The 142152-nt window shown below is 45.4% G+C and overlaps 10 protein-coding genes and 3 pseudogenes across 17 annotated transcripts; 7 read left to right on the top strand and 6 right to left on the bottom strand.

Annotated features, from left to right (window-relative positions):
* Nucleotides 1–7742: 7742 nt before the first annotated feature.
* Nucleotides 7743–8514, top strand: LOC147981750 (NAC domain-containing protein 48-like). The gene has a single exon (XM_087514078.1). The coding sequence runs from the start codon at nt 7809–7811 to the stop codon at nt 8379–8381; it is 573 nt and encodes a 190-aa protein (XP_087370204.1). The 5' UTR covers nt 7743–7808; the 3' UTR covers nt 8382–8514.
* A 2261-nt stretch (nt 8515–10775) lies between these two features.
* LOC125530077 (G-type lectin S-receptor-like serine/threonine-protein kinase At4g27290) lies at nt 10776–15107 on the bottom strand (annotated as a pseudogene). Its single transcript, XR_015599021.1, has 7 exons — nt 13740–15107; nt 12946–13050; nt 12679–12860; nt 12337–12551; nt 12019–12256; nt 11772–11922; nt 10776–11691 (listed from the first exon to the last, which is right to left on the bottom strand). The product of XR_015599021.1 is annotated as a G-type lectin S-receptor-like serine/threonine-protein kinase At4g27290 (transcript).
* Nucleotides 15108–16709: 1602 nt separating this feature from the next.
* LOC125530076 (uncharacterized) lies at nt 16710–32964 on the top strand. 4 transcript variants are annotated; one of them, XR_015599020.1, is made up of 9 exons: nt 16710–17194; nt 17556–17702; nt 19715–20137; nt 20391–21760; nt 21835–22046; nt 22137–23087; nt 23186–23511; nt 31814–31939; nt 32835–32964. XR_015599020.1 is itself a non-coding variant. In XM_087514073.1 (8 exons), exons 4-7 carry the CDS (start codon nt 20530–20532, stop codon nt 23501–23503), a joined length of 2712 nt encoding a protein of 903 aa, XP_087370199.1. In that variant the 5' UTR covers nt 16710–17194; nt 17556–17702; nt 19715–20137; nt 20391–20529; the 3' UTR covers nt 23504–23511; nt 31814–32182. The 4 variants fall into 4 exon arrangements, 3 of the variants coding, with proteins under 3 accessions (XP_087370199.1, XP_087370202.1, XP_087370201.1); XM_087514073.1 differs by lacking the exon at nt 32835–32964 and having other exon boundaries at nt 31814–32182; XM_087514076.1 differs by lacking the exons at nt 17556–17702; nt 32835–32964 and having other exon boundaries at nt 31814–32182.
* LOC125530079 (CST complex subunit STN1 pseudogene) lies at nt 32334–36097 on the bottom strand (annotated as a pseudogene). Its single transcript, XR_015599022.1, has 2 exons — nt 33864–36097; nt 32334–33069 (listed from the first exon to the last, which is right to left on the bottom strand). The product of XR_015599022.1 is annotated as a CST complex subunit STN1 pseudogene (transcript).
* A 14584-nt stretch (nt 36098–50681) lies between these two features.
* On the bottom strand, nt 50682–52065 carry LOC147981749 (glucan endo-1,3-beta-glucosidase GI). The gene has a single exon (XM_087514077.1). It carries the CDS (start codon nt 51891–51893, stop codon nt 50961–50963), a length of 933 nt encoding a protein of 310 aa, XP_087370203.1. The 5' UTR covers nt 51894–52065; the 3' UTR covers nt 50682–50960.
* A 30059-nt stretch (nt 52066–82124) lies between these two features.
* Nucleotides 82125–88371, top strand: LOC147981748 (uncharacterized). Its single transcript, XM_087516086.1, has 6 exons — nt 82125–82576; nt 85171–85418; nt 86925–86964; nt 87294–87410; nt 87622–87712; nt 87792–88371. The coding sequence occupies exons 1-6, from the start codon at nt 82125–82127 to the stop codon at nt 87912–87914; spliced, it is 1071 nt and encodes a 356-aa protein (XP_087372212.1). The 3' UTR covers nt 87915–88371.
* Nucleotides 88372–90894: 2523 nt separating this feature from the next.
* Nucleotides 90895–94891, top strand: LOC147981747 (uncharacterized). The gene is made up of 4 exons (XM_087516085.1): nt 90895–92563; nt 92681–93697; nt 93785–93868; nt 93950–94891. The coding sequence occupies exons 1-4, from the start codon at nt 91091–91093 to the stop codon at nt 94889–94891; spliced, it is 3516 nt and encodes a 1171-aa protein (XP_087372211.1). The 5' UTR covers nt 90895–91090.
* Nucleotides 94892–114952: 20061 nt separating this feature from the next.
* On the top strand, nt 114953–117456 carry LOC125546079 (CST complex subunit STN1). 3 transcript variants are annotated; one of them, XR_007300427.2, is made up of 4 exons: nt 114953–115241; nt 115972–116492; nt 116642–116866; nt 116946–117456. XR_007300427.2 is itself a non-coding variant. In XM_048710213.2 (3 exons), the coding sequence occupies exon 2, from the start codon at nt 115979–115981 to the stop codon at nt 116447–116449; it is 471 nt and encodes a 156-aa protein (XP_048566170.1). In that variant the 5' UTR covers nt 114953–115241; nt 115972–115978; the 3' UTR covers nt 116450–116492; nt 116946–117456. The 3 variants fall into 3 exon arrangements, 1 of the variants encoding a protein (XP_048566170.1); XR_007300426.2 differs by having other exon boundaries at nt 115972–116553; XM_048710213.2 differs by lacking the exon at nt 116642–116866.
* Nucleotides 117457–120030: 2574 nt separating this feature from the next.
* Nucleotides 120031–123822, bottom strand: LOC125546078 (F-box protein At5g49610-like). The gene has a single exon (XM_048710211.2). The coding sequence runs from the start codon at nt 123737–123739 to the stop codon at nt 122570–122572; it is 1170 nt and encodes a 389-aa protein (XP_048566168.1). The 5' UTR covers nt 123740–123822; the 3' UTR covers nt 120031–122569.
* Nucleotides 123823–125232: 1410 nt separating this feature from the next.
* Nucleotides 125233–125860, top strand: LOC125546080 (CST complex subunit STN1-like; annotated as a pseudogene).
* Nucleotides 125861–126112: 252 nt separating this feature from the next.
* Nucleotides 126113–131709, top strand: LOC125546077 (G-type lectin S-receptor-like serine/threonine-protein kinase SD1-13). The gene is given in 9 exon segments (XM_087514072.1): nt 126113–126419; nt 127313–128067; nt 128070–128966; nt 129415–129519; nt 129607–129788; nt 129918–130128; nt 130208–130445; nt 130542–130692; nt 130775–131709. Coding segments are annotated over 8 exon segments (2694 nt in total). The 5' UTR covers nt 126113–126419; nt 127313–127457; the 3' UTR covers nt 131075–131709.
* A 2278-nt stretch (nt 131710–133987) lies between these two features.
* On the bottom strand, nt 133988–135079 carry LOC125549311 (NAC domain-containing protein 48). Its single transcript, XM_048712752.2, has one exon. It carries the CDS (start codon nt 134829–134831, stop codon nt 134262–134264), a length of 570 nt encoding a protein of 189 aa, XP_048568709.2. The 5' UTR covers nt 134832–135079; the 3' UTR covers nt 133988–134261.
* A 2145-nt stretch (nt 135080–137224) lies between these two features.
* LOC125549312 (NAC domain-containing protein 45) lies at nt 137225–138166 on the bottom strand. The gene has a single exon (XM_048712754.2). It carries the CDS (start codon nt 138036–138038, stop codon nt 137463–137465), a length of 576 nt encoding a protein of 191 aa, XP_048568711.2. The 5' UTR covers nt 138039–138166; the 3' UTR covers nt 137225–137462.
* Between the last annotated feature and the right edge of the window lie 3986 nt (nt 138167–142152).

The raw sequence follows: 142152 nt of genomic DNA, 5'->3' as shown, positions 1-142152 counted from the left end.
CTAAAGGCCCTTACGAACCGGGACTATAGGCCCTTTTTCTACCAGTGATAGAGTACAAGTCTCTTTCAAGATCGGCGCCTATGAAGATACATTGGAATGTGATGTCCTTCCGATGACCGTTTGCCACCTCCTCCTTGGACGGCCATGGCAATTTGACCGAGGTGTCATTCACAATGGGCGTACAAATCACTATAGCTTCAAGATGAAAGGGAAAGAGTTCGTGCTACGTCCTATGTCTCCAAGCCAAGTGCTCGCCGACAAGCAAGCCACCCATCGTGGAGAAAATAGTGAGAGAGCGAACCACCAAAAAGAGAGTGAGCGCCACAAGCCCAAATTGAGTGCCTCCACGATGTGCGACAATAAAAACTTAGTTCTCTTTGCCACCAAATGTGAGATGAGAGAAGTGTGTGAGAACCCATCAAGTGTCCTACACTATGTCCTATTGTGCAAGGACGAGGTCACAAAAGCTAACAACTCTCACGATCTACCTTTGGTGTTATCTTCTCTATTGCAAGAATTCCAAGATGTTTTCCCCGATGAGCTACCTCCGGGTCTACCCCCACTACGAGGCATTGAGCACCGAATTGATCTCATCCCCGGAGCGCCGCTTCCCAACAAAGCACCATACCGCGTCAACCCCGAAGAGACCAAAGAAATACAAAGGAAAGTAAAGCATCTCATAGACCATGGACATGTGCGTGAAAGTTTGAGTCCTTGTGCCGTACCAGTCATTCTTGTACCAAAACGTGAAGGTAGCTTTCGCATGTGCTCCGATTGTAGACCTATCAATGCTATCACCGTTAGATATAGGTACCCCATTCCACGCCTTGATGATATGCTTGATGAGCTTAGCGGTGCCACTATCTTTTCCAAAATTGATCTTAAAAGTGGTTACTATCAAATCCGCATACAAGAGGGTGATGAATGGAAAACCGCTTTCAAAACAAAGTTTGGTCTATATGAGTGGTTGGTCATGCCTATGGGTTTATCGGAAGCACCCGGCACTTTCATGCGTCTTATGCATTATGTGTTTCGCCCATACATTGGTGAATTTGTTGTTGTCTACTTTGACGATATCCTTGTGTTTAGCAAATCTCTCAAAGAGCATGTCACCCACCTTCGCACCGTGCTACAAACTCTACGAAAAGAGCAACTTTATGATAATATGGAAAAATGCCTATTTGGTGTTGACAAACTTGTTTTCTTGGGTTTCGTAGTATCTTCTAAGGGTGTTCATGTTGATGAAACTAAGATCAATGCTATTAAAAATTGGCCCCAACCAACCAATTTGCAACAAGTGCGTAGTTTTCTTGGTTTAGCCGGTTTCTACCGTAGATTTGTGAAGGATTTTAGCACCATTGCTTCACCTTTGCTTGCTTTGAGTAAGAAAAATGCACCGTTTGTTTGGGGACCATCGCAAGATATTGCTTTCGATGAGCTTAAGAATTTGCTTACTCATGCTCCCGTGCTTGCATTACCCAACTTTGACAAACCTTTCGAAATTCATTGCGATGCTAGTGGTAATGGTATAGGAGGCGTGTTAACGCAAGAGAAGCGCCCCATTGCTTATTTTAGTGAGAAACTCTCCGGAGCGCAACTCAATTACCCCATCTATGACAAAGAGCTATATGCTTTAGTGAGAGTTTTGCATGAATGGGAACATTACCTTCGCCCACATGAGTTCATCATCCATACCGACCATGAAACACTTAAATACCTTAAGTGTCAAACTAAGTTGAACAAGCGTCATGCTAAATGGAGTGAATTTATTGAGTCATTTCCTTATGTCATCAAGTACATTAAGGGTAAAGAAAATGTTGTGGCGGATGCGCTTTCCCGTATATGCATTCTTGTCACTACACTTGAGTTGAATGTCCTTGGTTTCGAGCATATGAAAGAATTGTATGAACATGATCCTACATTTGCAATACCTTATGCCAAGTGTTTGATGCATACTTCTTGGGATCGATACTATATCAAATATGTATATCTTATGAGAGCTAACAAACTTTGCATCCCCGAGTCCTCTTTGCGTTTGTTGCTTTTGCAGGAATCTCATGGCGGTGGACTCATGGGACACTTCGGACGCGAAAAGACATTTGCTACACTCTCCAAGAACTACTTTTGGCCCAAGATGCATCGCGACGTCAATCGCTTCACCAACCGGTGTTCTACATGTCGCAAAGCTAAGTCCAAAGCTCAATCTCATGGCCTCTATATGCCACTTCCAATTCCATATCAACCATGGGAAGATATTAGCATGGACTTTGTGCTTGGTTTGCCTAGAACTCGAAACGGCAAGGATTCCGTTTTTGTTGTTGTGGACCGTTTCTCCAAAATGGCTCATTTCATTCCTTGCAACAAGATAGACGATGCTTCACATATTGCAAATTTGTTTTGTAGGGAAATCTTGCGCCTTCATGGAGTGCCAAAGACGATTGTCTCGGACCGCGACGTCAAGTTCTTGAGTTACTTTTGGAAGACCTTATGCGCCCTCGGAATCAAGCTCTTATTCTCTTCGGCATACCATCCACAAACCGACGGCCAAACGGAGGTGACCAACCGTACGCTCTCCACCCTACTACGCGTGTTGATAAAGAAGAACATCAAGGAGTGGGAAGAGTGCCTACCCATCGCCGAGTACGCCTACAACCGAGCAAGACATTTGACTACCGGCAAGTCCCCCTTCGAGGTCGTCTATGGTTTCAACCCATTGTCCCCATTGGACATTCTACCTCTACCGCTTCAAGAGCGCACAAACTTGGACGCGAGTGCCCGAGCCAACTTCCTCAAGAAGATGCATGAAGATACAAGGAACACCATCGAGCGCCAAGTACAACGACTCGCGACCAAGCTCAACGTCAACAAGCAACCCATGATGTTCCATGTTGGAGATCTTGTGTGGCTACACCTTCGCAAGGATCGCTTCCCCAATGAACGCAAGTCCAAGCTACTACCCCGAGCGGATGGACCCTTCAAGGTGCTCGCGCGCTACAACAACAATGCCTACAAGATCGACATCCCACGTGACAAGTACTCCGTGAGCGACATCTTCAACATCAAAGATCTCTCCCCGTACCATGGTGCTGAGGATTTCGATCCGAGGTCGGATCTTTCCCAAGGGAGGGGAGATGATGCGGAGCATCCCACGAACATCCCCATGGATCTACAACCGTCTCATCAAGAGTCAAGAGGACCCATGACACGAGCACGAGCTAGAGCTCTCGAGAATGAGGTGACTTCTTTCCTTAGTGATATCACATATGATCCACTCGAGACATGGCTACTACCTAAATCCGATATGCTATGCATGATCAGGTGTCAAGAGGAGCCCCACGAAGATGCACGTGAAGACGGACAAGCCGCCAAGTACACGGGTGAAGAGAGCCACCGGAAGGAGGCAAAGGAAGCCCCAGGGCCCGAACATCCGGCCCCAAGCCCCAGACATCCGGCTCCTCCGGAACCCCCGGACATCCGGCCCCCCCAGCCCGGATATCCGGCACCAACGACAGGAGACACCCGTAGGTTGGCCTCTTCAGCCCAGACATCCGGCCCGAGCCCCGGACATCCGGCCTCCCACCAAGCCCTGGACATCTGGGCCCCAGCCCGAAAATCCGGCCTCGTCTGTCCAGAGACCAAAGAAGCTTGCCTCGCCAGCCCGGACATCCGGCCCCCAGCCCGGACATCCGGCCTTACCTGAAGCCCCGGACATCCGGCCCGTCGCCCGGACATCCGGCCTCGCCTGCGTGCGAACAGTGAAGGGCCGAAGCCCATGTACCCTTTCGCCCCCGTAGACTATATATACTTCATCCCCTTCCTCTTTCTAGGGTTAGCGTTGGTTTAGCTCATATGTGAGATAGAGTTTCGCTCATCCATACCGATCTCCTCCTCGAGAGAGACTGCGACCCCTCTTCGGAGAAGATCCTTGGATTCAAGACCCCCTCTTGGGTGGCCCCATCAAGACCTCCTTCTAGGAGAAGAACCGGTTACTTTGTATCATCCTTTGTTGACCTTGGATCATCGTGTATCTCTTTGTGTTATTGGATCTAGCGCATGTGTGATCTATTTCTTGTTGGTTGAGTGTTTCTCTCGTGTTTTCTCTCCGTTCATCCCCGTGTTCGTCGTGTTCTTCGAGGGATCTCACTCCTTTCGTGAAAGATCGGCCATCTAGGGTTCCACCCCACATCAATTTGCCTCATCCATTGATTAAGCAGAAGAGAGTTGCCTAATTAATTCACGAAAAACCGGGCAAAAACCAACATAAACCGCTAAGGGACACTCACATGATACTCCACATGGGATCACTCTCTTAGGTTTATATATTAAGTGGGTTGTAATACTTACCTCCGGAAATGATGTTATCACAATGAAATTCCAAACCATTTTTTAAGAAGCCCCCACCCACCCACCAATCCACCCTTCGCTCTCACTGATAGAATCATACCTTATGAAACGTAACCACCTCACACATTAATCACCAAAATTTCTAGGACGAGAGCAGAGCAAAAGCTACAAGAGCATCTCTAGCGTGGATACGGATGCGGGAGCAAACCATCCAAATCCAACAGCATATGTCTAGTTACATTTCAAATTAAATTCAACGAAATTGAACAAATTTGATTCAAACTCAAATAAACCAGTCTTTTTTTACATAAAACCAGATGCTTTTCATCTAAACCGGAGCAAATTCATTACATTTTCACATTTTTCAACTAGACTGGACTCTAAACTTAGTCTAAAATGACCGTCGGCACCCGTTTCTCATCTCCTTCCAGCCATGAGCCCTAGAAAGTGAAGTCGCGCCCCTCTACTTCCCCTCCACTGACATGCCTTCCCCATGTCTGGCAGCCCGATATGCTTCAGCGAGAGGAGAAGAATAGCCTCCGTTTCCCCCGTGTCTTTCCTATGCCTGGCTATGTCGCTCATCGGAGTGCCCTCCACTTCCGTGAAGCACGTACCAGGGTTGGCTTTTGGGATGGGGGACAACGGTGGCCTGTGAAGAGGGAAAGACACCGGCTGTGCACGCCAGCCCCGTGCGGGCGGTGGCCTTCATGGGACCCAAGCGGCGGCGGCCTTCCCTGATTTACTTTTCCTCGTTGTCGGCGATGGACGCGGGCGTGCTAGCCGTCTCGTTGATCTCCATGACACCAACTTTTTTCTTCGTCGGCAGGGCATGATTACGCGCACATTGACAGCGGATGGCATGGGAGGAGCGGTACGGCACTGCCTCATCCACGACAGCAACTTGTCCCATGCCCACGTGCTCCTCCACAAGCTGGCTTGGAGTGGTGACTTATTGAACCACGCACCGGCTTGGAGCGGCCAGTTGCTCCTCCGCACGCCAGCCTGCAGCCTCGCCATGGTATTGACGACCTCGAGCGACGAGGGAGATCGAGTCGCAGCGAGTTGCCTAGCTCATATCCGGTGGGCTCGGCGGGCCACCAGCGGGTTTTTATGCCGAAGAACCCCTCTTCCTGCTCGTCGGATGTCATGGAAAGTATGGAGAATATGGTGCAACGAGGAGATGGGGAGCGGATGTGTGGTGCGGTTCTTGCCCGGCGTCTGGCCTTGTTTAAATAGTCACTGGATGCGAGGAGCCAACCGCCGTTGTGTTTAATGTTGTCCGGCTCACGAACGGGCGTGTGGATGGAGTAGGTTTCATTACTAGGAAAAGGGCTATAGATAATATGGACACTAATGCCGCACCACATACAGGTGCCATTAGTAATGTGCACCTGGTGTGTGGTGCGCCATTAGTAGTTTTGAAAAAAAAATAAAAAAAAATTTGTTACTAATGGCGCACCATGGGATAGTGCGCCATTACTAGTTGACATAGTAATGGCGCACCACACCCACCATGCGCCATTAGTAGTTTTGAAAAAAAAATAAAAGAAATTTGTTAGTAATAGCGCACTGTCCACTGGTGCGCCATTACTAAGTTTTTTTCAAAAAAAAAATTCATATATTTTTTATTTTTTTAAAACTAGTAATGACGCACCGTGGGTGTGATGCGCCATTACTAGTTTAACTAGTAATGGCGCACCACTCCCACGGTGCGCCATTACTAATTTGGCCCAAAAATTCCACCGAATACACCCCCTCCCCCCGTGGACCGCCTTTTCAGTTTAAAAAAAATAAAAGAAAATGATGGAAATGTCAAAAAAAATAAAAGAAAATAAGTTTCCCATGTGATATGTGGTCTACTTGTTGGGAAAATTTACAAATATGAATTTCGACTTTATTTGCAAAATCTCTCTGGAATTTGTAAAATGGGCATAACTTTTGCATACGAACTCGGATTAAAAAGTTTTATATATGAAAAATCATCTACTCGAAAAGTTACATCCGAATTTCTTTTAAGATCTAGAGGGAAAAAAATGGGAACCTTGTTAAACATTTTCAAAATCCCCAAAAACCTAACAGAAAAAAAGTTACGGGGCTTTTAAGATCTAGAGGGAAAAATGGAAAAAAATTCAAACTTACTAGTGGCGCACCGTTTGCTAGGTGCGCCACTAGTAACAGAAAAAAAATTGGTTTCGAAAAAAAATCGATTTTTTTTTCAAAATATGATATGTAATATGACCGAGAAGTTTGAAATATTTTTTCAAAATTTCATCATACTCATTAACATGAACAAAGTCCTAGACATCAACAAAGTTTAATAGGATTGATATGATAGATATATCAACAAGTGCCTGTGAAGTGAGCTGGTGCTGGGGTTGGATAGAACTGCGAAGTTAAGCATGCTCGGGCTGGAGTAGTGTGAGGATGGGTGACCTTCTGGGAAGTTTGACCACAGAGTGCGATTTGACTTGAGATTAAGCATATTGACCCGAGATTAAGCCATATTGACCCGGGAAGTTTAATAGGATTGATACTAATGACGCACCGTGGGCTATACTAATGACGCACCAGTGGTGCGCTACTGGTGCGCCATTAGTAAAAAATACTAATGGTGTGCTACTAGTGGCGCACCTGTAATGAGAGGTCGCATCCTTTCTGGCCGATGTCAATGCAGAGCGGCTGCTCACAGAGGCATGAATGCGGATAGCTGACGCCCGGCGGGAACGCACGCGGGCGAGGGAGAAGGGTTTTGGGTGGGCCAGAGTAGTGAGAAGCAAAGGTAGCAGCGGTTCGAATGCCCATAAAGCCTCCTAGTTTGTCTCCAGTTTACGTAAAAAAATGTGTCTGGATTGTCGAGCGGACTAATAAGTCCATGTCGAATAACAAAACATGTCTAGACCGTACAATCTAAACATATGCGAATGACTTAAGGGTCCATTGGACATGCCTTATAACCTGATCTGCGTTCTAGAAGAAGTTCACCGTGTCGGAAGGCCTTGACATTTCATTCCCCCAGTGTGCTGGATATACTAACGGACATGCGCCCAATATCGCACTACTTAATTAGTGATCGTGTTATCACAATTATAGAATCGATGCGTATCTCTCCATCCTTACTTACTAGTGATCTCCATTTACACGGCATAAATTGACCCCAGAAAAAAGAGGAGATTTGCGCCAAATTTAGAGCCATGCCATTTGTTTTTTGAGAAGAATTTAGAGCCTTGCCTGCTTTTTTCTTTCTTGATGTTTCTTTGTTGTTGAGCCTTTTGTGCCTTCACAGCTGCCCCGATCGGGCCCGATCGAGCAGGCCATCTCGGCGGGCTACGCGTGTTGGGCCGAGTAGGGAAATGCAACAAGTACGAGCGGTGCGGTGGTTGGAAAGAAACGCAGCCGCATCTTCTTGTCGGGTGGCTCAGCCTCCTTGACTTCATCGGAGGGAGGGGAGACCTCACCGGAAGGAAATGGAGGAGGAGACAAATCTGGGCGGCGCCGGCGGAGTGGAGGTGAAGGAGGAGGAGGGGGTCGAGTCGTTCGAGCCGACAGAGGACGAGCTGGTGCTGCACTTCCTGCGGCCGCAGCTGCGCGGGTTCGCGCCGCGCGTGGCGGGCGCGGTGGTGGAGGCGGACCCGTGCGCGGCGCCGCCGTGGGACCTTCTGGAGCGGCACGGGCTGCTGCGGCGCGGTCACGGCTACTTCTTCCATGCGCGGCGGCGCGGGAAGGGGGGCCCGGTGCAGGTGCGGCGCACCCCGTTGGGCGGCGGCGGCACGTGGATGCACAGCGGCAACAGGGAGGACCGGCGGTCCGTGACGGAGCTGGGCGTGGTGGCGCGGTGGTCCATGACGCGCTACTGCTTCTACGCCCGGGACAGTGCGCAGGGGCGGCGGAGCACCGGGTGGGTCATGTCCGAGTACGAGATCACGGACCCGCGGTGCTACCGCCGCGCCGACGACGGCGAGGAGGAGGAGTACTGGGTGCTCTGCCACGTCCGCCGCAGCACCAGGAAGAACGTCAAGCCGCGCTCGCGGAGGCGGTAGGCTGCCGCGCCTCGGCTCGGTCGCCGGCAGGCGCAAGGCGGAGACCGGAGAGGATCCCCGAAGAATCTCGTTGTGCGTTTCTTGTGTTCGTCGCCCGGGCTGTGTGATCTGTCGGTCGGTCGGTCCGCGCGCGTGCGCCACGTGCAGTGTGTAGAGAAGGAAATAAAATGTGCGCTGTTGCGATCTTGGGCCTCTCCCTTCCCTTGGTTTCTCCTGCTCCGCGCATGTGTTGCGCTGCGCGAGCTGATGTGCGTTTGTGCCCAAGTGTTTTTGGAAATAGTTCGAAACAGACCTTGAATTTATAGACGGAAAGCTAAATCAAATCATGAACTTGTAATATCGAAAATGGCGCACCAAACTTTTTGTTCCCGGTCTATTTTGAACCTTCAGGGCGTTTAGCTGGTATTCGCTGACGTGGCAAGTCAAATACTAGGATTATTTCTGCAAAAAAAATACTAGGATTATTGACCGGCTGCTCTGATTTTATTTTGTTTGTTTTCCTTTCCTTTTTTTGTTTCTTTGTTTTTCATTTTCATAATGATAATAAATAGTTCAATATTTTGTAATGACTTTTTTTGAACTACCAAAGCCACTTGTCTTCTATAAAGAGCGACGAAAATTTACCGAACGACAAAAAAAATACTCTAACTAGAGTGATTTACAGGAGTCAATCTCGGATCTTGCACTGAGAGCGCCCGCAACTAGCCACTCGGCTGCTCATGGCGATAGATAGTGCGTCCTCAATAAGAATAGACAGGAGTGTCCATATATGCAAGCACTTTTTTTAAATCTAAACATTTCTTGAAAAAAGTTGTGAACAATTTTGACATGCCAATTTTTCAATAAGGGTTAATTGGTTAAATGCCACTCCAATTCTGGCGATTCCAAGAAATGCCAGTGCAATTTTCCAAACTTTGAAAAATGCAACTCTAAATTTTGCAAATTATAAAAAATGCCACTTTTCAAAAGTTTAGAAATTGAAGTCACCCTTTTTTAAACACAAATAATTTACACAATTCCACAAATATGTTTTTTGGAAAATGTGACACAATTTTTGCAAAAAATCTAAAAAAATAGAAACATTTGAAACTTTTGGAAATCTGAACATCTTGTGACAAATGTGAACAATTTTTGAAATAACGATTTTTTAAAATGTAAACAGAGCTTGAATTTAATTTCAAACACGTCTTCGAAACACGAGACAATTTTCTATTTTGGACCAAAAATAGGAAACATTAACATTTCTTGAAATTTTGTACAAACTATGAAATGCACGAACATTTTTGAAAATTCCCAAACATTTTTTTAATTTATGAAAAGACAAAAAAAAGTTTGTGCAAAAAAAATTCAGGATTAAAAAGTGTCCCCCTTTTCATAAAAATGTTTATGTATCAAAAAGTGTTCGCTTTTAAAAACTGATTGTGTTTTAAAAAAATTGTCTGTTTTTCAAAAGTATTCGGAATTTCATAACATGTTCGCACTTTAGAAAATGTTTGGGGATTTCAATTTTTGTTTACATTTGTAAAGTTTGCTCTTAAAACACGTTTTCAAATCTCGACACTGCATTTTCTATAAACTACGGTCGGGCTTCTAATTATATCAGTGACAGATCATTAGCAGCTCCTAGTCGCAGTTACGATTCCCCTGGTTTGTCTCTTTTTGGGTATTTTTACGTTGCACTTTACGGAAAAGTAAAAAAAAAACTTCGCTTCACGCTTGATGGGCTGGCCCAATCGCGTCCGCAGCCAACAATCCCAGGACTTGGCTCTGCCAGGTCGACAATCCCTGTTTGGGAACGCCCTCAAGGTTCAAAATAAACCAAGATCACAGAGTTCGGCGTGCTGATAAAATGCTTTTCTTTATATTAAGATTGTCAAAGAGCTTGATGTTTTCTTAAAAACCACTTTTATGGGCGAGAAACGCATCTAACATTCATTTGCCTGACATTTTGTACTTGTCATATATAATGTCCAATGTATTTTATAGAGAGACTTGCATCTTTGACTGTAGTTGGTTTCTACAGATTTTGCCCTCACTTTTCGAGCCTGCTCAGTTTTGTCCTTAGATTTGCTCCTGAGGTTGCTCGAATGCCCTTCTGTCAAGATTTCGTCCGGTCAAAGGCGTTGGACCATTACTTTGATCAAAATACCCCTTAGAAGTGGCAGAGGGGTTATGTCCCCCTTCCACATGGAAAAAAATGAAAGAAATAAACAAATCATCCCTCTCACTCTTTTATAGAAGGAATCACAAATTGGTATGCTCCAGACTTCACAGAGTGGAACCCCAGAGGTATTGTAGCATGCCGCAAAACTGAAATCAATATTTGTAAGTGAGGACTCCAGTGTGTTTGATTCCAGTGGGAGCTCAATACTTTAGCAAGTTTTTTTAGGCAATGGGTGGCGCTTCATTGATTAAATGACAATAAGTTCATTACAAAGTACGGGTCCGATGAAATCCGGAGCTTCGACATACCAAGCACCTACGACAACATGCTCCGCAGATCGCGTGATAGCATGAGCCGCCCTATTACATGCTCAACTAACATGAATAAAGGAAACTGAAACAAACTTCAACAACGGTAATAACTTGATGTCATGGGCGACAGCACCAGTAGCCAATCGTTCAGCTTCAGAGGCATTCAGCTTGGACACCAGAGATGAACAATCACAAGCTAAGATATTCCTCTGAATACCATCAACAAGAGAACATGATAAAAGAACATCGAGTGGCCATTACTTCAGCGGGTTCAGGATCGCAAACCTTCTCATAGAAGTGATCACTGGACACAAAAGTACAACACCAGCACCAATATATTCAGATTGTAAGAAGATGGCAGTATCAAGGTTGACCATAACCTTGTCCTCCCACGGTAGATTCCATCTTTGAACTGAGGGGGTGAAATCACACCTTTTGGAAGCTTTGGCTTTGAAAGAGTGCTGCAAAATCATCTCAATGCAAGCGTGGGAGAACAGGAAACAGTGCACGGGTGGAACTTGAAAACTTCGAGACCCTATCGCCCCTCCAGTACTGTAAGGGCTTCCATATCCACAGAGTCCTGACCGTAGTCTGCTCTCTTTGCTACCTTATTCCTCCGAGAAATATACAGTGGCTTATCAGGCGTTGCAACTGGTGTGCTTCTACTCTCCAACGTTGATACAACAGTTGACTTGAGTGGTCTGACATCCGGATCATCCTGAACACACAAGAGCCCAACATGAATGCAACATAAAGCCTCTTCATTCGAGCAACTCTCTGAAACTGATGGATCCACCAAATCCATTGCTAGCCCTTCCCTCCATAGACTCCATGCCTGAATAAATCAAATGAAAAAAAATAAGTCATGTGGTCAAAGGAATTCCAGACATCGATAACGATAAATCATAATCTTACATATATTATAAGGTTGGGGAACTCATTGATGTTCTGGGTTGAGCTAATCCTTAGACCACTTACAGTTTCCAAGAGCAACACTCCAAAGCTATAAACATCAGACTTAACAGAAAAGAGGCCTTCCATTGCATATTCCGGAGACATATAACCGCTGGATAAATCACATCATCAGCACGACTTGTACGTTTCGAGTTGAGTTTAACTATGTATGACTTTAATGAACAACTACACGCAAGATAGTACTTACTATGTTCCGACAACTCGGTTAGTGTTCGCTTGTTGCTCATCTCCACCAAAGATTCTTGCCATGCCAAAATCAGATATCTAGGGATTCATATTCCCATCTAGCAAAATGTTGCTTGTTTTCAGATCCCTATGAATTATCATCAGTCTTGAGTCTTGATGTAGATAGAGTAGTCCTCTAGCTACTCCTTTGATTATATTGAATCGTGTTGGCCAGTGAAGCATTGGCTTCTTTTCAGAATCTGCAAGAGTAGTATCGGATTATGATTTAAGATGTGGTGTCAAATGATTGTTGACTGATTAATTTGTGATCAGAACATACTGAAAAGGAAGAGTGGTATCCAGGCTTCTGTTTGGCAGATACTCATAAATAAGTAGCTTTTCATCGCCCTGCACACAATAACAGACAAGCCTTACAAGGTTTTTGTGTTGCAGTTTAGCAATCACGACTACTTCATTCCTAAACTCTATTGCCCCCTGCCCAGAACCTCTACTGAGCCTTTTAACAGCAACTTCTTTGTTGCCATGGAAGAGCCCCTGCATTATAACAACGAGGAGAAAATTAAGGTTACAAAATAGTATGGTTTGGTTTTGAATCACAGCAAAAAGTGACAAATTTTTCATATTTCAGTGCAATTAGATACGTTGTTGTGTCTACGTTTACCTTGTAAACTTTACCAAAGCCGCCTTCTCCTAGCAAATTGGACATAGAGAAGTTGTTTGTTGCAGCAACTATTTCCTCAAAGCTAATAAATGGAAGTTCATGAGTTTCCTCTCCGAGTCCATCACTACTGCGCAAATCCCCCATTATCAGTCTCTTTGGTCTTCCTTTCTTGTCATGTTTTCCTAAGAGAAATATCATCTTTGTTGTCTTAAAAAGGCCAGAATATGTGTCTTCCAAACTGCTTAAAAATTTAAATCAATGGATTACCTTTAAACTTGCAGGACCATACAAGGCATGCCAATAGAAGTATCAGCAACACACTTGCTGAAATTCCTGGTATAACTTTTATTACGATGCTCTTTTGCCCTTTCCCTGAAAAAGAACAATGTTATGACGTTCAATTTATTGTAAATCTTTACTCCCTCCCGTTCTAGAATATAAGGTGTATCGATTTTCATGCAAGTCAAACTTGTATGTTTGACCAAGATTATAGAATAAAATATCAGCATCCATAATAGAAAATAAATAAAATATGAAAAATACTTTTCGTGATGGATCTAATGATACAAATTTGGTGTTGTAGAAATTTTTTTTTCTAAAAACTTGGTCAAACATGCACATGTTTGACTTCTGAAAAAACTAATACACCTTATATTTTAGAACGGAGGGAGTACTTTAACAGTGTTGTCTGAGTATCACGAGTAATCTACAGTTTAGTTAATTGCATAAGGAATATTTTAGATGTGCACTTGGGCTCAATACCTGTATCACCATTTTGACATGCTAAATGAATTGACATATATAGTACATAGTACAAACACCAAGCAAATGGCAACAACATGGGGATAGAACTAATACCATCTAGTGATTTTGCTGCGTGTAGTGGTGGAGCCAAAGTGTCAGCAACTCACAATTTATTATCAAGTTAAAACAGCAAGTTGTAATGCTCTGCTTCTTATGTTACACACAAATTCTTAAACTGAAACGTTGATGAACATAAACAAGAGCAATAGAAAGAGGAGTGTACTTGTGTTCAAGAAAAGAAAGAAGGAGGAACATACTTGACAAGGCAGCAAGCCGGAGATATAGGTTCTCATTGCCAATGGCACCCTTCCCCACGTCAATCAGCTCCCCGGTCCACATCAGGCACCTTGTTGCATCCCCATTAATGTAGGTGGTGCTTAGATTAGCATAAGCATATGCTACAGATGAGCAATTTCTGCTGCACTCCACTTTGCAGTCACCATAGCTTTTGTTCCACAGGCGTACAAACTTGTCTGGCACCTTCATTGCTGGCAAGGTCAGGAAATTGTCCTGTCCACCACACTGCAGTTCCTCCTTTCGCCGGCAACCATGAGAAAAAATGCCTCCAACCCACTCTGTTTTGTTACTAGGGTCAAATCCAGCAAGGCACTTGCATGTAGGAATTCCCTGTGTGTTGTCGTAGTAGCCATATGCACCACAGTATCCATAGAGATTGCACCGGTAAGCTGGCCACGATGTAATGAGGGTCCAATCTGTTAAGCTGGTATTCCATCTCCATATCGTGGTCTTTCCAGAGTAGTCAACCTTGTAAAATATCCTGGAGGAGCCATCTGATAGTCCAAATGTTGAATAGGTCTCGCCATTGGTGCCCATGTAAATCGTCAAATACATGAGTGGACTAACTGCCTGGAGGCCCACGTTGGAGGATACATAGCCGTTCCTCACAGCAGCACGGAAGTATGGCACTGACCCATTCCAGATGAAGGACTGTAGGGGAGTGTCAAGGTCATTCCCAACAGAGAACCTGCCTTTTGGCGGGTCTTCAGGGCCCTTCCAAGAGATGATCCGCCATGGTGGGTGTGTCTTGTGGGTCGCCCGCATAGGCATGCCAGCAAGGATGGTGTCGCTTGGATTCTCGAAACTCTGCCATAACATGTCACTGTCTGATGATAGGACTACAAGATTGCCATTGTTGAGATGTTTGGCCGAAGAGTTGCTGCCAGTGATTGTGTTTGCCATCCAAAGTATGTGGTGGCCATTGTTTTCAGACAACATAAGGCTAGAGTTGCCGGTCATAGTAAGCATCGCGGATGAAGCATCAGTGATCGGATTATCGCGGTTGGCAACCCAGACGATGGTGCGCAATGGGATATCGTTGAACCATATGCCAACATATGTATTTTCAGTTGAATTTGAGGGGGTAAAGAAGCCTAAGGCGAACGAACCTTGGTCCGAGGTGAGAGTTTTGCCAGGAGCGAGTCTCATGCCAGGGACAAGCACACTGACAGGTGCGCACAGAAGCACTGAACTGAAGGGCCAAGGAATCAGGAGCACGATGATGACCAAGTGGAGAAAAGGCAGATGCATGCTTACCCACTTCTTTGAGTTAACAAGTGATGAGGAATCAGGAGCAGAGAAGGGGATATGATTGGGTGGAGAAGACAGAGGAAAATTTAGAGTGAACTACGAAAACTAACCTTGCAGTTGAAATAGGTGAACTGCTGTTCCATTTCCTTCTTTGTCAATAGTTGATATAGACAGTGAAGTGTGAATGGAGGGCAGTATTTCAAATTTTCAATGCCATGTGGCTCGACTGGTGGAATGGATTCTAATACTTCCTCTGTTCATTTTTATAAGACTTTGAAGACATTTCAGACAATGTACAAAACAACACATTTTAAGTTGTCTGAAATGATTTACAAAAATGAACGGAGGGAGTACATCGCTATATCAGCCTATCAACTTGAGAGTGGTAAATGCAGGAAGGTGACTAGATGATGGTAAGACAAAGAAAGCAGAGACTACACCATACTTTCTCTGTCCCATTGATGTGATCTCCAGTCTCTCGCTCATGGAATTCTTCACTACACTGAGTGAGACATCAGAAGTCTAGCACACGGCAACTGAGCCTGACTTGGTAAACAAATTGCCTGGAGCCTCTGCTTCCTGTTACCCACAACGCATGGCATGGCAAGTAACTAAGTGAGCAGGACGTATGAGAGTATATGGCGTTGTACGCACGGCCTATGGATGAAGGGGACAAATGAAGATACCTGATCCGCTAGTCCAGTCTTCCCTTCTAGTTACGTAAAGTCTTTTTAGAGATTTCAATATGGACTACATACGGAGCCAAACGAATGAATTCCAATATGAACTACATATGAAGCTACACGAGTGAATCTACACTTTAAAATATGTCTATATACATCCATATGTAATTCATATTAAAATCTCCTAAAAGACTTATATTTAGGAACAGAAGAAGTACCATACATGCATGGCCTGTAGGTGTCAAGGATTGTTGATTTTTTTTTTTTGCAAGGACAGTACTTCAAAGTATATCCCATCCAGACAATTATTGTGGTACAGATAATTTGGAGAACTTTCAGTCCACCAACCGACTTGAATATAGTTTACTGGTTTGATTTGACTTTGCAAGATCACACAAGTTGGCATAGTCTCCGAAACTAGAATTGGTTTTTGCAAGTTTAAGGTCATTTGTTGTTATGCATCTTAGAAATTGGGGTTGGCTTTGCAGGCTTCTGAATAGGTGTTTACGGTTTATAAACTGTGTTTGGTTACAAAAATGATAACGTAAACGATGACGTAAGAGCAAGTACAATAGAATGATATAAGCAGGCTATAAGGACTAAAATGTTATATCTTTATTTAGTTGGAGGAGAGAGAAGACAAGCGGGTTATAGAATAAGAGCTGGCTATAGCACGAGACCAATGACATTTTATGAGATTGTAAGGTGGGACAACTATTAATAAAATAGTACATATTTAACACTTACTATTGTACAAGCCGACTATTAGGTTGACTCTAGATGACAGGGCAACTTCTTATAGCCGATTGTTGGTTGTATTATTAACCATGCTCTAATCAGATCCCGACATTTTAGGAGGTGTAACGAGTTACTCTCTTCGTCCGAAAAAGAATGTTGCGGTGGCATTTTTTGAAAAAAAACCCTCCACAAATTTTCGACACAACCCGCACTCCTTGCTTGTCTCCCTAGACCTCCCCTGCTCGGCTCCCCCGCGCGCAGAGCTCCCTTGCTCAGCTCCTCTCCTCTGCTCCCCCCATAGCTCTCCTACGCGTCGTTGGAGCTCCCTTGGTCAGCTCCCCCATGCCAGAGCTCCCCTCCTCTGCTCCCCCACATAGCTCTCCCGCGCGACGCTTGGAGCTCCCCCGCCCCACGCCACCGCCGCGTTGCTTCCCCCTCGTTCTCCATGGAGAACCATGGCAAGGAGAAGGCTTGATTTTTTTTTATATGCTCCCCGACGGGAGACGTCCTTCCCCGAGGGCGGCGAGCCGAAGCTAGCCCTACACGTCGTCGAACACCTCCTCACTGGCTGGATGCCGTCGGCCACGAAGTCGGTCCCGACTGCATCTGCTCAACTCCACAGTCCACACCAAGAATCGCTCTTGGCTAAAATTGGTCTTCTCCAAGCACGTGCCGCCTCTCTTCTCCCGCCACTTCGCCGACCACGTCTTCACCGTCGGCATCAGCGGTCCTGTTCGCACCGTGTACGTTCAGCTTTTTTCCTACAGTTGCATCTTGGTTATGAATCTTGTGATGGCTTTTTGTCCAGTGAGAATTTGCATCTGAATTTGATAAAGATAGAGGGGCACTGAATACTGAATCTGAATCTGAATACTAAATCTTGTGCGTGTAGATGTTGTTGATCTTTATCCGAAAATGTGTTAGGGATTGTTGATTAGTGCACACTGTCATCTTGATTGTTTGATCTTTTCTGTCTGAAATTGCCAATGGTTAAAGTAGTAGTTACAATAGTGATCATTAACTGGACATTTGTTACAAGGAGTATATGTTGCTAAATCATTATTTATGTGCATAGATCACCTACCATCAGATTAATTTTTGCAGATGGTGGTGGTGATAGCTGTTTAATCGATCTGGTACTCAGTGCTGGATATACTCCTTGTTGAGTCAAGTTGTGCTAGTACCCAAGCATCTATTCCAGGCCAAGTTTTCGCTCCAATATTGATACACTTGGATGAAAATGACCCCTAGGTAAAGTGGCACATGGCACGTGTTATTTTTTTGGTACATGGTGATGTACAAATGCGTTGTGTATCCAGGGTTTTGTTTCAAATTTTTTGAACGTGCGTAGCTACTCTGTTGGTGCAGCTAGCGATATTGGGTGCGCATGGGCCAGCCTGCTCCGTTGACTTGCTTTTCTAGGGTTTATACGGTGGTTGTATACGTGGGCGGGCCTCCTTCCTTCTCTGGGCTGCGCGTCGCCCTTCGTCGACGTGTGGTGGGCTGCGTCAGCGTACGCGGTACCGCTTTGCGCTGGGAAGGCGGTGCCGACTCGACCATCTGGCGTACGGGAGCTCCTAACGGGCGCCTTTAGCGCCAGTTGGCAGTTCGGGCGCCCACGCGGCTGTGAACTGGGCCGGCCCAGCAAAAAGTCAAGCGAGCAAAGAACAGCCAAAAATTGGTCGGGTAGCGAACGACACGGGCAAACCAACTACACTACACCGGACTACTGGCGAAATCAAGGAAGACTGTTTAAAGTACTCTGTCGCCGCACAATTTATTCATATACATGTAAACATACTGTAGCGCTTTGATTTTTAAATTATTTGAAAACATTTGGGAAAATTTTCATGAATTACAGAAAAGTTCATTGGTTTCGAACAAAAAGAGCGTATTTCAAAAAAAACATCGCTTTTGTAAAAAAAGTTCATCGACTTTGAAAAAAAGATCACGATTTTGAAAAAAAATTCACAATTTTGAAAAAAGTTCATAGGTTTCGAAAAGGGTTCGTCAATTTTGAAAAGAGTTCATTGATTTTGAAAAATAGTTCATCGGTTTTGAAAAAAAGTTCATCAATTTTGAAAATAGTTCATCGATCTTGAAAGAGTTCATCGACTTGCAAAAAGGTTCATTGATTTTGAAAAGTGTTCATTGACTTTGAAAAAAAATCGTCGAATTTGAAAAAAGAGTTCATCGATTTTGGTAAAAAGTTTGAGTTTGAAAAAGAGTTCATCCAAATTGAAAAAAGTTAATCGAATTTGGAAAAAAAATGTTCATCAAATTTGATAAAATTTATTTTATTTTGAAAATATGTTCATTGGTTTGCGAAAAAGTTCACGAAAAAATTGAAAAGTTCATTGAACCAGGATGAAGGGAAAAAAAGAAAAAAAGGAAAGTAGATGGATAAAAAGGATGTGAAAGATGTACGTATACACATTAGGTTGGTTGTCGGGGTGGTCATTGCCTTCAAGCACAAAGGAGGAGGTTGTAGGTTCGATTCACGCTCTTGCCGATTTACTTTTTCTCTTTTGAATGCAGAAAAAAACATAGACGGGCCGGCCCATCTGGATCGAGAGGAAAAGCTGTTTGCGAATAACACCTAAACGGGCGCTTAAGGCGCCGTTTAGAATTACGTTAGCGTGGCCCATGGTTTAGCCGGAGAGGTGCTGTGTTTTTTTATTGGCAAAGGGTGTTGGGAGCTGCGCGTGCGTGGTTGGTTGCATGGGCTCTGCATGTGCCTGCTCTTGCCGATTTACTTTTTCTCTTTTGAATGCAGAAGAAAACATAGACGGGCCGGCCCATCTGGATCGAGAGGAAAAGCTGTTTGCGAATAACACCTAAACGGGCGCTTAAGGCGCCGTTTAGAATTACGTTAGCGTGGCCCATGGTTTAGCCGGAGAGGTGCTGTGTTTTTTTATTGGCAAAGGGTGTTGGGAGCTGCGCGTGCGTGGTTGGTTGCATGGGCTCTGCATGTGCCTGCGTAATTGCTTGGTCTACTCCAGATTGTACGTGTGTGCTCGCCTGCATGGCCCATGCACGTGCATGCACGTGGTTGTGTAATTGTTAGGTGTATGACCGGATGGCGAGTGTTTGACAAAAAACTATCAGAATTGAGGCTTCCGTCCCACAGAACTATTACTTTTTAAAAAATGGCTGATAACTACCAAAATATTGGAAGCGCGTGACTAAAAACTACCAAGTTGACGAATTGACCGTTTTAGAGCGTTTAAACCCGTTTCTGACAGCAGTGGCCCACATGTCAGGTGGACGCCAGTGGTAACGGCTAACGGCGCTCCCTCGCAGCCGTTAGACCCGGCCGTCGCGGTCGCACCTGGTCGGAGCAGGACTAAGCTGGCCAACCGGGCCGCTCGTCCCCACACTCCCTCACTCTCCCCCGAGCTCTTCTCCTAACCCTAGCCGGCGGCGTTCATGGCGGCGGTGGATGCAAACTCCGGCGCCGAATCGCTTGGAGGCATCCCCCCCAACGTGGTGGGAGGCGATGTTGCCGGCTTCTCGGAGGTTGATAACTGGCTAGGCAGCACAAGCTTCGTGGTTCCATAGCCTTCCCAACCGCAATCTCAGCCGTCCCAGATGTCGGTGAGGCCGCTTCCGGTTGTAGTACCATCGACGAGAAGAAGCATAGGTCGAGGCCGGTGCAAGGTTCCTCGTCCTGCTGGCGGAGCGAGGTATGGCATCTGATTTCTCATAATGTTTATGTAATTTTAGGTTAATTTTAGAAGCATGATATATAGGCTAGTTGCACACTTAGATTCAGATTACAACCCTGTTTGTGCATAAATTGAAATCTGTTAGCAACCTTAACATTGTATTGTGTTTTCAGTGAATCCAAGCTATCAGAGAACTGAAAAACAGTTAACTGTGAGAAATCTTAATATTGTCCAGGCCGTTTAATTATAACTATCTTAATCTATGTTGCAGTATTGATGACCCAAAGTGGGAAATTTGGTTTCATTTTCTAGCCAGAGAATCTATGGTTAGAAGAATTTACTAGTCAGACATATCATATATTACTCTGGTTTCTCTTATTGTGTCTGAGGGCCGTGGAGCTGATGATTATATGTACTATGTTGTTGATGAGGAGAAAGGAATAGAAGGTCTAGAGCATGTTGGTTGTGAAGATGATGTGCAGCAGATGTTGATCCAATTAGATAAGGAAAAGATTGTGAACATACGAGTTGTCAGAGCAGATGAGCCTTCTAATGCAGATGAAAATAGAGATAGTTATTTTGCTGAACATTGTATTAACACACAACAAAGTTGCACGAAGCTGGTGGATGCAACCAAAGACAGAAAGGATGAGCTTAAGAACAACAATCTTCAGAGAGAAGCTGACCTTAACCATTTTGAAGGTGACACTGATGTGTCTGAATTTCTTTCTGATGAAGATGGCAACAATGTGGAATTACATACAGGCTCCTCCTCTGAAGAAGAAGCTGCAAAACAAAATAGATCAATGGTCCAGAAGCTGAAGGCAGTGAGAAATCCTGGTCCAACAAGTAGATCACACCATGAGGTTGAGAAGAAGGAAAAACCAGACTGGTTTCCTAAAGTAGATGAATTTTGTTTTCCTGGTGATCCTGGAATTAGTGATGAAGAAGATGAGATTGAAGGAGCTTTCAAACTACCAAGTGGTAGGAAGAGAAGGTCAAAGAAGATGAAGGAAAGGGTATGGTTCAATGAAAAGCTTCCAGATCCACAAGAACAGTTTTGTAAGGGGTTGTGCTTCACCAATGTTTATGTGTTCAGAGATGCACTTAGGGATTTCCAGTATCACAGAAATGCCCCTGATAGGATTATTGTTTGGTGCTCAGAGAGAGCACATGGATGTGATTTTTATATCTGTGCCTCTAAGATAGCTCATGAGCAAACTTTCTGCATCAAGAAGTGTGATATGCTGCACACTTGTGGAGCATGTGCAGAGAACACAAAGGTTACTACAAAGTGGTTGTCCAAATCAGTACAACCAGCATTGAGAGATGACATTAGAGCTCCTGTGGATGCATTAATAAAAAAGACTAAGACTAAGTTTTCAGTTGATGTTTCAAGAAGTGTGGCATATAGGGCAAGGAGGAAGGCTGTTGATGTGGTGCAAGGTGACCACAAGCAACAATACTTGAGACTGAGGGATTATCTTCAAGCTGTTCTTGACACAAACCCTGGGAGCAGATGTATTGTAACAGCATTTGTTGACCCAGAAAATCCTGCACCCACTCCTAGATTCAAGTACATGTTCTATTGTCTGGCAGCATCAAAGGAAGGGTTTCTGAATGGTTGCAGACCATTTATAGGTAATTGTTGTTGAATTTACTGTTCTGAATTTTGGGTCATATTTGGCCTGTAGCTAATGTTTTACTGCATCCAGGGCTTGATGGGTGTTTCATCAAGTTAACCACTGGACAACAAATTCTTGCTGCCACAAGAAGGGATGGCAACAACAACATCTACCCCATAGCTTTTGGTGTGGTTGACAAGGAAGATGGAGAAAGTTGGACTTGGTTTTTAACTCAGCTGAGATGCTGCATTGGTAGTGGTAACAAATTTGGAACATACACAATAATATCTGACAGGCAAAAGGTTAGCAAGTAAATCATTGATGCTATAGTATAGTACTTCATGGAATTATTTTAGTGTGTTCATGTGTGACCCTGTTTTCTGAATGTATAGGGGTTACTTAAGGCAATAAATGAGATGTTCCCTGATTCACCTCAAAGATTCTGTCTTAGGCACATATATGCAAACTTTCAAGCAGCTGGGTATAGAAGCAAAGAACTAAAGCAGTGTGTTGACCAGACTAGCTACTCTTACACTAGGAATGGGCATGAATTAGGGATGGCAGCTCTGAAAGCACAGTCTGAGGATGCTTGGAAATGGCTTAAAAATATAGAGGTCTCCCCTTGGGCTAGGTATGCTATGGATCATACTTGCAAAACAGATCTAGTTGTGAACAGCCTTAGTGAAGTCTTCAACAAGATGATACTTGATGTTAGAGCCAAACCAATAAGGACAATGTTTGAAGGGATTAGAACCAAGCAGATGATAAAGAGGCAGCAGACTAGGGAGAAGTTGCAGACATGCAGGTGGACAATCACACCAAATTACTCAGAGATTTTAGAAGAGAACAAAAAGTATGCCAAGCACTGCCAGGCTGACAGAGCTGGTGAGACAATTTGGCAAGTAACAAGCAAAGAAAACCAATATTGTGTGGACATGGAAACATGTACATGTGACTGCAAGAGATGGGACATGACAGGTTGTCCTTGCAGTCATGCCATATCTGCATTGACAAAGCAAAAGCTCCATCCTGAAGACTATGTTAATGAATTCTTCAAGAAGCCACTATACCTGGAGGCATACAAAGCAATAATTTTCCCTGTCCCTGGTCCAGACTGCTGGCCTGATACAAACACTCCAGATATCCAGCCTCCTGTGTTCAAAGAAAAGGCAGGGAAAAAGCAGACAACAAGGAGGAAGGGTGAGTTTGAGGTTCCAGCTCCTAGAGACACTAGTAGGATGGGTACTATCACCTATGGAAATTGTGGTTTGGAGGGACATAGGTATACAAATTGCAACAAGACTCTAAGGCCTAGGCTTCAGATGAGGAAGACAGGACATCAGGTAATTTTTCTGAACCTCTTATAAAAATTTCAGTTCCTCTAGACATACTTTTTCATCCAAAAATAATTTTTAAAAGAAATGTTATGTGTTACAAGCAGGAAAACAGGGCATTTTATGAAGACATAGCTGGTTCATCTAGAACAGTTCCTCTTGCAACTGCAAGAACCACAACAGTACCTGCTGCAACTCCATCTGCATCTGCACCAGCCCCTTCTGCATCTGGCCCAGGCCCTTCTGCATCTGCACCAGGCCCTGCACCAAGAGCTAAAAGAGGTAGGCCTACAGGTAGAGGGAGGACTCATGGATTCACTGTTCCAAGAGCTGCAACCACTTCAGATAATCAAGTTGGGACCAAGAGGAAGAGAATGACAAGCTCCAAATTAAAAGGTTATTTCTATTGCAGTGGTAACTACTGAAGTGACAGGTAAGCTGAGATGAAACCTGTTCTGTGGTCAAGTTGTCTGAACCTATTCTGTGGTCTGAAACCTGTTTGGTACTTTCTTTATTTGTTTGAACCTATTATGTGGTCTGAACCCTATTTGGCACTTTCTGAATTTGTCTGAACCTGTTATGTGCTCTGAAACATGTTTGGCTATTTCTGAATTTGTCTGAACCTGTTCTGTGCTCTGAAACATGTTTGGCTATTTCTGAATTTGTCTGAACTTGTTCTGTGCTCTGAAACATGTTTGGCTATTTCTGAATTTGTCCGAACCTGTTCTGTGCTCTGAAACATGTTTGGCTATTTCTAAATTTGTCTGAACATGTTCTGTGCTCTGAAACATGTTTGGCTATTTCTGAATTTGTCCGAGCCTGTGAAAATGGGCCTTTGATTGGGCTTTGTTATTGGATCAAACTCCCGAAGCCTTCTGTGTTGTCTATAAGAAGGCGAACCCTCTCTCCCCCTACCCAAAACCTAGCCGCCAGCACCACTACAACCCAGCCGCCAGTCAAAGAGATGGATCCCAGCCATGGAGACGTTGTTGATGACCAGGAGGAGTTGGGTAGGGCAGCAAGAAGGGTTGCAAGAGAAGAAAGGAGGGCCCATCGACATGAGCGACGGCGACGGTTGGCTTCTATAATCATGGCAGAACGCAACTCCAACGACGTGAGGCATTTCAACGAGGTGTTCCCAGCTGGAACCAACATCACTGATGAGCTGATCATTTGGTGGGCTAGAGAGAGGGCAAACTTCCATCGATATCAAGTCACCAGGGCGAGGTGGAGTAGAATTCTTGATTCGGCGTGGTGAATCTATTCTCACTAATGCTTGCTATGGATTTCTCTCTTGAATAAATGTCAGCTTGTATGAATTCTTATCAATTTCTCTGAATGTATGTGAAGTTAACTGAATTTTCTTATTTGTGCTCTGTAATTGTTTGTGCATGGTGGTTCATGGTAGTTAATGTAGGTCTAGAAGCATCCACACACAAGTAGTAGTGGCCAGCCATGTCTTTAAAGCCAACACCCAAAACGTGTAATCTCCACTTCTCCTCTCTTTCTTTCTACTCGACCATTAGCCTATCCAACTTCCCATCCAAAAAACCACCTTCACGCCGGCGATGGCATTTGGAGAGGGTTGGCATAGGGACCTACGGGAGCTATGTGCCGGCGATGCCAAGAAGCTGCAGTATGCGCGTGAGGTGAGTTCTTGGTTCAGCGGGCCTACCATGCTGCAGAACCAATCGTTCGCCGTCAGGGCAGCCGCCACAGAATACGAGAGGGAGTGCCTGCCTGACCTCCATCGCCCCTTGATTGAAAACCTCATCTGGGCAATGGGTGAAGCTAGGGATTCGCCGGACCCTTTTCAGCGAGCCCGTTGGTATATGTACCAAGACCGCCTGAATCTGCGTCCGGTGGATCACCTAGCTGAACGCATAGTGCCAGTGCTGCCCCTCATGAGGATGATGGAGATGCAGCCAGAGCAAGCGCTGCCGGAGCTGGAGCGGCTACCAGTGCAGGAGGAAGAAGCATGCTCATCTAGCAAGAAAAACAAGGCCAAAAAATAGAGCTTCCAAGGTCCTGTTCGTCGTTCAGAGCGTCTTCGTCTGCTGCGTTAGTACTTAGGATGCTGCAATGTAGATGATGCTGCTGCAGTGTATGATCTACGTGTTTTAAGTTTAGCAACTTAGATCAATTGTATGTGATCCTGCAAAGTACTATGTTTTAAGTTAGCATGGTTGATTTATGTGAATGAAACCTGCTCTGAACTACCTCTGAATCTGAATTATTGTGCACTGCCTCTAAATCTGCACAAGTTTCTGTCAACTTTAAACAGCACAAGTTTCATCACGCAATAACTACAGCACAACTACCACCAAGTCTCACTGAATTCAACTTCTTTACTGCATCACTCCACCTCTCTTTACTACATCTCCTCTTTCTTCAACTACTTAACATCAGCCTCACTGGATATCCACAACTTCACCTCACTCGCCACTTCTCTCACAACCACATCCTCTCTTCACCCATGGCTGGTTCCTCCTCCACACCAGACCCATGGCTCAACCCATTCCCCACTGGCAAGGGCTGGGTTGCCATGCTATTTGGTTCGGCGCGCGGTGACCAAGATCTATTCCTGGACTACATGAAGATAGCTACGAGATACAACAGCGCGGATGGACTAGTAGATGCTGCTGACCTAGTCCAGAAGAAGGCGACGCCTCAAGAGAAGAAGTGCATGCAGCAGAGCTATGGAACTAAAGGTAAGGGTATCCTGCCCATCGACACTCTACTATGGGCAATGAGAGAGGCAGAGTCCTCCGATGATGGCTAGCGTAAGCGATGGGAAGCCCACCGCTATGTTGCTCCGACACAAGCTGCAACTGATGTAGCAGTGCAGGAAGAGGATGACGACGACGACTTGCAGATAGTTGCGCCACCTGCAGAGCAGGCTCGCCGCCGTCCCCCTCCCATCATCGTCATCGACGAAGACGATGAAGAGGAGGAAGTGCAGAAGCAGACAGATCCAAGGCAGATCAAGCAAATCATGCGTCGCTCTGCACGCTTAGCAAATCCTAAAGATGAGCAGTAGATCCAATGTTATTCAAGTTGCCTAAGTGAACCTATCTCTGAAACAAGTGTTAGCTAATTCAGTTTCGTCAGTGTTCACAAGTTCAGTATCGTCAGTTATGTTTATCTGAAACTTGATTTGCATGTATGTGCTATCTATGTTAGAGAGACTATGTGTTATCTATGTTACAGAGAATATGTGCTATCTCTGGTGTATCCAAGATCAGATAATTCTATGTGCTATCTATGTGCTATATATAGGTCAGTACTGGATGCAACAGATTATGAAAACAAATATAGAAATTTAACATCATCATGGACTATAGTTCATAAGCTAACTTACTATCCATACTTGGCATTACAACTTGGAGTTCATAGGCAGTTAATATCTTAAAGCATTACAGATCACATGCAGTGCCATGGGCACCACAAAACAAATCCCCAAAATGATCTGAAACTAGGACAATTCATAGGCAGTTCATATATAGTATTATAGCTAGCTAAGATGCATATTTGCATCAGATAACATAGCAAGGCCAGTTATATATAGGCCTCATATATACTTACCATCCAGAGTTGCCACTTCACTCCTCCATCACAACTTCCTTGATCTTGTCCAGCTTTTCCTTGCACCCATGACCAACCTTCAGGAGCTCAGCAATGACATTCTCCAGCTTCTTCTTCTCTTCTTTAAGGTGGTCTCTGTCCACCTCTATCTCCTTCATGGCCTTCCTAGTGTTTTGGATTATATCAGCTTGACTCTGAAGGATGCACCTCTGTTCTTTTTTGAGCTTAAGCTTCTCCATTTGAAGCTCAATCTTTGCCTGCTCCTCAAGTCGCCTCTTCTTCTCCTTCAGTTCATTGATTGCCTGGCTTGTGCAATCCATGTCATGAGATTTGATTCCATCCTGATAATCAAACAACTTGGACACATCATCCACTAGCTGGCTATACTGATTGGCCAGAGAATCAAGCTCCTTATGCAGTTTTGCAACCTCTGTCCCATGAGCCTCATTATCCTGGGCTCTACCAAGATTCTGCTCATGATACATATCCTAGAGCTTGGTTAAGCACCTTTGCAGAATTACAGGCCAGGGGGCATCTACCCACTCCAGAACACCACAGTTCACACCATCCTGAAAATCAAATTATATTTGCAGTGAACACCACAGATAACAAGCAAATTCAGAATAACAAATCATAAACACATGTGCTATACATAGGTACACTAGCTAGCTCTATACTCAAAATACAACACATCAATATGTTTCTAGTGCTCTTTGCTACAAGTACAATATTCAGACATACATAAGTTTTCACACTTAAAGGAAAATTCAGAAAAACAACAACTAAACGCTACTCTGTTTCCACTACATAGCAGAAAAACAAGCTAATCAAATCCACACCAAGTTGGTCCATTACCTCAGTAGCACATCCGATGAATCTCCTGCCAGTGTCAGTGCCTTCAAATGCCACAAACTTGCCTGCCCTCTGCCTATGCAAGATGCACCTTCTGTCAGATTCAATCACAAGCCCACAGAAGCTTGGGTCTATCACAGTTTCAGGAGTTTGCTGCAGCAGCAAAAACATATATGTATCAACTACAGCTCACATATATGAACTTAAATGGAAGAAATCTCGATTATCTTCAAACCCTAACCCTAGAACACAGGAAGGAGAGGAGAGGATACAGTTAGCTGACTTACGAAATACTCCATCTGCATGCTGCTGAACTCGCTCATGAACTCGTCATCGTCGTCCGAGGTCTCGTTACTATTGGGCCAGGACGGCATGGTCGGTCGTGGCGTCGTCGGAGAGCGAGAAGAAGCAGAGCAGAGCAAAGTGGGGAGTGAGCTCGGGGGAGAGTGAGGGAGCAGGTGGGGACGAGCCTGGTCGGCCAGCTTATACCTGGTCCGATGCGGCCCGGTCCGACCAGGTGCGACCGCGACGGCCGGGTCTAACGGCTGCGAGGGAGCGCCGTTAGCCGTTACCGCTGGCGTCCACCTGACATGTGGGTCACTGCTGTCAGAAACGGGTTTAAACGCTCTAAAACGGTCAATTCGTCAACTTGGTAGTTTTTAGTCACGTGCTTTCAATTTTTTGGTAGTTATCAACCACTTTTAAAAAAGTGGTAGTTCTGTAGGACGGAAACTCCAATTCTGGTAGTTTTTTGTCAAATACTCCCGAATGGCGGGGGAGATTTGACGCCGCAGACCGGATGTGTCTCGGCGCGGCGTCGGCGGCACTAGCTATGCCGGCTCCCTGTTTTGACGCGGCAGCGGCAAACAAGCAGCTCAAAACTAGGGCGTTTACGGAGCTGAGGATGCTGTGGCGACGGCTGTCATGGCGCACGGCGCCTTGGCATTCGTGGAGGCCGTGGATGAGGAGAACAACTTGACGAAGTGGGGCATCTGCCTGTCGGAGTTCGAGAGAAGGAGGAGATCCGCTTTTTCTGTCACGAAAGGGTGCGGCCATGGATTCCACGTCGTGTGCCGGTGTGCGTCGACGCCTGACTCCTACGTACAGTTTATGTGTATCGACTGCTGCAATTCCTGTCGTCGGATATGGCTGATGCTTACCTTCGAGAAGTTTAATTCCCGCATGAAAGGTAGGGGGGACAACAGAGAGGCTATTTTATCTAATACTCTACAAAAGTGACATATTTCCAACTATGTTTAATGTTGTCAAGCCGCTGACAAATTTGGAGCACCTTGGCCGATAGAGAAAAATATGAGCTTAAATGTTGTTCTTCTGTTATCAAACTCATTCGATGCCAACCAGGGAGAATTGGAACCTAATGATGCTATAGCACCTGCAAAATGGTGGTGCAGGAGTTCGTAATGATGGGACTACATCCGGCGATAGAAGATTTTGCTTTGTTTATTATAGAATGGTCATGTCAACATTTCAAAAGATGATTCAAATCCTAAAACCAAAGCTACTTCTGATGTGTTTCTTGCTTACCGGTGCTGTGGTTTGCTTCTTTAGACTTGCTTACGCTCAGCAATATTTCTTTTCTATTCACTTGTCGGATCAGTTCAGTCAGTATTCTGGGAAGAATATTTCCAAGTAATTAGAAGTGCCATGCAAACCCTGGGCAGCACACCCTTTTGTCCATTGGATCTTAATCTGAGAGTGTAGGGAAAAAGTGACTGAAACTTAAACTAAATTAAAGCGAACAAGCAAAAACTGAATAATTAATTAAATAATCAACAGGTCAAATTTAATATCAGCATACAAAGAATTTCTCACATAACGTATCAATAGGCGTGGCGTGCCGCCGCGCGGGCATGGCTAGTTAGGTCTAAAACCATGACAAAATTGGGCCAGTTGTGCTGCTACCTGACTGAAAATTGGACCAAGAATTCTAAGGCACCTTCTACGGCATCATCCCCAGATCGTGCGATAGCACCAGCTGCCCTATTACAGATTCGACTAATAACACAAATAAAGGAAACTGAAACAAACTTGAGGTCATGGATAACAGCACCAGTAGCCGACCGATCAGCTTCGGAGGCACTCAGCCTGGCCACCAGAGAAGAACAGTCTGAAGCTGAGATAATCCTCTGAATACCATCAACAAGAGAATAGGATAAAGCATATCGAGTGGCCATTGCTTCAGCGGGTTCAGGATCGCAGACCTTCTCATAGAAGTGATGGTAAGCGTTCAGGAACATATATATCACGGTGATTACGGGCAACAGCACCAGCAACAATACATTCAGACTGTAATAACAAGATGGCAGCATCAAACTGTAATAACAAGATGGCAGCATCAAACTTTCTGTTAAGTCTGTACCACCATTTTGGCATATTAAATGCGTTGACATATATACATAGTACAAACATGAACAATATGACAACGCCGTGGGGATAGCACATATAGTTGAATAATTTGAATACTGAAAGCATAGGTTTTCGGTTTAGCATGTTAGGATTCAGAGAACTAATGCCCTCTAGTGATTTTGCTTTGTAGTGGTGGAGCCAAAAGTGTCAGCAACTCACAAGTTATTAGCAAGTTAAAGCAGCAAGTTGCCATGCTCTGCTTCTTATGTTACACACAAATTCTTAAACTGAAACATTCATGGACATAAACAAGAGCAACAGAAAGAGGAATGTACTTGACAAGATAGTAAGCCGGAGATACAGGTTCTCACTGCCGACGGCGCCACCCTTCTCCACGCCACAGCAGGCACCTTGTTGCATTCCCATCAATGTTGCTGGTGATTAGATTAGCATAAGCATACACTACACATGAGCAACTTTTACTGCACTCCACTGCACAGACATCATAGCTTTTATCCCACAGGCGTATGAATTTGTCTGGCGCCTTCATTGCTGGCAAGGTCAAGAAACTGTCCTCTCCACCACACTGCAGTTTCTCCTTTCGCCGGCAACCATGAAAAAAATTGCCTCTAACCCATTCTATTATGTTACTAGGGACAAACTCATCAAGGCACTTGCATGTGGGAATTGCCTCTGTGTTGTCGCAGTAGCCGTATGCACCACAATATCCATAGATATTGCACTGATAAGCTGGCGATAAGATTGGGTGGAGAAGATGGAGGAAAATTCAGTGAACTACAAAAACTAACATCGCAGTTGAAATAGGTGAACCGCTGTTCCATTTCCTTCTTTGTCAATAGTTAAGATAGACAGTGAAGCGTGAACGGAGGGCAGTATTTCAATACCATGTGGCTCGACTGGTGGAATGGATCCTGATGCATCACTATCTATCAGCCTATCAACTTGAGAGTGGTAAATGCCAGGAAGGTGACTAGGTGACAGTAAGACAAAGAATGCAGAGACTAGCAAAATGATACTTCTTCCGTTTCGATATAGAAGGCTCACACATGTTTTTAGATCATCAACTTGACCAACAAAAAATGAGTTGCATGCTGCAAAAAATGAATTCATTTGCATATTGTCAGAGGACATCATGACTAATGGTCAGACCTCACACAATGGAAATGAAAGAACACTACTAATTTGCACATTTACCACTACTAATTTATACATCTACTTCTGCAAATAGGTATATAAGTTTAATATGAAACATGTTTCAGTTAGTACACTGTCCAAGATCAGAGGTTATGGATGGCTGATTGCATGATGCCAAATACTACATGATTCCCCTACTACTGAAAACATCATCGGATAAAATCAAGAGAAAGTTTACTTAGAACCGTGAAAGAGAAAACTAATAGCTCTAATATTCAGGGGAGCAACAATGTACATATGATCCTAAGGAATATTGTGCAAACACACACATCATCATGTATAATCAACAGAATTTGATTTTAATATTAGTGCCTTTTCTAATTATCTGGCAGCTGGCCAGAATCAAGGCCTATGAATAGTATTCCGCTTTAATCATCTCCGCTACCTTTATCCACAGAATCACTATGGAAGCCAAGGTAGATTCAGATGTGCTGATTATGTTATGTATTTCTGGTGATTTTTTTCATTTTAGTTCCTTTTGTGTCGTAGCCTCCAATAAGATGAGGAACTATAACTTGAGCTGCTTTAGATGAATATTCAAGGCCAATCACTGATAATTCAGTGTTGAAGTCAAAACCTGGACATTTCCACCTATCACTTCATTAACAAACATCTAACCAGTGTTTTCTTACTGTTTACCTTCCTTCTTTCCCACTCATCTAGTTGTCTTATTTTGCATCCTGCTAAATCTTACTCTTTTGTCTTTTCACTATCAGAACTATGCTTATGGTAGAAAAATCACATTTGACTTCAGCTTGGGGTTTCAAGGTGTTGTACCTTCGATAGCCATGATGCCCGTTACATGTGGCCTCTCTCACACTTGAGTTTCGACTCCTGCACATGTAAGTCATAAGATACATCTTTATCTTGGCAAAGAAAACCCAGTAGAGAACAAGGCATTAAATGAGCTTTCTCTGCACTCAATAATATTTTCCGTATCTTTCTTCCTATTTCTGTCCATGGGCATTAATATTGCAATAAGAAGTTGCACCTATACATTGGCTTTGGCCCTGGTAAGCCCCTTGGCAGGGGATAATGTCACCGCTGATATTCTTTCATGTCAAGCTGGAAACTAACTGTTGTTGCCGGATATATTGACCTCTGAAACAAGAGCTTAAATTTATGAAATCAGGTATACCTGCAAGATGGACGACCCATATTTGTTAACCAAGCATTTACATCATCAAACAAAAACTAAAATGAGTGAGTAGCTGCAGTACCATTCAGAGTCAGGGATACACACATTACTTCATCCAAATGCAGTGCACTATCACTAGGAGCCTCAGCATTAGACCATATAAGGCAGTTGCAAACTGACCCTAATGCTTAAATGAAGTAAATCAAATGCAGTCGACCAAAAAAGGCATTTAGTTAACGATGTTTGCCGTACACACGCTGGATCGCGTTAGAAGAAGTTGGCTCAACAGTAACCACAGAAAGAAACACAGTACAGTTTGGGATCATTACAGAGAATGAGATCCTCCAAGGCACACCTCAAGCAGAAGGTAGTGGCAAATCATAACATTCCTTGGCCATGTGAACGCACTGTAACCAATGTAGAACCTCCACATTAGGGTCCTCCTCTAGAACCACGTCTCTAGCAGCAATCTGAATTGCACCACGGTACATGACAATCCTCCCACGAACCCTCAACAAAGTGCCCAAGCGTACCACCTCCGACATTTTCAATGCCATCTCTCCAGTTGGATCAGAATCTGATGAAGTGTTTGCATTCAGGTACTGGTGGTTCAGCCACAGGACACATGGTACACAGCCAGTGCCATCATCAACCAGGAAGCGCAGAAACTTCTCCCTGCGGTCACGTGAAACAACAATCCCGACAACCTCAGCACGGGCAACTGTACGGCCACAGCGAAGAAAGGAAGGCGGCGATGTATGTCGGGGAGTCAGAGAGAGAAGGTCGGCAGCCAGAAGTTTGACGTGCACAAGATGAAGGGAGTCCATGCTGAGTCTGCATACAAGTGATACAACCCATGAGGCAATGAAGTTCAGAGTGGAGATTTAACTAGAACTTCACAGTTTTATCATACATGACGAAAATTTAAGCAAAAAAGCTATATATATTATTGGCGGAGCCAGGAGTCAAGCAAGCCGGGCTAAAAGTTCATCGCTTATAAGTTATAACAAACCAGAAAAGTATCCCATGCCATGGCATAAACAACTATAGCTCAATTGCACAGCTAGGGTAGAATTAGAAATCGACATTTAACGATCCAACAAAGTAGATAAACATGAGCAAAATAGAAATAATACTACAAGATAATATTATCTGTACTGAGTTGAAAACAAGGCTTCAGATTCTGTAGTTAATTGGTTGGTTTCAGATTCTGCAGCAAACCCCGGCGGAGGCCCTGTCTCCAGTCCGCGGGCCGCCGCATCGTGAGAAGCAGATCAGCGCGGGGAGCAAAACACCAGGCATTTTTTTCCCAAGGAAACCACACACTGATAAAATCTAGCACACGGGATAAATGGTTGACTTGAATTCATCGAGGTTCAGAACAGGGATACATGTAGCTCTGCTTGCAGGCTTGTAGCAGTTACAGAACCAGACATGTACTGAATGTCTGAATCCTGTATCGTGGGCTAGCTACAGGATAAGAGTAAGTCACAAAATAACTGAAGGTGACAAGCTAATGTAACAACAGTACAACACTGAATCAATGTATATATATCCTTCAGTTTTTTCAGTGGGCACAACAAAATCAAAATGTTTGCAATACACGAATTCAAATGAATAAAATCCACCTTGCCCTTGCTCTGGAGCTCGACTGACGGAGCTCGTGGAAGTGGAGAGGCCTGGGCAGCCTGAGCCCTGAGGATTCACGGGCTCCGACGAGCGGTCTTGAGGTCGGGGCCCGGAGGAGTGAGCAACAGACGGTACGGAATTGCGGAAGACGGTGCCTGGCGGCGGCGCCGGAGAGCCGGGAAGGTTACGCTCCGGCCGGCCGCGCGCCGCACCATTGGCGGTAGGGTTCAGAGGTGCAGGCCGGCGCTGTGCTGGTAGCAGAAGCCAGGAGGGAGGAGGAGCACTGAGCGTCCTGGGCTGGCCTCGGCCGCATCAGTGGGCCAGTCTCTGGACCAGTCCAATGGCAAGGAGGAAGCCCAAATTCAGGTTTGGCCCAGGTGGGGAAAGGGAAGGCGGAGAGATAAGTCCACCCGGGGTCAGCAATTTGGAGCCCAAGCTGGCTGATTCTTTTTAAAAGCGAAGCTATTTAAAAAAAATTCAAACTCCCTCGATCCAAAATAAGCGTCGCAGTTTTGAACTAAGCTTAGTTTAACCTCTGTTCAAAATTGCGACACTTATTATACTAGGAATTAACTTTTTTCACAATAAACATGTGTGTATTCTAACTAAGTGCAAATTTGTATAGACAAATGACTTTTGTATTGCCCTGCGGAAAAAAAAGTGTTCTACAAAAGCTATTGTTGAAGCATGTTAGAGCATTGGTTTTGTTTTTCTCACACGTAACATTATGATTTTCGCTTGTTAACCAAATGTGCATGCGGTTAGACACATTTTACCTTAGAAAAAGGATTTCTTTTAAGTAAATATATTTTAGAACGCGAATTTTTTTGCAAAGTTGTTAATAAAAACTGAAACTTGGAATTTTTATAAAAAATAAGAATATTTCTCTTTTTAGTTTTTTTGAAACCTAAGTATTTTTTAAAACATAAACAATTTTTAAAAACTAGGAGGTACTGTTGTGATTTTTTTTGAATTTGCAAACATTTTGAGAACACAAATATGTTTTTAACTTTAAACTTGAAAAGGCAAACATTTTTCAAAACATGTTTAAAAAAATGGGAGGTACTATAGCTAAATTGATTTAATCTATATCTATTAATAAAACTTGGTGAATTTTTGAAATATGCCCACCTGATGCATTGTTTTAGTTCAATTTATTAAACTAGGGATATGAAATGAATCTTTTTCTTTGTCGCGTCTTCACATACGACCAGTCTCACTCGGCCCAATGACTCCCGTCAAAATGCATGAGGAGTCCAACTAAGATTTCATAGTCTATCTGACACAAACTACTCAATTTACATGATGACACATACATATATTATGTGAAGTGTTTTTTCCTATTATATTAGCCAGATGATTAAAAAAACTTTGTTCAACGTTCTTGATCTTCGTGGGACACGAAGGTGACTCAACAATCCAGCTATTGGACCTGGCCAACCTTGGTTAGTGACAACTGGTATCGCGACCACCGGCGACGAGGACGGCAAAGACGACAAGCGGAAACATGTGTTTGATGTTATATTGAAATGGAGGATGTGGACCCGCGGATGAGGTATTAGTCATGTTTATTATGTTATGGGCATTAGGTGATGTCTTTAGTGATACTGATGGGTAAAGGGCGTGCGAGGGTTGTTTTCTCCCGTTACAATGCACAGACATGTTTGCTAGTAGTACATATAGCATATTTCTACTATATATATTTGAGAAAAGTATACTTTCCGTCCCTTAACTTTTAGTAAACTTTAGATTTAGTCACTCAATTTCGAAACCAGACAATCTGCACCCTCAATTCTTAAAACCGGTCAGGTTTTGTCCTTCGCTCAGGTTTTATCTTTCCTTCCGTCTACTCTGGTATGGATATTTTGACAAACATTTGGCGTGCAATGTCTGGCGCTGCCAACGACCCGCCCCGCACGGCGTTCATCAGGTTGGTTGTAATGGGGAGTATCATATACTAGTACTACCTCTGTTTCAGTTTACAAGTCCTACGCGTATATCTAGGTTGTCAATTTTATCACCCTAATATAAACTATATAACACAAAAATTATACCTTTTGAAAGTAGAAACTCCGAAGTTTATGTTGGTATATTTTTTGTAATATATGACGTGTATTAGGTTGATCAAATTGACGACCTAGGGGTATGCGCACGCCCTGTAAACTGAGAGAGAGGTAGTATCATGCATATGATACTAGTGTATGATAATACCTCCCTAATGCATAATATCATATATTAGTATTATGTAGTACTCTATTTATTGCCATGCATGACACAAAGTAGTATAGCATTTATTATGATACGCTATCATGATATGATACTACACCCTCTCTTTCTTCATTTAATGCTATGACACCTCATCAAAATTGCCTAGTTGGCATACATAATACTAAATATAATACTACCATTACAACCAGCCTTACCACCAGTCTACCACTCGCAGAAACCCGCGCCGGATTCGCCGCCCTCGCTCGGCTCAGTGCACGACTTGGCCTTTGCGTTCAAGTCCTGCGAAGTGGACGGTTCACCGAGGGAGCAGCTAGCCGCAACTCGACGCGTCTCAGCTGCTGCCGTCCTCACTGACTGGCGATAGTGCAGTGTTTAGCCATGTCATCCCGCGGTGGCTCTGCGCGTCGGGGATGCCGAAACTTGCAGCGCTCGTGTCCGTCTTCAGATGTGCTTGCACTGGAAGTCTGGAAGACGCGGATGATATGCAGCAGGAGGAAGTGTGGGTGTCTTAGCTAGTTTAGCTGCATGTTTATTTTCCTTGTGCATGTGCATGCCGTGGGCATGGTACATAGCTGCATGCGTGTGTGTACACGTCCGGGTCATGCGCTAGGCCACCGGACCCACAGGTCACCACCACCTGGCTGTCGCCGCGCACCCTCCTGCGCGGCCTCCGAGCATAGGTCCTTCTCGCCGTACTCGTGCTCGCCGTTTGCTTCTGTCGCTGCCAACGACGGCACTGTTGATGCCCCTCCGTCGCCCTGAGTATACACCATTGAGGCCTTGTCCCCGCTCCATGAGCGTGCGTAGTGTAACACCCCGGATATGATTTTCCTAATATGTAATCCAACTCTTGCCGTTTCCAGCGTTAAGTTATTTTATTTTCTCGGGTTCGGGTTTTTGTCTCCGTGTGTTGTTGTTGTTGTCATGCATTTCATATCATGTCATCATGTGCATTGCATTTGCATACGTGTTCGTCTCATGCATTCGAGCATTTTCCCCGTTATCCGTTTTGCATTCCGGCGCTCCGTTCTCCTTCGGTGGTCATATCTACCTTTCTTTCGTGTGTGGGGATTAAACATTTCCGGATTGGACCGAGACTTGTCAAGCGGCCTTGGTTTACTACCGATAGACCGCCTGTCAAGTTTCGTACCATTTGGACTTCGTTCGATGCTCCAACGGTTAACCGTGTTGGGGAACGAAGCAGAAATTCAAAATTTTCCTACATGTCACCAAGATCTATCTATGGAGAAACCAGCAACGAGGGGAAGGAGAGTGCATCTACATACCCTTGTAGATCGCTAAGCGGAAGCGTTCAAGAAAATGGGGTTGAAGGAGTCGTACTCGTCGTGATCCAAATCACCGGAGATCCTAGTGCCGAACGGACGGCACCTCCGCGTTCAACACACGTACAGTCCGGTGACGTCTCCCATGCCTTGATCCAGCAAGGAGAGAGGGAGAGATTGAGGAAGACTCCAATCAGCAGCAGCACAACGGCGTGGTGGTGGTGGAGGAGCGTGGTAATCCAGCAGGGCTTCGCCAAGTACCGCGAGATATGAGGAGAAAGAGAGGTAGGGCTGCGCCAGGGAGAGGTCAGAAACTCATGTGTTGGCAGCCCCAAAGACCTCAACTATATATAGGGGAGAGGGAGGGGGCTGCGCCCCCACCTAGGGTTCCACCCTAGGGGCGGCGGCCAGCCCAGATCCCATCTGGTGGGGCGGCCAGGGGAGGGGGAGAGGGAGGCGCACCAGGCATGGGCCCTAAGGTCCATCTGCCCTTAGGGTTTGCCCCCCTCCTCCCCTTAGGCGCCTTGGGCCCTTGTGGGGGGGGGGGGGGGGCACCAGCCCACCTGGGGCTGGTCCCCTCCCACACTTGGTCCATGCAGCCCTCCGGGGCTTGTGGCCCCACTTGGTGGACCCCCGGACCCTCCCGGTGGTCCCGGTACGTTACCGATAAAACCCGAAACTTTTCCGGTGACCAAAACAAGACTTCCCATATATAAATCTTTACCTCCGGACCATTCCGGAACTCCTTGTGACATCCGGGATCTCATCCGGGACTCCGAACAACATTCGGTAACCACATACAAACTTTCTTTATAACCCTAGCGTCATCGAACCTTAAGTGTGTAGACCCTACGGGTTCGGGAACCATGCAGACATGACCGAGACGTTCTCCGATCAATAACCAACAGCGGGATCTGGATACCCATGTTGGTTCCCACATGTTCCACGATGATCTCATCGGATGAACCACGATGTCGAGGATTTGATCAATCCCGTATACAATTCCCTTTGTCTAGCGGTATTGTACTTGCCCGAGATTCGATCGTCGGTATCCCGATACCTTGTTCAATCTCGTTACCGGCAAGTCTCTTTTACTCGTTCCGTAACACATCATCCCGTGATCAACTCCTTGGTCACATTGTGCACATTATGATGATGTCCTACCGAGTGGGCCCAGAGATACCTCTCCGTTTACACGGAGTGACAAATCCCAGTCTCGATTCGTGCCAACCCAACAGACACTTTCGGAGATACCTGTAGTGTACCTTTATAGCCACCCAGTTAGGTTGTGACGTTTGGCACACCCAAAGCACTCCTACAGTATCCGGGAGTTGCACAATCTCATTGTCTATGGAAATGATACTTGACATTAGAAAAGCTTTAGCAAACGAACTACATGATCTTGTGCTAGGTTTAGGATTGGGTCTTGTCCATCACATCATTCTCCTAATGATGTGATCCCGTTATCAACGACATCCAATGTCCATGGTCAGGAAACCGTAACCATCTATTGATCAACGAGCTATTCAACTAGAGGCTTACTAGGGACATGGTGTTGTCTATGTATCCACACATGTATCTGAGTTTCCTATCAATACAATTCTAGCATGGATAATAAACGATTATCATGAACAAGGAAATATAATAATAACCAATTTATTATTGCCTCTAGGGCATATTTCCAACAGTCTCCCACTTGCACTGGAGTCAATAATCCAGTTCACATCGATATGTGATTAACACTCAAGGTCACATCCCCATGTGACTAACACCCAAAGAGTTTTGGGTTTGATCATGTTATGCTTGTGAGAGAGGTTTCAGTCAACGGGTCTGCAACATTCAGATCCATATGTACTTCGCAAATCTCTATGTCATCTTGTAGATGCAACTACTACGCTACATTTGGAGCCATTTCAAATAACTGTTCTACTTGGAGCTATTCTAAATGGTTGCTCTACTATACGTATCCGGTTTGCTACTCAGAATCATTCGGATAGGTGTTAAAGCTTGCATCGATGTAACCCTTTACGGCGAACTCGAGAAACATGTCCTTATTATTCCAAGGATAATTTTGACCGCTATCTAGTGATCCACTCCTGGATCACCTTTGTACCCTCTTGCCAGACATGTGGCAAGGCACACATCAGGTGCGGTACTCAGCATGGCATACTGTATAGAGCCTATGACAAAAGCATAGGGGACGACATTCGTCCTTTCTCTTTCTTCTGCCGTGGTCGAGCTTTAAGTCTTAACTTCATACCTTACAACTCAGGCAAGAACTCCTTCCTTGACTGATCCATCTTGAACACCTTCAAGATCATGTCAAGGTATGTGCTCATTTGAAAGTACCATTTAGCGTTTTTGATCTATCCTCATAGATCTTGATGCTCAATGTTCAAGTAGCCTAATCCAGGTTTTCTATTGAAAAACACTTTTCAAATAACCCTATATGCTTTCCAGAAATTCTACATCATTTCTGATCCACAATATGTCAACAACATATACTCATCAGAAATTCTATAGTGCTCCCACTCACTTCTTTGGAAATACAAGTTTCTCATAAACTTTGTATAAACCCAAAATCTTTGATCATCTCATCAAAGCGTACATTCCAACTCCGAGATGCTTACTCCAGTCCTTAGAAGGATCTCTGGAGTTAGCATACCTTTTAGCATCCTTAGGATCGACAAAACCTTTCTGATTGTATCGCATACAACCTTTCCTTACGAAAACTGGTAAGGAAACTCGTTTTGACATCCATCTGCCAGATTACATAAATGCAGCTAATGCTAACATGATTCCGACGGACTTAAGCATTGCTACGGATGAGAAGATCTCATCGTAGTCAACTCCTTGAACTTGTGAAAAACTCTTCGCCACAAGTCGAGCTTCATAGATGGTGACATTACCGTCTATGTCCGTCTTCTTCTTAAAGATCCATTTATCTCAATGGCTTGCCGATCATTGGGCAAGTCCACCAAAGTCCATGCTTTGTTCTGATACATGGATCCTATCTCGGATTTCATGGCTTCTAACCATTTGTCGGAATTCAGGCCCACCATCGCTTCTCCATAGCTCGTAGGTTCATTGTTGTCTAGCAACATGACTTCCAAGACAGGATTACGTACCACTCTAAAGTAGTACGCATCCTTGTCATCCCACGAGGTTTGGTAGTGACTTGATCTGAAGTTTCATGATCACTATCATAAGCTTCTACTTCAATTGGTGTAGGTGCCATAGGAATAACTCCCTGTGCCCTGCCACACACTAGTTGAAGAGACGGTTCAATAACCTCATCAAGTCTCCACCATCCTCCCACTCAATTCTTTCGAGAGAAACTTTTCCTCGAGAAAGGACCCGATTCTAGAAACAATCCCTTATTGCTTTTGGATCTGAGACAGGAGGTATGCCCAACTGTTTTTGGGTGTCCTATGAAGATGCATTTATCCGCTTTGGGTTCGAGCTTATCAGCTTGAAACCTTTTCACATAAGCGTTGCAGCCCCAAACTTTTAAGAAATGACAGCTTAGGTTTCTCTAAACCATAGTTCATACGGTGTCATCTCATCGAAATTACGTGATGCCCTATTTAAAGTGAATGTGGTTGTCTCTAATGCCTAACCCATAAACTATTGTGATAATTCGATAAGAGACATCATGGTATGCATCATATCCAATAGGGGGCAGTTATGATGTTCGGACACACCATCACACTATGGTGTTCCAGACTGTATTAGTTGTGAAACAATTTCCACAATGTCTTAATTCTGTGCCAAACTCGTAATTCAGATATTCATCTCTATGATCATATCATAGACATTTTATCCTCTTGTCACGACGATCTCTCACCTTCACCCTGAAATTACTTGAACCTTTCAATAATTCAGACTCGTGATTCATCAAGTAAATATACTCAACATCTACTCAAATCATCTGTGAAGTAAGAACATAATGATATCCACTACACGCCTTAGCACTCATTGGACTGCACACATCAAAATGTATTACTTCTAACAAGTTGCTTTCTAGTTCCATTTTACTGAAAACGAGGCTTTCAGTCATCTTGCCCATGTGGTATGATTTGCATGTCTCAAGTGATTCAAAATCAAGTGAGTCCAAACGGTCCATTTGCATGGAGTTTCTTCATGCATATACACCAATAGACATGGTTCGCATGTCTCAAACTTTTCAAAAATGAGTGAGCCCAAAGATCCATCAACATGGAGCTTCTTCATGCATTTTATACCGATATGACTTATGTGGCAGTGCCACAAGTAGGTGGTACTATCATTACTATCTTATATCTTTTGGCATGAACATGTGTATCACTACGATCGAGATTCAATAAACCATTCATTTTTGGGTGCAAGACCATTGAAGGTATTATTCAAATAAACAAAGTAACCATTATTCTCCTTAAATGAATAACCGTATTGCGATAGACATAATCCAATCATGTCTATGCTCAATGCAAACACCAATCTCGATGGTAGAGGGAGCGTGCGATGCTTGATCACATCAAGCTTGGGAAAAACTTCCAACACATATCGCCAGCTCACCTTTAGCTAGTCTCCGTTTACTCCGTAGCCTTTTATTTCGAGTTTACTAACACTTAGCAACCGAACCGGTATCTAATACCATGGTGCTACTAGGAGTACTAGTAAAGTACACATCAACACAATGTATATCCAATATACTTCTATCGACCTTGCCAGCCTTCTTATCTACCAAGTATCTAGGGTAATTCTGCTCCAGTGGATGTTCCCCTTATTACAGAAGCACTTAGTCTCGGGTTTGGGTTCAACCTTGGGTTTCTTCACTAGAGCAGCAGCTGATTTGCCGTTTCATGAAGTATCCCTTCTTGCCCTTGCCCTTCTTGAAACTAGTGGTTTCACCAACCATCAACAATTGATGCTCCTTCTTGATTTCTACTTTTGTGGTGTCAAACATCGTGAATATCTCAAGGATCATCATATATGTCCCCGATATATTATAGTTCATCACAAAGCTCTAGCAGCTTGGTGGTAATGACTTCGGAGAAACATCACTATCTCATCTGGAAGATCAACTCCCACTCGATTCAAATGATTGTTGTACTCAGACAATCTGAGCACAAGCTCAACAATTGAGCTTTTCTCCCTTAGTTTGCAGGCTAAGAAAATCATCGGAGGTCTTATACCTCTTGACGTGGGCACGAGCCTGAAATCCCAATTTCAGCCCTCGTAACATCTCATATGTTTCGCGACGTTTCAAAACGTCTTCGGTGCCTCAACTCTAAACCGTTTAACTGAACTATCATGTAGTTATCAAAATGTGTATGTCAGATGTTCGCAACATCCAAAGACGACGTTCGAGGTTCAGCACACTGAGTGGTGCATTAAGGACATAAGCCTTCTATGAAGCAATGAGGACAATCCTCAGTTTACGGACCTAGTCCGCATAATTGCTACTATCAACTTTCAACTAAATTTTCTCTAGGAACATATCTAAACAGTAGAACTAAACCGCGAGCCACGACATAATTTGCGAAGACCTTTTGACTATGTTCAGGATAATTAAGTTCATCTTATGAACTCCCACTCAGATAGACATCCCTCTAGTCATCTAAGTGATTACATGATCCGAGTCAACTAGGCCGTGCCCGATCATCACGTGAGACGGACTAGTCATCATCGGTGAACATCTTCATGTTGATCGTATCTACCATACGACTCATGCTCGACCTTTCGGTCTCTTGTGTTCCGAGGCCATGTCTGTACATGCTAGGCTCGTCAACTCAACCTAAGTGTTTCGCGTGTGTAAATCTGTCTTACACCCGTTGTATGTGAACGTTAGAATCTATCACACCCGATCATCATGTGGTGCTTCGAAACAACGAACTGTCGCAACGGTGCACAATTAGGGGAAACACTTTCTTGAGATTATTATGAGGGATCATCTTATTTACTACCGTCGTTCTAAGTAAATAAGATGCAAAAACATGATAAACATCACATGCAATCAAATAATAGTGACATGATATGGCCAATATCATATAGCTCCTTTGATCTCCATCTTGGGGCTCCATGATCATCTTGTCACCGGCATGACACCATGATCTCCATCATCGTGTCTCCATGAAGTTGTCTCGCCAACTTATTACTTCTACTACTATGGCTACCAGTTAGCAATAAAGTAAAGTAATTACATGGCGTTGTTCAATGACACGCAGGTCATACAATAAATAAAGACAACTCATATGGCTCCTGTCGGTTGTCATACTCATCGACATGCAAGTCGTGATTCCTATTACAAGAACATGATCAATCTCATACATCACATATCATTCATCACATTCTTCTTGGCCATATCACATCATATAGCATACCCTGCAAAAACAAGTTAGACGTCCTCTAATTGTTGTTTGCATGTTTTACGTGGCTGCTATGGGTTTCTAGCAAGAACGTTTCTTACCTACGCAAAACCACAACGTGATATGCCAATTGCTATTTACCCTTCATAAGGACCCTTTTCATCGAATCCGTTCCGACTAAAGTGGGAGAGACTGGCACCCGCTAGCCACCTTATGCAACTAATGCATGTCAGTCGGTGGAACCTGTCTCACGTAAGAGTACGTGTAAGGTCGGTCCGGGCCGCTTCATCCCACAATACCGTCGAAACAAGATTGGACTAGTAACGGTAAGCATATTGAACAAAATCAACGCCCACAACTACTTTGTGTTCTACTCGTGCATAGAATCTATGCAATAGACCTAGCTCATGATGCCACTGTTGGGGAACGTAGCAGAAATTCAAAATTTTCCTACGTGTCACCAAGATCTATCTATGGAGAAACCAGCAACGAGGGGAAGGAGAGTGCATCTACATACCCTTGTAGATCGCTAAGCGGAAGCGTTCAAGAGAACGGGGTTGAAGGAGTCGTACTCGTCGTGATCCAAATCACCGGAGATCCTAGTGCCGAACGGACGACACCTCCGCGTTCAACACACGTACAGCCCGGTGACGTCTCCCATGCCTTGATCCAGCAAGGAGAAAGGGAGAGGTTGAGGAAGACTCCATCCAGCAGCAGCACAACGATGTGGTGGTGGTGGAGGAGCGTGGTACTCCAGCAGGGCTTCGCCAAGCACCGCAAGAGACGAGGAGGGAGAGGGGTAGGGCTGCGCCAAGGAGAGGAACTCGTGTGTCTTGGGCAGCCCAAACCTCAAGTATATATAGGGGAAGGGGAGGGGCTGCGCCCCCACCTAGGGTTCCCTTCCTAGGGGTGGCGGCAGCCCCCAGATCCCATCTGGGTGGCGGCCAGGTGGAGGGGAGAGGGAGGCGCACTAGGCATGGGCCTTAAGGCCCATCTGCCCTTAGGGTTTGCCCCCCTCCTCCCCTTAGGCGCCTTGGGCCCTTGTGGGGGGGGGGGGGGCGCACCAGCCCACCTGGGGCTGGTCCCCTCCCACACTTGGTCCATGCAGCCCTCCGGGGCTTGTGGCCCCACTTGGTGGACCCCCGGGACCCTCCCGGTGGTCCCGGTACATTACCGATAAAACATGAAACTTTTCCGGTGACCAAAACAGGACTTCCCATATATAAATCTTTACCTCCGGACCATTCCGGAACTCCTCGTGACGTCCAGGATCTCATCCGGGACTCCGAACAACATTCGGTAACCACATACAAACTTCCTTTATAACCCTAGCGTCATCGAACCTTAAGTGTGTAGACCCTACGGGTTCGGGAACCATGCAGACATGACCGAGACGTTCTCCGGTCAATAACCAACAGCGGGATCTGGATACCCATGTTGGTTCCCACATGTTCCACGATGATCTCATCGGATGAACCACGATGTCGAGTATTTGATCAATCCCGTGTACAATTCCCTTTGTCTAGCGGTATTGTACTTGCCCGAGATTCGATCGTCGGTATCCCGATACCTTGTTCAATCTCGTTACCGGCAAGTCTCTTTTACTCGTTCCGTAACACATCATCCCGTGATCAACTCCTTGGTCACATTGTGCACATTATGATGATGTCCTACCGAGTGGGCCCAGAGATACCTCTCCGTTTACACGGAGTGACAAATCCCAGTCTCGATTCGTGCCAACCCAACAGACACTTTCGGAGATACCTGTAGTGTACCTTTATAGCCACCCAGTTATGTTGTGACGTTTGGCACACCCAAAGCACTCCTACAGTATCCGGGAGTTGCACAATCTCATGGTCTAAGGAAATGATACTTGACATTAGAAAAGCTTTAGCAAACGAACTACATGATCTTGTGCTAGGCTTAGGATTGGGTCTTGTCCATCACATCATTCTCCTAATGATGTGATCCCGTTATCAACGACATCCAATGTCCATGGTCAGGAAACCGTAACCATCTATTGATCAACGAGCTAGTCAACTAGAGGCTTACTAGGGACATGGTGTTGTCTATGTATCCACACATGTATCTGAGTTTCCTATCAATACAATTCTAGCATGGATAATAAACGATTATCATGACCAAGGAAATATAATAATAACCAATTTATTATTGCCTCTAGGGCATATTTCCAACAAACCGAGGGACCGAAAAGGCCTCGTGTGTGTTGCAGCCCAACACCCCTCCATTTTGGCCCAAAACCCTCTCCATCATCCAGAGCGTTCGATCATGATCGCGTGGCCGAAACCGCACCTCATTTGGACTCTCCTAGCTCCCTCTGTCTATAAATAGGTGTTCTCCCCCAAAATTTCCAGATCAAACCACCCCCCAAACCCTAGCTCCGCTCCATCCGCGCACCGGACACGTCCGGTCCGTGCCGGACAAATCCTGCCGCCGCGCCCGCGCCAATCGGCGCGCGACACATGGCACGCCCCCGCAGCCGCCGCTCTGGCCCGGGAGGCCCAAGTCGGGGCCCCGCGAGCCCGTCGCCCGCGCCGCCCGGTGGCTCCTCCGCCGCCGCCTTTGACTCAGGCGCCGGCCCGCGCCGGCCACCACCTCGCCGCGCTGCCGCGCCGGCCGGTGCGCCCTCGCCGGACCTCGCCTCCACGCCGCCCCATCGCCGGCGTCCCTCACCGCCGCCTCCACAGCGCCGCCCAAGTCCCACTCCGGCCGGCCCCCGCTTCCCCGTTGAGCTCCGGCGGTCAACCTCCTCCCCGGTGAACAGTTTCTGGCGAGCCTCGAAGTCCGCGCCCGGCTGGATCTAGATCTAGGAAAATATCTCGGTTGACTTTTGCCCGAAACCCTAATTATTTTGCCCATGTTCATCATGTCGTAACTTTGCATCCGTAGCTCCGTTTTGGACATTTAGCATATCAAAATGTTCGTCTCAGAGAGCACATCATTTCATCTCATTGCATCATTTTCATTTGAGTTCATCTTGATGCCCGAAATGCTGCTGGAAGAATGCTATTTGAGATAATTGTCAGATCTGCTGCTCCAATTAGATATTTGTCATTTTTGCCATGATTTTTGTGTGCATGATATGCCCCTGAGATCTACATGAGTTTTGTTATATGTTTTGCCATCTATCCAGAGGTGCAACCCATGTATTTTTATGATGTGTGTGGTGACTAGCACAAGCTTGCAAAGTGGTGCAATCGTTAATGCTGATTTCAGGGACTTAGCAATTCCACTAAGTCCTTGATCTGTTTATCTCAATATGCCATATGTTCATGTTGTTTCCTAGTGATCCGTGCCTCTTTTGAGGATGATCAGTAAGGGTGTTTTGTTAATCTTGTAGTGCTCTATCCATCCATGTCTTTGTTTGCAATTATGGAGCACTCTAGCTTGAGTCAATCAAGCTCTACTTTTGTCATTTCGTGAATCTGGGCAGATTGTCTACTTGTTAGCGATTTTGCGGAGGATGTTGTAGTTGATCAATGCATGCTATGTTATTGTTCTTGCCATGTCTGGCTTGTATAATATGTATTATTGGTGGGTGCATGCTTAGATTGTCATGAATTGCTCTATAGTGAGTGCATCGAGCTTGTAAACATGCCTACTTGATATCTGATTTGCATGCTCCAGTTTTTCACTAAGTCTGTGAACTGATTATGTTTTTTGCCATGTTCAGATGCTTGCAAATGTATTTTCTGATCCCTTTTGGCTCAAGGTCACTAAGGGACTTTTGTTAAGCTCTTTTAGTAGCTCCATTACATGCTTTACTTTGCCATGTTCAGGTCCTGTAGCATATAGTTTTCATGCTCCAAAGTGTGCTACCTGATCTGAAATTCCAGACAAGTGTTAATTTCACTAAGTCTGAAATTTGTTTACCAAATGCATTTTTGCCATGCTTGTTTGAACCTGTTAATGGATGAATTGGCCGTAGCTCAGTGTTCCTCTTTTGTTAAGAATCATGAATGGATCCCTGCCATGTATTTTGATGCCATGTTTGGGTGCTGTAGCATGTTCATCTTGTTGCATTTAGATGGCTACGTGCTGTATAACGCAGACCGGTGCCATATTTGAATTGCTTGCCATTTCCAAACCGTAACTCCGATTCCGGCGTTCTTTATACCGTTTTCAAGACATTTCATCTCACCTTTCCAGTGGCACACTTGGATTTCCATGTTGAGGCCAGGTTCATGCATTCCTTGTCAAATCTTGCATATGCATCACATGTTGCATCCCGCATAGCATACCATGTTTGCATCATATTGTTTGAGCTTTGCACGTGGTTGATTGTGTCCTTGTTGCTTGTTTGTCTTGTTTGGGTAGAGCCGGGAGACGAGTTCGCTAACGAGGAGCCCGTTGAGTTTGCTTTCGAGGATCCAGTCAACTCTAACAACCTTGCAGGCAAGATGATCATACCCTCGAAATCACTACTATCTTTGCTTTGCTAGATGCTCGCTCTTTTGCTATGCCTATGCTACGATGCCTACCACTTGCTTGTCATGCCTCCCAAATTGCCATGTCAAACCTCTAACCCACCATGTCCTAGCAAACCGTTGATTGGCTATGTTACCGCTTTGCTCAGCCCCTCTTATAGCGTTGCTAGTTGCAGGTGAAGATTGGAGACCGTTCCTTGTTGGAACATTATTTACTTGTTGGGATATCATTATATTATTTTGTTATCTTAATGCATCTATATACTTGGTAAAGGGTGGAAGGCTCGGCCTCTCGCCTAGTGTTTTGTTCCACTCTTGCCGCCCTAGTTTCCGTCATATCGGTGTTATGTTCCCAGATTTTGCGTTCCTTACGCGGTTGGGTGATAATGGGAACCCCTTGATAGTTCGCCTTGATTAAAGCTTTTCCAGCAATGCCCAACCTTGGTTTTACCATTTGCCACCTAGCCTCTTTTTCCCTTGGGTTTTCGGAGCCCGAGGGTCATCTTATTTAAACCCCCCGGGCCAGTGCTCCTCTGAGTGTTGATCCGAACCAGGCAGCCTGCGGGGCCACCTCGGGGAAACTCGAGGGCTGATTTTACTCGTAGCTTGACATATCTGAGTGTGCCCTGAGAACGAGATATGTGTAGCTCCTATCGGGATTTGTCGGCACATTCGGGCGGTGTTGCTGGATTTGTTTTAACTTGTCGAAGTGTCTTGTAGAACCGGGATACCGAGTCTAATCGGAATGTCTCGGGAGAAGGTCTATTTCTTCGTTGACCGTGAGAGCTTGTCACGGGCTAAGTTGGGACTCCCCTGCAGGGCTTTGAACTTTTGAAAGCCGTGCCCGCGGTTATGGGCAGATGGGAATTTGTTAATGTCCGGTTGTAGATAACTTGAACCTTAACTTAATTAAAATGAATCAACTGTGTGAGTTACCGTGATGGTCTCTTCTCGGCGGAGTCCGGGAAGTGAACACGGTGTTGGAGTAATGCTTGCCACAGGTTGTTCTCTAGTTATTCGTTCGCGCTTTGCCTTCTCTTCTCGCTCTCTTTTGCGAACAGGTTAGCCACCATATATGCTAGTCGCTTGCTGCAGCTCCACATTTTTACCTTGCCTTACCTATAAGCTTAAATAGTCTTGATCGCGAGGGTGCGAGATTGCTGAGTCCCTGTGGCTCACAGATTACTTCCAAACCAGATGCAGGGTCTGATGACTCCGTTCCAGATGACGCGCTTGAGCTCAAGTGGGAGTTCGATGAGGACTCACGCCGTTACTATGTGTCTTTCCCTGACGATCAGTAGTGGTGCCCAATTGGGGCGATCGGGTCCGTGTCGCATGTTGGGTTTATCTTTTATTTTAGCGCCGTAGTCGGGCCATGAGTGTTTGATTGATGTAATGCTATTTATATACTTTGATTGACGTGGCGAGTGTAAGCCAACTATGTTCCTCCCCTTTTATTATCTATATTACATGGGATGTTGTGAAGATTGCCTAACTTGCGACATTGCTTTCAATGCGGTTATGCCTCTAAGTCGTGCCTCGACACGTGGGAGATATAGCCGCATCGAGGGCGTTACACGTAGGCAGAGGAACTTGTTGACTGAGCACGCGCGATGTCAAGCTCAGCCTAGAGCCCTAGATGTGCACCATTTGCGGTGAGCATGGTGCGGGTTTCAACGCGCTTCGATGCCGACGACCTGCAACGCTGCGTCGCCTCGTCATCTGGCTCCAGTACGAGCGCCGCGAGGACGAGTTTGACCACCGCCGCTGCTCGATACCTGTAGCCGGACAACCTCGCTCCTCGAATGTGCCCGCTCCGTGGTCTTCCCCATAAAATCCTCCGGCGATGAATCGTACACCGGTGATGGCGTCACCAATGGCGGCTCCAGGAATTTGCAACCAGGTATTCATGTGTATTCATTTTGTCAAAATCATTGTTGTTTTTCGAAAGTTGTCACAGTTTTACCAAAATCAATACTATTTTGTAAAAATCATGGGTATTCACATGAAGACCCAAGAATACCCTTAGCGCCCCCCCTAGGCGTCACTGGTCAACATGGCCATGGACGGCAACATTCACTCGCTCGTGGTCATGTTCCTCCAAGAGGGCACCATCGCCAGCAGCTCCATATCTTGGACGCCAAGTGCTTGATAGAATGCCCACATTAGAGATAAATCAAAGGGGAGAAATAGATTGCCACATGGACTAGAACCAGTCAAAACCGTGCCGAGTCAGCACAAAACCAGCTTTGGTGTGATAGCGGTACGAAACTTGTCCGGTTTCAAGAGTTCAGGGTGTAAGTTGTCCGGTTTCGAAGTTGAGGGATCAAATCTAGACTTCGTCAAAAGTTGAGAGACGAAAAATATACTTTTCTCTATATGTTTTCAACCACATTTTCTTGGATCTATTCCATGCTTTTCAGTGATGTCCCTTCAGTGGCAGACGGCGTTTTCGTGGACTCGCGGAGTCGCTGCACATAAAGCATGCATGGATCACAAAAAGTTCATAACTGCCTCAATTTCCTCCTCTTTATTCATGACAGACGATATATAACACCACCTGGAATGGTTGCATTGCACTACTCTTGCATGAATCGATGTTATGACATGCATTCTCGTTACACTTCACTGCTGCAATATACGTGCAGCTTATTTAGGCTGACAATATGTCGACGTGTACGTATATTGTATCCACGTTACACTTCACTCCTGCACTATACGCAGCTTATTTAGGTTGACAGTGCACGTGTGTACGTACGGGCGCATGTATGGACGACGCAGCCAGACTAACGGAACTGGATGGGGTACGCCGGCGACTTGTCCGGGTTGAACAGCCCGAAGTGCTTCTCGGTGAGCTCCCCGGTCTTGAAGTTCTCGTTGAACATGGCGAAGATGTACGTCTCCAGCGCGCCGGGCCTCTTGGGCGTGCCCCCGCCGACGTGGTCGATCAGCCCCTGGTTGTACGCCCTCGCGTTGTCCGCCGTCGCCGCGAACCCGCTCGCCGACGGCCACCCGCTCTCCGAAACCACCACCCTCACCCCCGGCGCGCCGGCCCGCTCCAGCGCCGCCACCAGGGCGTCCACCATGGCGTCGAACAGGCACGTGTAGGTCAGCCCGTTGTTCTGGTCGCGCACCGTGGTGCCCGGCCGGAACGTCGCGTAGTTCAGCTGGATGTCTCGCGGGTTGTCCTTGTAGGCGAAGTAGGGGTACACGTTGGCCAGCAGCGGCGCGCCGGTGCTCGCCAGGAGCCGGGCCACGTCCGTCATGTAGGCCTGCGCGAACACGCCGTTGGAGGGCGGGAAGGTGTTGGTCACCGCGTCGAACCGGATCGAGGTGGACACCTTGATGGCGCCGAGGCCGGCGCCGGCGAGGGCCGCGTTGAGGTTCCGTATGGCCGGGACGATGTTCTGCGTGTCGCCGCCCAGGACCTCGTTGCCGGCGGCGATGTACTTGATGTTCACCGCCGGATAGTAGGGCCTGACGTTATCCCGGACCCAGTTCGCGGCGTTGGAGGCGTTGGCGGCGAGGCTGGCCAGCACGTCGGTGCCGCCGACGTCGAGGATGAGGCCGATGCCGGAGCCGCGGAGCGCGGAGAGGGCCTTGGCGTCGGCGAAGTAGATGCGCATGCCGGTGAGGCCCTTGGACCTGTAGAGCTGCACCACCTCGTTGGCCGGCGGGAGGTTGTTGGCGACCACGCCGTAGCAGACGCCGATCGTCATGGCTAGCTACGGGATCAAGGTTTCAGCTGGGTCTCTGCTGGCTAAAATTTCTGGTCGATGCTTTGCTCTCCCTGCTGCTGCGATAAGAAACGCCATTAGCTAGGATTACTTATAGTACATGGGAGAGATGAGAGATGCGTGCATGTGATATGCTTGCATCATTAGACGGTTCCTTATTCCACCATCTCATCTCATCTCATCTCATCGTCCATGATAGATTGATAGGGGCTCCCCATCTTCCTAGCTAATTAGGTGTCACCTCAGCCTGGTCATCCTAGCCTTAGTATTCCATGATCCGTAACGACAAGTCGATGACAGAGGCTGCTACCGTGCCGAATTTTCAATTATATAGTTTTATACAAAATTGGAAACTTGTTGGACTTTTCGTCGACAACTAGTTGGGTACGTACATACATCAATGTCCATTATTTAGTTTTTGAAAATCGTCGTGGGCTAAGTCTGGCCGCCTATGTGGGTATAATAAGCTCATGCTCATTCATGCACAATACTCCGTTGACAATGTTGCAATGGCGGATGAGATCGAATTTAAGTTGACAGTGATGAGCTAGCTGAATCTTACAAGACCCGATCGGCTGCTCACATGATTGGTCGTACGTGTCTTTTTCTTCTATACTACTATTAGAAAAGCAAACATTTTCTTTCTTAAAACCACCCGTCAAGTGTATCCAGCCTGATTACTACCGCCAGATTACCCCATTTAGTTAGCTCTAATGTCTCGGATTAATCTAACCGGATGCCACGCGTGTACGTAGCACTTACCTGCCGAGCAGACGAAATGCTCTGCCCCACGCACAATCAATCCATCCACCCACCCACCCACGAGGGAAAAGGAGAAAATAACTCCAGCCCTGCATCACCTTGATCCCCTCCGTAATTTTCTCTCATTTTGTTTTCTTCCTCTCTAATCGGCTCCCGTGATCGCACACTCAGCCTCGCCCGCCGCCTGCTGTCCTCGCCGCTCACAACGAGCACTTCTTACCAATGCAGCCGCCGCGGATGCCGATGAGCGCATGCCGCTGGCGCTGGGGACATCACAGTTCGGATGCCGCCGCCGATGATGAAGCTATGTACCTAGGGTAGGGGCATGGACCTGTCCTAAGAGCCCTACCCAAGGACATCCCTGAAAGAAGTCACCTTTCAATCGACTTGAAGGTATCCCACTCGACGGATTCAAGACACTCGACCAGGAAGCTACCACTCGACCAAGATCCAACCATTCGACTACCAGGAGATCTAAAATCACTCCGCAAGCAAACGGTCGGCCATTAAGTAGTCTTTATGCTCATCATAGCACTTTAATAGGGACGTTACCAGTAACGCCGAGTCTTAATGTATTTTAACCCTGCATTACTGAGGACCGGAGGGGTCTGGCGAACTCTATATAAGCCACCCCCCTCCTCAGTAGCAAGGGTTGGCACCCCTGTAATTCATACACATATAATCCAGTTGACCGCCTTCGGGCACCGAGACGTAGGGCTGTTACTTCCTCCGCGAAGGGCCTGAACTCGTACATCCTGGTGTATTTACAACTTCTCCATAGCTGAGATCTAGCCTCTCCATACATACCCCCTACCTCACTGTCAGAGTTAGAACCACGACAGTTGGCGCCCACCGTGGGGCCGGAGTCTTAGCGCCTAGTTGGAGAAGTTGCGATTGTTCCGATCCCTTTGATCATGTTTTCGTGCGGAGATTTGGTGGAGGGCCGCGAGATCCGTCTCGGCGCACTCACATTCATCGCCGGCAACTCCGCTTGGCTTCAGGAGGCTCTACTCGACATCGACGCCCTCCCCGTCCGCGGTGCGACGCACTTCCGCGCATGTGTTCGTGGCGTCCTCATGCGTCAGCCGTCGACCCAGTATCGGTCGGCTCCCGAGTCATCTTCCCGCCCTGACTCCCACCGGCGCAAGCGCTCCGGCCGGTCGAGACTTCAGAGGTGGGTGAGGCATGCCGTGGCCCGCCAGTCGGCAGCCCCACAAGTCGCGGCAATCGAGCCCGATGAATCCCTCTACGGCCTGTTCGACTGGCTCCGCGGAGACCGCATCCGAGTGCGGCAGCAGCGACCCGGCGGCAGAGGTCCTGGCGGTCGATGGAACACACAGTCCTCCCGGTTTCCCTCGCACTGATGGAGGCGCGGGTGGAGGCGACCCGTCGCATCCCCACGATGAGTATCTCCCCGAACCTCTCACGTCATTGCAGCGAGAGGAGCTTCGCCGCCGGAACATGGACGCACTCCACACTCCTATCGTCGGAGAAACCCCCGAGGCCCGGGCCTTGGAGGACGCGCGCTTGGCTAACTTGGCCGAGCGCACTCGACTGGAGAATCTCCAGCGAATACTCGACGAGCAAGCGCGTCAGCGAGCTCCCGAGTCCAGTCGACGTCAGCTCTTCCCGCCGACGCAGGTATATGGAACCCCAGTTAAGAATTTGGCAGCCGCGGCCCGTATAGCAGAATCGATTCAGCCCTCCCAGTCGGAGGCTGGCAGGGGCTTGTTGCAAATCAGAGCGTTGCTCCGGGCAACGGGAAACCAGAATTCCGCTGTTTCTCAGTCGCGGAATAGGATCCACAGTCGATCCGTTGCAACGGATACAGTCCAGTCGGCTCACAGCCCAAGATCTCCCCCGAGGCGTGAGGGGCGCGGAGACCGGCACGATCAATATAGAAGAAATGAGCAGTATGATCACCGGTTTGATCGACGTCGAGTGCCAACCCCTCCCCCGAGTTTGAGGTTCTCTTCTTTCTCTGTCTTGTGGCAGCTTTAGGTAGATTGCTAGGGGTGCTCCTGCTGCCATCATCTGAGGAACTTGAGGGACTAGTGCCCTCACTCATCTGCACTTGCTGCTCTGACAAGTTCTGGCTATCACTTTGGTCTGACATCATGCAAACTCTGACTGCTGACCCCGTGAATAGGTTATAGATGAGATAGAGTGGATAAGCATCACAAAATGCAGAGATTTTTGCAAAAGAATAATTCAAAAACTTAGTTTTAGTTTCCCACTGAAAGCATCTCGGATCTACCGATTTCTAAACTCGGTGATACCGAAGCAGTTTTGGCACCTAAACTAGTGAACTCGGTCAGACCGAGTCACAGTTCGGTGGCACCGAGACTGCTAGGGTTTCACAGAGTTCCAAAATTGGTCACACCGACAAGTAACTCTCGGTTAGACCGAGTCTCACTTGTGCAATGGCATAAGCCAAATTGGTGGGACCGAGTTTTTCAACTCGGTGGGTCCGAGATGGTTTCGGCGGAAACCTAAACCTAAAATTTTCGAATTAAACCTAATCTATGAGTTCATTGACTGGACAGAAGTTTAACAAACGTGGCAAGAATCATGATGATCACAATGTGCTAAGAATCGGATTGGGGAATAGCACAAAGATCGAGTCCATACCCTAGTTCGGCGGAGACTCGCTACGGCGGCAACGGCGGGATTGAATTTCCGTTGACGGCGACGGAGACCAGCGACTGGAGGCGGCTGGCGGCGAGGAGACGATCCGGAGACCAAGTTGGCAGAGCAGGCTATCGCGCGGGCGAAGGGGTTCGGAGAAATTTCCAAATTTTTGCCCGTGACTATATATAGCCCGACCCTGTCGGTGTGACCGAGTGGAACAACTCGGTGGCACCGAGATGCAAAACTGTATACAGTTGTTGCAACTCGGTGTGACCGAATGGTTCAAATCGGTTGCACCGAGATCGAAAACCTAGATCAACTCAATGATCTCGGTAGGACCGAAAGTAGGGTATCGGTCAGACCGAGAATCATAAAGAGGTTTTGGAAGTTTAAGTCTATGACGAATCGGGGACTCCGAGCGCTCCTCACACAGAGTGGTTCGAATCTGACTTGATCAAATTTTGTGATGTAGCATGAATAGAGTTTGAGACGAGAAAAGCATAGATAGCTAGAGGAGGTTCTTAGGCATTCTTGTCCATCCACTTGGCAAAAGGAAATAAAACCAAACAATCAAAACAACAAGTGGATGTCCTCGAATGAGTAAAATATGCAACCAGCATGCTCACACAATAAGATGGCAAATGAAATATGTGACAAGGCATGCATAACCAATTCTAGCATCTATCAAGCAATTTGCGATGACAAGGTCATCTATATATGAGTATATTGACTTAGGAGTCAAGTGAGAACACTTGATCATAGGTCATACTCATCGTTTAAGCTCAAGTGGGGTTACCACTTTTACATAAAGCATTGTTGTGTTCACATCTTTAGAGTTGCTTTAGCTCAAATCTTAGAGTAAAGCTTTCCCTAGATGTGATATCCCCCCTTAGAGGGATGAACTAACCTCGGGTTTTGTCGATGATGACTTCATGTAGATGTGGATGCTCAATGTTGATGTAGATCACTTGGAGCTATCCATTTGAGTGAATTGCACTTTCAATACCTACATGGGTTAGTCCCACAAGGAACAAACAAGGATATCCATAGACATAGAGTGATGCACACACAAGATGATGTCCATGAAAACTTTTAGGTTACCTTGTCCCTTGTCTTACCAACAAGAGGGTTTGTGACTCCTTGAACTAGTGCAAGATGTGGAAGTTGATTGCACTTGTTCTTGCCAAAATGATAAGAGTGAAGTATGTTGGCGGAGTCACCCTCAAGAACTCTCTAGTTCTTCTTCTTTTGGATCCACACCATCTTGATGGGAATCCTTGGAGTTGTAGTCGTACTTGATGAAGTGGAACTTGAAGTAGTCTTGGGAATCCACTTGACTAAGGTCTTAGGAGCTTCTTCAAATGCATCAATTTCCTCTTGAAGCTTGTCCTTGCCTTTTTGCTTGTAGTCTTGTGGTGGAAGATCATCTTGAGCTTGTGTCCCCTTGAAAGAAGTATCATAATTCTCTTGTTGAGGAACAAACTTTGTCTTGGGGTATTGATCTTCTTCCCACTCAACTCCATTGGCATTGAATTTTCGTTCAAAACCAACACCTTGATTCTTCCGGTGCATTCCTTGCTTGCGCACAATTTCCTCGAATTGCTTACTCCCGGCAAGGCTTTTGTACACTCCTTTCTCTGTAATTCCCTTCAATAAGCTATTTTCTTGCTCAAGTGTAACTTGGCTAAGAGAATCATTAGTGGAATCAGGAGAACTACCAGAAGCAACAATATTGGATTTAGCATGATCATTGTTACTGCTAGAGGAAGAATCTTTCTTGTTCTTGTTACTAGACTTGACTTGAGGCATGTAAGTGGATAAGAGTAAACGCTTGGCAATGTAAGAAGAACTTTTCTTGCGGAGATCATCATTGATTGCTTTTAAGAACTCATGCTCTTGCTCAAGATTGAGCTTTTCAAAGCGTAATTTCTCATGAGCTCTTAAAAGTTCTCGATGATCTTCGAAGATAGTTTCATGAGCTAACTTAAGAGTGTTTAGTTCTTTAGTTAGAGCCTCAATCTTATCCTTATCATTGTCATTCGTTTTATCTTGATTAGCATGATTAATTGACGTTCCATCATAGTATTCATCACTAGAGTTGTCAACAAGCAAATCATCACCTAACAAGTCATCTTCATCACTATTGAAATCAACATACTCGGGGTGTGTTACCTTAGGACCTTTGGCCATGAAGCATCTTCCAATTCCTTCATTTGGTGAGTCAAATATGTCGTAGGAGTTGGTTGACACAAGTGCTAGACCGGCAACACCTTCATCTTGAGTATCTTCGGAGTCGGAGTGATAACTTCTCTCGGAGTGGCTGTCGGAGTCGGAGCCGGATACCCATTCACCAACATGAGCTTGATGTCTTCGTTTTGTGTAGCTCCTTGATGATTTTTCCTTCCTTTCCGAATCCTTGCTTCTCCGTGAGTATCTTCGTTCATAACGATCATCTCTACTCCTTCTCTCTCTTGGTGGTGATTCTTTGCTTCTTCTTTTTGGAGAATCTTCTCTTCTCTTGTAGGGAGCCGTACACTCATTGGAATAGTGTCCGGGTCTTCCACAACTGTAGCCGTTTCGCTCTCGACTAGAAGATCTTTTGTCATTGTAGGACCTTGACTTGAAGCTTCTATCTTTGCTTCTACTCTTGTAGAACTTGTTGAAGTTCTTCACCATTAAGCTCAATTCTTCATTGAAGTTTTGTTTCTCACTTGATGATGCAGGGGCTTCACATGAGGCTTTGTAGGCACCACTTGATTTGTTGTGAAGTTCCTCTTTATCCTTAAGTGACATCTCATGAGCAAAAATTCTTCCAATCACCTCCGTTGGCTTGCGATCTTTGTAATTGGGCATCATTTGGATCAATGTGCACACGGTATCATATTTTCCATCCAAGGCTCTTAGAATCTTCTTAATGATGAATCTATCGGTCATCTCTTCACTTCCTAAGCCGGCAATCTCATTTGTGATGAGAGCAAGCCTAGAGTACATTTCAGCGGCACCTTCACCATCCTTCATTTTGAACTTGTCAAGTTGACTTTGAAGCACATCCAACTTGGATTCCTTGACGGAGTCGGTACCTTCGTGCATATCAATCAAAGTGTCCCAAATTTCCTTTGCATTCTCAAGACGGCTGATTTTGTTGAATTCTTCGGGGCACAATCCGTTGAAGAGAATATCACAAGCTTGAGCATTGTATTGCAACATATTCAAATCATCCGCGGTAGCTTCACGGTTTGGTTCTTTCCCATCAAAGAAGTCACCTTGCAAACCAACACACACAATAGCCCAAACAGCGGGGTTATGTCCAAGAATATGCATTTTCATTTTATGCTTCCAACTAGCAAAATTAGTACCATCAAAGTAAGGACCTCTACGGTGATAATTTCCCTCGCTAGACGCCACACTCTCCTAGGTTGTGAAACCAAGGCTATGACCACCAAAAGCTATGGAGATCAAAGCAAATGGAGACCAAAGCTCTGATACCACTTGAAGGATCGAAAGTATGTCTAGAGGGGGGGTGATTAGACTACTTGACCAAATAAAAACTTAACCTTTTCCCAATTTTAGTTCTTGGCAGATTTTAGCTATTGTAGGACAAGTCAAGCAATCATCACACAATTCAAGCAAGCATGCAAAGAGTATATTGGCAGCGGAAAGTAAAGCATGCAACTTGCAAGAATGTAAAGGGAAGGGTTTGGAGAATTCAAACGCAATTGGAGACACGGATGTTTTTCCCGTGGTTCGGATAGGTGGTGCTATCCTACATCCACGTTGATGGAGACTTCAACCCACGAAGGGTAACGGTCGCGCGAGTCCAGGGAGGGCTCCACCCACGAAGGGTAATGGTTGCGCGAGTCCACGGAGGGCTCCACCCACGAAGGGTCCACGAAGAAGCAACCTTGTCTATCCCACCATGGCCATCACCCACGAAGGACTTGCCTCACTAGCGGTAGATCTTCACGAAGTAGGCGATCTCCTTGCCCTTACAAACTCCTTGGTTCAACTCCACAATCTTGTCGGAGGCTCCCAAGTGACACCTAGCCAATCTAGGAGACACCACTCTCCAAGAAGTAACAAATGGTGTGTTGGTGATGAACTCCTTGCTCTTGTGCTTCAAATGACAGTCTCCCCAACACTCAACTCTCTCTCGTAGGATTTGGATCTGGTGGAAAGAAGGTTTGAGTGGAAAGCAACTTGGGGAAGGCTAGAGATCAAGATTCATATGGTAGGAATGGAATATCTTGGTCTCAACACATGAGTAGGTGGTTCTCTCTCAGAACATATGAGTTGGAATTGTGTATGTGTTCTGATGGCTCTCTCCACGAATGAAGAGGAGGTGGAGGGGTATATATAGCCTCCACACAAAATCCAACCGTTACACACAGTTTTCCAATCTCGGTGGGACCGAATCAACAAACTCGGTCGGACCGAAAAGGTAAACCTAGTGACCGTTAGAGATTTTCCGTGGGACTGACATGCAACTCGGTAGGACCGATATGGTTAGGGTTTGGGCATAACGTAATCTCGGTGAGACCGATTACACAAACTCGGTGAGACCGAGTTTGGTAATAAGCTAACCAGAGAGTTGGTCAGGTAAACTCTGTGGGACCGATTTGCTCTTTCGGTGAGACCGAAAAGTTACAAAAAGGAAATAGAGAGTTTACACTGCAATCTCGGTGGGACCGATTCGCTCTTTCGGTGAGACCGAAAAGTTACGAAAGGGAAACAGAGAGTTTGCAATCCCATCTCGGTGAGACCGAGATCCCTATCGGTAGAACCGAATTGCTAGGGTTTGGCAGTGGCTTATGACAAGTGAAACTCGGTGGCGCCGGATAGAAAGAATCGGTAGGACCGAGTTTGGCTTAGGGTTTAGGTCATATGTGGATATGGGAAAGTAGTTGAGGGTTTTGGAGCATATCACTAAGCACATGAAGCAAGAGGCTCATTAAGCAACACCTCATCCCTCCTTGATAGTATTGGCTTTTCCTAAAGACTCAATGTGATCTTGGATCACTAAAATATAAAATGAAGAGTCTTGAGCTTTTGAGCTTGAGCCAATCCTTTGTCCTTAGCATTTTGAGGGTTCCACTTTCACATCCATGCCATGCCAATCATTGAGCTTTCCTGAAATAGTCATCTTGGAATAGCATTAGCTCAATGAGCTATATGTTGTTATGAATTACCAAAACCACCTAGGGATAGTTGCACTTTCAATCTCCCCCTTTTTGGTAATTGTTGACAACATATAGATCAAAGCTTCGACAAATGATAATAAGCATGAAATATATCGTCGCTTTGAGAAGTATGTGACAAGTAAGAGCTCCCCCTAAATTTGTGCATATTTAAAATTTGCTTTGGACTGCAAATGCACAAAGAGTTAGAGTCATGGGTTACTCTTCCATGTCACATACATCTTGGTGGAGCGCTTAAAATGATAAGAAAGAAATACATGCACTCATCACCAAGAATAGTGAATGATCACATAAGATAGATAAGATGATAATATTAAGCAAACATTAAGTGTAGCTTATGATCAAACACATGATCATCAATGTCTCACGAGCAAAGACATAGTATCTCACACAAAAGCAAACAAAGTTCGAAAAACCACCAAATAAAACAAGAGAGAATAAAAGCAACACTCTCTCTCGAAGCCTATGATCTATACATTTTCTCCCCCTTTGGCAACAAGTTACCAAAAAGTTCCTAGAAAATGCATAGTGCTAAGTCGACACTCATGCTTGATCTTCAGGTGGTGGTGGAGTCCGGAGCACTCCAAGGACGAAGCCTTCTGTAGACGTGGTCAGAGTCGAGGCTGAAGTGGACGCTGGAGCTGGTGGAACTGAGGCTGTAGCTGGTGCAGACGTAGTGGCTCTGGGGTCAGCAACTGGCACTGCAGACGACCTCGGACCTCATGGCACTCTGGCAAAGGCATCAGTTGTAGTCTTGCCTCTCCTCTCCTGCATGTCATCCTGGAGCTGCTCCACTGCAGTCTGAATCTCTGTCACTTTGACATCCAAGTCATAGAACTTTTGTTCCATGATCCTCTCTAAGCTTGCCTGGTTCTAAGTTAGGGTGGCTAGTCCTTGCTCAATCCGCAGGGTGGATGCAATCAAGTAACCAAGCTGCTCTTGTTTGGTTTTCAGGAAATATTCAGATGCCTCCTCTTGAGTAGGCATCTTGGCAGCTTTCTCCTTCCTCGCCTTCTCCTTCTTGGCTTGTGCTTGGGCAGATGATGGCGCATTCTCAGTCATGACCACTTGATTATCTTCAAAGTCTGGACGGATGGGCAAGTGTTCCTTGTCCAATAAGTATATGCCCGTGTTGGCTCAACTCTCTTGGAAGTTGCTTCCTCTTCTGCCACATAATCCTCATCTTCTGAGTCTGAGATTCTCTTCTTTCTCTGTCTTGTGGCAGCTTTAGGTAGATTGCTAGGGGTGCTCCTGCTGCCATCATCTGAGGAACTTGAGGGGCTAGTGCCCTCACTCATCTGCACTTGCTGCTCTGACAAGTTCTGGCTATCACATTGGTCTGACATGATGCAAACTCTGACAGCTGACCCTGTGAATAGGTTATAGATGAGATAGAGTGAATAAGCATCACAAAATGCAGAGATTTTTGCAAAAGAATAATTCAAAAACTTAGTTTTAGTTTCCCACTGAAAGCATCTCGGATCTACCGATTTCTAAACTCGGTGATACCGAAGCAGTTTTGGCACCTAAACTAGTGAACTCGGTCAGACCGAGTCACAGTTCGATGGCACCGAGACTGCTAGGGTTTCACAGAGTTCCAAAATCAGTCACACCGAGAAGTAATTCTCGGCCAGACCGAGTCTCACTTGTGCAATGGCATAAGCCAAATTGGTGGGACCGAGTTTTTCAACTCGGTGGGTCCGAGATGGTTTCGGCGGAAACCTAACCCTAAAATTTTCAAATTAAACCCAATCTACGAGTTCATTGACTGGACAGAAGTTTAACAAACGTGGCAAGAATCATGATGATCACAATGTGCTAAGAATCGGATTGGGGAATAGCACAAAGATCGAGTCCATACCCTAGTTCGGCAGAGACTCGCTACGGCGGCAACGGCGGGGTTGAATTTCCGTTGACGGCGACGGAGACCAGCGACTGGAGGCGGCTGGCGGCGAGGAGACGATCCGGAGACCAAGTTGGCAGAGCAGGCTATCGCGCGGGCGAAGGGATTCGGAGAAATTTCCAAATTTTTGCCCGTGACTATATATAGCCCGACCCTGTCGGTGTGACCGAGTGGAACAACTCGGTGGCACCGAGATGCAAAACTGTATACAGTTGTTGCAACTCGGTGTGACCGAATGGTTCAAATCGGTTGCACCGAGATCGAAAACCTAGATCAACTCAATGATCTCGGTAGGACCGAAAGTAGGGTATCGGTCAGACCGAGAATCATAAAGAGGTTTTGGAAGTTTAAGTCTATGACGAATCGGGGACTCCGAGCGCTCCTCACACAGAGTGGTTCGAATCTGACTTGATCAAATTTTGTGATGTAGCATGAATAGAGTTTGAGACGAGAAAAGCATAGATAGCTAGAGGAGGTTCTTAGGCATTCTTGTCCATCCACTTGGCAAAAGGAAATAAAACCAAACAATCAAAACAACAAGTGGATGTCCTCGAATGAGTAAAATATGCAACCAGCATGCTCACACAATAAGATGGCAAATGAAATATGTGACAAGGCATGCACAACCAATTCTAGCATCTATCAAGCAATTTGCGATGACAAGGTCATCTATATATGAGTATATTGACTTAGGAGTCAAGTGAGAACACTTGATCATAGGTCATACTCATCATTTAAGCTCAAGTGGGGTTACCACTTTTACATAAAGCATTGTTGTGTTCACATCTTTAGAGTTGCTTTAGCTCAAATCTTAGAGTAAAGCTCCCCCTAGATGTGATATCCCCCCTTAGAGGGATGAACTAACCTCGGGTTTTGTCGATGATGACTTCATGTAGATGTGGATGCTCAATGTTGATGTAGATCACTTGGAGCTATCCATTTGAGTGAATTGCACTTTCAATACCTACATGGGTTAGTCCCACAAGGAACAAACAAGGATATCCATAGACATAGAGTGATGCACACACAAGATGATGTCCATGAAAACTTTTAGGTTACCTTGTCCCTTGTCTTACCAACAAGAGGGTTTGTGACTCCTTGAACTAGTGCAAGATGTGGAAGTTGATTGCACTTGTTCTTGCCAAAATGATAAGAGTGAAGTATGTTGGCGGAGTCACCCTCAAGAACTCTCTAGTTCTTCTTCTTTTGGATCCACACCATCTTGATGGGAATCCTTGGAGTTGTAGTCGTACTTGATGAAGTGGAACTTGAAGTAGTCTTGGGAATCCACTTGACTAAGGTCTTAGGAGCTTCTTCAAATGCATCAATTTCCTCTTGAAGCTTGTCCTTGCCTTTTTGCTTGTAGTCTTGTGGTGGAAGATCATCTTGAGCTTGTGTCCCCTTGAAAGAAGTATCATAATTCTCTTGTTGAGGAACAAACTTTGTCTTGGGGTATTGATCTTCTTCCCACTCAACTCCATTGGCATTGAATTTTCGTTCAAAACCAACACCTTGATTCTTCCGGTGCATTCCTTGCTTGCGCACAATTTCCTCGAATTGCTTACTCCCGGCAAGGCTTTTGTACACTCCTTTCTCTGTAATTCCCTTCAATAAGCTATTTTCTTGCTCAAGTGTAACTTGGCTAAGAGAATCATTAGTGGAATCAGGAGAACTACCAGAAGCAACAATATTGGATTTAGCATGATCATTGTTACTGCTAGAGGAAGAATCTTTCTTGTTCTTGTTACTAGACTTGACTTGAGGCATGTAAGTGGATAAGAGTAAACGCTTGGCAATGTAAGAAGAACTTTTCTTGCGGAGATCATCATTGATTGCTTTTAAGAACTCATGCTCTTGCTCAAGATTGAGCTTTTCAAAGCGTAATTTCTCATGAGCTCTTAAAAGTTCTCGATGATCTTCGAAGATAGTTTCATGAGCTAACTTAAGAGTGTTTAGTTCTTTAGTTAGAGCCTCAATCTTATCCTTATCATTGTCATTCGTTTTATCTTGATTAGCATGATTAATTGACGTTTCATCATAGTATTCATCACTAGAGTTGTCAACAAGCAAATCATCACCTAACAAGTCATCTTCATCACTATTGAAATCAACATACTCGGGGTGTGTTACCTTAGGACCTTTGGCCATGAAGCATCTTCCAATTCCTTCATTTGGTGAGTCAAATATGTCGTAGGAGTTGGTTGACACAAGTGCTAGACCGGCAACACCTTCATCTTGAGTATCTTCGGAGTCGGAGTGATAACTTCTCTCGGAGTGGCTGTCGGAGTCGGAGCCGGATACCCATTCACCAACATGAGCTTGATGTCTTCGTTTTGTGTAGCTCCTTGATGATTTTTCCTTCCTTTCCGAATCCTTGCTTCTCCGTGAGTATCTTCGTTCATAACGATCATCTCTACTCCTTCTCTCTCTTGGTGGTGATTCTTTGCTTCTTCTTTTTGGAGAATCTTCTCTTCTCTTGTAGGGAGCCGTACACTCATTGGAATAGTGTCCGGGTCTTCCACAACTGTAGCCGTTTCGCTCTCGACTAGAAGATCTTTTGTCATTGTAGGACCTTGACTTGAAGCTTCTATCTTTGCTTCTACTCTTGTAGAACTTGTTGAAGTTCTTCACCATTAAGCTCAATTCTTCATTGAAGTTTTGTTTCTCACTTGATGATGCAGGGGCTTCACATGAGGCTTTGTAGGCACCACTTGATTTGTTGTGAAGTTCCTCTTTATCCTTAAGTGACATCTCATGAGCAAAAATTCTTCCAATCACCTCCGTTGGCTTGCGATCTTTGTAATTGGGCATCATTTGGATCAATGTGCACACGGTATCATATTTTCCATCCAAGGCTCTTAGAATCTTCTTAATGATGAATCTATCGGTCATCTCTTCACTTCCTAAGCCGGCAATCTCATTTGTGATGAGAGCAAGCCTAGAGTACATTTCAGCGGCACCTTCACCATCCTTCATTTTGAACTTGTCAAGTTGACTTTGAAGCACATCCAACTTGGATTCCTTGACGGAGTCGGTACCTTCGTGCATATCAATCAAAGTGTCCCAAATTTCCTTTGCATTCTCAAGACGGCTGATTTTGTTGAATTCTTCGGGGCACAATCCGTTGAAGAGAATATCACAAGCTTGAGCATTGTATTGCAACATATTCAAATCATCCGCGGTAGCTTCACGGTTTGGTTCTTTCCCATCAAAGAAGTCACCTTGCAAACCAACACACACAATAGCCCAAACAGCGGGGTTATGTCCAAGAATATGCATTTTCATTTTATGCTTCCAACTAGCAAAATTAGTACCATCAAAGTAAGGACCTCTACGGTGATAATTTCCCTCGCTAGACGCCACACTCTCCTAGGTTGTGAAACCAAGGCTATGACCACCAAAAGCTATGGAGATCAAAGCAAATGGAGACCAAAGCTCTGATACCACTTGAAGGATCGAAAGTATGTCTAGAGGGGGGGTGATTAGACTACTTGACCAAATAAAAACTTAACCTTTTCCCAATTTTAGTTCTTGGCAGATTTTAGCTAGTGTAGGACAAGTCAAGCAATCATCACACAATTCAAGCAAGCATGCAAAGAGTATATTGGCAGCGGAAAGTAAAGCATGCAACTTGCAAGAATGTAAAGGGAAGGGTTTGGAGAATTCAAACGCAATTGGAGACACGGATGTTTTTCCCGTGGTTCGGATAGGTGGTGCTATCCTACATCCACGTTGATGGAGACTTCAACCCACGAAGGGTAACGGTCGCGCGAGTCCACGGAGGGCTCCACCCACGAAGGGTAATGGTTGCGCGAGTCCACGGAGGGCTCCACCCACGAAGGGTCCACGAAGAAGCAACCTTGTCTATCCCACCATGGCCATCACCCATGAAGGACTTGCCTCACTAGCGGTAGATCTTCACGAAGTAGGCGATCTCCTTGCCCTTACAAACTCCTTGGTTCAACTCCACAATCTTGTCGGAGGCTCCCAAGTGACACCTAGCCAATCTAGGAGACACCACTCTCCAAGAAGTAACAAATGGTGTGTTGGTGATGAACTCCTTGCTCTTGTGCTTCAAATGACAGTCTCCCCAACACTCAACTCTCTCTCGTAGGATTTGGATCTGGTGGAAAGAAGGTTTGAGTGGAAAGCAACTTGGGGAAGGCTAGAGATCAAGATTCATATGGTAGGAATGGAATATCTTGGTCTCAACACATGAGTAGGTGGTTCTCTCTCAGAACATATGAGTTGGAATTGTGTATGTGTTCTGATGGCTCTCTCCATGAATGAAGAGGAGGTGGAGGGGTATATATAGCCTCCACACAAAATCCAACCGTTACACACAGTTTTCCAATCTCGGTGGGACCGAATCAACAAACTCGGTCGGACCGAAAAGGTAAACCTAGTGACCGTTAGAGATTTTCCGTGGGACTGACATGCAACTCGGTAGGACCGATATGGTTAGGGTTTGGGCATAACGTAATCTCGGTGAGACCGATTACACAAACTCGGTGAGACCGAGTTTGGTAATAAGCTAACCAGAGAGTTGGTCAGGTAAACTCTGTGGGACCGATTTGCTCTTTCGGTGAGACCGAAAAGTTACAAAAAGGAAATAGAGAGTTTACACTGCAATCTCGGTGGGACCGATTCGCTCTTTCGGTGAGACCGGAAAGTTACGAAAGGGAAACAGAGAGTTTGCAATCCCATCTCGGTGAGACCGAGATCCCTATCGGTAGAACCGAATTGCTAGGGTTTGGCAGTGGCTTATGACAAGTGAAACTCGGTGGCGCCGGATAGAAAGAATCGGTAGGACCGAGTTTGGCTTAGGGTTTAGGTCATATGTGGATATGGGAAAGTAGTTGAGGGTTTTGGAGCATATCACTAAGCACATGAAGCAAGAGGCTCATTAAGCAACACCTCATCCCTCCTTGATAGTATTGGCTTTTCCTAAAGACTCAATGTGATCTTGGATCACTAAAATATAAAATGAAGAGTCTTGAGCTTTTGAGCTTGAGCCAATCCTTTGTCCTTAGCATTTTGAGGGTTCCACTTTCACATCCATGCCATGCCAATCATTGAGCTTTCCTGAAATAGTCATCTTGGAATAGCATTAGCTCAATGAGCTATATGTTGTTATGAATTACCAAAACCACCTAGGGATAGTTGCACTTTCAATCTCCCCCTTTTTGGTAATTGTTGACAACATATAGATCAAAGCTTCGACAAATGATAATAAGCATGAAATATATCGTCGCTTTGAGAAGTATGTGACAAGTAAGAGCTCCCCCTAAATTTGTGCATATTTAAAATTTGCTTTGGACTGCAAATGCACAAAGAGTTAGAGTCATGGGTTACTCTTCCATGTCACATACATCTTGGTGGAGCGCTTAAAATGATAAGAAAGAAATACATGCACTCATCACCAAGAATAGTGAATGATCACATAAGATAGATAAGATGATAATATTAAGCAAACATTAAGTGTAGCTTATGATCAAACACATGATCATCAATGTCTCACGAGCAAAGACATAGTATCTCACACAAAAGCAAACAAAGTTCGAAAAACCACCAAATAAAACAAGAGAGAATAAAAGCAACACTCTCTCTCGAAGCCTATGATCTATACATTTTCTCCCCCTTTGGCAACAAGTTACCAAAAAGTTCCTAGAAAATGCATAGTGCTAAGTCGACACTCATGCTTGATCTTCAGGTGGTGGTGGAGTCCGGAGCACTCCAAGGACGAAGCCTTCTGTAGACGTGGTCAGAGTCGAGGCTGAAGTGGACGCTGGAGCTGGTGGAACTGAGGCTGTAGCTGGTGCAGACGTAGTGGCTCTGGGGTCAGCAACTGGCACTGCAGACGACCTCGGACCTCATGGCACTCTGGCAAAGGCATCAGTTGTAGTCTTGCCTCTCCTCTCCTGCATGTCATCCTGGAGCTGCTCCACTGCAGTCTGAATCTCTGTCACTTTGACATCCAAGTCATAGAACTTTTGTTCCATGATCCTCTCTAAGCTTGCCTGGTTCTAAGTTAGGGTGGCTAGTCCTTGCTCAATCCGCAGGGTGGATGCAATCAAGTAACCAAGCTGCTCTTGTTTGGTTTTCAGGAAATATTCAGATGCCTCCTCTTGAGTAGGCATCTTGGCAGCTTTCTCCTTCCTCGCCTTCTCCTTCTTGGCTTGTGCTTGGGCAGATGATGGCGCATTCTCAGTCATGACCACTTGATTATCTTCAAAGTCTGGACGGATGGGCAAGTGTTCCTTGTCCAATAAGTATATGCCCGTGTTGGCTCAACTCTCTTGGAAGTTGCTTCCTCTTCTGCCACATAATCCTCATCTTCTGAGTCTGAGATTCTCTTCTTTCTCTGTCTTGTGGCAGCTTTAGGTAGATTGCTAGGGGTGCTCCTGCTGCCATCATCTGAGGAACTTGAGGGGCTAGTGCCCTCACTCATCTGCACTTGCTGCTCTGACAAGTTCTGGCTATCACATTGGTCTGACATGATGCAAACTCTGACAGCTGACCCTGTGAATAGGTTATAGATGAGATAGAGTGAATAAGCATCACAAAATGCAGAGATTTTTGCAAAAGAATAATTCAAAAACTTAGTTTTAGTTTCCCACTGAAAGCATCTCGGATCTACCGATTTCTAAACTCGGTGATACCGAAGCAGTTTTGGCACCTAAACTAGTGAACTCGGTCAGACCGAGTCACAGTTCGATGGCACCGAGACTGCTAGGGTTTCACAGAGTTCCAAAATCAGTCACACCGAGAAGTAATTCTCGGCCAGACCGAGTCTCACTTGTGCAATGGCATAAGCCAAATTGGTGGGACCGAGTTTTTCAACTCGGTGGGTCCGAGATGGTTTCGGCGGAAACCTAACCCTAAAATTTTCAAATTAAACCCAATCTACGAGTTCATTGACTGGACAGAAGTTTAACAAACGTGGCAAGAATCATGATGATCACAATGTGCTAAGAATCGGATTGGGGAATAGCACAAAGATCGAGTCCATACCCTAGTTCGGCAGAGACTCGCTACGGCGGCAACGGCGGGGTTGAATTTCCGTTGACGGCGACGGAGACCAGCGACTGGAGGCGGCTGGCGGCGAGGAGACGATCCGGAGACCAAGTTGGCAGAGCAGGCTATCGCGCGGGCGAAGGGGTTCGGAGAAATTTCCAAATTTTTGCCCGTGACTATATATAGCCCGACCCTGTCGGTGTGACCGAGTGGAACAACTCGGTGGCACCGAGATGCAAAACTGTATACAGTTGTTGCAACTCGGTGTGACCGAATGGTTCAAATCGGTTGCACCGAGATCGAAAACCTAGATCAACTCAATGATCTCGGTAGGACCGAAAGTAGGGTATCGGTCAGACCGAGAATCATAAAGAGGTTTTGGAAGTTTAAGTCTATGACGAATCGGGGACTCCGAGCGCTCCTCACACAGAGTGGTTCGAATCTGACTTGATCAAATTTTGTGATGTAGCATGAATAGAGTTTGAGACGAGAAAAGCATAGATAGCTAGAGGAGGTTCTTAGGCATTCTTGTCCATCCACTTGGCAAAAGGAAATAAAACCAAACAATCAAAACAACAAGTGGATGTCCTCGAATGAGTAAAATATGCAACCAGCATGCTCACACAATAAGATGGCAAATGAAATATGTGACAAGGCATGCACAACCAATTCTAGCATCTATCAAGCAATTTGCGATGACAAGGTCATCTATATATGAGTATATTGACTTAGGAGTCAAGTGAGAACACTTGATCATAGGTCATACTCATCATTTAAGCTCAAGTGGGGTTACCACTTTTACATAAAGCATTGTTGTGTTCACATCTTTAGAGTTGCTTTAGCTCAAATCTTAGAGTAAAGCTCCCCCTAGATGTGATATCCCCCCTTAGAGGGATGAACTAACCTCGGGTTTTGTCGATGATGACTTCATGTAGATGTGGATGCTCAATGTTGATGTAGATCACTTGGAGCTATCCATTTGAGTGAATTGCACTTTCAATACCTACATGGGTTAGTCCCACAAGGAACAAACAAGGATATCCATAGACATAGAGTGATGCACACACAAGATGATGTCCATGAAAACTTTTAGGTTACCTTGTCCCTTGTCTTACCAACAAGAGGGTTTGTGACTCCTTGAACTAGTGCAAGATGTGGAAGTTGATTGCACTTGTTCTTGCCAAAATGATAAGAGTGAAGTATGTTGGCGGAGTCACCCTCAAGAACTCTCTAGTTCTTCTTCTTTTGGATCCACACCATCTTGATGGGAATCCTTGGAGTTGTAGTCGTACTTGATGAAGTGGAACTTGAAGTAGTCTTGGGAATCCACTTGACTAAGGTCTTAGGAGCTTCTTCAAATGCATCAATTTCCTCTTGAAGCTTGTCCTTGCCTTTTTGCTTGTAGTCTTGTGGTGGAAGATCATCTTGAGCTTGTGTCCCCTTGAAAGAAGTATCATAATTCTCTTGTTGAGGAACAAACTTTGTCTTGGGGTATTGATCTTCTTCCCACTCAACTCCATTGGCATTGAATTTTCGTTCAAAACCAACACCTTGATTCTTCCGGTGCATTCCTTGCTTGCGCACAATTTCCTCGAATTGCTTACTCCCGGCAAGGCTTTTGTACACTCCTTTCTCTGTAATTCCCTTCAATAAGCTATTTTCTTGCTCAAGTGTAACTTGGCTAAGAGAATCATTAGTGGAATCAGGAGAACTACCAGAAGCAACAATATTGGATTTAGCATGATCATTGTTACTGCTAGAGGAAGAATCTTTCTTGTTCTTGTTACTAGACTTGACTTGAGGCATGTAAGTGGATAAGAGTAAACGCTTGGCAATGTAAGAAGAACTTTTCTTGCGGAGATCATCATTGATTGCTTTTAAGAACTCATGCTCTTGCTCAAGATTGAGCTTTTCAAAGCGTAATTTCTCATGAGCTCTTAAAAGTTCTCGATGATCTTCGAAGATAGTTTCATGAGCTAACTTAAGAGTGTTTAGTTCTTTAGTTAGAGCCTCAATCTTATCCTTATCATTGTCATTCGTTTTATCTTGATTAGCATGATTAATTGACGTTTCATCATAGTATTCATCACTAGAGTTGTCAACAAGCAAATCATCACCTAACAAGTCATCTTCATCACTATTGAAATCAACATACTCGGGGTGTGTTACCTTAGGACCTTTGGCCATGAAGCATCTTCCAATTCCTTCATTTGGTGAGTCAAATATGTCGTAGGAGTTGGTTGACACAAGTGCTAGACCGGCAACACCTTCATCTTGAGTATCTTCGGAGTCGGAGTGATAACTTCTCTCGGAGTGGCTGTCGGAGTCGGAGCCGGATACCCATTCACCAACATGAGCTTGATGTCTTCGTTTTGTGTAGCTCCTTGATGATTTTTCCTTCCTTTCCGAATCCTTGCTTCTCCGTGAGTATCTTCGTTCATAACGATCATCTCTACTCCTTCTCTCTCTTGGTGGTGATTCTTTGCTTCTTCTTTTTGGAGAATCTTCTCTTCTCTTGTAGGGAGCCGTACACTCATTGGAATAGTGTCCGGGTCTTCCACAACTGTAGCCGTTTCGCTCTCGACTAGAAGATCTTTTGTCATTGTAGGACCTTGACTTGAAGCTTCTATCTTTGCTTCTAATCTTGTAGAACTTGTTGAAGTTCTTCACCATTAAGCTCAATTCTTCATTGAAGTTTTGTTTCTCACTTGATGATGCAGGGGCTTCACATGAGGCTTTGTAGGCACCACTTGATTTGTTGTGAAGTTCCTCTTTATCCTTAAGTGACATCTCATGAGCAACAATTCTTCCAATCACCTCCGTTGGCTTGAGATCTTTGTAATTGGGCATCATTTGGATCAATGTGCACACGGTATCATATTTTCTATCCAAGGCTCTTAGAATCTTCTTGATGATGAATCTATCGGTCATCTCTTCACTTCCTAAGCCGGCAATCTCATTTGTGATGAGAGCAAGCCTAGAGTACATTTCAGCGGCACCTTCACCATCCTTCATTTTGAACTTGTCAAGTTGACTTTGAAGCACATCCAACTTGGATTCCTTGACGGAGTCGGTACCTTCGTGCATATCAATCAAAGTGTCCCAAATTTCCTTTGCATTCTCAAGACGGCTGATTTTGTTGAATTCTTCGGGGCACAATCCGTTGAAGAGAATATCACAAGCTTGAGCATTGTATTGCAACATCTTCAAATCATCCGCGGTAGCTTCACGGTTTGGTTCTTTCCCATCAAATAAGTCACCTTGCAAACCAACACACACAATAGCCCAAACAGCGGGGTTATGTCCAAGAATATGCATTTTCATTTTATGCTTCCAACTAGCAAAATTAGTACCATCAAAGTAAGGACCTCTACGGTGATAATTTCCCTCGCTAGACGCCACACTCTCCTAGGTTGTGAAACCAAGGCTATGACCACCAAAAGCTATGGAGATCAAAGCAAATGGAGACCAAAGCTCTGATACCACTTGAAGGATCGAAAGTATGTCTAGAGGGGGGGTGATTAGACTACTTGACCAAATAAAAACTTAACCTTTTCCCAATTTTAGTTCTTGGCAGATTTTAGCTATTGTAGGACAAGTCAAGCAATCATCACACAATTCAAGCAAGCATGCAAAGAGTATATTGGCAGTGAAAAGTAAAGCATGCAACTTGCAAGAATGTAAAGGGAAGGGTTTGGAGAATTCAAACGCAATTGGAGACACGGATGTTTTTCCCGTGGTTCGGATAGGTGGTGCTATCCTACATCCACGTTGATGGAGACTTCAACCCACGAAGGGTAACGGTCGCGCGAGTCCACGGAGGGCTCCACCCACGAAGGGTAATGGTTGCGCGAGTCCACGGAGGGCTCCACCCACGAAGGGTCCACGAAGAAGCAACCACCCACGAAGGGTCCACGAAGAAGCAACCTTGTCTATCCCACCATGGCCATCACCCACGAAGGACTTGCCTCACTAGCGGTAGATCTTCACGAAGTAGGTGATCTCCTTGCCCTTACAAACTCCTTGGTTCAACTCCACAATCTTGTCGGAGGCTCCCAAGTGACACCTAGCCAATCTAGGAGACACCACTCTCCAAGAAGTAACAAATGGTGTGTTGATGATGAACTCCTTGCTCTTGTGCTTCAAATGACAGTCTCCCCAACACTCAACTCTCTCTCGTAGGATTTGGATCTGGTGGAAATAAGGTTTGAGTGGAAAGCAACTTGGGGAAGGCTAGAGATCAAGATTCATATGGTAGGAATGGAATATCTTGGTCTCAACACATGAGTAGGTGGTTCTCTCTCAGAACATATGAGTTGGAATTGTGTATGTGTTCTGATGGCTCTCTCCACGAATGAAGAGGAGGTGGAGGGGTATATATAGCCTCCACACAAAATCCAACCGTTACACACAGTTTTCCAATCTCGGTGGGACCGAATCAACAAACTCGGTCGGACCGAAAAGGTAAACCTAGTGACCATTAGAGATTTTCGGTGGGACTGACATGCAACTCGGTAGGACCGATATGGTTAGGGTTTGGGCATAACGTAATCTCGGTGAGACCGATTACACAAACTCGGTGAGACCGAGTTTGGTAATAAGCTAACCAGAGAGTTGGTCAGGTAAACTCGGTGGGACCGATTTGCTCTTTCGGTGAGACCGAAAAGTTACAAAAAGGAAATAGAGAGTTTACACTGCAATCTCGGTGGGACCGATTCGCTCTTTCGGTGAGACCGAAAAGTTACGAAAGGGAAACAGAGAGTTTGCAATCCCATCTCGGTGAGACCGAGATCCCTATCGGTAGAACCGAATTGCTAGGGTTTGGCAGTGGCTTATGACAAGTGAAACTCGGTGGCGCCGGATAGAAAGAATCGGTAGGACCGAGTTTGGCTTAGGGTTTAGGTCATATGTGGATATGGGAAAGTAGTTGAGGGTTCTGGAGCATATCACTAAGCACATGAAGCAAGAGGCTCATTAAGCAACACCTCATCCCTCCTTGATAGTATTGGCTTTTCCTAAAGACTCAATGTGATCTTGGATCACTAAAATATAAAATGAAGAGTTTTGAGCTTTTGAGCTTGAGCCAATCCTTTGTCATTAGCATTTTGAGGGTTCCACTTTCACATCCATGCCATGCCAATCATTGAGCTTTCCTGAAATAGTCATCTTGGAATAGCATTAGCTCAATGAGCTATATGTTGTTATGAATTACCAAAACCACCTAGGGATAGTTGCACTTTCACACATCCACACCAAAAAAGATGAAGAGGGTAATCTTATTTACCCAAAGCATACCACTCGACAGTGCCGGCTCCTGATCCAGTAGTTTCAGGGCAAGCAGTCCAAAGACAAGGAAAAAGAGTCAGACAGAGTTGAGGACAAAGAAGATAGTGACGATGGATACCCCCAAGTCAATTCCACCTTGATGATTTTTGCTGATGTCGAAAGCAAAAGTCGACTGAAAGTCATTAACCGTGAAGTGAATATGGTTGCCCCGGCAACACCCAGCTACCTGAAGTGGTCTCAGACTGCCATCACGTTCGACCAGTCCGATCACCCTGCGCACATTGCCACCCCTGGGAGGCAAGCTCTGGTGGTCGATCCAGTCATCGAAGGCACTCGACTGACCAAAGTCCTGATGGATGGTGGCAGCGGCCTGAACATACTGTATGCAGAAACGTTGAAAGGGATGGGCATTCCGATGTCCAGGCTCAGTGCCAGCAACATGAGTTTCCATGGAGTCATTCCTGGAAAGAAAGCCGAGTCACTCGGCCAGATTGCTCTCGATGTGGTTTTCGGTGATTCAAAGAATTACCGCAAGGAAAAGTTGACATTTGAGGTCGTGGACTTCCAAAGTGCTTATCATGCTATTCTGGGCCGGCCAGCTTATGCACGCTTCATGGCTCGACCGTGCTATGTGTATCTCAAGTTGAAGATGCCCGGCCCCAGAGGTGTGATCACCGTTACAGGCAATCGGAAGAAAGCAGAGGAGTGTCTTCAGAAGGGATCAAAGATCGTTGATGCTCAGATGTCAGTAGTCGAGCTGCAAGAGTACCAGAAGACTGCTGATCCGAGTGAATTGCTGCGAGCCAAGAAGCCAGCTTCAGAATCAGCTTTTCAGTCGTCCGGTGAAACTAAGCCAGTTCACGTTCACCCGACCGACCCCAATGCTGCTCCGACTCACATCTCAACGACGCTCGACTCCAAACAGGAAGAAGCGCTCATCCAGTTCCTCCGTGAGAACTGGGACATCTTCGCATGGAAGCCTTCTGACATGCCTGGAGTTCCCAGGGGGCTGGCTGAGCACCGTCTACGAGTCGACCCGAAGTTCAAGCCTGTGAAAGAACATCTTCGACGGTCCGCCGTCCATAAGAGGAAAGCTATTGGCGAGGAGGTGGCTCGGCTCTTAGCAGCGGAGTTCATCCGAGAGATTTACCACTCCGAGTGGCTCGCCAATGTTGCCATGGTCCCCAAGAAGGACAAGTCACTTCGCATGTGCATTGACTTTAAACATATCTATCGGGCCTGCCCGAAAGATCATTTCCCTCTCCCCCGCATCGACCAGGTAGTCGACTCGACCGCGGGGTGTGAGCGTTTGTCTTTTCTAGATGCTTATTCAGGGTACCATCAGATCCGTCTGTACGGACCCGACGAGATCAAAACGGCTTTCATCACCCCATTCGGGTGCTTCTGTTATGTCACCATGCCCTTCGGCCTCAAGAATGCTGGAGCCACGTTCATGAGGATGATTCAGAAGTGTTTGCTCACTCAGATCAGTCGGAACGTAGAAGCATACATGGATGATATTGTGGTTAAGTCATGGAAAGGTTCCGACCTACTGGCTGACCTTGCCGAAACCTTTGCTAACCTCAGAGGATATGATGTCAAGCTCAATCCATCAAAGTGCACATTCGGAGTTCCAGGTGGAAAGTTACTCGGTTTTCTCGTTTCCGAATGAGGAATCGACGCCAATCCTGAGAAAGTTGGCACCATATTCCGGATGAAGCGCCCTGTGCGTGTACACGATGTCCAGAAGCTTACAGGTTGCTTGGCCGCTCTAAGTCGATTCATTTCTCGTCTCGGTGAAAAGGCGTTGCCTCTTTACCGACTAATGAAGAAGTCTGACAAATTCGAGTGGACTCTAGAAGCTGATGCAGCGTTTGCAGAGCTCAAAGCCCTGCTCTCCACCCAGCCGGTGCTTGCTGCCCCAATCAGTAAGGAGCCTCTGCTGCTTTACATTGCGGCCACGGGACAAGTTGTCAGTACAGTACTTACGGTCGAGCGGGAAGAAGAAGGAAAGGCCTTCAGAGTTCAGCGCCCAGTATATTATGTGTCTGAAGTTTTGACTCCTTCGAAGCAAAGATACCCCCATTACCAGAAGCTTGTATATGGGATTTACATGACCACGAAGAAGGTTGCACACTACTTCTCTGACCATTCCATTACAGCCGTCAGCGACGCTCCACTGTTAGAGATTTTGCACAACAGAGATGCAACTGGTCGAGTGGCGAAGTGGGCGATTGAACTCCTTCCCCTAGATATCAAGTTTGAAGCAAAGAAGGCTATCAAGTCCCAAGCAATTGCAGATTTCGTCGCCGAGTGGATTGAACAGCAGCTTCCGACTCAAGTTCACTCGGAGCACTGGACCATGTTCTTCGATGGATCTAAGATGTTGAATGGTTCCGGTGCTGGGGTAGTATTGGTCTCCCCCCAAGGAGATAAGCTCAGATATGTTCTCCAGATTCACTTCGATTCCTCCAATAATGAAGAAGAATATGAAGCGCTCTTGTATGGGTTGCGCATGGCCATTTCACTCGGTGTCCGGCGCCTCATGGTCTATGGCGACTCAGATTTGGTGGTTAATCAGGTGATGAAGGAGTGGGACGTCAGAAGCCCAGCTATGACTGGCTACTGCAACGCAGTAAGAAAGCTAGAAAAGAAATTCGAGGGGTTAGAGCTTCATCACATCCCCCGACTGAAAAATCAAGCAGCTGACGATCTGGCAAAGATAGGCTCCAAGAGAGAAGCCATTCCCAGCGATGTGTTTTTGGAGCACATCCGCTCGCCGTCAGTCCAGGAGGATCCTTTTATAGAAGAAGCCCCGCAACCGAAAAGTGCCACAGATCCGACTGAAGTCGAAATTCCTGCTGTGGTCGACCTAGTCATGGAGGTCTTGGCAATCACTCCCGACTGGACGATACCATACATCGCGTATATCTTGAGGAAAGAACTTCCAGAGGACGAAGAAGAGGCTCGACAGATCGTCCGTCAATCTAAAGCTTTCACAGTCATAAAAGGACAGTTGTATAGAGAAAGCGCAACTGGAATCGGTCAGAAGTGCATAACGCCAGAAGAAGGTCAGATAATCCTTGATGATATCCACTCGGGGACCTGTGGTCACCATGCGTCCTCTCGGACCATCGCGGCCAAAGCATACCGAGCGGGTTTTTACTGGCCCAGGGCAAACGAAATGGCGAAAGAGATAGTCGACAAGTGTGAAGGCTGCCAGTTCTACTCCAACATGTCGCACAAGCCAGCATCAGCTCTGAAGACCATTCACTCGTCTGGCCCTTCGCTGTTTGGGGACTAGACATGGTTGGTCCACTGAGAACAGGCAGGAGCGGATTCACACATGTGCTTGTGGCAGTCGACAAGTTCACCAAATGGATTGAAGCCAAGCCTATCAAAAATCTTGATGCTAGCACTGCTATTAGTTTCATCAGAGAGTTGATATTCAGATATGGGGTCCCGCATAGCATCATCACTGACAATGGGTCAAACTTCAATTCAGACAAGTTCAGAGCTTTTTGCGCCTCTCAAGGCACACGAGTCGACTACGCGTCGGTCGCGCATCCCCAGTCGAATGGACAAGCTGAAAGAGCAAATGGTCTGATTCTCAAAGGACTGAAGCCTCGACTGATGTGTGATCTCAAGCACGCAGCAGGCGCTTGGCTCGACGAGCTTCCGTCAGTTTTGTGGGGACTAAGGACCACCCCGAACCGGTCGACTGGAAGAACGCCATTCTTTCTGGTTTACGGAGCCGAAGCCGTCCTGCCGAGTGATCTACTTCACAACGCCCCCAGAGTTGAGCTTTATAACAAAGACGAAGCAGAGCAAGCCCGGCAGGACGCAGTCGACCTCCTAGAGGAGGAGAGGGAAATGGCTATGATCAGATCGACCATTTATCAGCAAGACTTGCGTCGATTCCATGCCAGAAATGTGAAGAGCCGAGCCTTCCAAGAAGGAGATTTGGTCCTCCGAGTGGATCAATAGAAACCGCACAAACTTGCTCCTACTTGGGAAGGCCCCTTCATCGTCACCAGAGTCCTCCACAATGGAGCATATCATCTCTACAACGTTGGTCGCCGGATCGACGAGCCACGAGCCTGGAATGCGGAACTACTCCGCCCATTTTACACTTGAATTCTCACTCGGATGAGGTGTAATAAGAAAAACTTCTGTAGTTTATTCTTATCAAAGACAAGAGTGTCCCAGTTCTTCCTGTAATTGCTGTCACTTTTGTTTGCGTACGAAATCCCCCAGTGGGTGGCTTAGCTGCGAATCTGTTTCGCCTAACTTTGCAAAAAAATCCTACCGAGTGGTGAGCCAGACTCCCACTCGGGGGCTTAGCTGCAGCTCAGTGCTCGCCTAAGTATATAAAAATCCTACCGAGTGGTGAGCCAAACCTCCCACTCAGGGGCTTAGCTGCAGTCCAAAGTACTCGCCTAAGTATTTGAAAATCCTACCGAGTGGTGAGCAAACCTCCCACTCGGGGGCTTAGCTGCAGCTCAGTGCTCGCCTAATTATATAAAAATCCTACCGAGTGGTGAGCCAAACCTCCCACTCGGGGGCTTAGCTGCAGTCCAAAGTACTCGCCTAAGTATTTGAAAATCCTACCGAGTGGTGAGCAAACCTCCCACTCGGGGGCTTAGCTGCAGCTCAGTGCTCGCCTAAGTATATAAAAATCCTACCGAGTGAGAGCAAACCTCCCACTCGGGGGCTTAGCCGCAGCCCAGTGCTCGCCTAAGTGTTTGAAAATCCTACCGAGTGGTGAGCAAACCTCCCACTCGGGGGCTTAGCTGCAGTCCAAAGTACTCGCCTAAGTATTTGAAAATCCTACCGAGTGGTGAGCAAACCTCCCACTCAGGGGCTTAGCTGCAGCTCAGTGCTCGCCTAAGTATATAAAAATCCTACCGAGTGGAGAGCAAACCTCCCACTCGGGGGCTTAGCTGCAGCTCAGTGCTCGCCTAAGTATATAAAAATCCTACCGAGTGGAGAGCAAACCTCCCGCTCGGGGGCTTAGCTGCAGTCCAAAGTACTCGCCTAAGTATTTGAAAATCCTACCGAGTGGAGAGCAAACCTCCCACTCGGGGGCTTAGCCGCAGCCCAGTACTCGCCTAAGTATTTGAAAATCCTACCGAGTGGTGAGCCAGACTCCCACTTGCAGGCTTAGCTGCAGCTCAGTGCTCGCCTAAGTGTTCAAAAATCCTACCGAGTGGAGAGCAAACCTCCCACTCGGGGGCTTAGCTGCAGTCCAGGTACTCGCCTAAGTATATAAAAATCCTACCGAGTGGAGAGCAAACCTCCCACTCGGAGGCTTAGCTGCAGCCCAGTGCTCGCCTAAGTGTTTGAAAATCCTACCGAGTGGAGAGCAAACCTCCCACTCGGGGGCTTAGCTGCAGTCCAAGTACTCGCCTAAGTATTTGAAAATCCTACCGAGTGGTGATCCAGACTCCCACTCGGAGGCTTAGCTGCATCTCAGTGCTCGCCTAAGTGTTCAAAAATCCCACCGAGTGGAAGGCAAACCTCCCACTCGGGGGCTTAGCTGCAGCCCAGTGCTCGCCTAAGTTCGAAACACGTCCCAATCCACAAGGACGGCAAGATGCGAATCGACTGTTACCTTTTCCTTCGGAGCTGCACCACAAATACAAAGTTATTTCGAGTGAAGGCCAAGTTCCACTCGGCAGATAATTCCCGAAGATATTCGACGATAAATCAAGTTCGGATAAAACCCAAAGGTCCAAGACCTCATATCAAAGTACTCGAGCCCTCGGCTCGACAGAGTTTAAACGGTTACAGAATCCACTCGGCATTCCTAGGCAAATTTAAAGTGAAGCATAAAAGTTTTTCATCCCTCAAGCGGAGGACTGGAAGGGGCGACGAACTCGTCCAAGTCGATCCCGTCTGCAATACGAGTAGCAGCAGCAATGAAAGTCTCCATGAAGTCCTGAAAGCTGTGCTTCCTGGTATTGGTAACTTGGATGGCGGCCAGCTTTTCTTCTCGCGCCTCCTTGCAATGGACGCGGACCAGAGACAGAGCGACATCAGCACCACATCTGGCAGAAGATTTCTTCCATTCCGCCACTCGGCCCGGGACTTCATCCAGTCGAACCATCAGGGACTCGAGGTCATTCTGAAGCGTCGTTCCAGGCCAGAGTGATGTGTCGATCCGCGACATCCAACCTTCAGCCGAGCAAGATAGTCAACAACGCTGGCAACACGAGACTCCAGTCGGAGCATGTTCATAGCAGCCTCGTCCTTCACAAGAGAATTGGCGGGATCCAAGCCTGGCTCCACTCGACTGGTTTCCTCTTCGAAGCTCTGGCAGAATTCTGCAAACACGATTCAAGAATAAGACAGTGGCCTTACGCGGGCTTGGTAACTGCAAGACAGCTGGGTCAGAGTAATTATCTTCAAGCATGACGAACAGCTTCTTGGCGAGTCCACCGAGATAAACCTCCAGATCGTTTACCTTCCCCGCCAGCTCACCCGCCTTGTCGTGCAGAACCATCTTTTCTTTCTTCAGTCGACTGACCTCTCGATTAGCTGTCTCGAGAGCAGTTTTCAGTCTGGAGTTCTCCTGTTCAAGAGTTCCGACCGAAGCCAGTTTCTCTTCTGCAAGCTTCGTTTTGCTCGAGGCCTCCTTCTGTGCTTCGGCAAGATCTTGATCCTTCTTCTTCAGAGCTTCCTCCAGTTCATCTACAGAACGTTGAGTGAACTCAACATCAAGAATGGGCAAGAAAGGGAAGTCACTCGTCAGGAATGAGAAACCTCGCCAGCCATACCTTTTGCTTCGTCTCGCGCCTTCTGCAGGTTCTGTTGAGCGAGCTTCAAGTCAAGGTCGAGCTGGATCTGTTTGTTCTCCAACTCAGTGTAGAGAGCCACAAGTTCACAGGATTTCTGCAAAAGTCAGTCGACAGAGGTCCAAGATAAGTTGCTTCCGAGTAACCAAGAGACAATGATGACGTTTCTAAGACTACAACTGAATCAAAAACATTCAACAGTAGTATCGGGGACTACACCCAGTGGGTGCACTCAGCGTGCCCCCACTGGTTTTAAAAAAAAAATCGACTGCCCGCAGTCGACCGGATACAGTTTCATTTGACATGGCCTGGCCAGACCGAGTGAAGGAGTAAAACTACAGCAACGCAATATAAAGACTACAGTCGACTGCCAGCAGTCCACCGTAGTCTCGGGGACTACACCCAGTGGGTGCACTCAGCGTGCCCCCACTCGACCGAAAGACTTAACAGAAACACCCAGTGGGTGTACAGATTTAAAAGATCTTCGGAAAAGAGATTCTCCAGACAGCATACCCTAACAGAATAAGCAGTGAATCGACTGACCTGGACGTTACTCTGAAGAGCTGAACTCGCGTCATAAGCCGCTTGGCTGGCATCTCAAACCACCTTGACCTGCTCCATCATGATGCCTGCCTGGCGTACAGCTTCCTTAGCTGCACCCACTTGGTCCTCAGGGACGTGGTGTGTGGCGAAGAGCAAAGGCGGATTTACGGTCGACGTCGAGGGCCGCACACTCGTCAGAGGATTGGCGAAAGTCAGAAGCCCGGGTGGTGTCGCCACCGTCTCGAGCTACGGCCTCAGGCGCCAGAGTGGATTGTGGAGTCTCGCCAGCCGACGCTTTCCTGTTCCGCCTCACTCTCAGCGGCACTTCGTCTTCGTCGTCAGGAAGGTTAATAACATGAGGAGGAGCTACGAGAAAAATTCAATCGACCAGGGTTATAAGAAATCGTCAGTCGATTCAAGGCAGAACATCAGTAATCATACCAGGGTTGGAAGTAACAGCATCTTCCATCTCTTGATCATCGTCCTTGGCAGAGATCTCAGAAGTAGCAGCACTGCAAATTTTGAAAGACCGTCAGTTAGCTCAGTGAATCGACCAAGGATCCGTCCACGGTCGACAAAGGAGAACAAGTTCCATCATTACCCAGAAATGGTGGGGACAGTCATCCTCATCTTGGGCAGAGCCTTGGGTGGCTTGGACGGCGCCGCGCGGGGGTGCTTGGGGGCTTTTTCAGTCGGCGCTGGAGAAGAGGTCCGAGGGTTCTTCGACGACTGCCCAACGGGAGCAGTCGCCTTACCACGTTCCCGCGCAGGGTCGTGTGTAAGCTTGGATCGCCTTTCCGAGTGGGGAGGTTCAGCTTCGTCCTCCTCCTCTTCGCCGGAGTCGACGTCGTCGTCGTCTCCCTCTCCTTCGCGTCAGACTCCCACTCCCCCTGTTCGTCTCCGCTTTCGCCTCCGCTCGCCTCCCCTTCCTCGGCCTGCCCCTGTGCTCCGTTGGGTGTCGAGTACATCTCTGTAGTTGCCTGGAGAATAGCAGACAAGCTGAAAGTCAGTCGACCGATTCAAAGAGAGCAAATGAAGAAAGCAAGATCTCAGTTGGGAACACAAGGTCAGACCTGGTCCACGTCGTATGAACTGTCAAGCGGGGAAACCCTCCTGGCTCCTCGGGGGTTGTCTTTGTTCCCTGTGATGCTCGACAGCCACCCTTCCAGCATCTCGTCGGTGACCTCCTCTGGGTGAACCCGAGTGGTGTCGTCGAGACCCGAGTACAGCCACATAGGGTGGTCACGAGTCTGAAGCGGTTGGATGCGCCTTCGAAGGAAGACCTCCAGCAAGTCCATGCCGGTCACGCCCTCTCGGACAAGCTGAACCACTCGACCAACCAGCACCTTGACTTGCGCCTTCTCCTCCAGCAGCACTTTCAGAGAGGCAGGCTTTTGGGCTCGGTCCAGAGAGAAAGGGGGAAGACCAGTCGACTGCCCTGGGGTCACCTGGTCTTGGCAATAAAACCAGGTCGACTGCCAACCGCGGACCGACTCGGGAAAAGTGATAGACGGAAAAGAACTTTTACCCCTCATCTGGATCGCCAGGCCCCCACATAGCTGGATCACTTGCGTCCGCTCGTCACTCGACTTGGCTTTCTTTACTGATTGGGAACGGCAGGTGAAGATGTGTTTAAAGAGTCCCCAATGAGGGCGGCAACCCAAGAAACTTTCGCACAAGGAAACGAAAGCCGCAAGATACACGGTGGAATTGGGAGTGAAATGGTGGAGCTGCGCTCCGAAGAAGTTCAAAAAGCTCCGGAAAAAAGGATGAGGAGGTAGAGAAAATCCGCGATCGATATGGGTGGCGAGGAGGACGCACTCACCGTCACGAGGTTGGGGTTCGACTTCTCCCCCCGGGAGACGCGCGGCTTCATGGGGAATGACTCCCCCCTCGACCATGTCGTCAAGATCTTCCTGCCGAATCACCGAGGGCATCCAGTCGCCCTGGATCCAATCCCTGGGCAGAGCAGTCCTCGAGGAAGACCCGCCCCGAGCGGACTTCTTCCCCTTCCCCTGTGCCGCCGCCTTCTTCGCGCGCTCCAAAGCCGACGTCTTGTCCTTCACCATCGTCGCCGGCGAGGCTCGAACGGACCTACGACACTAGGGTGAGAGCGGAGGTGGCAGAGGACCTTGCGGAGGGAGAAGGAAAGGCGAGAGCACACTGTTGGGGAGCCCCGAGCCGGCAACTTATAAGGAGCCGCTTCCGAGTGGCTGACCGGTAGGCCCGGGCGATCCCGTCAAATCCCGCAACAGGCGCGCGTGCGGTATGTGGCGAAAAAGGTGGCGTGGAGATCGAGGAGCTTCCATCCTATCCCATCCGATTACTTCGGCCGCCCCCGTCCCGCTCGCTTCCCGAAATTCGAATCCCGCAAAATCTGCGGGCTGCAGAACGACTCATCAAACTGAAGAGCCCGCTCGTGCCGGCACTCGGTATTCCACAAGTAAGGAAATTCACTCGACGAGAGACCAAGAATGGATCAAGGTGACCGAAAGAAGTTGACAACGTCATCCGTGACGATTGATCCAGTACAAGGCATTCGCATAACACTAAGAACCAGTCGGAAGGGCCCCCAACTCCTTCCCCACTCGAACCTCGATCCATTCGGGGGCTAATGATGAAGCTATGTACCTAGGGTAGGGGCATGGACCTGTCCTAAGAGCCCTACCCAAGGACATCCCTGGAAGAAGTCACCTTTCAATCGACTTGAAGGTATCCCACTCGACAGATTCAAGACACTCGACCAGGAAGCTACCACTCGACTACCAGGAGATCTAAAGTCACTCCGCAAGCAAACGGTCGGCCATTAAGTAGTCTTTATGGTCATCATAGCACTTTAATAGGGACGTTACCAGTAACGCCCAGTCTTAATGTATTTTAACCCTGCATTACTGAGGACCGGAGGGGTCTGGCGAACTCTATATAAGCCACCCCCTCCTCAGTAGCAAGGGTTGGCACCCCTGTAATTCATACACACATAATCCAGTCGACCGCCTCCGGGCACCGAGACGTAGGGCTGTTACTTCCTCCGTAAAGGGCCTGAACTCGTACATCCTGGTGTATTTACAACTTCTCCATAGCTGAGATCTAGCCTCTCCATACATACCCCCCTACCTCACTGTCAGAGTTAGAACCACAACAGCCGACTCACCCCATCGTCGTGCGCCCCACCCGTCCGCTCGCGTATTCTCATCAAAGAAGACGACTAGATCCTCGGCCACGCCACCGTCCTCTCCCCATCGTCGCGCGCCTCCGCCTATCGTTCCTCTGCAGCTTATCCAGTCCCGACTGCCGGAGAGTCTCGCTGCTGGGCACAAGTACCTTACAGTCGCGTTGTGCTTCTCCACTGGGGCAGCGTACGTACATCTTGGAAGTAAGTGGCCGCCAATCCAATTGATGTATTTCTCTGCACTTGATTTCAGTTGCTTTTTGACAGTGGTCTGAAGAAGCATCCTTTTTAGTGTACCTTATTATAGCATGACGATCATCTTTCTGATATGAGATCTAATGATGTCTGCAATGCTACACTTAATAAGCACGGAATCTGGTGATCCTTGCAGGTAGATGGCTTAAATCCAAGCCTATTAGAATGGTTTCAACTTCCTGAATTTATGATGTGTTCTGTTAGACAAATAATTGTAATTTAGTTAGTTCATGTGCACTTGGCAAATCAACCAGTTATTTTGAGCCTCCCCCGCAATAAATAAAAATATATTTGGGCCTGAGGGCCAATAATCACACATGCTCTTCATATAGGAAATGGGTTGCTTCTATTCTGCTCCATCTCAAGCTTTAATTTTTGTAAGCACATGTCAGTCAGATGTTTTCTAGAGGTGCTTCGTCAATGTTTTTTTCAGTTAAAAAACAAGTTTGAGGATATTGTAAAGACTTGCATCTACTCCCTTCGTTCTGAATTGCTTATCTTGGATTTGTCTAGATACATTTTTAGTGCTAGATACCTCCGTATCTAGACAAATCTAAGACAAGTAATTCGGAACGGAGGGAGTAGGAGATATAATAACCTAGATACCATTTAAATTTGCAAGGTTGAGAAGAGAATACAACTCGAAGAATGTCCATGTGTTCAATTGCTATTTGTTATCGCGCTTTCCAGTGTTAATTGCGGGATAGTGCATTTTACCCATGGCGTTCGGTTGCTCGACAAGATATCCTTGCGCCTTTTTCTTGTAACTATGGAACTAAGGCTGTAATGCATAATTACTTGGCATGTGTCAGCCATTCTGAATAATCTCTAATTTTGATCTGCTCAGTCACACTAGGATTTACAGAGAGTGTGCAATGGAGGTTCTTCCATTTACGAATTCATGATCCCAGCCTTCTCTTTCCTGATTGAAAAGAAAACATATTATGATTGCCTTTTCTGATAGTATCTTTTGAGTTAGCATGCAATCACACAGTTAAATGCTCCAAGATTAGGCCACCAAAACTGAACTTACGACTATATGTGTGTATGAAAAACCGTTAATATCTCTTGTTTGAGTAAACTCTGGAACTACTGGAGATTAGATTCTCTGGCTTTGGTGATTATACATTTTATAGGTTATCGTTTCTCGGGAAGAGATCTTGCCTGGGTGTTGCGGATCGAAGAAGACTTAGACGTGTGTGTGTTTCGATTAATCCATGTGTGTATATTCTAGGAGCTGCAGAAGGTTAGGTTCCGCTACCTCCATATAAGATTATAAGGTAAACAAAAATTGTAAAGTTTTTAAATGCAGTAAAATTAACATGTACTTCCAAACATGATGTGATATCTCAATTGAATTTTTGGAAAATCTACAGAAGTCTTTCAGTGATATATACTGACTGTAATTTTTGTGAATTTGTTCCAACATACTGATTAAAATGGCTAATTCTGTAGGTTCGTGTAGAACCCAGCGGAGTTTAGTGGCGCATATCAGGTAAATAATCCTAACACAGTCAGACGTACTATTGAGTGGTAGTGTATTCTCACTGAGTTCACATTCACATTTGAAAATTTAATGTCGTACCATATACAGTGGTGGTAAAGGCACACTTTCCCAAGCAATTGTAACAATATAGCATTGGAATTGGAGATTGTTAACATATCTATCACCCTCTTTTGATGATCTCTTTTCAATGCTAATACCGATCTTAAAAAGTTACAATGCTGGTTCGGTTGATGGTGGCATTGGTGTGAGTCTAAGAGCACCATGATTTCTTGCTTTTATTTGCTGACGATTGCCAAATCTTTTGTGAAAGCTGATAGGTGGAGTGCGCATAGATTGAATTCCATCCGCTTACAGCCTTGCTCTGGCCAGAGTGGTACTAAAATGAAGAGTTCGGTGTTTTTCAGCCTCAACAGTACATATCAAATTCAATTGAGGTGAGGATTGAATTGCAAATAGAGTGGGAGGTTCTTTCATAGTAGGTTGGTTATTTGAGCTAAATCTAAAATACAGGGGTGGTGTGAAAGTAAATTGTTCTCGTGCAGCAAAAAAGTCTGAAATTGGCAACCTGTCCTCGAAGTGCATCGCAAACTTGGTGTGCTATTGTGAATGGAAGAGATGTTTGCTAAAGTTGGGTTTGATTTGTAGGGTTGGAAATGGTCGAACTCAATATAGCAAACCAAATGGATTTCTAAAGCAAAATTCAATGCAACCGAGGGGGAGAATAGCAGCTACACGGGTACACTTGGTTTCAAGTTTAATTGATGCTGATTTGGGGCAATGGAACAAGGATTTAATTGAGGTGTTCATGCCGACAGATGTGTACACATTCTTCTGAATGCCAAGACCCCATAATTATGCAGATGGCTTCTGGTCTTGGGCATGGAAGATTAGGCATGGAACCATTCGGGATATTTCACAGTTCGCTCTGCATATACTAAGCCCTAATACAGAGAAAGGTAGAAGGTGAGATGCAGGAGAGGGTACTTTCAGGTGCAGAGAATAAGTGGAATGTACCGTTGAGTGGCCGGTGTTACAAAATATTTTACCAAGTTTCGTTGTTACAAAATATTTTACCAAGTTTCAGTGAACTGAAAATGAGACACATCAAGAACTTAGTATATGCCCTATGTCTGCTCATGAATAGAATAATATGTACCTTGTTGTGGTTAGTTTCCATCATGCAAAGCTATTCTGTAATACAACCGTTGACATTTTATATCTTAAATTTCGCAGGCTATGTCCAATGACATGGTTGGCTGATGTACTGAGCATGCTATTGTTAGTAAGAAAGATGCTCCTATTTCGGTTTCCGTCCTGTGGGCAATATGGAGCAGTCGGAATAAGTACACATGATGCAATTCAGTGCAAACAGTGCATTTCATGGAGCTTTCATAAGAGTGTGCGCGCTTTCTAATTCCCTGGCAAGAGTGTTGCCAGTGAAGAGCAAGCGAAGTGGTGTCCATCGAAAGCATGATGAAAATAAACAGTGATGGTGCTCTTGATTTTCTGGTGCGGACTGATTGTGTGTGACCATGATGGAAGATTTCAAGCAGCCGCCTGCAAAAGGCATGATAACATAATAGGTCTATTTACCATTGGAGCTCCTGGCATGCGAAGATGCCATGTTGTTGACCCAAGAAAGAGACTATCATAGAGTGGTGATTGAGACCTATTGCCAGTCAGTTGTTCATCTTTGGCTGGATAGTTAGGAGGAGCTATCAATGGGTGCTCAGCTAATTCATGAATTGCAGGCCTACAAGTCTTTGTTCCGGTGTTTGGAGCTTCTTTTCACAAAGCGAGAGAGGAATAAAGCAGCCCATAGATGTACAAGTCTTCATTTCAGATCCATGGTTTTTGTGTCGACATTATAGGCACTTGTTTGGTCTATGGAATAAAAATATGGACTTAAACATAAAAAATAAGATAAATCATTGATTGAACAAAAGATATTACCTAAGTGATCCGGTGCACTTTGTGACCAATGTCCTCAATTGTGATGAAAGATTCTGTTTTTTGTTGCCTGAAACACCCCTAGCTAAATTTTATGTATCAAGACGTACATTGCACGTGCAACTTTACTAGTGTGTACCTAGTCGTTGATCATTTCACACATGCATCTGTGTGCATGCAGCAGCTTGGCGCTGCGTACACGCCTTGGCCCGGCCGGTCACCCTCATTCCCTCAATCACGTTTATCTTTTATTGCCTATTAATACGTGTCGCTGACGAATTTATATATAGACTGCATTTTGTGATGATATGCTAGGCGAGCGCGGTGTCAGCCGGCTAGAGCGGGGAAAATAAGCCTCCTCTGATCCTGCCCGTTGGATATGACTTACATCACGATCAGAGGGCGTCCAAATCCAAGCAGTGCAAAGTAAATCTGGTTGCAGCATTTGGGTCGTGCACGCAAATGCAATATTGTTGCAACTGGTTACATCAAGTCGCTAGGTGTAGGCCAATCTTAGAAAAGAAGTCACTAGGTAGGCCGGCCACAAAGAGAAGGGTATAGAGCGAGAGGCTTCTTACGAGGGCTACAAAGACAAAGAGATTTGGAGGTCGTTTCTACCAAATTATGGCTGTCCGTTTCAAAAATAGAATAAAATTATGGTTGTTAATCTTGCAGGAAGTCCCTCCCACTTCGCCCCTTGTGTGACTTTAGCTGCCACTATGGCAAATCACGCTCTGGTGCAAGGAATTTGGACTGGACGAACCCACATTTTTTTTCGATAAATGGAATTTCATTGAATTGAAATATTGAGTTGATACAATCGCATCGTAGAACGCCCGGCCTCTGTATAAGGCTGGTCATAATGGACAAGAACATAGTCTAGTAACTTACACACTTCCCTAGACTATGTTACTACCTCCACAGTGGGTAGGAACATCTATGTAGTGTCATGCAACAATGTATTTATTAGGTTATAGACTCATTGTTTCTTGGAGTGTGTGATGTTCCGGTAACTTAGCTAGTTACCACAAGCACCTCTCTTTTTATTAAATATGTGACACATAAGCAAAGTTGTATTGGAGTGTGTGATGTTACTCCGCTCCCCATTGTGACCAGCCTAACTAGATGCACACAACCAACAAGTGCAAAAACCGAAAAAGGAATTTGGACTGGACGAATCCGCATGCCAAGTTTAGTTTGCAACCAAAATGTTCTCATACAAGTCATTGACCGCGAGTGCTATAGACATGGGCCTAGTGCAAGCTAGATACCCCCTTTGCCCGGAAGAGTAAAGCAGACATGGAAGGAAATGCAATCCCATCCGATTGTGGCCACGTAGTGCAAATAGGTACGTCTTGGCTTTGGCATCACACTCGACAAACCCGACCTCGCCCCTATGGCCAATGTGGATCCTTTGCACTCTTTGCCGGTGGCACCGGATGAACCCTATAAATTGGGGTAAAGGAGGAGGTCATGCAGATTCCTTAAAAAAGAGATAATTACAACTACAGTACCTGTACTATCTGGCACGTAACAAGAAGGTCCTGGCACTCGTGAGTTGCTCCAGTACGGTCCTCATATACGCAGATACGCTCCAAAACAGCCCCCCCGTACGTATCAAGCTACGAACCAGGTTCGACGAGCCCCACGTCATCATGCGGGCTGGTCGACCGCACTGATTCTTAATTTATAAATCGGCCCCTGCCCACGTGAGTGCGTCCAGTTTGAGCCCAACTGCTCCTTTCGTCTTCATCTCATCCTCCAGGCGACGGCGACGTATGGCGGCGCAGGTGATCGGCAACATCTAGGCGACGAGAGGCGTTCGTACCGGTGGGAGCTCGCACGGCGGCGACGACACGTCATCCGCCGTGAATGGCGGCATGTGATCCTATACGGCGGCACAGGGGTGCCCCTGTACCCAAGTATGGTAAGAAGATTGGATCACCATGGCTGCATTAGGCATGTTACTACCTCGATTGTCATTTACTAAGTCGTTTTGGTGCGTTCTGCGATACAATTTAGGAGATTTAGGCACACATTTGCTTTGGGTTTACACATATGATTAGGGTTCGATGTCCAATGGCTAAAATTTGAACTTTTTGTTGGTTTAACAGATGCAGGCACTGATTTCTGTACAATTGAGTTCATCCATGGTGGATCTTTCATGGGCACTGGTGGTAATCTGTCATATCTCAATGGTCGCAAGGTCTGCTATGATTACTGTGACAGTAGTGTTGCTTGTATGGAGATGTTTTATGAATTAGTAGAGAAGGTGGGTTATGAGACTGCAGGAAGAATTCAAATCTATTTGTTGCTGCCTGGGATGCAAGTGAATGAAGATGGGCTCAGGTTGATTGCAAGCAATAATGACACAAAATGCATTAACAAGCTAGTTAGAGAAGGGCACAAATACCTGATGTTGTATCTTGTTCATGATGTTGCTTCTGGTGGAGGAGGATGTGATGACGTGTTAGCAAATCCATGTACACAAGCACCTGATGTGATCACTCCTATGAAGAGCAGGATAAATGTAGAAGGGACAAGCAAGAGGAGTAGAAGAGGTACAACGGAGGTAGACGAGGAGTTATGTAGCGAAACTGATAGCGAAGACTCGGATTATGTTCCAGAAATAATTGATAGTGACTATGACCTCAATGATGGTGACGATGATTTGATCAACGAGGATGCAAAAGCTGTCGGTGATGAGGAGAAAGGGACAAGGACAGGGAAGGAGCTAGTAGAGGATCCTAACTCTGAGGATGATAGTCTTGATCTGCCTGAATCAGATAATGATGATGACATTAAGTTCAATTTCAAACATTTCACTGAAGTTGATTTGAAGGACCCCAAGTTCTATGTGGGGCAGGTTTTCCCATCTATTGCATTGATCAGACAGGCCATTAGGGAGTATAGTTGTAAGGAAAGGCTGCAAATAACATTTCCCAAGAATGACAAGACAAGGATTGGAGCTGTGTGCAATGGTGGTTGCCCTTGGTATTTATATGCTTCGTTTGACAATAGAACCAAGGGAATTCAGGTTAAAACATTTAAAGATGAGCACACATGCACAAAGAAGTGGAGTGTTAAAGCATTCACTGCCAGATACATTGCTGCAAAGTATGTCGACAAGGTCAGAGCAGATGATAAGATTTCTTTGAAGGGCTTAGGAGTCATGGTGCAGGAAGAGTGGAACATGAAGGTTCACAGGCAGAAGCTTTGGAGAGCAAGGAAAATAGCATTTGACATTATTTATGGTGATGATATTGCTCAGTACAACATGTTGTGGGATTATGCAGCTGAGTTAAGGAGGTCAAATCCTGGTAGTACTTTTTTGTTGCAAGTCGCCGATGATGGTCAATTCCAGAAGTGTTACTTCTCTTTTGATGCATGCAAGAGGGGATTCCTTATAGCTTGTAGGCCTGTAATTTTCTTAGATGGTTGTCATTTGAAGACTCAGTTTGGTGGAGTTTTGTTAACTGCAATAGGAATGGATCCTAATGATTGCATTTATCCCGTGGCCTTTGCTGCTGTGCAAGTTGAAAACACAGAAGCTTGGAGATGGTTCTTGACTATTCTTAAAGAAGATCTTGGCATTGTGGACACCTCACTCTGGACAGTCATGTCTGACAAGCAAAAAGTAAGTCACTTGTACTTGTAATATATGCTTTGGTAGTTTGGTTGCATTTCTTCATATTCTACTATATGCTTCGTAATTAGTAATTATTTAGCACTAATTTAATTTATTCACATCCAGGGTTTAATTAAGGCAGTGCGAGAACTATTTAAAGATTCAGAGCATAGATATTGTGTGAGACATATCTGGCAGAATTTCACAAAGAACTTTAAAGGAGAAGCGCTAAAGAATCAATTGTGGAGATGTGCTAGAAGTACTACTCATGGTCAGTTTAGAGAGAACATGGACAGAATGCTAGTTCTTAGTAAGGAAGCTCATGATTGGTTAGAGGAGTTAGATCCAAAAACATGGGTGAGGGCATTTCAAAAAGATTTCCCCAAGTGTGATGTACTATTGAACAACAATTGCGAAGTATTCAATAGGTATATTTTAGATGCAAGAGAACTCCCCATATTAACCATGATACAGAGGATTAAAGGACAGATGATGGGCAGACACTATGGTAAGCAACTGGAGGTGCTGAAATGGAATGGTACCATCTGTCCCAAAGTGAGAAAAAGGTTGCAAAGACATATTGATGCTGCAGCCACATGTCATGCTGATCCTGCTGGACTGGGCATTTTTGAAGTGCAAGACAAAAACAGGCAGTTCAGTGTGGACATATCGTTGAGCAAATGCACTTGCAGAAGGTGGGATTTAACTGGGATTCCGTGTTGTCATGCGGTTGCAACTGCAAGATATGACAATATTCCACTTGAAACATTGGTCCACCCATGTTACTCTATTGAGACTTACCGCAAGGCTTACGAGCGCATAATCTTGCCGTGTGAAGATGTGAGTGAGTGGGAAAAAATGTATGGCAGACAAGTGCTTCCTCCCAAAATTAAGAAGAAAAAAGGCAGAAAGGCGAAGAACAGACGGCAACAACCAGAAGAGACTGAGGGTAGGGCAGGGAGGAAAGTTGGCAGAGGTGGATGTGTTATCCATTGTAGCTATTGTGGCACTGCAGGACATAACATAGGTGGGTGCAAAGATTTCAAATTAGGCCTAAAACCCAAGAGGAAGTTAAGAAAAAAGAAAGTTAGAGCAGAACCTAAAGTTTCCTCCTCCGATGAAGAATACGAGGCCATGACACAAGTAATATAATTGACCACAACCTCCATAATGTTAAATTGTTTTTTACATAGCCAGAAGCTTACTAATTTGTATGGTTTTTGTAATCAGGAGCAGAACATGCAAACTGAGGGTTTATTACAACAACAACCACCTACTTATGAGGCGGAGGTCATTACGACATTAATGGAAGAGGTATCTAATTGATTTCATAATTTTTATTACTACCATCTAGTTCATGACCGCAAGCTAATTAATTTTCCTAAATTATTATAGACAAATGTTGCAAGCCAGATCATAGAACCACCTAATTCAGGCTCTTTACCTCCATCTGCATTTATTGAACAAAATGTCCCAAGCCAACCCCCTGTTCAGCCAACAACTGCAACATCACAAGAAAATGTTCATAGAAAAAGAGTGGTGCTTGCACTGGCTAAACTTAGACTTGCAGCTGAAAAAAAAGAGATTGCAGATCAGGCAAAGTTTGGTGCAGCTTTGAACAAGATCGGAGAGGAAGAGCAAAAGATTTTGCAAGCTGCGGAGAAAAGGAAACAAGAGGCAGCAGCAAAAAAGTTGGAGATTGAGGAGAAAAAGAAAGCTGTGCTAAGAGAAAAACAGTTGGCAACAGAAGAAAAAATGAAAGAAATTGAAGAAAGGAAGAGAAAAAGGTTGGCTGAGCAGCAGGAGAAGAAGGCACTTGCAGAGGCCAAAAGGAATGCACTGCAAGCTAAAAAGATGCAAGCAGAGGAAGCAAAAAAGGTGAAGGCTGCAGAAAAGAAAAGAATTGCAGATGAAAAGAGAAAGAAAGTTGAAGATTCACTAATAGCAGAAGAAATGCAATTTTTTATGATGCAAGAGGATGAGCAGGAAAGAATTAGAGGTTTTAAAGATTATCTTGCTCAAGGTGAGAATTCAAGGCAACAGGCATGGGAGAAGCAAAATCTGCAGCAAGATACATCCAGGACACAAGATTGGGAAGAGAGAAAGAGACAAGCAGAAGAATGGAACAGAGCACAAGCACAAGCTGAGGAAGGAAAGGAACAATCCATGGAAGGAAATCTTAGGTTGGCAAGTGAGGAGCAAAGGCAGGATGAATGCCAAGCAAAGCAGAGCACTTTGGAGCAGCCACATCAACCAAAGAGACCTTACTTCAGTCAGGGCAGGATAGATTTTAAGAAACCAAGAAAAAGTAGCATGTTTGATATATTTAGGAAGTAGAGGATATAAGCATTTGACACATGAAGTGTTATGTGTTTTCTTTTGTTAAGTTGCAGAACTTCTTTATTTGCTTCCACCAACCTGTTAAATCTTGGTCAGACTAATCATGTTATGTTCATGATCATGTAATGATTAGGCAAATCTTGTCAAACTGAATGCTTTTGTTATAATGGCATATGATTTCTGCTATTTGTCTGTTCTGTATGAGAACATAGAAACATGCATGATTTAAATGAAGTTCAGTATGCATTGTACTCAACTAGTGGACTTCCAGCAAAGTAACAAGCTGACAAACTTGCTGCAATTCCCAGTAAATTTTATACAGCATTCACAAGATACAAAATTGCATCCATAAGCTACCAAACTTCATTACATAACATCCCAGTTCAACTTGATTACATAACTGGCCATATTTACATAGGATGCAACTTCCCAGTAAAAGGTAGCATACAAATTTCATTACATAGCATGCCAGTTTGGCAATTTTCCTCTTCCACTTGACATAGTGACATCCTAATTCACTACTATAGTACGTAATACAGATTGAGCCGTCGGCCTCGGCAGGCCCAGTGTATCCACGCTGCTGCAGATCCAAGTGTGTAAGCGATGTGTGCACGTAATGACGGCGGGCTGGCCTCCTCCATGCCCAACTCCGTCGGCTTGACGCGGCACTTCTTCGCGAGGACATCGAGCAGCACTGCCGGTCTCCAACTGCCGTCGCCAGAGCACGTGGCTGCGCGAGTCTGCAGCAGGTCCATCGCCAGCGTGGGAGCGAGGAGCACACGCCCGGTCTCTGGTCGGAGGCACGGCTCGCCGTCGCCGCGGCGCCACACCACCAGCCACCGATAGCACCGCCGGTGCCGCGGGTGCGACGCCCAACCTTGCCGCGGCTAACGGGGGAGCCGACGCTTCTGCCCGCGCCGTAAACGGGGCTCTCCGTCATGCTATCGAGAGGAGAGGAGAGGAATTTGGGATTTAGGTTGGGGAAGGAATGGGGAATTTTGGCCTACCAGTGTGCCTCCCCTCTGGTTTAAACAGTTCGGCTCGACCAGTCTGCGCGCGGTCTGAGCCTCGCGCGTACGAGCAGAGTAGCCAAGTTCGTATGAGATAGGTACACAGGACCATTTTGGAGCGTATCTGCGTATATGAGGACCGTACTGGAGCAACTCACGAGTGCCAGGACCTTCTTGTTACGTGCCAGATAGTACAGGTACTGTAGTTGTAATTATCTCGAGGAGAGGAGAGGAATTTGAGATTTACGTTGGGGAGGGAATGGGGAATTTTGGCCTACCAGTGTGCCTCCCCTTTGGTTTAAGCAGTTCAGCTCGACCAGTCTGCGCGCGGTCTGGGCCTCGTGCGTACGAGCAGAGTAGCCAGGTTCGTATGAGATAGGTACACAGGACCATTTTGGAGCGTATCTGCGTATATGAGGACCGTACTGGAGCAACTAACGAGTGCCAGGACCATCTTGTTACGTGCTAGATAGTACAGGTACTGTAGTTGTAATTATCTCCCTTAAAAAATAAAGAATATGGGGGAGAACGAGTGGGTCTCGCCTTCTCTCGCAATATCAGGAGAGGGACGAGACGGAGGATAGCGTCATGGGGAGACCGTGAAACAAGAGAAGTGCCGAATGAAATAGAGCCTAAACCGGTTGACAAAGCATGATTAGGCTAGATAAATCAATGGTTCAATTGTATTAGGAGGTTAGTTGTACCAAAATAGGTGTTTTATTTTAGTAAAATAATAATTTAGAGGGGATGCATTTTCTTAGTGGAACATGGGACTTTTATTAAGGAATAATGTTCAAATACATACATATGAGATCATGTGTACTAAGCTAGACATGACGACTAACATCCAGAGAGGCTCCGGAGTGAGAAAGGTTGGGTGAAAGTAGTAGCTTTGGGGCGTATATTTAAAGTTGAGCCCGGGCTCACCTAATCTGGTTGAAAAAAATTTCAGAAAAAGAATACCAAAACGTTTTGACGATTTCTAAATGTTCTTGACAGGTAACATGTGTCTAACAGCGTGCACATTCTCATCGACGAACGACATTCATAGTGGTCTGTGCGGGAAAAACAATCGATGCTCTAGCATGCTTTTAAAAATAGCATTTCTAGAGCACTGACTTTTTGTTGATCCTCGATTAGGTGTCACCTCAGCCTGCTCATCCTAGCATATTATCGTTCCAAATTTTCCATAACGATGATGAGTCGATGACAGAGGCTGCTATCGTGCCAAATTTTCATTTATATAGTATTCCCTCCGTCCCAAAATAAGTGACTCAAGTTTGTACTAACTTTGTACTAAAGCTAGTACAAAGTTGAGTCATTTATTTTGGGACGGAGGGAGTACTATACAAAATTGGAAACTTGCTGGACTTTTCGTCAACAACTAGTTGGGTACGTACATACATCAATGGCCATTATTTAGTTCTTGAAATCTTTCGTGGACAAAGTCTAGCCGCCTGTGCATGTGAGTATAGTAAGCTCATGCCCCATGCATCCACAATAATACTCCGTTGACCGTGTTAAAGTACTTAAATTGGTGGATGAGATCGAATTTAAGTAAGATATGATGATAGTGATGAGCTAGCTGAATCTTACAACACCCGGTCGTCTGCTCACATGCATGATCGGTAGTACGTACGTGTCTTTTTCTTACACCTACTCGAGTCGTCGTTGATCATTTTGCACATGCATCTGTGTGCATGCAGCAGCTTGACGCTGCGTGCACGCCTTGGCCCGGCCGGTCACCCTCATTCCATCAATCACGTTTAACTTTTTATTGCCTATTAATACGTGTCGGTAACGAATTTATGAAGTGTATTGTGATGATATGCTGGGCCAGCGCTAGGTGTCAACCGGCCAGAGCGAGAAAAGTAAGCCTCCTCTGATCCTGCCCGAGCTAGTTACAGAGGAAAACTTTCTATGGAGTGGCGTGATCATCCTCCTGACTCCTTGATCCCCTCTCTTATAACATAGATGATTATTGTTTAACAAATGTCGCCGAAGTTCAAAAAAAAAGTCACTAGGTAAGTAGGTAAACCGGCCACAAAGAGAAGAAGGGTAGAGCGAGATGCTTGTTTAGGCTAAGGACAACAATGACAGAGATATTTGGAGATCGTTTCTACAAAATTATGTCTGTCAATCATGCGAAAAAGGGCACATATCCGTTCGCCCCTCCGTGCCGCGTCAGGTGCCACAATGAAAAATCCCGTTTGGGTGCATGTAGGTTCGGACTCGGCTGAACCCGCACCCCAAACATGGGAAGGAAATGCAATAGTACCTCTTGACACCGGCAAAATAGTGCAATAATACCTTTTGACACCGGCAAAATAGTGCAATAGTACCTATTGACATTGCAAACATTTCAACGAATCCAACCTCATCCCCATGGCCAATTTGACTATTTCCCATTGGCACTAGACGAACCCTAGAACTTGGGGTTAAGGTGGAGCTAGTGCGTATTCCTTCAAAAATCAAAAGAATGGGGAATATACGAGTGGGAGCCACCTAGGTTTACACCAATTGTGGATTCCTTCGAAAATCAAAAAGATGGGGAAGATTCGAGTAGGAGTCAACTAAGTTTACGTCATTTCTGGATAAACTTGGGAATAGTTTCAAACCCAGATCTTCAAGGTAGCACTGCCATTGTTGCCGCTGTCTCTGGCTGCATGAGGAGAAGGGCGAGACAGAGGAAGGTATCATGGGTAGATAGCAAAACGGGAGAAGTGCCGAATGAACCAGGTCCTAAACCGGTTGACTAAGCATGATTAGGGAAGATAAAAAGGCCAGTTTAGTTGTATAGTAGGTTAATTGCACCTAACTAGGTGTTTTATTGTAGTAAAAAATATGTTAAGGGAGGATGCAATTTTTGTAGTCAAACTTTATGTAGGAATAATGTTCAAAGGCATACATATGATATGAGAGTATCAAGCCAAACATGACGACCAACATGCAGAGTGGCCTCAGAGTGATAGAGGTTGGGAGAAAGCAATTCGGGGGTATTCAAAGTTGAATGAAAGCTCTCCCATCTGCTTGGCAAAGAATAAAAAAAATCCTTTTCCAGAGGTGTAAGTGCATCTAGTGCCACCCCTAATTGGTTTTGGAGTATTGACGACAAACCTAGTTGAGGAACTAATGTGTTTGTGGGAATTGCAGGATAACACAGGTAGAAGTCCCTCATTGATTCGGTTTTACTACCAGAGATGACCCCTAAAAATGTATGAAGACATTGAAGCCAAAGGTGGTATATGAAGATATTCACATTGAAGACTATGACAAAAGAAGACACGTTATGAAGCCTATGGAGCTCGAAGACTTAGATCTTTCGTAGTTCTTTTTTTTTGTGTTGAGTCATAGGAACCACCGTACTGTTAAGTGGGGTCCAGGAGAACCAGTCAGAATGACTGAAGTGATGCCTAAACCAAAAACCTATGTCTTCGAGTGAAGACAATGAGAGCGAATCTTGTCCAGAGCCGGACAAGTCAGCTTTGCTTGTAGCCCAAGTAAAGTTGCCATGAGAGTTTGAAATCTGACCGTTGAGACACGTGTCAGATCCTTAGTGACCCAGGGTCATTTCGGACAAATCAGGTCGGGTTGCCAAGTGGCTATAAATAGCCCACCCCCTACAACCATAAACTGTTGGCTGCTCAGATTTCAGTGCACGGCTTCTGTCGTTTGAGAGCAACCCACCTCGAAGCCTTTGAGAGAAAATTCCTAGCGAGGAAAAAGTCCTAACCACCCAGAGCCAGAGAACATTGGGCATCACTTAAGTCTTCTTGTCTGTGTGATCTGAAGACTTATTACACTTGAGGACTGTGAATCCTCCAGACGGTTAGGTGTCGCGTTCAGAGCATCCAAGAGACATTGTGGATTGCCAGTGAACGAAGTCTGTGAAGGTTTGGGAGTCTACCTTGAAGACTTACCAGAGTGATTGGGTGAGGACTATGTGACCTTAGCTCAAGGAGAATACGGTGAGGGCTTGGTGTCCTGAGCTGCGTGTTCAGGACTGGGTATCCGGGACTGTGTGTCCTAAGGTTTAAATACCTAGCCGCTCCAACCAGACATACAGTTGTCACAGCAACTGGAACTGGTCCAACACATCATTGTCTTCAATGAGTCACTGGTTTCATCTTCACTTCCTTTTTCTTACTGTTACTCATTGTGAAGCCATTGCATGCTTGCTCTATCTTTTGTCTTCACAACGTGAATGTATGATCTGTTTAGCTTCATAACTTCTTCCTACCTGATCCTTATTACACTGCAGCTATTTGTCATTGTGCTTTCACTCTATTGAATACTTGACCATGGCTTGCCTAGTGTAATCTAACTTCCACTGCATAGTAATAGGCATATCTTCGCTGTATGTCTTCATAACTCCCACGTTTGAAGACTTTCATAAAAATCGCCTATTCACCCCCCCTCTAGTCGATATAACGCACTTTTAATTGGTATCAGAGCAAGGTGCTCCCTTGTTCTGTGTGATTCGGTTTAACCACCTGGAGTTTTAGCTATGTCGACTGCAGGGATAATCAAAGTCTCCGCTGCGTGCCCCGTCTTCGATGGAACTGAATATCCCTACTGGAAGAATAAGATGCGCATGCATCTTGAAGCCATTGACGTCGACCTATGGTATGTCGTCGAGAACGGCGTTTCCAAGGCTGGAGAAGGTGTCACTACTGCTGATGTCAAGAAGTTCACTCAACTGGACTCTACTGCCAAAAATATCATCTGTGATCATCTGACAAAAGGACAGTATGGCCGTGTGAGTGCCTTGAAGACATCCAAGCTGGTCTGGGACTGGCTCTCCAAGGTCAATGAAGGCATCTCAACCCAGAGAGATCAGAGAATCAGTGTTCTTCGCAACCTCTTCAACCACTTCAAGCGAAATGACAATGAGAATGTCCAGCACACATTTGACCGGCTCACTGACATCACAAATGAGCTTCAAGCCCTCGGCGCCACTGAGATCACCAAACATGAAATCGTCAAGACGCTGCTGAGATCACTTGATAGTTCGTTTGACATCCTAGCCCTGATGATTCAAGAATGTCCTGATTTCAAGACACTCGATCCGTCTGACATACTTGAGAGGCTCAACACACATGAGTTTCAGCTTTTTGAGAAAAGAGATATCTACGGTCCAAACTATGGGCGAACTCGTGCCTTGAAGGCAAAAACTGTTTCCTCATCTGAAGAAGAATCTGACAGCAGTTCTGATGATCCTGAAGACATTGGAAGGGAACTTGCAATGCTAGTGAAGAAGTTCCAAAAATTCACCAAGAAGAAAGGCTTTAGAAAATCTTCACGGTCAAGCTCAAGGAATGATGAAGTTTCTGCTCATGACTACAAGAAGAAAACATGTCACAAGTGCAAGAAAACTGGACACTTCATCTCTGAGTGTCCATAGTGGGACAATGAGAACAGAAGGAAGAAGAAGAGCAAGGAATACGATTCTGACGACAAGAAGAAGAAGAAATACTCAAAGTCTTCTTCTAAGTCTTCCTCAAAGTCTTCATCACACAAGAAGAACTCATCTGGCAAGGCACATGCGTCTGTTGGCAAGGAAATGGATTCAGAGGAGGAGTCCGTTTCTGAGGAGGCAGAGGTGGAGTCTGCGGAGGAGTCTGATTCTGGCATTGCGAGTCTGGCTACAACATACGTCGCCAAGTCCATCTTCAACACTGAAGACAATGACTTCATCACCGACACCGATGCAAATGACAAGGACGACTCCACTCCTACCTACTGCTTCATGGCACGCGGTGCCAAGGTAATCACACGCACTACTCGCTATCAAACATCCAGTGACGATGACTCAGATTGTGATTCAAAACCCAGTTACAAAACACTTGCTAAAATTGCAACTGAACAACAAAAGGCCATGGAACATATTCAAAAACTGTTAGACAGAAGCGATGATCTGTTGGGTGCTGAAATGACTCGATCTGAATCCTTAATTGAGGACATAAAAAATCTTCATGTTATGTATCAGGAACTTGAAGATCGTCTTGATACTCTCTCAACAACTCATGAAAAGCTTTCCTATGATTATCTTCAAAGGAAGCAAGAACTTGAGAAATTGAGAGCGGCTCATGAAGATCTTCAAAAGAAAAACGAGTCACTTCGCGCCGAACAGATCAGTTCCGCTCAGGAAGGATTTGAACCACCATGTCTTAAATGCATTGAGCGTGATAATGCTACTTCTGTTGCTGAATGTTCCACTGCTACTGCTGTTGCAATATCTTCAACTGTTGATGTGGTAACTAACCCCTCTGCTGAGGATACCACTGCTATTGCTGATGAGAATGCTAGGTTGAAGACATTGCTTGAAACAGGGATGTACAGAAGTCTTAAAGGACATCAGACATTATGTGATATCCTCAAGAAGCAGATTCTGAACAGAAACCCTAGAAAAGAGGGTGTTGGGTTCGTAAGGAAAATAAATGCAGATGGCTCTTACTGGAAACCTGAGCAGTACCCCAAAACCACATGGGTTGCTGCAAAGGAACCTTCAGCAGATCCATCCAATTTATCTGGCTTCACTTGTGCTAACCCCATTATCATTGATGAATCCTTTGATGCAAACTATAAACTGTTTAAGAATCAGAATGGTGAAGTGTTTGCCAGATACATTGGCACTAACTGCAGGAATGGACCGCCTATGAAGAAGATCTGGGTTCCGAAAAAGTGTCTGGAAAATCTTCCTGTGAATGTCTTCATGACACCTCACTTGAAGAAGACAAACCTCAGACCAAAGGCTTCATACGGTCCAAAGGCTTCATACAAACAAAGGACTCACCTGAGTCACACTAACGCAAATATTTTGCAGGGAAACCATACTCAGGCATATGAATATGAGAGCGGTTCATCAAACCGTCATGTTCATATGACCAAAAATTATTCTGCTTATTCTTATGAGTACTATTGTCCACCTGCAAGACTGTTTGCTAAGGCTTCAAAGCCAAAATTCTCAAATGCTGCACTTAGACTTATTGCTTCTAAGCCACCCTTGAAGATGTGGGTGGTTAAGAAGGCTTAACTCTCTTTTGCAGGGAAAGGTCTCCAGCAGAAAACCAAAATCTTCTGACGCTATTGCTGGGGACCTTAAAAATCTTGTAGGGCGCAAGATAAAATGCCCGAATGTTATCATTATGTACTTCGTTCCTGAATCGCATGCTACTCTCCCTATTAGTCCTAATCTGGATCTAAGTTTTCATAACCCACTGGTTCGTCAAATGTTTTTGCTTCACAATTCTCTTCGTGAAGCCTATCCCCCTAACTGCACTCTAGGGTACGACACCAGCGTCTTCAAAGTCTTCAGAATGGATTATTGACAGTGGGTATACAAATCACATGACTGGCAAAAGAAGCCTTCTTATGGACTCAACCTTACGTCCATCCGACAAGAGTCACATCACATTTGCTGACACTGGTAAAAGTAAGGTATTGGGTCTAGGTAGAGTTGCAATCTCAAAGGATCAACACATGGATAAAGTCATGCTTGTTGAATCCCTTGGCTTCAACTTAATGTCTGTCTCAATACTTTGCGATTTGAACATGATCGTAATGTTTGGAAAATATCGTTGCCTAGTACTAATGAAATCTGACAAGTCTCTAGTGTTTGAAGGGTATCGAAAAGATGATCTGTACATGGTAGATTTCTCAGCAGGGCCACAACTTGCAGTATGTCTTCTTGCAAAAGCTTCAGAATGCTGGCTTTGGCATCGGAGGCTTGGGCATGCTGGCATGAGGAACCTCCACACCCTTGCGAAGAAGAAGCATGTCATAGGCATCGAGGGCGTCAAGTTCAAGAAAGATCACTTGTGCGGTGCCTGTGAAGCAGGGAAGATGACGAGGGCAAAACATCCTTCGAAGACAATCATGACTACTACTCAACCCTTCGAACTGCTCCACATGGATCTTTTCGGTCCCACTCACTACTCAACTTTTACTACTACTGCTTGCCTCTATGGCTTCGTCATTGTTGATGATTACTCTAGATATACTTGGGTGCACATAATCCTTTACAAGACTGAAGTGCAGGATGTCTTCAGACGCTTCGCCAATCGTGCTATGAACAATTTTGACGCCAAGATAAAGCACATCAGAAGTGACAATGGCACTGAATTCAAGAACACTGGCCTTGATACATATCTTGATACCTTGGGCATCACTCATGAATTCTCAGCTCCGTACACGCCACAGCAGAATGGCGTCGTCGAACGCAAGAACAGAACACTCATTGAGATGGCCAGAACGATGCTAGATGAATACAAGACTCCAAGAAAATTCTGGACTGAAGCCATTGACACTACATGCCATACAATCAATCGTTTTTATCTTCACAAGCTTCTGAACAAGACATCTTATGAGCTCCTTACTGGCAAAAAGTCAAATGTCAGTTACTTCAGAGTATTTGGAGCAAGGTGCTGGATCAAGGACCCACACCACACCTCAAAGTTTGCACCAAAAGCACATGAGGGTTTTATGCTTGGATATGGAAAGGATTCGCACTCCTACAGAGTCTTCAATCTCTTTCATTACAAAGTGGTTGAAACAGTGGATGTGCGGTTCGATGAGACAAATGGTTCACAAAGAGAGCAACTGCCAAATGTGCTAGATGAAATTCCAGCTAGTGAATCAATCAAGCTAATGGGAACTGGGGAGATTATACCTTCTAAAGCTCATCCTGAAGAAGAACTTATCATCTCAGCACCTGATCAACATGAAGACAATGCTCAGCCTGAAGACATTCCTCCCAACAACAACACAGATCAGCAAGAGCAAAGTCTTCGCCCTGTACATCCTCGTGTTGCCAATGAAGTGCAGATTGACAAAATAATTGACAGCATCAATGCACCTGGTCCACTCACTCGTTCAAAGGCAACTCAGCTAGCAAATTTCTGTGGGCACTTCGCATTCGTCTCAATATCAGAACCCAAGAAAGTTGAAGAAGCCTTCATGGAATCTGAATGGATTCAAGCTATGCAAGAAGAGCTTCAACAGTTTGAGCTGAATAATGTATGGGAACTGGTTAAGCGTCCTGATCCACGGAAGCACAACATAATAGGCACCAAATGGATATACCGCAACAAGCAAGATGAGCATGGTCAAGTTGTCAGAAACAAAGCTCGTCTCGTTGCTCAAGGATATACTCAAGTGAAGGGCATTGACTTCGATGAAACATTTGCTCCTGTGGCTAGGCTTGAAGCCATACGCATACTGCTGGCCTATGCAAATCATCATAACATACTTCTATATCAAATGGATGTGAAGAGTGCCTTTCTCAATGGCAAGATTGAAGAAGAAGTGTATGTTGCACAACCACCTGGCTTTGAAAATCCAAAACATCCTGACATGGTATACAAGCTCAACAAGGCACTGTATGCCTCAAACAAGCCCCTAGGGCCTGGTATGACACACTCAAATACTTCCTGAAGAGCAAAGGCTTCATACCTGGTTCCCTAGATCCCACTCTTTTCACGAAGACATATGATGGTGAACTGTTTGTGTGCCAAATATATGTGGATGACATTATCTTCGGCTGCACAAATCAGAAGTACAGTGAAGAGTTTGGATATATGATGCAAGAGCAATATCAGATGTCCATGATGGGGGAGCTGAAGTTCTTCCTTGGTCTTCAAATACGACAACAACGCAATGGCATCTTCATATCTCAAGAGAAGTATCTCAAAGATTGCATGAAGAAGTTCGGTATGCAAGACTGCAAAGGCTTCACAACACCAATGCCAGCCAAACATCATCTGGGTCCTGACGACAATGGTAAAGAGTTCGATCAAAAGGTATACCGCTCCATGATTGGTTCTTTACTTTATCTATGTGCATCTAGGCCAGATATTATGCTTAGTGTTTGCATGTGTGCTCGATTTCAAGCGGCACCAAAGGAGTCGCATCACTTAGCTGTGAAGCGAATTCTTCGATATTTGGCTCACACCCCAACTCTAGGATTATGGTATCCAAAGGGCTCAGAGTTTGATTTGGTTGGATTCTCGGATGCTGATTATGCTGGTGACAAAGTTGATCGCAAGTCTACATCAGGCACATGTCACTTTCTGGGACGATCACTTGTATGTTGGTCTTCAAAGAAGCAGAACTGTGTATCTCTCTCCACTGCTGAATCTGAATACATTGCTGCTGGATCTTGCTGCGCTCAGCTTCTGTGGATGAAGCAAACACTCAAGGACTATGGCATTCATCTGAAGCAAGTGCCACTTTACTGCGACAACGAAAGCGCCATCAAGATTGCCAACAACCCAGTTCAGCACTCGAAGACAAAGCACATTGAAATTCGTCATCACTTTCTCAGATATCATGTTGTGAAGGAAGACATTGATATCATACACATCAACACTGAAGAGCAATTGGCAGATATCTTCACCAAGCCCTTGGATGAGAAGAGGTTTTGCAAGTTACAGTGTGAGCTAAATATCCTGGAATCCTCAAATGTCCTGTGATCAGGCACACATCCTAACCCTTATGCATATTGATGACTTAGATGTGCAACACACGAAGTGAAGTATATCTTCAATCAATGAAGACATACATTCTAAGTGTGAATACATTAATGTGGAATTTGACTTCGGAGCGCCACGATAATTGTGCGCCGTGTCTGGGTCTAATACTTCCTATACGGTGGGTAACGCCACCACCAAACGTTCCATTTTGAAGTGTTTCACTCATGGCGTTACCTTGCAATGTCTTCACATTTGATTTGGCTTCGAACTCAACATATTTTCGTGATTATCTTCACTATGCTGACTATATATATATATATATATATATATATATATATATATATATATATATGCTAGTGTTCTGTCCCCTACAGCATTCACTTATAGCTATGTTTTCGTGTTGAATCTTTTGAACTAAGTGAATGTGATCGGACCCCAAACTTCTCTATGCTTTCTATCTCAAACTCTATCTCTCTAAGTCATATGCATTCTATTGAAACTGTCGAATGTCTTCACTGCGTCCTTGTCAGCAGAAGATATAGAGACAACCATAAAGTCCGTTTTCAATGCTCATTCCTCCACATAAAATCCGGAGAAGCAGGAACGACCACCCGACAATCCAGGCGTGCGTGGGACGTAGAACAAACCCCAAACTTCCGCAAACTGGCCACGCGTTCCTCATATGCGAATCGCCAGGGGCACCTGTGTAATAGCACAGTGCCGCCCCTGTGCCTATAAATTCACACTTACCGCGGTCATTATCTCCTTCTTCCACCCTCGCACGAACCCTAACGCCACCGCTAGCTCTCGACGACGCCGGCGACGAAGCGCTTCGCTGCCGCAACCTCTCCGACGCCGTCTTCACGCCGATCGCGGACATCGTCCTCTCCGCCGTCGCCGTAGGTGTCTTCCGTCGCCAAGTTAGGGCACGGAGGACTGAACTGCTCGGCATCATCTCCCACTCCGTCTAGCAGTTCCAAGTGTGGTAAATAAAATTTCTTTTTACAGCCCCTTTTGATCTCATGGTTCTGTCACTTTCTACCATAAGAAGTTTCTCTTCACACAAGTTAGATCTCTCGATTTGCATCTCATAACATGCCTAGTATATTCACTTGTGCTTCATGAAGTAGTTAGATTCCTCACTTGTACTGATCTGTGGGTTCGTACAAATCTGGAACCAACTTCTTATCTATGAGTGAATGTCTTCGCACGATGAGGTCAATGTCTTCTAAACTGATTAATCTTCAAAACCTTCTGAGAATGCATATGACCTCTTCCCCTTCCCTCGCACCTTAATGCTGTCACAGGTACATGTCCGTGGGAGAATCCTTTGGTTCTCATAGTCTGCATTCATTTGCAGAATTCCTACAGCATCACATAAATTCTCCTGAAGCCAGTTCCTGTTGGTCCAGCAAAAGAAAGCCTTTGAAAGTTTTGAAGCCTTTCAAGTTAAAGTTTATGGCTTCAGAAGCAACAGCAAGGAAGGGGGGAAGACAGAGACGTGGAGGAACTTCCAAAGATCTGCCTGAAGACCTGGCAGAAATGTATAAAACAGATCCTGAAGAGAATTATGGGCAGCGCAAGACCCGAATCCAATGGATTCGACGCTATTGGGCAGAACAATGGTTCAAATACCGCTTCACAACCCAAGAGTATGCTGAGAAAAGTGCCATCAAAAGACCGTGGGGAGACATCTTATACAAGAACCTTGTACCCAGGTCCAGAGATGAAGCTATTGCCCAAAGCTTCTATCCATGCATGGTTCGTGGGCCACAGCCTGATGATGCACATCCGTCGTCACTACTTTGGTGTCGTGACGACAATCTATTCAAGCGCAACTTCCAGTTTGCCCAACAATCAGCGAAGCAGAACAAGAAGAAATTTGGGTTAGACTTCAACCCTGGTCCCTCAGCACCAAGGGCAGATGGCACACGCGACGCAGAACCCAATATCATCGGTCCGTATGCCAACCTTGAGGGCCTCATCACCCGCATCTTAGTCCAAGGGACTGCCGTGAATGACCCTCCAGCTGACTCTGAGACTGATGAAGCTCCTGCTGTACCGAAGCCAAAGCAGTCGAAGAAGCCAAAAGCTTCAAAGCCGGCCCCTTCATCAAAAATCTCAAGGGCGAAGCCATTGGCAACTGCACCTCCTGAAGACAGTGTGCAGTTTGAAGACGTATCCCGTGTCTCCAAGCCCCAGAAGGCCAAGATGCCTCAGCCACACACCAGCAAAGAGCTCACAGCTGCTGACATTCTGCGCAGCGAAGCCATTGATCTGTCAAGTGATGAAGATCTTGGAGATGACGCTCTAGAGCAGCTCATCAAGAGCAAAGAAGAAGCTGAAATCTTCAATAATTTGCCTCTCTTTGATGTCGCCATCATCCACAACTTCATCGACGAATGGTTTGCCACACCAAACATCAGCTTCGAAGATCTGCAGCTGCCCGTTGGCCTCAGCGTCGCCTTCCAAGGCGCTATTGCTTCAGAACTTGCAATTGCCCAGCGCATTGTTGAACTGAAGCAGAAAATTGATCATGAAAAGGCTCAGTTCAAGAAGAATATGGCCAAGCTCAGCATGCAAGAAGTGAAGAGCTTCAAGATCATGTTGCATGAGCTTAAGAAAAACTTTCTAAAAAAGCGTGCAGAAGCTCAGGGTTCACGTGAGCGGATGAAGTCTCTGGCAGAAAGATGTGTGCAAGCCTACAATGAGGCTGAGAAGCGCAAGGCACTTGGGCGTCCTGGCATCGACCCCAAGATGGCCGCGAAGAAGAAGAAGAAGCCTGCTATGGCTGAACCAGAGGCACCAAGGCAAGAAGCAGTTCCAATTGTCTTCCCAACTGCAACGACTAGCTCGAAGCCAAAGAGCCGGTCAACCGCTTCAGAGCTCAAGAAGACGCGAACTGCAGAGGCTGAAGCCAGGAAGCGGAAACACTCTGAAGCCTCTCCGTCTGCCCCCACTCAGAAGAAGCGAAAAATCAAGAAAGTTCGGGCTGCTCCCACAGAGCCCTTAATGGTTGAACCCCTTTCTGTCGTCTATCCTGACGCAGAACGACAACTGACAGTTCATGAGCCTGCTTTCACAGAGGCTCCTGAAGCTGAAGACATATCAGCAGCCGACCCCATCGCTGCTGAAGACATTGGTCATCAGGACAATGTACAAGATGATGCAGCCCTTCCTCAGTATGAACACAGCGAACTCATCAGCATTGGTCGTCCTCTGACACCAATTGCACAAGATGCGTCATGGGCAGATCGCCCTCAAGAGGAAGTAGACAATGAGGCCCAGCCCACTCCAACCCCACAGGCGTCGTCTGCATTCCGCAGGCTTCGCAAAGGTCCAAGGCCTCAAGTCTATGCTGAAGACATTCCGGCTGCATCAGCCGCGGAAGAAGCACCACAAGAGCCCACTCCTATGCTCCACCAAGAAGCAGTTCCCCAGGAGAACGTGCTTGTGACCGACCCTCCAGCTAGTCAAGCGGAGGCTGAAAATATTGAGGCTGCCACAACCAACACTGAAGCCAATGTGGAGCCCTCCCCACCAAAAGCTTCAGAAGACAATGAAGCTATTGATCCAGACACTTCTGTTCCTGAGTCTGCTGCAGGTCCTCAATTTGATTACCATGTTGAGCACAGGCCTCATGTCCAGAAGCCAGTCCCACGGCTGCCGAGGTTCCCAGGTCCTGCATCAGCACTTGGATCCTTTAACATCAATAGCTTCAAGGCAGATAATACGTTCTTCAACAGCTCCAAGAACCCCTATTCAAGGGAAAGGATTTCATCAGATAGGTTCTGGAGCTATCCTCAGCGCAGCTACTATTCATGCATCCTATACAACCAAGGTCGCATCTTCCCGCACAAGCGCCTTGATGTTGAAGCCATTGCTGGTCTGCCCTGTTTAGAGGAAGCATTGGATTGCTTCAAGCAAGTGGGTCTGCTGCAGTTTGTAACTGATGAAGAGCACTGGAACGAAGAGCTTCTGCTGCAATTCTATGCCACCCTCCACATCAAAGGACACAACAAAGATCCGAAGACTTGGACCCTGGAGTGGATGACCGGCAATGTCCATCACGAAGCCAATGCATTTGATATCATTGAGCTCACCGGCCTGCCCACTCCTGGCGAACTCTTCGAGGAAGGCTGTCCACTACACACTGAAGCTCTTGAGAGCATATTCCAGAGGCCTGAACCGAATATGAGTCAGATGCTCTCCATGATGAAGCCATTGCCCCACGATGCTCCTTATCCAACAGAGTTCTTCGTTGAAGACTTTGAGTACCTGCCCAGAACCATCTATCACATTATCCGGCGGACTCTCTGGCCTATCAAAGGGCACTCTCCAAATGCCAAGATCGAGAGTGCAATGAAGACTCTGCTGTTTTGTATCCTTCATGGCAAATGCTTCAACGCACGGGACTTCTTCATACGCCAACTAGCTGCATCAGGCTCAGATCTGTTTGGTTTAAAGTTCTATACTCCTTGGGTAATGAGACTGATCAAGCTTCACTCTGCGATCTCATATCAGCCCTCAGCCCGCAACCATCGGATCTTCTTGCCAGATGTGGATACCTCTGCTGAAGCTATATATCCTGAGCCTGCCAAGCAACCTTTGAGTCTTCAGAATGCAGAACACCAGAACTTCACTCAGAACGATGAAGGTGTTGAAGCCATCTCCAGGGTGTATCCTTTGGCTGGCACTACACGTGCGCCACACCCTGCTTCAACTGAAGCCACTGACAGTGCAACTGCTTCAAGACCCAAGAAGCGCGCTCGTGTTCTCAATAACCGAGAGCTTCTTGTGGCCCTTCATCAAAAACAAGATAGGCATCATGAATGGCTAAAGCGTCAGATGAAAAGCCTCTTGGTGGATGTTAATCGTCTTCGAAATCTTGCCACCAAGAATGCTTTCGTTACCCATGAAACCTGTCGTCGTACATGGAAAGGGCTATCAATGATGTGTACTGAAGCTGAACTTGAAGAGGATGGCTTCACTGAGCGATTCAAGTTTGACACCACACCTCCTAGAAGGGCTGTGATGCAAAACACACCATCACTTGAAGACTCTGAGTTCTCTTCATCTGCTGCAACAGTAACTGCACGAGTCATCGAGGATGAAGATGATGCAACTTCACCACCACCCTCTTCTGCACCGCCAAACACCTTCAACGACCCTGCTGCTCCTGGGAACGAATAGACATTCTATGTCTTCAAACCTTTTTGGTCCTTACTGACAAAAGGGGGAGAAGCATATGGGTTGATAGTCTTCAAGCGGGTCCATATGGGCGGATGCCTTTACTTTGCTACATTTTGCTTCGTGCTTACAACTCCCGTTTTGCTACATTTGCCTTTTTGAGTTGTAACACTTAAACCAGATGGTCGTCTGCTACTTGTTTGCCACCCTGTTTTGCGAAGATAAATTCCGCATGTGCGACGATAAATTCCGCACTTATCTCATTCTGCAGACGTCCATTTTCCATTATACATGTCATTATCTTCATAGACTTTCACATGCATAGTGGATTGTCATCATAAGCTGAAGTGGATCTCCACAAGTACAACCTGCCATGTGCATTTGCATTCCAAAAGCAAATTAACTTATATGCATATCTTCAGGGGGAGCCCTTGCAACTTATGAAGACAATTCCTCATCCTTTACAATTTCACAGACTATATTCCCCGTTGAAAACTTCAACTAGTTTGTCATCAATCACCAAAAAGGGGGAGATTGTAAGTGCATCTAGTGCCACCCCTAGTTGGTTTTGGAGTATTGACGACAAACCTAGTTGAGGGACTAATGTATTTGTGAGAATTGCAGGATAACACAGGTAGAAGTCCCTCATTGATTCGGTTTTACTACCAGAGATGACCCCTAAAAATGTATGAAGACATTGAAGCCAAAGGTGGTATATGAAGATATTCACATTGAAGACTATGACAAAAGAAGACACGTTATGAAGCCTATGGAGCTCGAAGACTTAGATCTTTCGTAGTTCTTTTTCTTTTGTGTTGAGTCATAGGAACCACCGTACTGTTAAGTGGGGTCCAGGAGAACCAGTCAGAACGACTGAAGTGATGCCTAAACCAAAAACCTATGTCTTCGAGTGAAGACAATGAGAGCGAATCTTGTCCAGAGCCGGACAAGTCAGCTTTGCTTGTAGCCCAAGTAAAGTTGCCATGAGAGTTTGAAATCTGACCGTTGAGACACGTGTCAGATCCTTAGTGACCCAGGGTCATTTCGGACAAATCAGGTCGGGTTGCCAAGTGGCTATAAATAGCCCACCCCCTACAACCATAAACTGTTGGCTGCTCAGATTTCAGTGCACGGCTTCTGTCGTTTGAGAGCAACCCACCTCGAAGCCTTTGAGAGAAAATTCCTAGCGAGGAAAAAGTCCTAACCACCCAGAGCCAGAAAACATTGGGCATCACTTAAGTCTTCTTGTCTGTGTGATCTGAAGACTTATTACACTTGAGGACTGTGAATCCTCCAGACGGTTAGGCGTCGCGTTCAGAGCATCCAAGAGACATTGTGGATTGCCAGTGAACGAAGTCTGTGAAGATTTGGGAGTCTACCTTGAAGACTTACCAGAGTGATTGGGCGAGGACTATGTGACCTTAGCTCAAGGAGAATACGGTGAGGACTTGGTGTCCTGAGCTGCGTGTTCAGGACTGGGTGTCCGGGACTGGGTGTCCTAAGGTTTAAATACCTAGCCGCTCCAACCAGACATACAGTTGTCACAGCAACTGGAACTGGTCCAACACATCATTGTCTTCAACGAGTCACTGGTTTCATCTTCACTTCCTTTTTCTTACTGTTACTCATTGTGAAGCCATTGCATGCTTGCTCTATCTTTTGTCTTCACAACGTGAATGTATGATCTGTTTAGCTTCATAACTTCTTCCTACCTGATCCTTATTACACTGCAGCTATTTGTCATTGTGCTTTCACTCTATTGAATATTTGACCATGGCTTGCCTAGTGTAATCTAACTTCCGTTGCATAGTAATAGGCATATCTTCGCTGTATGTCTTCATAACTCCCACGTTTTGAAGACTTTCATAAAAATCGCCTATTCACCCCCCTCTAGTCGATATAACGCACTTTCCAGAGGTAAAATGTGTCTAACCGCATGCACATTTTGATCAACAAGCGAAATTCATAGTGGTATGTTCGAGAAAAACAAAATCAATGCTTTAACATGCTTCAAAAATAGCATCTCTAGAACACTATATATCTGTTTTTGCGCAGGGCAATACAAAAGTCATTTGTCCATACAAATATGCACGTAGTTAGAATACACATGTTTTTTGTGAAAAAAGTTACTCCCTCTTATCTATAATAAGTCTCGCAGTTTTGATCTAAGGTTAGTTCAGAACTGCGGCTATTATTTTGAATCGGAAGGAGCAGAATTTGTTAAATAGCTTTGCTTTTTTCCTTGAGTTTTTTCCAACCAGTTTGGGCTCCAAATTGCTGACCACGGGTGTACTTATCTCTTTTTTTAGGAATGGGTGGACTTACGGCAAATCCTATTTGGTGCAGGTGCCCGTTAGTTTGTATTTTGCAAACATGGTGCTGGGCCGGGTCATATAGTTTTTCTTCTTCCGTGTGTTTTAATCCGCAAAAATTGCACGCGCTGGTGGCGATTCAAACCAACGACCTCCCTCTTCGACACAGACTAGTGTAACCACTACACCAACCAGCCGGATCTGGTTAATTAGAAAATTTCCTTCCTTTTATTTTTTCTTTTCCGTTTCTCCCTTTTTTTAACTTTCTTTTTGTTTTTCCTTTTTCCTTTTTCCTTTTCTATTTTTCCTTTCTTCTTCTTCCTGGGCCAATGAATTGTCTTGCAAATACGTGAACTTTTTCTTCAAATCGATGAACTTATTTTGAAATTCAATAAAGTTTTTTCATTTTTGTGTAATTTTTTAAAATTCATGAATATTTTTTCTTTATCTGATGAACTATTTTCAAAATCGATAAACATTTTTTTGGATTCAATGAACTTTTTCTAACTTTGATGAACTTTTCTCAATTTCGATGAACTTTCCTCAGATTCGATGAACTTATTAATTATGATAAAATTTTCTCAGATTTGATGAACTATTTTCCAATTTTGATGAACTTTTTTTTACAAAAACAAATGAATTTTTTCCAAATTTGAAAAAAATTCATGCATTTTTGAAAAAAAAAGTTTTCTTTCATTTCTTTGTTAGAAAAGTCGCACATTTAGCAAAAAAAAAGTAAAGAAAAAAGGCAAAAAAAACCGTTACAGAAAAAGAGAAGAAAGGAAAAAAATGGTTTGGAAAGCTTCCCACACCGGGGGCTTTGCGAGGTGGAGAAAGAATGAAAGAAAGCAAACGAAGTTAGTGAGCACAGGTCGTTCGATGGCATAGTGCACTGCTATGTGAAGGGTAAGGTCCCCAGTTCGAATCCAGCTCCCCCCGCTCCCGGACTTCTTCTAAAAAAAAGGAGCTCCGTCCTCCCTTTCCCCACCTGGGCCAAACCTGAACTTGGGCTTCCTCCTTGCCAATTCAACTGGTCCAAAGACTGGCCCACCGATGCAGCCGAGGCCAGCTCAGGACGCCCTCTTCTGGCTTCTGCTCCCAGCACAGCGCCGGCCTGCAGCTCTGAACCCTACCGCCAACGGTGCGGCGCGCGGCCGGCCGGAGCGTATCCTCGCCGGCTATCCGGCGCCGCCACCAGGCACCGTCTTCCGCAACTCCATACCTTCGGGTGCTCACTCCTCCGGGCCCCGACCTCAAGACCGTGTCGGCCGCTCGGCGGAGCCCGTGAATCCTCAATCCTCAGGGCTCAGGCTGTCCACTTCCTCAAGACCGTGCGTCAATCGAGCTCCAGAGCAAGGGCAAGGTGAATTTTATTCATTTGAATTCGTGTATTGCAAACATTTTGATTTTGTTCTGCCCACTGAAAAAACTGAAGGATACACATTGATTCAGTGGTGTACTGTTGTTACATTAGCTTGTCACCTTCAGTTATTTTGTGACTTACTCTTATCCTCTAGCAGGATTCAGTACACGTCTGGTTATCTAACTGCTAAAAGCCTACAACCAGAGCTATATGTATCCCTGTTCTCGACATCGATGAATTCAAGTCAACAGTTTATCCCGTTTGTTAGATGTTATCAGTGTGTGGTTTCCTTGAAAAAATGCGCGGTGGTTTGCTCCCCGCGCTGATCTGCTTCTCGCATGCAGCGGCCACGGACTGAAGACAGGGGCACCACCGTGGTTTGCTGCAGAATCTGAAACCAACCAATTAACTACAGAATCTGAAGCCTCTTTTTCAACTCAGTACGGATAATATTATCTTGTACTATTATTTTCTAATTTTGCTCATGTTTATCTATTTTGTTGGATCGTTAAATGTCGATTTCCAATTCTACCATAGCTGTGCAATTGAGCTATGGTTGTTTATGCCATGACATGGGATACTTTTCTGGTTAGTTATAAGCGATGAACATTTAGCCTGGCTTGCTTGAATCCTGGCTCCGCCAATAATATATATAACATTATATGATAAAAATGTGAAGTTCTAGTTAGATCTCTTTTCTGAACTTCATTGCCTCATGGGTTGTATGCAGACTCAGCATGGACTCCCTTCATCTTGTGCACGTCAAGCTTCTGGCTGCCGACCTTCTCACGCTCACCCCCCGACATACATCGCCGGCTTCCTTTGTTCGCTGTGGCCGTACAGTTGCTCGTGCCGAGGTTGTCGGGATCGTTGTTTCACGTGACCGCAGGGAGAAGTTTCTCCGCTTCCTGGTTGATGATGGCACTGGCTGTATACCGTGTGTCCTGTGGTTGAACCACCGGTACCTGAATGCAAACAGTTCATCCGATTCTGATCCAACTGGAGAGATGGCATTGAAAATGTCGGAGGTGGTACGCCTGGGCACCCTGTTGAGGGTTCGTGGGAGGATTGTCATGTACCGTGGTGCAATTCAGATTGCTGCTAGAGACGTGGTTCTAGAGGAGGACCCTAATGTGGAGGTTCTACATTGGTTGCAGTGCGTTCACATGGCCAAGGAATGTTATGATTTGCCACTACCTTCTGCTTGAGTTGTGCCTCGGAGGATCTCATGCTCTATAATGATCCCAAATTGTACGGTGTTTCTTTCTGTGGTTACTGTTGAGCCAACTTCTTCTAACGCGATCCAGCGTGTGTACGGCAAACATCGTTAATCAAATGCCTTTTTTGCTCGACTGCATTTGATTTACTTCATTTAAGTAGGATTACTATCTTGCGTGCAGTTATTCATTAAAGGCATACATGGTTAAACTCAACTCGAAACATGCAAGTCTTGCTGATGATATGATTTATCCAGCGGTTATATGTCTCCGGAATATGCAATGGAAGGCCTCTTTTCTGTTAAGTCTGATGTCTATAGCTTTGGAGTATTGCTCTTGGAAACTGTAAGTGGTCTAAGGATTAGCTCAACCCAGAACATCAATGAGTTCCCCAACCTTATAATATATGTAAGATTATGATTTACCATGGCAATGTCCGGAATGCCTTGACCACATGACTTAAATTTTTTTGATTCGATTTATTCAGGCATGGAGTCTATGGAGGGAAGGGCTGGCAAAAGATCTTGTGGATCCATCTGTTTCAGGGAGCTGCTCGGATGAAGAAGTTTTGTGTTGCATTCATGTCGGGCTCTTGTGTGTTCAGGATGACTCGGATGCGAGACCACCCATGTCAACGGTTTTAACAACCTTGGAGAGTAGAAGCACACCACTTGCAACGCCTGATAAGCCGCTGTATTTTTCTGGGAGAAATAAGGTAGCAAAGAGAGCAGACTATGGCTAGGACTCTGTGGATACGGAGACTCTTACAGTAGTAGAGAGACGGTAGGGTCTCGAAGTGAGTTTCGCCCGTGCACCGTTTCTCAGTTGTTCCAACAATTTGCTAAAGGATTTATCTGCCACTGCAATCACACGCACTGGAGTTCTCCTTTGATGTGGCATGGTATGCCTTAAAGAAATTCTTGTTTTGTATTTGTATTTTCCTCTGGGGTTCCACTGTGAAGTCTGGACTCTGGACTATTACAGTTTCTATGTCGTGACGAGTACGGAATATTTATTTTATGGTAAAAAAAAGACGGAAGTAACAAAGATTTTCCCTTATAAGAGATACAGAAGAAAGGTTGGATGTGTTTCTGGATGCTGATGTTGTGGCTGCCTGATATGTTTTATCCGGTTACTCTTGCTGACGGTATTCTGAAGCTAATCGGTACGGCTACTAGTGCTGTTATCCATGACATCAAGTTGTTAGCGTTGAAGTTTGTTTGAGTTTCCTTTATTATTCATGTAATTGAGCCTGTAATATGCCGGCTCACGCTATCACGCGATCTGCGAAGCATGATGCCATTATTTCATATTTTCCATCACAAATCTTTATTTTGGTTGTGTGTTCTTTTGGGCATAAGCATCAAACCAAATCTTATATCCCTGGCAGGCGACAATTTCAGGGACTGGGTAAACAAAATCTTAATACCAAGACAACAATAATCTGATTAACCAATCTTATATCTCAGGCAAAAAAGTTGATTGGAAAACCGGTCTTGAATCCTGGCACTAAGTTTTCTTTCATTAACATAACACTAACTGGCTTCAGTTGAATTCAAAACAAAGTTTGTACCAAGGATAATTCAAAGTGAAACACAACTGAATTTCATAACTAGAAGATTCAACAAAAAGTTCAGTTTTATAATTTGGCGGGGGCGGCGAGGACGCGTACCCCTTATAACACAAATTATGACGTCCACTCTCCCACAAAGGGGTAATGGTAGATCAACGTGCTCACTATGTGCAATGTGAACCATTGATGTAGGCCATGAGCCTTTTTTTTAATCAACCCCCCCCCCCCCCCCCACCCCAAACTTTATTCAATAGATATAATAAATACATCACCAATGAGTAGGGTTACAATTTCATTCGAAGGTTTCAAAATTCAATGAAATTCTAGCGAACCCAATCAGTTCATGAGCTACCTTATTTGCTTCTCTATTACAATGTTCGAATCTAGAAATAGTAAAAGCGCATGCCAAATGATAGTAGTCGTCAAAAACCGATGCCGCCGCTCCCGCAAAACATCCTCCGCTCTTCAGTGTTGATAACCTCCATATTGTCAGAATTAAATGACAAGATGATGGCATCCCACCCTTTGCGCAAGAGACAACCCGAATCTAAGAGCCAGAGCTTCAGCTGTCAGAACATCTGCGCACCAGTCTATTTTCTCATTCCCCCTGCAATGAATTTACCTTTATGATCCCTGAGGACCGCCCCAACAATGCCCCTAAGCTGATCATGATTAAAAGATGCATCAACATTAAGTTTTACAAATCCCACAGGGAACGGCTCCAGAACTCTCTTTTTTATTGTCGCTCTGGGAGAGGAGGCAGGCCATGAGCCTTATTGATCACCCATAGACCCCGTCCAGATTAACGTCATCACACTCGCTGTACCAATCACTAGGCACACTTTTAAAAACAGAAATAGAAGCCCAGCGTCTGCAAATTCAGCCTTGGGCTACAGACTTTCAGCTAACCGGATACCCACTTATTAATCAAGCAGAATTGAGAATAACTGGCTTGCCATGCAATCTACAGTATATACACCCGAGGTAATACAATTTATTCTCAGCTCATTCTGCAGCGTCAGAACTCATGACACTGGAGCCTTTTATGGAAGTAACATTGACAGCTAGAGAAGCTCTGTATGGTGCACAAAAACAATTCGACGTATTCCTAACCACTTGATTTGTCAGTTCCTTCAACAGCCACCTTTGAATCAATGGAAGTAGCAACCATCGAAAGAAGCACCTAAACAATACAAGTACAAGTTTCTACCCTGCTGAAATATGCCTTTTTATGCTGTAATATATTTTGTATAAATGCACTGCCAAACATTATGTAAAACCCCACACTTTATCTATCTACATATATACCCTGTAAAAATAGTTTATCTATCTACATATATACCCCAAACATTATGTAAAACCCCACTCTTGCTCATATACTCAGATGCCGTATCGGCGTCTCGACACAAAAAGCAGAAAATGCAGTTTAAGCTGAAAAGACTTTTCACATGTTTCAGATCGATCAAACATACTGGAATATATCAATCAGGATGTCAAACTTATATATTGCATTGATAGTGTAAACTGTAACCACACAATCAAAATATTTTGTTGCCAATATGTACATTTATCTCACGCATGCATGCAACAGATAACTGACTCTGGGTAGCCTGCAAGTGATGTGAGGAGCTGGGCAATTACATCCAGTAACAAATGACCAGCGTGTTTTTTCACTTATTTCTACAATTGTATTGCCACAAAAATCATGGTGTGATCCTGCTTGCGATAATCTGCTTTCGACCAATGATACTCGACATGACATTTCATCACTCGGGGAGAAAAATGAACATGGCTGGCAGTTCCGGTGCCTCAACAGGAACAAAAAAAATGGGACCAGAGGCTGACCATGACAATCTTTTCTTCAGCTTATGCTAAAATCGAACATAGTATGAACCATTAATTCTATAAAATGCTTAGCAGCTAAAGTGAGACACAATTCCAAACAATGCAACAGAAAGAAGGAATTACGACAGATCATTTCAGCACCGGACTAATGGAATGAATTGCAACAAAACATTTTACTGAAAAAAGTGGACTATAATGCAATCATTCCATTCAATGTAACGGGTAGTCCTCCAAGCACTTCTTACAATCAGGTGAAACTAGCAAGTGACCGAATTGAGGGGATAATCTGCCACATTTAATCATCAGCAAGAACAAAACCAGATAATCAGTCAAGAATAAAAAGAAGACCTGGATAAAAGGCAAAGTCAAATCTTCAGTTCAATAAATCGGCCTATGCCGAGTGTGCGCGTGCCGCCAGCAGAAGTGCTTCCTGGTGTTGGTCAGAGACAATGACAGTCCTATCCCAGACTTTAATCACAGAGTGGTCACCAACTCTGCCTGAATTCTGCTTGTCAGATTACTGTTGTATTGCTCCCAGAGGCATCATCTCCCTGGTGACCGTCGTCGGAGCCACAGGTCAATATTGATTACATACCTATTTACACGCAAGTCGCTCAAAAAATAGGCGATCCATGGTCAAGGAGTCAAGATGCATTCCTTAGATTTGAAGATATGCTTGCTCAGGGCTAGTGGGATCTTGCTGTTGTTATACGTTCGTCGTCATGCAGTCCGAATTTTGAACGTATCGGCTGCAAGGTAGGTTCCAGCAAGCAACTTCTAACATTTTTTCTTGTTCCCCATCACCTGTTTCTTCTTGCTTCATGCAGGAACAAAGAAACACAACTAGAATGCACAGGGTGCCTGGTCAGCGACAACAGCAGCGTATGATGAGTCTTGTTGGCTGAAGAAAACAATAAAGTGGATGTTCTCGGGTAGACCAGTGTTAAATGTATTACTGATAGTGATCACAGAGCAAATAGGAAAAGATAAAAGACAAGAAATGCATTGCTCATAAGCTTTCTACTGTATGTGAAATACATATATTTCTTTTAGTGATGAATTAATTAACAGCTAGAAATCCCGCATTTTATAAAGGATTTTGCAACTGTCAAACCTTAATTTTTCTTTGAATTTTGTTGACTTAAATGTGCATCAAGTCTAAACTAGTAATGATCTAAGAATAAACAAACTGGAAGGAGATTTACTTTTGTCAAATACTCAAATAAGCACAGATCAGCAAACAAGTAACTGTGAACACCAACTCTTCACCTTATCCATGATTCACATGATACCTAAGATATGAAATAAGAGCACCCATGAATCCATGATAGCAATCCTGGTTGGATCCACCCACCAAATTTACTTTTCTCCCAATATTAGAACATGCATGATAATGTGAGAGCAAGGCCATTTCAGGAAAGACTAGACCATGTATGTTCCTACCAACCAAATTATTCTGACAAGTACTATTCACAGCACAAGCAACATTGCAATGACTTTTTGGCAATACCTTGATCAATCAAACTTAGCATTACCACAGATTGGTATCATCAGCCAACTTTTCTGTTTAAACCAAGACTTCTTACAAGAGATTCCTGATCACAGCTTTATATGCATCGACAGAGAAGCCCGCGGGCTCAAACTTGGTATAGCAGCTGATCATTCGCTACAACAAAACATGGAAACAGGAAACAAGTGTATATTGGCTAAATTTTTAGTAGATGAAACCACTAGATGACCTTTAAGAAACAGTGAAAGAAGAAAATCTCGATTAAAAACCAAGTCAATTCTTCAGTTCAAAGGAAAACAGAGACACGAGACAGAACAATGGCAGCCATTTCAAAAGCTGGCCAAAACAGCTTCATGATTTTTAGAATCAACATGCTAACCACTTCAGCCCAAAAGGATGTTCACAATTTTCACACAAGCATAAATTGCATGCAACCATGAAACAGTCAGCACATAAAAAGAAACTAGCCGGCTCATAGTTGACCCAATTCATACGCATTGCGCCAATCACAGGACAAAAGAACATGGCTGACACTTACAGAATTTAAAGTGGAGCACAATCTAGAAACTGAGCCTGACCATGATAACCTTTCTACTACTTATAAATAAAGGTTCTATTTCTCGAGCTTATGTTAATATCAAACATCACACGAATCATTGATTCCTTAAAATGGCTACAGATAAAGTGAAGTGATAAATATAACTCCAAATGAATAATGATACAACATGAAGGCAGAATTAAAACAGTATATCTCAGTACTTAACCAAATGCAATTGAATCATGAATAAAAATGAACCGCAATAGAACATTTCACTGAAAAATTGGCTAATTGAAACAGGATAATTTGCCTCATTTCATTGTCAGCTAAAACAAAACATAAAAACAGAAATATAATGAGAAGTTAATTCTTCAGTTAAATGATCAGAGAAATATAAACATAGAAATATAAAGTAAACAGAGACTTGCAATTTTAGCATTAAGACTCACGGCAGCCACTTCAGCCCAGAAGAATATTCAGAGAAACATAAACATAACCATGAAACAGTCAAGCTTGTTGATCATAACTTGTCTATGCATCAACATGAAACTAGCTGGCTCATAGTGGGCCGAATTCACACACACTGCAACTCATGAGGATACTGACAGTTGGGCTAGATAGAATCAGCACTTGACATAACATCTGTCAGATGAAAGGCGGAGAGTTGGTAACATAACCCTCTAGTATTGGAAAGAAGGTATGTTGAACAAGAGTTTGCTTGAGACGAAGATTTGCAGGACCGAGGCCTCTGCGATGGAAAGTAGCGACCAACTTGCCACCAATGTCAAGCTGAAGTAGCCACTCACCAAAATTGACCAGTAGGAACACATCACCATCCGAAGGCATGACCACCACCCAAGAACTTTCGTCAAACTTTCCAAACCGCAGAGTGAGCTCTGCAACTGAGAAGTCTACCCGGTATTTGCAGGCCCAGACCTCGCTCTCGTAGTCCTGCGCCACCCAGATATCAATGGTTGTCGCTGCATCATTAAAGCCGGACATGCCAAGCATTTCATCCATCTGAAACAACTTAGCATGGCCAGGAGGAACAGCCGGAGCGCGCATCTGCCAGAACAACTCAGTCGTGGTGTCGAACACCATTATCATGTTGCCTGGTGGGCGCCAATGCAGGCTACCACGAAACAGGAGAGACCCAAAGGTGAATGTCAGCACCTCCGCTTCGAGGAACCCTATGTGCCTCGGTGGCTGGCCGGAGCCTAACGTGAAGATGTAGGAGCCGTCTTGAGCGGCGTCAGGTACCAGTTGATGATGCATCGATACCGAGTCCCGGAACATCAACAGTCGGTAGTCGCCGGTGGGGGTGTGTGGGTACATCCCCAAGAGCGAGTACTCGACGCCGGAGCCATAAGCCAACGGGAGGGGAGCGTACTGACGAGTCGCGGGGTTGCAGACGGCGAAGCGCCAGTCACGGACGCTGGTGTTGCGGAAGGAGAGGACGAGGAGGCCGTCGCAGCAGGCCTCCAGATGGTGGAAGTCGGAGTCTTGCGCAAGCCGCGCGACGGGCCGGAGCTGGAGCTCGCCGGCGCCTGCCCGCTGGTGGAAGGGGATGATGTCGAGGGACTCGACCTCGTCGCCGACGAAGTTGTAGCCGTAGAGGAGGGGGAGGGTGGGCTGGAGGGCGTTGTGGGCTAGGAGGAAGCGGCGGGTGGAGGTGGCGCTGCGCCAGGCGCGGCAGACGGCGCGGCAGCGGAGGAGCGATTTGGGGGGCAGCCGGACGAGGATCTCCCAGATGGTGATCTCGTCCGGGAGGCTGCCGTCGGGAGGCGGCGCTGTCACTCTTGCGGCATCCACCATGGTCGCCGGCGGCAAGCAAGAGGAGTGAACTGAGTGGTGGACTGCTTGTGGCAGGGAGTGACGGCGGCGGCGTTGAGGTAGGTTTTGCCTCTCGTCTCGTGGATTGAACTGGGCCTCACCCGCAAAAAAAAAAGATTGAAGTGGGCCTAAACGGCCTGGGCCTAACCTGGGCCTGGGCTGAAGCCTTCCACAGGCCCAGACACTCGGCCCAGTAGTACGCCCAGCGAAGCGCCAGCCCTCAGCTCTGAACCCTACCGCGAACGGCACGGCCGGGCGGAGCGGCGCCGCCGCCACTAGACACGGTCGGCTCGTTCAGTCGTCCTCGGGCATCCCTTCATTGAAGGGCATCAATTGAAATCCAGAGCAAGAGCAAGGTGAATGTTATTCATTCGAATTCGTGTACTGCATTTTTTTTGTCCACTGTAAAAATTGAAGAACAAGTGCGTCTTGAGTTTATACATTGATTCAGTCTTCTGAAATCTATGCTTGTCGGAGAGATGTTAAGTGTATGCGCTGATTCAATGTTGTACTGTTAGACTAGCTTGTGGCCTTCAGTTAGATTAGCCTGCAGCTGCTACACGCAGAGCTGCTTCTCGCGGTGATCTGCTCCCCGCGGTGATCTGCTTCAAGGTGAATGTTGTACTGATTCAATGTTTGCTCCCCGCGGTGATCTGCTTCTCGCGGTGCGACTGGAGACAGGAGCACCGCTGTTGTTTGCTGCAGACTCTGAGACCAACCAATTAACTACAGAATCTGAAACCTGGTGTTCAACTCAGTCTGGAAAATGTAGTCTTGTACTATTATTTGTAATTTCGGCCATGATTATCCATTTTTTTGGATCGTTAAATCTTGATTTCTAGTTCTACCATAGCTGTGCAATTGACCTCTTGATATAATTTTCTGGTTTGTTATAAGCGCTAAACTTTCAGTCCGGCTTGCTTGAATCCTGGCTCCGCCAATTTTATATATAAATCCTGGCTCCGCCAATTATATATATATAGTGTTACTATTCATCACCCAGGGTATAGAATAAGTTATTCTTCACCCGAGGTAGTCTTACGATCGCTTCCTAAATAAATTACGTTTAGAATATAAATATTTACATGCATATTGATTTAATATGTAAAATTTGGTATAAAAAACAAAAAATATAGGTTATAAGACCAGAAAAATCACATTTTATGTATGTTTTAAACTATGTTTTTACATTTCGTAATTTTACGTAACATAAAATATATTTTTACGGCGAGTACATATTTTCTTACGTTCTCTTTATGTATGAAATAAGACCAAATTTACGAAACGTAAAAATACGGTGCGTTGATATAAAAATAGAGAGGGGGTGAAGAATAACTATTCCTCATCCAGGGTGACGAATAGCGCGATATATAGCTTTTTTGCTTAACTTTTCATCATGTATGGTAACAATGTGCAGCTCTAGTTACATCTCTTCTCTGAACTTCATTGCCTCATGGTTTGTATGCAGACTCAGCATGGACTCCCTTCATCTTGTGCACGTCAAGCTTCTGGCTGCCGATCTCCTCACGCTAACCCCCCGACATACATCGCTGCCTTCCTTTGTTCGCTCAGGCCGTACAGTTGCTCGTGCCGAGGTTGTTGGGGTCGTTGTTTCACGTGACCGCAGGGAGAAGTTTCTCCGCTTCCTGGTTGATGATGGCATTGGCTGTGTACCATGTGTCCTGTGGCTGAACCACCAATAGCTGAATGCAAACAGTTCGTCCGATTCTGATCCAACTAGAGAGATGGCATCGAAAATGTCGGAGGTGGTACGCCTGGGCACCCTGTTGAGGGTTCGTGGGAGGATTGTCATGTACCGTGGCGCAATTCAGATTGCTGCTAGAGACGTAGTTCTAGAGGAGGACCCTAATATGGAGGTCCTACATTGGTTGCAGTGTATTCACATGGCCAAAGAATGTTATGATTTACCACTACCTTCTGCTTGAGGTGTGCCCTGGAGGATCTCATGCTCTGTAATGATACCAAATTGTATGGTGTTTGTTTCTGTGGTTACTGTTGAACCAACTTCTTCTAACCGATCCAGTGTCTGTACGACAAACACCGTTAATTAAATGCCATTTTTGGTTGACTGCATTTGATTTACTTCATTTAAGCATCAGGGTCCGTTTGCAACTGCCTTATGAGGTCTAATACAAAGGCTCCTAGTGATAGCACACTGCACTTGGGTGAAGTAATGTGTGGATCCCTAACTCTGAATGGTACTGCAACTACTCACTCATTTTAGTTTTTGTTTGATGATGTAAATGCTTGATTAACAAATATGGGTCGTCCATCTTGCAGGTATACATGGTTTCATAAATTTAGATTCTTGTTTCAGAGGTCAACATATCTGGCAACAATGGTAAGTTTCCAGCTGCACATGAAAGAATATCAGCAGTGACATTATCCCCTGCCAAGGGACTTACCAGGGCCAAAGCCAATGTATAGGTGCAACTTCTTATTACAATATTAATGCACATGGACAGAAATATGAAGAAAGATACGGATATTATTATTGAGTGCAGAGAAAGCTCGTTTAATGCCTTGTTCTCCACAGGGTTTTCTTTGCCAAGATAAAGATGTATCTTATGACTTACATGTGCAAGAGTCAAGACTCAAGAGTGAGAGAGTCCACATGTAACGGGCATCATGGTTATCGAAGGTACAACACCTTGAAACCCCAAGTTGAAGTCAAATGTGATTTTTCTACCAAAAGCATAGTTCTGATAATGAAAAGACAAAAGAGTAAGATTTAGCAGGATGCAAAATAAGACAACTAGATGAGTGGGAAAAAGGAAGGTAAACAGTAAGAAAACACCGGTTAGATATTTGTTAATGAAATGATAGGAGGAAATGTCCAGGTTTTAACTTTGACACTGAATTATCAGTGAGTGGCCTTGAATATTCATCTAAAGGAGCTCAAGTTATAGTTCCTCATATTTTGTTGGAGGCAACGACACAAAAGGAACTAAAATGAAAAAAATCACCAGAGATACTTACATAATCAGCTCATCTGAATCTACCTTCGCTTCCATAGTGATTCTGTGGACAAAAGTAGCAGAGATGAGATGATTAAAGCGGAATACTATTCATAGGCCTTTATTCCGGCCAGCTGCCAGATGATTAGAAAAGGCATTAAGATGATGTCGACAAATAACTATATTAATTAAAATCAAATTATGTTGATTACACATGATGATGTGTGCGTTTGCACAATGTTCCCTTAGGATCATATGTACCCTGTTGCTCCCCTGAATATTAGAGCTATAATTAGTTTTCTCTTTCACGGTTCTGAGTAACTTTCTCTTGATTTTATCCGATGATGTTTTCAGTAGTAGGTGAATCATGTAGTATTTGGCATCATGCAATCTGATTCGTCCTCTGGCAGCCATCCATAACCTCTGATCTTGGACACTGTACAAACTGAAACATGTTTCATATTAGTAGTGATAAATGTGCAAATTAGTAGTGTTCTTTCATTTCCATTGTGGGAGGTCTGACCATTAGTCATGTCCTCTGACAATATGCACATGTAACTCATTTTTTGTTGGTCAGGTTGATGATCTAACAATATGCGTGAGCTTTCTTTATCGAAACGGAAGAAGTATCATTTTGCTAGTCTCTGCTTTCTTTGTCTTACTGTCACCTAGTCACCTTCCTGGCATTTACCACTCTCAAGTTGATAGGCTGATAGATAGTGATGCATCAGGGTCCATTCCACCAGTCGAGCTACATTGTATTGAATACTGCCCTCCGTTCACACTTCACTGTCTATCTTAACTATCGACAAAGAAGGAAATGGAACAGCGGTTCACCTATTTCAACTGCAAGGTTAGTTTTCGTAGTTCACTGTGAAATTTTTCCTCCATCTTCTCCACCCAATCTTATCCCCTTCTCTGATCCTGCTGTAAGCATGTATCTGCCTTCCCTCCACTTGTTCATCACCATGCTCCTGATTCCTTGGCCCTTCAGTTCAGTGCGTCTCTGCACACCTGACAGCATGCTTGTCCCTGGCATGGGTCTCACTCCTGGAAAAACTCTCATCTCGGAACAAGGTTCGTTTGCCTTGGGCTTCTTTTCCCCCTCAAATTCAACTGAAAATATGTATGTTGGCATATGGTTCAACGATATCCCATTGCGCACCGTTGTCTGGGTTGCCAACCGCGATAATCCGATCACTGATGCTTCATCCGCGGTGCTTAGTATGACCGACAACTCTAGCCTTGTGTTGTCCGAAACCAATGGCCACCACATACTTTGGATGACAAACACAATCACTGGCAGCAACTCTTCGGCCAAGCTTCTCAACAATGCAATCTTGTAGTCTTATCACCAGATGGTGCCATGTTATGGCAGAGCTTTGAAAACCCAAGTGACACCGTCCTTCCTGGCATGCCTATGCGGACGACCCACAAGACACACCCACCATGGCGGATGATCTCTTGGAAGGGTCCTGAAGACCCTTCAAAAGGCAGGTTCTCTGGTGGGAATGACCTTGACAGTCCCCTACAGTTCTTCGTCTGGGATGGGTCAGTGCCATACTTCCGTGCCACTGTGTGGAACGGCTATGTATCCTCCAACGTGGGTCTCCAGACCGTTAGTCCACTCATGTATTTGACAGTTTCGAAGGGCTTCGATGGTGAGGCCTATGCAACATTTGGACTATCAGATGGCTCCTCCAGGATAATTTACAAGGTTGACTACTCCGGAAAGACCGCGCTATGGAGATGGAATACCAGCTTGACAGATTGGACCCCTGCTATACCACCGTCGCCAGCTTACCGCTGTAGTCTCTATGGATACTGTGGTGCATATGGCTACTGCGACAACACAGAAGCAATTCCCACATGTAAGTGCCTTGATGGATTTGACCCTAGTGACAGAACAAAGTGGGTCAGAGGCAATTTTTCTCATGGTTGCCGGAGAAAGGAAGAACTGCAGTGTGGTGGAGAGGACAATTTCTTGACCTTGCCAGCAATGAAGGTGCCAGACAAATTTGTACGCCTGTGGAACAAAAGCTATGATGACTGCCAAGTGGAGTGCAGCAAAAATTGCTCATGTGTAGCATATGCTTATGCTAATCTAAGCACCAGCAACATTGATGGGGATGCAACAAGGTGCCTGATGTGGGCCGGGGAGCTGATTGATGTGGAGAAGGGTCGCACCATCGGCTATGAGAACCTGTATATCCGCCTTGCTGCCTTGTCAAGTACGTTCCTCTTTCTACTGCTCTTGTTTACATTCATGAATGCTTCAGTTTAAGAATTTGTGTGTAACATAAGAAGCAGAGCATGACAACTTGCTGCCTTATAACTTGCTAATAAATTTTGAGTTGCTCACACTTTGGCTCCACCACTACACGCAGCAAAGTCACTAGAGGGTATTAGTTCTTAGAATCCTAACATGCTAATCTGAAAACCTATGCTTTCAGAATTTCAGTATTCAAATTGTTCGACTATATGCGCTATCCCCATGTTGTTGTCATTTGCTTGGTGTTTGTACTATCTATATATGTCAACGTATTTGATATGCCCAAATGGTGGTACAGGTAGTGAGCCCAAGTACTCATCTAAAACATTCCTGATGCAATTAACTGAACTGTAGGTTAAAGTAAAGATTTACAATAAATTGAACCTCATAACATCGTTCCTTTTCAGGCAAAGGGCGAAAGAGCATCGTAATAAAAGTTATACCAGCAATTTCAGCAAGTGTGTTGCTGATACTTCTATTGGCATGCCTTGTATGGTTCCGCAAGCTTAAAGGTAGTACATTCATTTAATTTTTGAGAAGCAGTTTGGAAGACACATATTGTGGCCTTTTTAAGACAACAAAGATGATATTTCTCTTAGGCAAACATGACAAGGAAGGAAGATCAAAGAGACTGATAATGGGGGGTTTGCGCATTAGTGATGGACTTGGAGAGGAAACTCATGAACTTCCATTTATTAGCTTCGAGGAAATAGTTGCTGCAACAAACAACTTCTCTATGTCCAATTTACTTGGAGAAGGCGGCTTTGGCAAAGTTTACAAGGTAAACATAAACACAACAGTGTGTTTCTAATTGCACCGAAATATGAAAAATCTGTCACTTTTTGCTGTGATTCAAAACTGAACCATAGTATTTTGCAACCTTAATTTTCTTCCTGCTACTATAATGCAGGGGCTCTTACGTGGCAACAAAGAAGTTGCTGTTAAAAGGCTGAGTAGAGGTTCTGGGCAGGGGGCAATAGAGTTCAGTAATGAAGTAGTTGTGATTGCTAAACTGCAACACAAGAACCTTGTAAGGCTTGTCTGTTATTGTGTGCAGGGTGATGAAAAGCTACTTATTTATGAGTATCAACCAAACAAAAGCCTTGACACCTTCCTTTTGAGTATGTTCCGATCACAAATTAATCAGTGAAAAATCAGTTGATGCCACATCTGAAATCATAATCCCATACATCATTGCAGATTCTGAAAAGAAGTCAATGCTCCACTGGCCGACACGATTCAATATAATAAAAGGAGTGGCTAGGGGGCTAGTCTATCTCCATCAAGATTCAAGACTGATGATAATTCATAGGGATCTGAAAACAAGCAACATTTCGCTAGATGGAGATATGAATCCCAAGATATCTGATTTTGGCATGGCAAGAATCTTTGGTGGAGATGAGCAACAGGCGAACACTAACCGAGTTGTCAGAACATAGTAAGTACTATCTTGCGTGTAGTTGCTCATTAAAGTCATTCATAGTTAAACTCAACTCGAAACGTACAAGTCTTGCTGATGATATGATTTATCCAGCGGTTATATGTCTCCAGAATATGCAATGGAAGGCCTCTTTTCTGTTAAGTCTGATGTCTATAGCTTTGGAGTGTTGCTCTTGGAAACTGTAAGTGGTCTAAGGATTAGCTCAACCGAGAACATCAAGGAGTTCCCCAACCTTATAATATATGTAAGATTACGATTTATCATTGCCAATGTCTGCAATTCCTTTTGACCACTTGACTTAAATTTTTTTGATTCGATTTATTCAGGCATGGAGTCTATGGAAGGAAGGGTTAGCAATGGATTTGGTGGATCCTTCAGTTCCAGAGGGCTGCTCGAATGAAGACGTTTTGTGTTGCATCCATGTTGGGCTCTTGTGTGTTCAGGATGATCCGGATGCCAGACCACTCATGTCAACCGTTGTATCAACCTTGGAGAGTAGAAGCACACCACTTGCAAGGCCTGATAAGCCACTGTATTTTTCTCAGAGAAATAAGGCAGCAAAGAGAGCAGACTACGGTGAGGACTCTGTGGATATGGAAGCCCTTACAGTACTGGAGGGGCGATAGGGTCTCAAAGTTTTCAAGTTCCACCCATGCACTGTTTCCTGTTCTCCCAAGCTTGCATTGAGATGATTTTGCAGCACTCTTTCAAAGCCAAAGCTTCCAAAAGTTGTGATTTCACCCCCTCAGTTCAAAGATGAAGTCCGCCGGGAGGACAAGGTTATGGTCAACTTTGATGCTGCCGTCTTCTTACAATCTGAATGTATTGGTGCTGGTGTTGTTCTGTTGTGTCCCCGTGATCACTGGTATGTTCCTGAACGCTCACCATCGCTTCTAGGAGAAGGTTTGCCATCCTGAACCCGCTGAAGCAATGGCCACTTGATATACTTTATCCTGTTCTCTTGCTGATGGTATTCAGAGCTTCTGATTGTTCTTCTCTGGTGGCTAAGCTGAATGCCTCCAAAAGCTGATCGGTCGTCTACTGGTACTACATCAAGCTGTTAGCATTGAAGTTTGTTTCAGTTTCCATATTCATGTTAGTTGAGTCTGTAATAGGGCGGCTACTGCTATCATGCGATCGGCGGAGCATGTCGTCGTAGGTGCTTGGTATGTTGAAGCTCCGGATTTCATCCGAGCTCTGCTTTGTAATGAACTTGTTGTGATTAAATCAATGAAGCGCCGCCCATTACCTAAAAAAAACTGCTAAAGGAATCACACGCCCCGGAGTCTTCTCTTACAAATATTGATCTTCAGTTTTGCGGCATGCTACTCATGGCTCCAGGAAGTCTTGTTAGGAAATTCAGTTAGCCGAACGTTGCATGTTAGCTTTTCAGCCAATCCAGAAAAGAAAACATATCATGTTTTAAAAAAAATTGTTGTGTCTATAAAATAATCATCCTGTTTTAAAAATGTCTGCTGTATACTTTATCCAAAAGTAATCATTGTGTATTTGAAAATGCTCATCATGTATTAAAAATGTTCATCTTGTATTTAAAAAAGTTGTATGTTTTCAGAAAAAGATCATCGTGTATAGAAAAAAAATACTCCCTCTGTCCCATAATATAAGACGTTTTCTCAAACTAACATAGCTTATAAAAATGTCTTATATTATGGGACGGTGAGAGTACCGCGCATCAAAATTTCTCATAATGTATTAAAATATATTCATTTTTATTCTAAATTTTATATCATGTTTTTTAAACACTTCATAATGTATTTTAAAAAATATGATGTTTAAAAAATTCATTATACTTTAAAAATATTCATCGTGTTTTTAGGAAAATTTCATCATGAATTTAAGAAATGCTCATCGTGTTTTAATAATCTATGGGAGCGGCTTTGTCTCACCCGCAGCAAGGCACAAGCACATCTCGCATCAAGGATGCCCAAAATAGACCGGCCTAGCATGGGAGGAGCGCTGGCGCTATACCTGGCCATTCCTCGGGCCGGGCCGGGCTTTGGGCTGGGCCAACCAAAGCCCGACGCAAAAAACCCAGGCCTGAGCCCGGCCCGGCCGTCGGGCCTAAAAATCGGGCCCGAGCCCGGCCCATCACACTAAAAGCCCGTCGGGCCTCGGGCCACGGGCCGGGCCTCTTCCTTAAATGGCAAAATTGACGGGCCTGGGCCCGGCCCGGCCCGGGCTTCGGGCTCAAAACCTAGGCCCGAGCCCGGCCCATGGACAAGGTCGGGCTTTTTCGGGTCGGGTCGGGTCGGGTCGGGCCGACCGGGCCGGGCTGCCCATGGCCAGGTATAGCTGGCGCCCTATCACAAACTTTTATTTATATTTCTGAAAAGGAATCTTTTTTAAATAATAATTATTCATTTAAAAAACGTTCATGCAGCGTAAATAAAGTGTTGGCGCAACTTTAAAAAATTGTTGTTACCATAAACAAATGTTCATGACCTTTAAAAGATGTTTGTGCGTATCACCAAAAGTTCATGACTTTTAAAAGTGTTAATAGAATATAAAAATGTTCACAGAATTTGTAAAAAAGTGTATTGTACCATTCAAAAAAATGTTTATGCAATAAATATTTTTGTCAATTTTTTGTGACAATAAAAAATGTTTATACAATGTAAAATATGTGCACGTAGTTTAAAACAAAGTTTTGTACAGTCAACAAAAAATGTTCACGTGTTTCACAAAATGCTTGCAACATTTAAAAATAATCCCTCTGTCCCAAAATTCTTGTCTTAGATTTGTCTAGATACGGATGTATAAATTTTGGGACAGAGGCAGTAAATGAAAAACAAAGTATTTCATACCACTCGAAACACATTCAACGTGTATTTGGAAATGATCAATATTTATTCAAAGACATTGTTCCAAAAATGTACCTACGCCGCCGTTCCAGCTCTCGTCTATCCACCGCGCAAGTCCATGCCCCTGCGGATGTCGTCCGTGAGTTCACCACACCCGGCAAGTGTTTGATGAAATGTTTGCGCTAAAATTTTGACAAATTTTGTCCCTTGTTTGAAGTTATGGATTGGGACATGGATTTTGAAATATCCATGCAACTATACTGCCAATGGATATTGCCATTGGACATGACTATAACATGCGCTACTATCTGGTTGACAACATATGTGTATCCTCCTTTGCGAAGATCATCTCTTAGCTAGTTAGTCAAAAAAGAGCTCGCTTTGCCCAAAGACAATGAGTTAGTAAGGATATGGAGATGACATTTGCAGTGCTCCAAGCCTATTTTCAAGTTGTTCGAGAGCCTATAGAAATACGGGATCCGGAAACCTTATGGGAGGTGATGACATATTGTGTGGTCATGAACAACATAATCATGGAGGATGAGGGTTAAGGTGACGTCGAAGGTCAGGAATTTGAGAACATAGACGATCATATCCAACTTCCAAATAAGAATTCGGGAACGTTCAATGAGTTTATATATCCCGATGCATCAACAAATTTGGCATCGAGCAACTCATGAGCAACATAGTTATTAGATTGTAAGAGTCGAAATGCTATTATTTTGAGTGCTATGGAATTAAAGAAAAACATGTGCACCGCTCATGGCGCACGCGGAACCATACCAACCCAACTGTTTTATTACAGCGCGCATTTATTTCCTTTCTTCTCTCAACGCTGCCAATGGCCCACGCGCACCGACGGACGGACATGCCGGGCGACGAGCACAAGAAACGCAACACGAAATCCTATGGGGACTCTCCCCGCCTTGCGCCGGCCGGCCGGCGACCGAGGCGAGGCGAGGCAGCCTGCTGAGTACTGATCCCCTACGGGCTACGGCCTCCGGGAGCGCGGCTTGAGGTTCTTCCTGACGCTCCGGCGGACGTGGCAGAGCACCCAGTAGTGGTCCTCCTCGCCGTCGTCGGCGCGCCGGTAGCACCGCGGGTCCGTGATCTCGTACTCGGACATGACCCACCCGGTGCTCCGCCGCCCCTGCGCCCAGTCGCGGGCGTAGAAGCAGTAGCGCGTCATGGACCAGCGCGCCACCACGCCCAGCTCCGTCACGGACCGGCGGTCCTCCCTGTTGCCGCTGTGCATCCACGCGCCGCCGCCGCCCTCCGGGGTGCGCCGCGCCTGGGCGCGCTTCCCGCGCCGCCGCCGCGCCGCGAAGAAGTAGCCGTGCCCGCGCCGCAGCAGGCCGTGCCGCGCCAGCAGCTCCCAGGGGGTCGCCGCGCACGGGTCCGCCTCCACCACCGCGCCCGCCACGCGCGGCGCGAACCCGCGCAGCTGCGGCCGCAGGAAGTGCAGCACCAGCTCGTCCTCCGTCGGCTCGAACGACTCCTCCAGCCCCTCCTGCACCTCCCCTACGCCGGCGACGGCCAGATTTATCTCCTGCTCCTCCATTTCCCCGACGAAGTCAATGCACTCGGCAACCACCAGACCAGACAAGAAGATGCGGCGAGAGGGACCGGGAGGACAGTGATGGCTAAAAAAAAGAGGACACCCACCGAGACTACCTTTCACTATTCAGCCCAACACGGAGTAGCCCGCCAAAATGGTCTGCTCGATTGGGCCCAATCGGGCCCAGCTGTAAAGCCACAGCACGAACGCCGGATCTTTTTTTGTCCCAAAAAAGAAAACTAACGCCGGCCATATGTAAATGGAGATTTGTCTAAAAAAAATGTAAATGGAGATCACTAACTAAGGATGGAGAGATACACATCAATTCTGTAATTGTGATAACAGGATCACCAATTAAGTAGTGCGATATGACGTGCATGTCGGTAATATCCGGCATATCGGGGGAATGAAATGTCAAGGCCTCCCAATATGATGAAGTTCTTCTGCAACGCAGATGCAGATCAGGGTGTAAGCACCACTAAAACAATCACATTGTTCCCAAATTTTGGTACAATTGATGATCTAGACCAAGGTGGTGTCGAGTTAAGTAAGACTCCTATCAATTGTAAGTGATGATTACGAAACTCCCTTGGCACCCATCATGTTTCCCTTGCAAGCTTACACATCTGCAACAATCCCTAGAGGAAAGAAATATTTGAGCTAGTTCATTCGAAAGAGACGCTCTCGTCGACTATGAGGCGCCCTTGAAGACTTCATTAATCTTAGATAATATGTCGGCTCAGTCTGTCGAAAGTGCTCATAAGGTTAGGGTGTGCATGCGTGTTTATATGGATGAATGTATGTGTGTATATATAAACACATGCGTCTGTATTGTGTTAAAAAAACTAAAATAGAATGTTAAATTCCTGCAAAAGAGATGTATAATGGTAAGACAACGAACACACATAAGTGCTCCCATCACTAAATAAAAATATGAGCACTCACATGTCATTTCCTTCCTGGAAGCATCTCTTGAGGGAACAGTCCGGGTGATGTCAATGATGGAGGTTGATTTGGATGGTTGTTGGTGCTTGCAATAATATATTTACCCACCAGGTTTATCTAGTCGATCTTGGTCGAGAAAAATAAGATATTATTGAAAATAAAAGAACAAAAGCGATAATGTGTACTTAGGGCATCTTTTAGGCGGACCCGCAAACCACATCCATCTGGACCGCGGGAGCCATCCAACGCGGAAAAGTATCGGTCCGCGGGGTGGTCCGGATGCGATTTCTTTCGCAAAACGGAGACAAAAATGGGGAAGCTATGTGGGAGTCCGGACACGCGAAACATAGGAGTCCGACACGCTAGGCCCACCCAAAACCCTTTCCGGACCTCGTGACTCCATCCTCCCTCATTTTTTATCCTTTCTTCTTTCTCTTTTGCCTTCGCCGCCGCTTCGCCACCTCAACCACCAGGCCAAACCCCTATCGCTAGGTGGAAACAGACTAAATGGTATAGTTACTGAATATCATCTAAAAGGCCTCAAACATTTGAAGTTCTTGGGGTTGCACAACACAAACCTTCAGATAAAGGTCAGTCAGAATTGGATTCCTCCATTCAGGCTACAAGCAATTTTCTTAACATCTTTGCAGCTAGGACCGGCATTCCCGCCATGGCTTAGATCACAGACAAGCCTTCGGCTGCTACATATATCAAATGCAAGCATAACTGCAATCCCAGCTTGGTTTTGGGTTGCATTTTCAAGGACAAACTTCATAGATTTGTCAGATAATGAGATAACCGGCACACTTCCAGCAACCTTGGAATTTATGACTACACAAAAAATGGTAGTACTGTCCAATAATAGATTGATAGGTATGGTGCCAAAATTTCCAAGAAATGCCGAATACATGGACTTATCAGGAAACTCTTTCTCCGGGACATTGCCGTCAGATTTTGGAGCCCCTTTATTGTAGGAGCTTATTCTTTATAACAATTCAATATCAGGCGCCATTCCATCTTCAATATGCTCATTGTCATCGAACGCCGCGGCTGTCCTCGTCGGCGGGGCCCTCGTCCGTCGCGACCGCCTCGCTGTGGCCCGTGATCATCGTGATATGTTCCTGAATGCTCACCATCGCTTCTTTGCCAAGGTTTGTGATCCTGAACCGTGTGAAGCAATGGTTGCCTCTGATATATATATGCTTTATCCTGTTACTCTTGTTGATGGCATTCACAAGATCGTCTTTCCTTGTGATGGTCTTTGCTGAATGCCTCTGAGGTTGACCGGTCGGAGGCATGGTAATCATGCCTCCCAGAAAGTCTTGTTGTATCTGTATTTTCATCTGGGCTTCCACTCTGTAAAGTCTGGAACATAACAATTTGCATACATATATATCAAGAAGCCAACCTTATGTTTATATCAACAAGTCAACCTTATGTTGTTGTTGACGGAGAAATAACTTGAGTTGACATTTTTGAGGAAACAAATTTGACTTATTTTTAGACTTACAAACGGCAGAGCAGCAAAATCGAAGGGACCAAATTCTGCTTTATTACAGACAGTGTGCCGCGCACCGACGGACGGACATGGCAGATCAGATCACGCATGGCGAGTTAGCGACGAACGACGAGGACGAACGGACACGGACTTGCGCCGGCCGGCGCGGCAGCCTGCTGAGTACTGACCCCCTACCGCCTCCGGGAGCGCGGCTTGACGTTCTCCCTGATGCTGCGGCGGACGTGGCAGAGCACCCAGTACTGGTCCTCCTCGCCGTCGTCGGCGCGGCGGTAGCACCGCGGGTCCGTGATCTCGTACTCGGACATGACCCAACCGGTGCTCCGCCGCCCCTGCTGCGCCCCGTCGCCGCCGCGGAGGTAGAAGCAGTACCGCGTCATGCACCAGCGCGCGACCACGCCCAGCTCCGTCACGGACCGGCGGTCCTCCTTGTTGCCGCTGTGCATCCACGCGCCGCCGCCGCCCTCCGGGGTGCGCCGCACCTTCCCGCGCCGCCGCGCCGCGAAGAAGTAGCCGTGGCCGCGCCCCAGCAGGCCGTGCCGCTCCAGCAGCTCCCACGGCGGCGCCGCGCACGGGTCCGCCTCCACCACCGCGCCCGCCACGCGCGGCGCGAACCCGCGCAGCCGCGGCCGCAGGAAGTGCAGCACCAGCTCGTCCTCCGTCGGCTCGAACGACTCCATCCCCTCCTCCCCCACCTCCTCCTTCATCTCCACTCCGCCGGCGCCGCCCAGATTTGTCTCCTCCTCCATTTCCTTCCGGTGAGGTCTCCCCTCCCTCCGATGAATTCAAGGCTGCGTTTCTTTCCAACCACCGCACCGCTGGTAGTACTACCTCGTTACATTTCCCTACTCGACCCAACACGGAGTGGCCCACCGAGATCGGGCCCAATCGGGGCAGCTGTGAAGGCGCGGCACTAACGCCGGATCTTTCTAACGCGGGATCTGCCAAGGCTCCAAATGGCCTCAAACAAAAAAGGCAAGGCTCTAAATTCTTCTCAAACAAGTAAATAAATGGCAAGGCTCTAAATTTGGCGCAAATCTTTTTTTTATCTAGGATCAATTTACGCCGTGTAAGTAAATGGAGATCACACATAGTATCTCTACTTCTAATAAAGCAGTTGGTACTTGGTAGTCTCCGCCGGTTAATTCTTGTTCCATCAAAGCCGGTTCATTTCCATCCTCCCTCCCACCTCCCACGTCCCAGCGATCCCTCCGGAACCCGCGCACCCATAAGGTGCAAACCTCCGGTCGATCTTGAAAAAAACGGTGTGAAAAAATCTAAGAAAAAAAACCTACGAAAATTAACCAGTCCCTCGCACGTACGAGCGATTCCTCTACCCTCGAAGCACTCACACACACGAGTCGTTCGCCGCCGCCCCGTCTCCGGTCTCCCTTCGCTGCCGCCCTCTCACATCAAGCCGCCGCCGGTCCATGCGCTACCTCGACGGGAGCCATCGATCTTCTTCAGGAGACGCCGCCGATCCCATTGATGAACCGCCGCCGACCATGTCCAGGATCCGACACCGATCCCCTGAGCCGCTGGCGCTGGCCAGGCTCCAGACCAATGGACACGCCTGCTCGCTGCTCCTCGGGGCCAGCCCCTCCCGCCACGCCGGATCACACATCGGCTTGGGGACCCCTCGAGGATGCCGCCGATGTAGGAGGCGTCCGCGACAGTGCGGGCTGGGGACCGAGCGGCTGGGCATGCCGCGTCCAGGGCTTGGTCGGGCTGGTGTGAGTCGTCGTCGATGAAATTCAGAGGTGTCACATAGGTCCTCGAACTATGAAAATCGTTATCCAGGTCCTCAAAGTGCAACACGTGTGTTATCCTGGTCTTCAAACTATTTCAAAGGTATCACGTAGGTCCTTCAACTATTTTAGAGGTGTCACATATATACACACTTATTACACTTCAAGAATTTTTAAGAACCTAGTTGACACTTTTCATAGTTTGAGGACCTACATTACACCATCAAAATAGTTCAAGGACCTAGGATGCATTTCACTCAAATTTTGGGCTGATTGGCTGCACGTCGCTTCGGATTTGATACTATCCCCATCTCTCTCTGAGATACACACACCACTTTCTCTCCGTCTCTCTCTCTCTCTCACACAGTGTCTGCTTGTGCTTGCTGACGAAGGTGCATGTGTGTGTGTGCGCGCATGCATGTGATGTGCCGCTGACCGCTTTTATGTGTGCTTGTGGCGATGCTGCCTGTGATTGTGATTTTTACCGCTATCCTGCATGATTCTTGGTGCCTCGAGGATGAGAGGAAGCCACCCAGAAAATGGCCAGAAGGAAGCACCATATGTGCAGGTGTGCTCATGTGTGTTAGAAGGTGAGTTTGTGCTTATAATTTCCTAAACATTCCTATTACAAACAGAAAACAGCTATGGTTGGTGATAATAATTATTGGTGAACATTGTTATTGGTAAACCTGCATGCTGTCCATCTGCCTCTTCTTCCTGTTGCAACTATTGATGGCCATTATTATTGCAATTTTATTCTAATTTATGTTCAGCTATTACTAGGTTCTTTGATTGAATCCTAATTCAAACTTCTAACATACGCAATACTTTTTGTGCAGTTATAAGATGATGCATACTCTGACAGTGCTTTGGCCACATAAAAGGTAAATCCATCATTGTGGAGATGTCAAAGTCATCACAAAAACAAGCATCACAGTATCATGTTTTTTTTGACATCAACCAATATCATGGGTTGGTTCAGGACTTCAGGTATATATCACCAGCATAAAAATCTATTAACATAGCAATTGTTACTTTTTTTAGCTATTCTCAAATGCTTCTCTATTTTAAATACCTATTAAATGTTGTCACAATCACCCTATTTCCACCGCACTGAGGGCTGTGGCAGGAAGGAGCCCACCGTCGGCATCGCCCATGGCCAAGCAGACCGAGGACCCAGCACCCTCAAGTACGGTGATGTTCTTTCTGTTGCGACTTATGGTGATGACTGAGGAGTTTTGAGATCAATCTCGATCTGCATATGACCGTGACCGGGAGGCGAACCCGGTTGCGCTTAGAGACAATTGATTAATGGAGATCCTCCAGCCACCGAGCTCCTAAAGGACACCTAGGCAAGAAATCCACGCTTGTCCATACCGCTTGCCTTTTAGGCGAGCAACCTCGTGAACTTCGACCCCATCATGCTGTAAATATAAATAGTTTACAAATTAACTAAATTTTTAGATTGATATTATTCCACATCTATGCATATTTTTTCTTACTGTGGTATATATCTAACACTAGAAAATGAGTTGTTGAAATAATCTTTACTAATAATCATTGGTCTGTAGGACAAGGACTCAGCAGATGATTCCTCCTTGACTTTCTACCAGCTGCGCCCCTGACTGTGTCCACGGCGTCCCGACACCATGTTCAAGACCAAGTTCTAACCCACATATCCAATCTCCCTCCATGGATCTTGCCTCTCATTGACCAAGAGCAACAATTCAACTCAATTTCAGATTTACAAAAGAGATGGAACTAGAGCAAACAACCTATGAGGCTTGGTTCGTGTACATCGACAATGTTGTATGGTGGTGAAGCTTCTTCACATCCCCTGACCAGACGCTGCACGCTCTGCTCGCTGAAGGTGCCCGCTGTTTGTGTTTGGATGTTGTTGCTGGCGTATGTCAAGGTATGTAGTAGTAGCTTTTGTTATCCTTTCCACACCAGCGAATGTCAGAATTTATCATGTGGGCAATTTTTTTTACTGTAGTATGAGTACAAGGTTCAGGGAAGTTCAGTCATTTAGTATCTCACAGATTGTCTAGGCTTTAAATTTAGGAGATGATTTGGAAGCTCAACATAGAAAATTATTTAGTCTAATGCAGATTGCATATTAAACGCCTTTTCAAAGCAAGTATGGAAGAAAATGTGGTGAGCTCTCCATGAGAAAATTTAATATAACAGTTTCTTTGATTTGAAGGAATATTTGCAGATTTTAATCTATAGAAAGTTTGAGGGTATCATCTTTGCATGCTCTTAACGTCTATTAGTAATGTACACTCCTATCATTCTATATATCATTTTATGCACTTAACTGAGAAGGCTTTCTAATAGTTGAGGAGGCACTCCATTATGCCGAGCTCGGCTCTTCCTGATTAGCTTGTCACCACGCTCGCAACTACAGAATCATAGGCGCGAAATGCTTTAGTGTGTCTGCCAAAGCCCGTGCCATTGAGCAGAAACTAGCCTCGCTCAACCAAATTGTACCTGTCATCGATGCACGGCGAGGGCACTCGGAATCTGGCGTTTGCTCCGTTGCGAAGCACGCGATGTTGAGAGAAAAGAGGGAGACTGCACCGGAGGAAAGCGAAGCATGGTAGCAGGTCTGAAGATGAGAGCATGATGTTCTCTTTTAGCAAATGATGCATGTGTCTATTTTTTCGTCCCGTTGCAACGCATGGGGACCTTTGATTTGATTTAGTTTTATCTTCTACTGTAGATAGGGAACTATGGACACTAAATATCCATTTCTTAGGTGTCAACCTGGTACATTAGGCTGTATAGTACATGGCAGAGTTCTTCCAGCTACTAATTCACGTAATCTGATTCATGTTACTTTGCTTTAAGCATAGTTAACTAACAGGAAGGACACACATATGCACTTTCCCTACAACCTATGTCGAGGGTACCTACTGTAATGATTTTGCATATGAACTTGCTAAAAATAGTACTGCTACCTTGAGTTTGTCAAAGAATAATGCCACTAAATTGGCAGCACATTTGGATCTGTCATCTTTTTCCCCACTAGGGGGCTTCCTTAAAATTTACTCCCTCCGCCTGAAAATACTTGTCAAAGAAATGAATGTATCTAGACATATTGTAGTTTTAG

This window comes from Triticum urartu, chromosome 3A (genome assembly GCF_056163025.1).
Source record: "Triticum urartu cultivar PI428250 chromosome 3A, HENAU_Tu73, whole genome shotgun sequence".
NCBI classification, from domain to species: Eukaryota; Viridiplantae; Streptophyta; class Magnoliopsida; order Poales; family Poaceae; genus Triticum; species Triticum urartu.
Note: the sequence above shows the minus strand (reverse complement) of the source record. Positions and strands in the feature narration are given on the sequence as shown.

What these genes read in the sequence shown, in the direction of transcription:
- LOC147981748 (XM_087516086.1), top strand. Translation starts at nt 82,125, where the DNA reads ATGATGCCTGCCTGGCGTACAGCTTCCTTAGCTGCACCCACTTGGTCC. An exon ending in AGCGTACGTACATCTTGGAA is followed by an intron (nt 85,419 to 86,924) that starts GTAAGTGGCCGC and finishes CTAATTCTGTAG; the next exon opens with GTTCGTGTAGAACCCAGCGG. An exon ending in ACATATCAAATTCAATTGAG is followed by an intron (nt 87,411 to 87,621) that starts GTGAGGATTGAA and finishes TTTGATTTGTAG; the next exon opens with GGTTGGAAATGGTCGAACTC.
- LOC147981747 (XM_087516085.1), top strand. Translation starts at nt 91,091, where the DNA reads ATGGGCACTGGTGGTAATCTGTCATATCTCAATGGTCGCAAGGTCTGC. An exon ending in TCATGTCTGACAAGCAAAAA is followed by an intron (nt 92,564 to 92,680) that starts GTAAGTCACTTG and finishes ATTCACATCCAG; the next exon opens with GGTTTAATTAAGGCAGTGCG. An exon ending in AATACGAGGCCATGACACAA is followed by an intron (nt 93,698 to 93,784) that starts GTAATATAATTG and finishes TTTTGTAATCAG; the next exon opens with GAGCAGAACATGCAAACTGA.
- LOC125549311 (XM_048712752.2), bottom strand. Translation starts at nt 134,831, where the DNA reads ATGGAGGAGCAGGAGATAAATCTGGCCGTCGCCGGCGTAGGGGAGGTG.
- LOC125546079 (XM_048710213.2), top strand. Translation starts at nt 115,979, where the DNA reads ATGGACTCCCTTCATCTTGTGCACGTCAAGCTTCTGGCTGCCGACCTT.
- LOC147981749 (XM_087514077.1), bottom strand. Translation starts at nt 51,893, where the DNA reads ATGACGATCGGCGTCTGCTACGGCGTGGTCGCCAACAACCTCCCGCCG.
- LOC125530076 (XM_087514076.1), top strand. Translation starts at nt 20,530, where the DNA reads ATGTACTATGTTGTTGATGAGGAGAAAGGAATAGAAGGTCTAGAGCAT. An exon ending in TGGTTGCAGACCATTTATAG is followed by an intron (nt 21,761 to 21,834) that starts GTAATTGTTGTT and finishes TACTGCATCCAG; the next exon opens with GGCTTGATGGGTGTTTCATC. An exon ending in TAATATCTGACAGGCAAAAG is followed by an intron (nt 22,047 to 22,136) that starts GTTAGCAAGTAA and finishes CTGAATGTATAG; the next exon opens with GGGTTACTTAAGGCAATAAA.
- LOC125546078 (XM_048710211.2), bottom strand. Translation starts at nt 123,739, where the DNA reads ATGGTGGATGCCGCAAGAGTGACAGCGCCGCCTCCCGACGGCAGCCTC.
- LOC147981750 (XM_087514078.1), top strand. Translation starts at nt 7,809, where the DNA reads ATGGAGGAGGAGACAAATCTGGGCGGCGCCGGCGGAGTGGAGGTGAAG.
- LOC125549312 (XM_048712754.2), bottom strand. Translation starts at nt 138,038, where the DNA reads ATGGAGGAGGAGACAAATCTGGGCGGCGCCGGCGGAGTGGAGATGAAG.